The 144,179-nt window shown below is 42.0% G+C and overlaps 5 protein-coding genes across 8 annotated transcripts in view; 1 reads left to right on the forward strand and 4 right to left on the reverse strand.

Moving 5' to 3' along the window:
• Positions 1-24,695: 24,695 nt before the first annotated feature.
• On the reverse strand, positions 24,696-63,484 carry phf2 (PHD finger protein 2). Of its 3 annotated transcripts, none has more exons than XM_061041468.1 (22): positions 63,100-63,484; positions 49,162-49,247; positions 48,746-48,863; positions 48,183-48,343; positions 45,346-45,487; positions 45,055-45,241; positions 44,746-44,908; positions 42,780-42,867; positions 41,787-41,893; positions 40,675-40,766; positions 40,243-40,332; positions 38,022-38,375; positions 37,678-37,794; positions 35,354-35,469; positions 34,949-35,127; positions 32,534-32,601; positions 31,023-31,189; positions 29,855-30,159; positions 28,958-29,053; positions 28,750-28,859; positions 28,350-28,665; positions 24,696-27,272 (listed from the first exon to the last, which is right to left on the reverse strand). In XM_061041468.1, the coding sequence occupies exons 1-22, from the start codon at positions 63,195-63,197 to the stop codon at positions 27,184-27,186; spliced, it is 3,249 nt and encodes a 1,082-aa protein (XP_060897451.1). In that variant the 5' UTR covers positions 63,198-63,484; the 3' UTR covers positions 24,696-27,183. The 3 variants fall into 3 exon arrangements, with proteins under 3 accessions (XP_060897451.1, XP_060897450.1, XP_060897452.1); XM_061041467.1 differs by having other exon boundaries at positions 29,855-30,180; XM_061041469.1 differs by lacking the exon at positions 37,678-37,794 and having other exon boundaries at positions 29,855-30,180.
• A 2,019-nt stretch (positions 63,485-65,503) lies between these two features.
• Positions 65,504-86,903, reverse strand: LOC132977070 (constitutive coactivator of PPAR-gamma-like protein 1 homolog). Its single transcript, XM_061041449.1, has 17 exons — positions 86,153-86,903; positions 83,385-83,631; positions 83,213-83,295; positions 80,825-80,953; positions 80,050-80,140; positions 78,888-78,976; positions 78,545-78,795; positions 77,666-77,750; positions 77,362-77,583; positions 77,045-77,216; positions 74,943-75,192; positions 74,661-74,775; positions 72,610-72,819; positions 70,095-70,308; positions 69,844-69,982; positions 69,657-69,753; positions 65,504-67,167 (listed from the first exon to the last, which is right to left on the reverse strand). The coding sequence occupies exons 1-17, from the start codon at positions 86,624-86,626 to the stop codon at positions 66,847-66,849; spliced, it is 3,189 nt and encodes a 1,062-aa protein (XP_060897432.1). The 5' UTR covers positions 86,627-86,903; the 3' UTR covers positions 65,504-66,846.
• Positions 86,904-89,987: 3,084 nt separating this feature from the next.
• cass4 (Cas scaffold protein family member 4) lies at positions 89,988-108,880 on the reverse strand. Of its 2 annotated transcripts, none has more exons than XM_061041450.1 (7): positions 108,498-108,880; positions 95,285-95,692; positions 94,531-94,614; positions 94,290-94,406; positions 91,917-93,221; positions 91,063-91,146; positions 89,988-90,962 (listed from the first exon to the last, which is right to left on the reverse strand). In XM_061041450.1, exons 1-7 carry the CDS (start codon positions 108,498-108,500, stop codon positions 90,576-90,578), a joined length of 2,388 nt encoding a protein of 795 aa, XP_060897433.1. In that variant the 5' UTR covers positions 108,501-108,880; the 3' UTR covers positions 89,988-90,575. The 2 variants fall into 2 exon arrangements, with proteins under 2 accessions (XP_060897433.1, XP_060897434.1); XM_061041451.1 differs by lacking the exon at positions 108,498-108,880 and adding an exon at positions 99,043-99,222.
• Positions 108,881-109,160: 280 nt separating this feature from the next.
• Positions 109,161-115,620, reverse strand: cstf1 (cleavage stimulation factor, 3' pre-RNA, subunit 1). The gene is made up of 5 exons (XM_061041452.1): positions 115,389-115,620; positions 115,028-115,305; positions 114,728-114,925; positions 113,162-113,552; positions 109,161-110,273 (listed from the first exon to the last, which is right to left on the reverse strand). The coding sequence occupies exons 1-5, from the start codon at positions 115,555-115,557 to the stop codon at positions 110,014-110,016; spliced, it is 1,296 nt and encodes a 431-aa protein (XP_060897435.1). The 5' UTR covers positions 115,558-115,620; the 3' UTR covers positions 109,161-110,013.
• A 26,912-nt stretch (positions 115,621-142,532) lies between these two features.
• The window catches only part of znf831 (zinc finger protein 831), a 12,183-nt gene continuing 10,536 nt past the window's right edge, over positions 142,533-144,179 (forward strand). The window contains exon 1 of the mRNA XM_061041466.1: positions 142,533-142,833. The gene's annotated coding sequence lies outside the window, so the exon portion shown is untranslated. The remainder of the gene's footprint in view (positions 142,834-144,179) is intronic.

Consider the following 144,179-nt stretch of genomic DNA (forward strand, 5'->3'; position numbering starts at 1 on the left):
ACAAGTCATCAGCTTCACCACCACCAGGGTCTGGACTCCACGGGGGGGGTGCGGAGTGATTCTGTTGACGCTCTGAGTTGACATTCTACAAACACATCAACCCCAAAGAGTCGAAACGCCGAAAGTCTTTCTGTCAAGTCACATTTCCATGTTATCCACTGTAATAAATCATTTTCTTTATTTACGTGTCTCTCCTGATTGAACTATTTTCTGGCTTTTTGGATGCTTTTCATGTCTCCACTGTGTTACTAGCTAGTCGCCAATATCGGAACCCATCGACGATCATCGTCAATCACCGTCTGTCAGAGGACATATGACTCTGGGAAATAATGCAAATCTCTCTGAAATCCAGTGAAGGCTTCACGATGGGTTTCCGATATTGGCGACTAGCTAACCCAGGCAACACTTCTATGCAGCGTTTACGTCTTTCATTGCGTGGAGCACCGGTTCATCTGCTGAGTCTCAGATGAGTTCAACAATAGAAGTGATACAGAGTGCTCCACTCTGGCTGGCTCACTTCAGCGGTATGAGCCCAAAAGAGAAACTCATGGGGCGCCGGTGGACTCGTGGTTTGTTCGAGCGCCCCATGTACAGAGGTTCTAGTCAAACCTGTGGCTCCTTTGCGACGGGATTTCTTGATTTCCAACTCTATCCACTGTCCTTTCTCTCAAATAAGACATAAAAAGCCCAAATATTAGTCTGGAAAACAAAAAAGAGAAACAGGTTTTCTTGTTATTTACTGTTTTTGGCTGTGTTGGTGTTAAAAGAGTCGTGTAAAGATGGCAACTGCTGAAGGTTATTAACCATGAATAGAGGGTTACACCCTCCAAGAGGCTCTTGAATGGAGATATCAATTGGTTGTATTGCCCTAGATCATTGAACCCCAATAACTTGTCGCTTGTTGTCTGAAATCTGAAGCCGTAGAGATATTTAGGGGTTTTTTTGTATAATGCTGCCAACATGTGCAGGAGGTCATCTGACAGACTCCTGTTTCCAGAGGAGTAATCAGCCTTACACGGACAAATAAAGACCTTTTTTTGGGCATGTTTGTCCTGACTGAAAAACTGTGAATGTTTAGATCACATTTGGAACTGTTTCTGCTCTCTGTGTACTCTGTCTATCCTTGCTCTTTGCTGCTGTAACACAGTACACATTTTCTCCGTTGTGGGATAAAAGGATATCGCATCGCATCGCATCTGAAACAGCTTGTCTGAGCAGAGATGGTCTTCTTTCAAAGTGGTGGTGTGGATGTAGTCTGAACCTAACACTGAGGTTGTGGTCGATACTACAACAACAATTAAAGATGCCAAAAAACTGCACACATCAGGGGAACTAGTTTCCAGTTTCTCTGTAAAGCGCATTACACTGAATCAGTTATTAGTGATCATTGGGGGATCCCTCTGCTTTAAATCCTATTGAGCAATGTCATGCTGAACACGTTTCAGGGGACATGTTTTGTCTGCCTGAAACAGAAGTAATTGACTGCAGAAGAGCAAAGAATGCTTTTAAAGCTGCTTGGGTTTTTGTCCCTCTTTCATCTAGTCTCCATGCTAAGTCTTCACAATCCTTTTAGCAATCAGGACGATTTTCCTTGGATGTACCACACAGCTTCTCCCAAATGTTTAGAGCAGTTTAACACTGTAATTTTTTATTTTCATAAGTGAGGCAGCATGGCTGCATAAAAGAACCAGCATACCATATTAATTGTATTCTTGTGGGTACTGCTGATTGCCAGTCTGCATTGCCGCTGATTAACACGGGGCTCTGGAACGGCGGCTGTTGTCCCAGGTGCTCTGTGTTTGGAAAGAGAAGGCTTCCAACATTAAATACTTCACAGAGGAAGTCTCTCCCAGGGCCAAGGCTACGCGGCCAGACCACATTGAAACACTTTCTGTGCGCTTTTACTTCCTCCGCTTTGTGTTGTTAAATGTTAGGATTTATGTAACGGTGATCACAGAGAGCAGCGAGCCGAGCTGAAATCACACAAATGAATTTGCAGCGGGCTTACTCAAGAGCTGAAATCACAGGGAAAAGTCCGAACAATTAGCATTGTTTTTCTTTTTTCAAAAAGCATCCAGGGGCGGGCGAGGCAGAGCCTGCTCTGGACAGCTTTTTGGATCACCGCTGTGTAGCCTTTCAACATTCAAGATTAACCTGATTTGTTGTCATCTGAGCGAATGAAAATTGGCGGATTAGTGCCATGATGTTTATACAGCAATTGTCATATACAATAGACACAACAGCTGCTGCAGAGTAACAGATCCAGGAGAGTAAAGTGGCTTTTCCCCTCGGCCGCTGCATTATCGCATTTTACTTAAGTTTCCTTGTAAAGCCAGAAATGTGTGCATGATTTGCATGAATTTTTTTTGTATTTTTTTTTACTGTCCTCCAGCTCAACATTTTCCACGCCTGCATTCATTTCAACATGTGTAAGATTGTTAAATTTGTGCTGGCCCAGCTCCAACAAGCCTAATAAAATAAGTGTTATTATTTCTGACTGGACTCTAAACTGGTGGCCTGAGCCTACGGCACCCAGCCTGTGTAAGCATGCGTGTGTGTGTGTGTGTGTGTGTGTGTGTGTGCGTGTGTGTGTGTGTGTGTGTGTGTGTGTGTGTGTAGTAGGCCGCCCCTCGCAGGTTGAGGAGCTGTTAAACGGAGTTGATTAGCGCAATTGGAGAATTTAAGAACAGAGCAGCTGCTTTGATTTGGCCTGATTGCTGTTTGACGGAAATGACCGAGAGAGGCACTGTTCTGTCAGGATCTGTTTGGAAGACTCCAGATGCCCCTCCCCAGCTCTCTCTCTCTCTCTCTCTCTCTCTCTTACACACACACACACACACACAAACAGACACACACGCAAACACAAGGGAGTATAACGCACCACTAGCAGACCTCCCACTCGCATATTTAGCTCCATACTCCACGGCCCCTCTCATCTCAGCTCCTGCCATCTGAATATTAGCCGTGTGTCAAACTAACCATGTAATAATGAGAGTAATGCTCCTGACATTAGGGATGTGACTCATGCTGGCTCAGAGAACTCAGCAACCAAAATGGCACCCAGAAGCTCTATACTGTAGGGATGAAACCAAGTAGTTTCTGTTTTGAGACGCGGAGATGAGGATACAAACATTTTGGAAGTGTCTGGCAGTATCCACTCGCTTCGAGGCGTGTTAATGATCGTCTTTGTGTTCTCACCCCGGACAGCAATGAGCCGTCCACTGCCGAGCTGCAGAAACAACCAGGCTGCCTGCAGCCGGAGCAGCTGGAACGAATACAGCGCTGACCCTCACAGGGCCCAGCTTTTTTTCCGACTCTGGACTCTTAACAGACCGTGTGCCAGCGTGGGTGAGTGATATCAGTCAGGGTAACTGATTATGATCACCTTCCAGGTCTGCGGGGTTTCTGCTCACTGGAAAGGCTTGTTTTCCAGCTTTTTTCACTGGCGCTAATTCGTAGGTGATGAATGCTATATCCCCCGATAAGCCCTTTCAGGAGAAGTGATCCATGGAGAGAGAGAGAGAGAGAGAGAGAGAGAGAGCAGAGGGTGAAATGAATTCAGGTGCAGCTGCATCAGTTTCCGCCACTAACTGTTTTCTTAATCATTTTAAAAGCAAGTCATCAAAGACACATGAATCAATATTCCGTGATGATTTTGTCACACAAAACGCCGGCTCCGATGTTTCAGCAAATAGCCACGGCCCTGGAGGTTTCGGCGGCAAGGCTGCGGGAGCTCCGGTACTGTATGTACTTTGTTCTGGCAGTCACTCACCGAGCTGAAACACATTATTCCTCCCATGCCAAGTCCGCAGTAATGAATGAACATACATGCTGCTGTTCCCCTCCTCCTCCCCCCCCCCCCCCCCTCCTCCCTCCTCCTCCCCCCATACTGCTGTTGAAACATGAATGACTCAAAAGCAGTTCAGGACATTTTTCACAAAACTGTCTTCTCCCCTCAGAACCGCTCAATCACTCGCCATTTATGTAGAAGGGTAACATATGGTGAGGTGAATGTGAGTGTTATTGTGGAGTTTCACTCACTTTTATTTGGAAATTACCTTCCAGTCCTTCGGTTAAGAAAAATATCAGGGGAGGAAACAGATTTTATACTGCAGAGCTGACACTAATTTGCACTTAATAACAAAATATCCATTATTTCTTTTTTTCTGTTTTCAGAAGGTCGAGTTAGAAAAGCCTTCTTTCTTTTTGAAAGGAAAAAATACACAAGGAGAAGTTTAAAGGGGGTTGAATTCCTGGACTTTGACCATTCATCTGCCGTTCTACTTATTCACTTCTGCCGTGACTCCATTAAAATATGAGACCGTTTTCATCCCATGGCAATGACAGGCGGTGTTGTTGGGTTAAATATGTCTTCCTCTGCACTTGCTACATGCATGTCGAGCACTCTAATTTACATCATTAGGCCTGAAATCATTGCTTCCTTTCAGTCGGGGTGGGAATACGATCCAGCAGCGAAAGAGCATTTATCATGCTCTGGATGATTCCTGTTGGAGGCAGCGGACATCGGGTTACTCTGCACGTCTTTTCACGGGACGCTGAAACGATTATTTTTTTTTTTTACCTTGAAAATGTGTAAGTTCTAATGATTTTTTTTTTGTATTCAAAATTCAAACTTAAAAGGTAAAAAGATTGATGAGTTTTTGCAGGGAGAGGAAGGAGGACTTGGCCATTAGTGGCAGACCAGACGTAAATAGGGGCAGGACTGAAAAGGGGGTGGAGAAGTGGGGGCAGTATGGTGGGTGGTTGTTTGCAGAGGACGGCGTTGGGGTGGGGTGGGGTGGGGTGGGGGGGGCACATCTGAGAGCAATCGCGCGCGCTGTGACAGAATGCAGACATAACAGTCTCCTCAGACACTTGTTACCAGCACGTAAACACTTGCCTCAGTGAGATAGCCGCGTTGTTGGAGGGCTTGTGTCGATCTGTCATTTATCAACCGCTAATTAACTGTTAATTTGCCAACCTTTGGGTTCAAGCATGCAGCCAATTCATCACGCCGAACAAACAGCATGTCCTATAGCCGCTCCCCGTGGGGGTGGTCCCCGCTTGCCTGCTCGCACCATCCATCTGACGCGCTCACCCGCCGACTGCATGAATCATCCGCGGCCTTTGTTCAGCCGCACTGAAGACCTCGACGAAGACGGAGGTGACCCATGTCACAGGAAGTTGTAAAGAGTGATATTCTCGTGTTTGTTGACTTCCAGTACTCAACACTTTTTAGAGGAGGCCAACTGAAGACATTTTTCTTCCAAGCACAGAGGATACCGTAACATTAAGAATATACATGAAGTAAGGCTGATGTATCACTTTGCTGATACTTAAGCGGTAACACAGAACAGATCATTGATGCTTTCTGAGGCTGCTTCACTAAGCGGCGTCTTTACATGGAGTTAGATCAGTCTCAGTATTCACGAATGCACACAGAAGGATTCACAAATGTATTTCAATGCACACACAAATATATTTAATTCTACATAAATGTAAAACAAATCCACAAATAAAATAAAAAGATTCACAAATGTATTTCTGATTCACACACAAATATTTATAGTTTTGTATATATGTAATAGAAATCCACAAATATGTAATATACATATATATATTCACAGTTTCATTCAGTATATTATTTTCCTGAACAGCTTGACATACAAATGTGTTTTTTACATTCACATACATTTGTGAATCCTTCTGTGTGCATTTGTGAATATTGAGACTGATCTAACTCCATATCTTTAAAACTCAAGTGTGAGAATCATGACACTTAAAGACAAATACTCAACCTTACATGTTTCAGATTTTGAAAACTTTGTGATTTTAGTAACAATTTAAGATTTAGTTGTGTTTTATTATTGACAACTAAGTATGAAGGCTGCTAACAGTAACAGCTAACGTTATGTTGTATTATGCTGAAGCTGTTTATTAAGGTTACATGTGCACATGCTGACATTAAGGGCATTTAGGTTATACCATTTTGCATGTAATCACATCCCCAGACCTATGATGCTAACATGTTAGTGCGATGTTAAGCTTGGTCTCTTTTCTAAATACTAATAACTAAGCAGGTATCATTCAGCATATTTATCTATTATCATATGTATTCTAATATGTGGTATGTCACTGTAACTTACCAAGTTTAAATAGATGCTTGAGGACTAATATTTATAGCAATTATTTGGTAAATGGACTTCAGCTTGTATAGTGCTTTTACACCTACACATTCACACACTGATGGTTGAGGTTTCTATCAAGTGAGACCATCAGAAGTAACTTTTCCATCCACACACATTCATACGTTGCCGACAAAGCAGCAGGAGCAACTTGGGGTTAAGCGTCTTACTCATGCACACATCGGACATGTTGCTGCAGGAGCTGGGGATCGAAACCCCCAACCTTCTGATTTGAAAGAAGACCCACTCTTCCACTGAGCCGCAGCCTCCCATTCATTGACATTCTTTAATGTTTTGTGTCGTATTTTATCAGCTTATACTCTCGCCCTAGACAAACAGCAATTATTTTGTTTTAAATGTCTAATTTGCCTTCGCCCTGAGTGGATGTACATTTATTTCCTCTGTTTTCTCACGATAACGAGTTATTTCTGGTTGTTTTCTCAAGATCTGGACTTATTCATCAGATATCCCCAGAGTTGCAAAAGCACAAAACAAACACAGACAACGGCTGTGGGCTACGGCAGAATGGTAGCCTGTTGTTTTCTTTTCTCGGTCACCAGAAAATGATCCCGTTATCACTAAGAAAACACGATATGTTATCTCAAGATAGTGACATTAATGATTTCAGTATAATGGGGAAAAGCTGATTTTTAATCACGAGATAAAGGGAAAAAAAACAAGTGGAGAGCTCCAGAAAACAACAGGAAATGTCTAATTGTCACGGGACAGAGTACAGGAGTAAATAACATGAATGTATAGATGTCTGCTAAGGGCTCCCGTACTTATTAAGTAGATGTTAGCATGCTCATATTTAGCATGGTAGGTGTCTACCCTTGTGTCAGATCTGAGCAGATATTCAGTCACAATTTCCGGTTAAATCGGTGGTGCAAAAAGAAAAAGTCAGAAGATGGTCAGAGATGTTTTTGGTTTTTGATGTTTTATGTTTGATGTTTTTGGTAAAGAGTCTTATAGATTTCAAACCAATAAGAAGAGCTGACATGGCGAGAACTCGTCATTTAACTGTGTTTCATTTAAGAATTCATAGATGACTTGTCTGTATTGAATGCCTAACAGCATTTTAAAGAGAAACACCCTGATTTTTTTTCACCACTAAAATGTTCTGATAGAAAGACTTTGGACATATTAGCACATGATTTCAGCACTGTAGTCGTGCTGGCCCGTATCTGTGAAGCCAAATGTGCTGTTGATAGCAGCAGAGACAACACACACTTACTTAAAAGTGAGATATGATGAAAAATGTCTCAAACTTTTGGAGCCAAGTCGTTAAGTTATTCCGGTGAAAAGCTGTCAGCGACTGAAATATTTCTAATCCGGTCCAACGTGATTGTTTTTTTGGCAGCCAGACAACGATGGGGCGTGTTAGCGATATCTGATAGAGGGTGTTTTGAGTGTGTGTGTGTGCACTTGCGAGAGTGTAAAACAAACATGTGTGTGTGTGTGTAGTGACAGCAGTGGCTGTTAGCGGGCAGATGGAAGTGCCTACCACACTGAAGTGACAGCACATGTCAGAGCGGCGGAGGAAATGCCCCCATAAAGCATCGCTGTTGACAGCTATGGCTCGGTCTGCCTGACACCCGACATGAAGCGCCGCGCCTGGCCGGGTCATGTCTGCTAACACACACACACACACACACAGATCAAACCACTCCACTGACATGAGAGATACGAGCCGGGGACAACTCAACAGGTCGCCTCTTCACAAGCTCTTCACAAAAAGCTAATGCTGCGCGGTTGGTATTAGCTGCAGCACACATGCATCATATTTGACAGCAGGCCAACGCTAACATCCTCGTTTCTCCTCTGACAACAAGAAGAGGGAGATTACGCTCTTGCTTGTTGGGCAAATAGGAAATAATTCCAGTAATGAAACTAATTTTCCAGACCAATCTGTAGCTGTGCATGCTCCACTGACGCACAATTACCCTGAAACAGAATGCATGGGGGCTAATCCGTTTTAAATAAATCGCCAAATTCAACGATAAATCCCGAAGCTCTCGTAAATAGAGCGGCTCAATTGGGGAGCGTTTGAAATCCCAACTTCACCGGCTAATCACCTCCCAGAGCAAACACAGAGCAGGGTTAATTTAAGTTGCAGAGTTGTTATTTAGGGAACGGTTTGCCCAGAGATTTCAAACCCATGTGCTGACCAACCAGCCAGCGACCCCCGCACTGCAAACAATTACGCTCACTCGAGCATACATGTTGAAGCCCAGGTGCCAAATGAGGTCGTTTTTTTTTTTTTTGCAGCGATTTGACTTCCTTTGGCAAATCTCTGAGGCACTTTTGAGAAAGGACAGACTGTTTACTAACAGTCTCTGATTGCATGTAGTGAGAGAGGAGCACACCTGTCAGACCAGCACCTCACACACACACACACACACACACACACACACACACACACACACACACACACACACACACACACACATGCACACACTTAATAACTGATGTTAAATGATGCAGACTTTAATAAAAATCACCTGAATGACAGAAAATGCAGGTTTGAACTTCTAATGAGGCAGCTTTATCCGCTCCGTCAGCTCCTGAATGAAGGCGCTAAGTCTTTTTTTTCCACACCGTATTTGCCCCCCCCCCCCCCCCCCCCCCCCCTCCCTTGCCTCACATTGCTGTTTGATGATTAGCGTCTGCATAAGTAATTAATCCTGGTTACACAGAATATTTGTGAAATAGCCTAAATGAGGCCTCTTTTTCCAATTTGGCTAACATATTTGTATTAGGATTAAAGCAGCGGCGTTTAAGCGGCCGGCTGAAATACTGGCTCAGTGTGCTCTCTCTCTCTCCCCCTGCAGCTGTGAGTTCCAGAGCCGGGGGTCTGCTCAGTCTAAACGTGCTCTGATAGTCCCACCAGAGGATTTCCTTACACCAACTCCCGGGCCGCCGCTCACTTGATCAGGCCCAGGCCCTCAGTGCGCTCATTCATCCCATGCCCCCCCCCCCCCCCCAGTACATGTGTGTGTGGGTCAGTGTGTGTGTGGGTCGGCGTGTGAGAGCTCACCTCGGCGGTAATGACAGCCCCACTGAAAGGGGACCTGTGGCGAGCCAGAGCCGGCCAGATCTGTTCAAGATGCCTGCAATCAGGCGCTCAGGACCGTGTCATTGCTGTGCCCTTCGCGCTCGCACACACACGCCTGTTGGAGCTCACTGATGAGCGAGGTTTCTTCAAACTGTGCCACGGCGAAAAATACACAAGTGTGTGGCCTCGCTGATTCAAACTGAACATGTCCTTATACCGCTCCGAAATGCTTTTTGGCCTCTTAGCAGAACTCCCACTTTGCATTCAGCTCACATTTTGCGTAATCACAACTGAAAGCTGCTGGATATTGCTTTTTTTGGGGGAGTTCAAAGCTTCAAATACTTACCATGGTAAACATCCAACCCATTAAGTCTGTTTTACATAATCTGAGGCGAGGTGTATCTCTCTGAAGTTTATTTCCTGTAACACATCATTTCGGGGTCAAGTGTTCCCAACAGGTCATTAAAAGTCTCTATAAAAGGACTCAAACTGCAAATGTTTGTGCCACAAGCTGGAAAAACAGTGTTCAATCAAAGCACTTTAATTTTAATCATACATGTTTCCTTTGCAGTTCGGTGCCCACGCTTTGAAACCGAAGAAACAAAAAATAAACACGGCGCTCCTGGTAAAGAAAACACGGACAAATTCACCCCGCTTGGTCTTTCTTGTCTGGGTTCGTCCCGCGTGTTCCCCCACAGCATGAGGCAAACTTCACACACCTACACAAGTAGATTAAAAAGGTTTAACAACGTAAGAAATAAATCACAGATCGAATCAAACGTTTGTATTTGCAAATCAAAAATGCATATTTATAATTCTGTACAGGTCCTGTTTTCGCTCTGCAGTCAGGTCTGCCATGTGAGGTGTTGCAGCAGACTCTGGCCATGTGTGGACACTGTGCAGGCCAGTCTACGGCCCGGTCCCTCTGCAGCCCTCTCTGTATTATTACAGCTGTAAGTGTGCCAGCCGGGGGGAAATTTGTCTGCAATTCACCTGAATTAGAAGCGCTAACCCAGCTCTCCTGTGGCACAGCCCTAATGGTTTGTTTATTTTTGAGGTTTTTTGCTTTTAGCAAATCATTCCTTATCTGTCATTTGCTTTTTGTCCCATTGAGTAGCTGAAAAAAAAGGGAGGGGGGGTTGTTGGGAGGAGGAGGGCGCCCCGCCACATGGCCCTGGAAACTCCCACCTTTACACTCTTTTTTAGTTCAACAGTCCAACTTTGTGCAGGTTACACATCCATCCCCGAGTGCCTGTGCGGTGCGTCCTCTGCCTCACTCATTTCAGCCTTTTTGTTTATCTGACTTTGTTAAAGGGAGACTTTGAACAAATGCCGCAGTTATTCTAAATGAAAGATTGAATATGTCTAAAAATAGAGTTTCTCCTTTGCCCATTGCTGACTGCATCAACACATTGTTTAAGCAACACAACTCACTCTGTAATCAGTGAGGCGGACTCTGCAAATCCACCTCAGTGAGCCACATGAGTGAGGCCATGGAGATGTAAATTATCTCGAGATTGTCTATAAATCACGTCATGCTGTGCACAAATATGGTAATGTGGTAAATATCTTGAGTCACCCAAATGCTATAATTGTCCTCAGACATTTCAAATGATTATGGGATAATGTTCGGCTTATCAATTTTCCATGACACATTTTATTTGTCCGTGTCGGGTCATACAGTGGTTCTTGCCGTAAACAAATGTAGAGCATGCAGAGAAGAGGGGCCAAGGATAGAAAAGAAAAAAAATGGCCCAAAGGTGAAGAGATCATTAAGAGACAAACAAAGAAACATTTTAGGGAAGTGAAGCAGGAGTGTTCCTTGATGTGCGGCTGAGTGTGCGTAATGGTCCAGCAGATGTCTTTAGCGTTCCTCCCCGTTGAGATGTGGTCGGTGTGGGATGTGGAGTGAGTTTTTTTTTTTTTGTTGCTGCAGGGTTGAAGGTTTACACTCGCCGTTCTAAATCAGCCCGTCACACACCACTGGCTCCCTGTCAGAGACCTATCTGCTACCACTTACTCAGAAATGCAACAAATTTACTTATAATTAACTTTAAAATTTTGCCGTGCTTGTAAACACTTGCGCATTGACAGTTCATTTATTTTGTTTGATTGCTGCCGACTATTTATAGCGGAGGGCCTTGCCTGCGTACGGACTCTGCGTGTCATCTAGACTCTGCAACGAGACAAAAGTGGTCCTGATGATTATCCACTAGTTTCAGGGTGTTTATTTACTCACCGAGGTCGAGGAGAATGTGGCTGTAATTGACGCACATTAAAGTGTAGGATGGCAACCTTTAGGGAGTGTCTGACAGCAGCAGCGACGAAGTCTCATTACCTTATAGAAACCTGCAGAATGATTGCTTCCCATCAGTCTCCGCTTGTAGTTTGACGTCTTATGAGAGCAGGTCTCTGCAGGCTGCTGCATTGACCCCAAACAACCAGTGGAACTTTCGAGATCCAGAGTAGGTGTTAACTGCGCAGCAGTGACCAACAGGTTTCAAGGTTTAGCTTCATGGAAAGAGTCTTTTAACACTTTTGGAACCTCGCAGCGATTCAACACTGCAGAAATGTCCAAGTGTGAACAGCTCATTAAGTACATTTGTTTCCATCATTTTCGTTCTTCTCAGGCTGTAATACAAAGCCATTACTTGGAAGCATTTGTCACAGATATGAGTCATAGGCAGTTCAACTAAAGCTGAACCAACCATTAGTTTTATTAAACACAATAATCATATTATTAATCATTTTCTTATTTGTAATATTCAAGGGGATAATTGTAGGGATTAACCCAAAGCAAATTGTCATTGGCTTCATGCAGCCTTTTAATCAGCTTTTACTACATTGTTTTGTTTTTATTAAGGTAAATTTAACTGGTCTGGTGTAACTTTATACAAAGGTAAATGATCAACCTCATTTCAAGCTGCAGTTGGATGCTGTTTGAATAGCTGGTGTAGTAGCCACTGAAATCCAGATGTTATCCTCGTCGTTTTGGAGAAATCAAAATGTTTGTTCAACATGTTCAACCTACATCGGTAAAGAAATCCAAATGTGTATGTTGTCTCTGCTGGATGTTTGTCGAACAACTTCTCTCTTTAGCTGTTTTCACACATGCACTCCTTAACATTCCTCGGATTTCAGGACGGCCTGCCCGTTGGAAATTTACCAATGTATTTATTCACACATTTCTTATAGCATGAAGTCTTCCCTGGACAACGGGGGCGGGGTCAGGGGTCTCAGGTGCCGGGGCACAACGTAAAAGTCCACAGCAGCCGTAATTATTACAAGATATCCAAGATGGCGGTCGAAGCCGAGTCTGACGCAACACTAACAGTGCTACATGTTATTGGATGTATTTACAGTATCAACTCAAGATCGTTGAAGAACAAAGTGGTGAGGCCGAAGTGAACTCTTCCGACTTTTACCTGCTGCACATCGGCTCATCCCGACTTCACACAGACATTTTACTGAAAAAATGTGGTGAAAATTTCGGCCATTCACATTCACGTCTTTTTGTCACTTATATCATGTTTTTATGCTCTCTGTGCTAGGTAAAGTCCCCTTAAGGTATATAAATATAATAAAGGTTTTCATTCATCCACACATGCAGCTCAACCTGAAACAATTCGGGACACTTTCAGGAGTTTTGTGCATGTGTGAAAACACCATTAGTCCTCTGTTAGTCTCTTGTCATCAAGCCTTTTGCCCATCAGCAAAGATAACAGCAGCCTCATCCCTCACATCTCCTCTCCTCCAGTACACGGACAATTAAGCACAAAGGGGGTGACAATGTGGCTGCTGTCCATCTCCTCAGAGCCTCCAGCTGCCGTCACGCTCCATTTCAAGTCCACAAACACACAGAGATGTTTTACTGATTAAAGCGTCACTGATACATGAGAGAGCCGTGAAGCCAAGATGAGGCCAAGATTACTTTGACTAGATAACGTCCACTTTAATTGTCCCAATCAAAACTCCTCTGATTGTACCATAGTTTGATTTCACGGCCGCTGTTTTCCTTTTAAAGGATAAGCGTGTTGGAGAGATTTGACACCAGTTAGTTGTAATTTGTCATGAGTCATTTTGGCATAATCTCCTGGATCGTTCCTGCTCGGGGGCTCATATGGTAAATATACACATCTGCTGAAAAGGATCTGAGACAGTACAGAGTTGCAGATTTGAAGAGAGAAAAAGTCTCACGACCACAATCTAATAATTTCCAGTCCGAAGTCAGCTGGTTCAAGTAAATTTCTTAAAAATCATTTGAATTTTTTTTTTCTCGTTGGGTTAAAATCATGTGCAGAGATTGCTTTGTAAAAAAAAAAAAAAAAACTCTGTCACCACGGTGGCCCTTAAAACTCAACTCTGTTTTGTATCAGAACCCAAAAGTCTGCATGATAACTGCTCTGCATTCATCTCTTAAAAGAGCCCCGACTGGATTTGTCCCCTCTAAGGAGCCCAACTTAGCTGGGTTAAAGGAAAGCATTACAGCCAGCAGGCATGTGACCACATAATTTCAGCCAGAGAGGCCTACGCTTCCTCTGTTTGCTGTCATTATGCCCTCAGTAAAGCCACATAAAGGCCCAGCCATCCTGTGGAGATCATTGCACTCCTCGCCGCTCCGCCTGATTGGCTATTATCTAAATGAACCAATGTTCTATATCAGGGCTTTTGACTACATAACTACCCTGTTAATATTCAGAGGAAGTGCTGGAGGTCAGGGAGCTCTCTGCCGCTTGACCTCAGGGTCGCAGGAACCTGAGCCGCGGAGTGGCACATGGCAATGAATGAGCCCTAATGATTTAGATGGTATCTGTTACACAGCCCCGGAGAAAGCCAATCTCTCCGGGCAATCTGGCCGTGGAGAAAAAGCAGAGGTTCAAAAATAAACCCCACTTGTTTCAGAGAAGGGGTAATGCTGCCTCCCTTGCAGCGCACGTCATTGGAATCCTATGCAGAATGATGAATAATTACACACAGATGAGCACACAGCAGCTTTCGGATGTTCTGCCCGTTCGGTGCATTTTGCATGCAGTTGTTTAGGAAACTGAAAGCAGGAAATGCAGCAAATAATTGGTTTTGTTTGTTTGCATTGTTGTGCTTAAGTGGCTTCAGCACCTTGTTTAAGAGGCCTTTGAATGCGGGGGCCCGTCACAGGATCCTCTCCAGAGGATTAGGTGAGCGTTTGCTCCAGTCGGGTTAAAGAAACGAGGCCCTTTGTGCAGCCGTTTAAGACACTTGTTGATGCGTGGCGTGGCTTTGAGTTTCCCTAAAATACTCCGGTAAACATTGGGCTTATGCACAGCAACAAAACCATGACCTTAAAGAGCACTTTCAAAAGCAATTTCCCTCCCCTACTACTGCATGTAAACAGAGTAATTGTACTTGGGAGACTCCCAGTGCCAGCTGAGAGTGATTTATTTCCACGTCATCCACAATGAAATCAGGATCACGACGATAACGGCTGCGACAGCTCTAACTTTGTCCAACACTACACTTCTTTCTACTGCTGTTATCTTCACGGCCTGACTGATAATGGATTCTTCTTTACAACAATATGCAAAGAAATGTTTAATTAGCCGGAAAAATACAAACATGCTGTTTGATTGAGTCCTTCATTTTTGGTTATTGAAGTTCTGAGCCACAAGATATTCATGTTGCAGGGAATTTAACAACTTGAACTTTAAGAAATCTTAAGCATGAAAATGAAAATCAACTTTAAATAGTAGAATAAAAACTTATTGTATATTTACAAAAAATTACATTGTTTTATATTAAATTTCATAAATTATTCCCATGTTTAAGATTCAGTCTGGAAAATATTATTTAAGAGAATTTAATCAACTTTTTTAAATAAATGAATAAATCACTTTTATTGTACAGACTTTTTTTTTCATATTGGACTTTGGTCCACCATCTTTTATTTCCACAAGTTGATCATCATATTATATTTAAAACATAAATCAATACAGCCTTGATGGGTTGAATAACTTCAAGGCTTTTTTACGATGGGTCATCCGGAGGTCCCAGGTGAGACAGGTGGCTCAGGAAACTCTCCGATGTCGGGAGAATCTCCGGTTGGTTTAAGTCAGTGGTTCTCAACTGGTGGTGTTGGGACCCAAAAGCGGGTCACGGAGCCATTTTCCAGAGGGTAGCAGATGTGTCTGTCAATTGTTTTTGTTCATCTCCATGTTCTGTGACATGTGTTGTACCGTCCGGGGGCCAAATTGTAAAAAATATTTTTACCAGAACTTTGGAGTTGGGGATTGGTCTTGGGGCGAGACCAGTAGAGAACCACTGGTTCAAATCATACACTCAGACCGAAATAATCCAATTCACCCCATTCCTGTAATTCTTTGATTTCCTTTGCTATGTAAATGAGTGTGTGTGTGTGTGTGTGTGTGTGTGTGTGTGTGTAACAATATCAAACTAGTTTATGAATTTATCAGTATGGCTTCAATTATCATTACTACTACAACTCACTTCTTCTTATCCAATAACTTGCGATACATTTCACCACCATCACCCTCGTCCCAAGGTCACGACCCCTTATTCACCATCATAATCTAACTATCTAACTAAAGATAATTAATCACAGCTTAACTGTTACTAATCTGAATTTGTCTTGAGATGATTTGTTTAGTGGAAAAACTGTCTAAAAATAATAGTTCAACAATGCTAACAGATGTTTGCGTTTGTGTGTTTCACTTTAAATATGTTGCATCTGTTGTTGGCTTCTCTGTTTACTGAGATCTATCACACGGTGTGGACCCGAGATGTTTATGTGAGGAGGCCTTGGTGCAATGACAGCGTAAAACCCTTCACTCACTAATTCCCCTGCTGAGCAACACACACACACACACACACACACACACAACATTTGTTTGCCGTGTGGAGCTACACGTGTCCTGAGGTCGAGCCAGCACTCGGAGTAACTGAAAAACAAATAGAGTGAAATGAAAGAGATACAGGAGGTCTTTAAATAAAAAAAATACCTGGAAGCGAAAGAGTCATTTACTCTCAAGGATCTGTGAAAAGATGTGAATGTGTTGCAGCTACAAAAATATGAGTTGAAGAAGCACATTTTGAAAACACTCCTGGTTATTTTTTCTTTTGAACTGGTTTGAATGGATAGCTCACGCTGATTAAATCTTCTCCTCACCTCGTCCTGTATTCATTGGTTCTATATCTTCAACATGAGAACTGTTGTATGTGGCGTCGCTGTATAGTTAAAACCACGAGTGTGTTAAATTTACCTGTTCAAGCGGCATTTACTTTCAACCTACGAGGTCATTGATTTATCCTGCAACACAAGTTGTATTCAAATGTTGGCTGTAGGGTCTTTATGCCAACAACAAAATGACAATAATCTTTATTTATTAAAAACCTGTTCTACACCTGCCTCATCGAGAGAAACACTGATAAAAAGTTCAGATCGAGAACAAATCAACCGGAGATAATGAACAGCTGACGAACCACAGACACAGAGAGCTGGATCTGTGTCTGATGACGATCATAAATCTCTTTATTTGACCCCGTGTCCCCATGTTGAATGTTAGTCCATGACTTTATGATTAGGGCAGTGCAGTAGGAGGCAGAAGTCGAGCCACAGCAACATCTTAAGTTATTTACTGACACAAACGCACATCTTGCAGTTCTAATGGACATTTTAGAAATCTGAATTTGAACACCTGGGAATCCTCTCAGAGAGCTCCTAACTTGGCTTAAAAAATCCTATCAAAGGATACTTAGAGCAACTCTGAGCGAGGAAGAGACGGGAACTCGTATTTTAGTGAGGAGGCGTGGTCGACCCCGTTGTTAGGTATGGCAACTTTATCCCAAGTCAATCACAGAATCTGGTCAGACACTGTGTAATTATGAACACTATGAAATGAACATCTCTGTGTGATTAATTCTAAGACAAAATGTTTGAAATCACGTCTGCACTCTCGCAGCAGCTTCTTCACCGTGCTGGTCGTTATATCAGCACAATACGAGCGTTAATCAGTGATTGGATGCACCTGTGGAGGTAACCACTCAACATGCATGTCTCACTTTGCACGTAAAAAAGTCATAGATGGATTGAAATGTTTGCATGACTATTTTTTGTCTGTTCAGCCCGAGTCAATAATATTCTTCATGCAGTGTTTAAAGAACATTTCTCAGTTTTCTCGTCAGCTTCAGAAAACTCTTCAGTCTGTTAAAAGTCATCCTCACTACTCCAGTTTGACACCATAGGAGCTCTCTAAAGGGCTAAGACACTTTGTGAATAACTTCTTTATCAGGATCTAGTCTTACCTTTAAGGGGAACTTCTTAAGAATTTTGTCACTAGGAGCAACTCTTAGTACTTAAGAGGCTTCGTGAATACGACACCTGACACAAAACAGTTTGATAGCTGATAACAGCCGATACATTTTCCACAACTTTTTTTTTTATTATTTTGGGGCTTTTTGTGCCTTTTATTGGAGACACAGGACAGTGGATAGAGAGTGGGGATTGACATGTGGGAAAGGAACCATGGGTCAGATTCAAACATGGGCGCCTGCTCCGAGAACGACAGACTCTGTACCGCTCGCCCCTGAAGTCTACAACTTTTAAAAGGACTATATTGCTGTTACTGGGAAGCTAACAAGACGAGCTAAGACGTGCTAACTGCTACTAGTCTCGTTCTCATTTATGTCTCTCTCCATTGCATCTAAATTTAGCTTCTGACTCATTTAGGTGGGCTACCAGACTAAATAATCAGACCGTCAGTTCATGCAGTATGCAAAGTACCTTAAGCTAACACTACTTCTGCATAATGTTGCTATGGCTACCTTTTCACAAGCAGCCAACCGGGAAAACAAGCGCATCAGTCGTCTAGGCTTTTTCGTGGGCAAAGTCAGTGATATCAGGAATTCAACAAAACTTTCTTCAGACTGGATGAAAAGAACATCACAAGGCCTCCATCATTCATTTGTATCTAATGTTACATGTCAACAACCTGCTGCTACAAGTATCTCACACAATGGAAAAGCTAAGACGGCTGTACATTTCTTTCATCAGTTGAAGGTAATGACAGGTGTAACCCACTCATTAATGAAGTGGGGACATCTTAAGGCTTTTTCATTCCACTGACATGATGTAGCTTCAGAAAGCCTGCAGTGAGGCTTGGTTGTAAAGGAGCAATATGTAGGATATCTTCTGAATTAAATCATAAAGTGACCTCACTATATCATCAGGCATTAAGGAAACATGCTGTGTTGAAGTGCTGGCTTCTCTGTGAACAGTGCAGAGAATTCTGGTCCTGAATGGTCTGTTTTTTTTTTTTTTGACCAGAGAAGGTAAGCGGTTTTAGAAACATGGCCGTTTTGGACGCCCCTCAGTTTTCCAGGCAAACAGCAAGCCAACAGGTGTTGCGGCGATGGAAGGGGGCAAGCGAACTGGTTCAGATAGAAGTGATTGTACCCGACCTGAAAAAGCCTCTGCATGTTTCTAATAAGCTCTAATAATGACCAGAAACCTGTAAAACTAGGATCAATATTGGAGATGCTTTTTGAAAAATGGAGAGAGGTTAGAACGCAGGAAGGTTTACAGACCCATGCAGAGCTGGATAAACACTGAAGCTTCTGTATCCGCAACAAGGCAACCTGTGTGTGCATCGACTCTGCAGGAACATCAATACCTTTCAAAACCTTTACAGTTTATGTTTTAATATCACAATTTGGTCTTGTTTAGTTTTGTATTTTGTCTGTTTCAGAGTTTAGGTTTCCTTGTTTTAATTTCTCCTGTCTATCTTAGTGTTGCTTGTTTCCCTGGTGTGTTCTCTGTGTGTCTCCAGTGTTTCCTGGTTTATATTGTAGTAGTCCCCCATGTGCTTCTTGTCTTTATTTCTGCCTCTGTGTGTTTCCCTCCGGAGTTGATTGCCCTGATTTCCTTCACCTGTGTGATTAGAGAAATTCAAACAAGGAAACCTAAACTCTGAAAAAAGACAAAATACAAAACAAGACCAAGTCATGACGAGGAATTGAGATTCTAGTCAATCTTGAGTATTAGCGTTTGAGCATAATCCTGTTTTCTAACGTGTGCTAGGCCCTTGTCAGTTTTGAATTGGAAGGCTGTGTAGTGTTTATCCTTGAGCGTGATGAAGGCCATAAAAAAAAAAAACACAATAAACCTTTTTCTGTGCAGTTGATATATTTGTTAATCCAAAAAGATGTCTACTCGGGTCTAACTGGCATCAGTGTGGCAGCTCTCTCTGTGAGCAGTTAGTGAATAAAAGAGCCTTTCCACCGAGACCTTGATCACGCTCACATTAATAATACTCTCATTTGGGTGGGCTCTCACCTCACTCCTGACAGTCGTTTCCTTGATGGGCGTCAAAACTTAACGATGAAGTGTTGTTTTCCAGGTTCCAAAATTTCAGGCCTGCCAAAGGTTAAGGAAACACGGCACTATAAAACAGAGCCGCTGTGTTTTTTTTGAAAGCGGGCAGTGTTTACTTGCAATTCTCAAGCTGTCGGACGTATACGCTTTTTTTTATTTTTTATTCTGAGGCAAGAACTGTGCTCTGTTTGACAACGTTTCTTAACTTTTTTTGTTTCCAGATGATCTTTAGGCCTTTAAATGGAGCGGCAGTATGTTTTGGAGGCAAAACAAGTTTTCCTGTCTCGACTTTGATCCCAGTAAAAGTCACCTGTCCAGGCAAAGGTGACATGGAAAACCTCCCTGCCTCAAATGCAAATATGCAGCATGATAATAACCAGTCAGAAGAAATATTATACATCTATTTAAGAGTGATTTCATTGATACTTCTTGGGAAGCAAACCAAAATACACAGAAAAAAAGACACAGTGTGTATGTGTGTGTGTCAGCAGAAGCTAAACGTCTCTCCGCACATTTGAGTTCTCTGAAACACCAGCAAAAGGAGTTCCTGCTGGCTGACAGAGCAGTTAATCCGCGCAGAGGGAAGCAGCTCCAAACAACTGCAGAGAAACACAAGCTTCGGGTCTGCCACTTTTCATCACCGGCAGCCTACGACTCTTTGTGCGCAGATCGCTCCAGGGCTGGTACAACAGTTGCAGATAGCTCAATAGCTTTACCAATCTGTTGGCAGAGGACTCAGGGAGATTGCTAACGACAGGCCTGCACTCGGAAGAAAGGGATGAATAAAAGGCAGAGCGATGAGGGGGAGGACAAAAAAAAAAAAAAACTTTCAGCAACTTGTGTCAGTGCACGGCCACACAAAGGCAAAAGCTTAACCTGACATTCCTGTGTAATTAAGACATCTCTCACATGGCACGTTTCTCTTGACCACTTGGGACTCTCGCACAGGACCGGAGGGTGTTCAAAGCAACCGAGGGCAGCCCATTCACATCTGTGAGCACTAGAGAGTGCAACATGGCCATGAATGCAGTTAGACTGTAACACTCTGCAGGCATTGTTTTTAATACTCTGACGTTTAAATTGTGATCCCACTTGCCCTTTCCTGGGGACCGACTGCGGCGGAGGAACTGACAGAAGAAACAAGGAGGACGGAGGAGAAAGTGTTCAGGGAATTCAAATTAAAAAAAGAAAAAATATCAAAAATGTATTATGAAAAAAGAAGGATTTATTTATGTTTTTTTTTTAAAGGGTCGCCCCTTTTTTTTGCCTTTGGTGAATAGGACAGCTGGAGAGAGTCAGGTAATGTTGGGGACGACCTAACAGCTCGGCTATCTGGCGCCCCAATAATTTCTCTAATTATTTTTTGCCTCTTTCTGATGAAATGACGTGTGTGCACGCACTGCTACATGGAACTATTGATATGAGTGTACAGCTGCTGAATCAGTAAGATCACTTGTATTAGTTCACAGTGTGCCTGGATGTTTCATGGCCGGTCATGTATCTGGAAACATGTTGCATTAATCTTCAATGGAAAACAAAATCTGCCACTGCAGTGATTTTTTTTCTAAGATTTGGGCTGGCAAACGAATCAGTTCTTTTAAATCTAAATTAATTGCTAAGTTTCAGTAGTTCATCACAAATAATGTAATTTTTTTAATCACATGTTTTAAAGTCTATTATTAACAAATATTGTTGACCTTTTATTTGACATTTTTGTATTACCTTAAGTTTAGACTACTTTACTTTCTGGTTGAATACATCCCTGCTTTTATTTTGAAGTAACGATTGAGCCACCTTCTGGTAGATTGAAGGTCATGACGTTAACCTAATTGAGAAAAAGAAACTCGTTACAGATCAAAAACTAAATGAAAACAGCTGAAAGGAACAGACAAATTAAATGTTTGATATTGTGAGGTGGATATTACTTTGGACTCGTCAGCTGAGCCATCCAGGAGTTTTTTTTAAAGTGATAATAATAAATGTGAAATAAAATGAAATGAGATGCAGCAGCGTCCTTCTTTTCCATCACTGTGTCTACATGGAGACACTGAAGAGGCTCATCTACGGTGCGTCTTAAGGGTCAAAACAGCATGGGATAAATCAGGATTAAAATAATGACTGCATTAATTTCAGACCATAAATAATCATGATTAACTAGTTAATGCTGACAGTACTTATTCAAATGGAAATCTACGTATTTCAGTTCTTCAATCATTGAGTCAGTCAGCTGCCTTATTTCTAGGAAATTCTTTGGGCAAATGTGTTTGGACTAAAATGAGTTTCACATGTTATTAAATGGTAAAAGTAAGAAGAAGAGAAGGAGATTTTTTTGCACCAAAATTACTTTGAGTTTTGTCAAGACTCGTCAGTATCCACAAAATCTTATTCAATACTTGTATAAGCAATTTAAATACACAGAAAGAAACTTTTTTTTTTTAAAGAATGTGAAGTAACTTCTACGTTTTGCTACAGCCTACATCATACATGAACACTTTATGTTGAATCCAAATTATTTCTCTGACCCGATATCTCCTGAAGTTTTTTCTTCATGCCTTAAACAAAACGTTTGATTCTTCAGAAATCCTTCTCGTATTAAAAAAAAAAATCGTGTCCCGTGGTTTTGTCCCACTCTCATCCCGCCCGGTGTGAGCTCCCTTTCATGTCTGTGTGTGAAAACGTTGCTGAGAGGACAAATTATGTGATTGTTTCATTTGCTGATGCCGGAGCACTTCACGTTCTTGTGTTAACAATTAGCTAACAATAACAACTCACTTTGATGCTAACCAGGGTGGAAGCAAGGTCACGACCTTTAACAGCTGCACGGCTTCACTTCCCCCCCCCCCAGACCTGATTCACTTACCCCCACACACACGTACACACAAACACACACACACTGATTTAGAATTTACATTTAAAAAATCCACTTAGAGAAATGCAGAATCCCATGAAGAACACTGCACACTTTTTTTTTTTTTTTTTTTTGTGATATCGATGGTGTCCAGATGTTTTAAGGCCGGGATTAAAACAACAAGAAACAATCTGCAGAGAGCATGAAGGCCTCACGACTTCCCTTTATCTGTAATTAGTCTTTAAACTAAGAGTTAATTGAGTTATTTTTGTTGGAGATTGTCATTTACAAATGTGCTGTGACTAATTCTCTTAGAATCTCCTCGTGGATGTTCACATTTTACTTTAGTTTTTCATTCTCATGTGTAACTATGTGGATACAATCTGGATGTCATTGACTTTCTTTTAAAAAAATAACTGGAAAGAATCAGAATGTGAATGAAAAGCTTTTTTTCAAATGTCAAACCTTTTAGGAAAACAGTCTAAATATTTTCTGCTCTTGAAGCTGACTCCTGCAGGTGTGGCCTGCTTGGAAGTCATTGCTGTAAGTTAACTTATAAACATGCGTCTGTTACAATATTCAGATATTTTTGGACTCCATCTAGTGGCATGAACTCGCTGTTGCTGAAGAACTTTAAACGGATCCAGTTGTTGCTTCAGGCCGAGGACAATCTTCAGTACTGTTCAGGGTGTTGATCGGATATTGTCTGGTTTGTTTTTTCGTCAGGCAAGTCTTAGATATTAAAGAGCAGTATCAGGTCTGGTATCACAGCATGCTTTGGCAACCTTTCTGTGCAGTTAAAAACCAAACTGACTCAGACAGCATGGGGAATAATGAGAGCTAAACATCACACGTCCCTGCAGACTGATTTTGAACAGACTACTCTAAAGCTAGCCAACAAGATTATCAGTGACCCATCATCACATTTTCTACATGAAGAGAATGTATCCCAGTGTCTATAAAACCTTTAAGTAGTGTAAAATAAGTCAGGATAGGCTCTGGAGTATCATTTGTCTTTGCGTGGTATTTTAAGAACCGGATGTTATTTAGATTCTTATTTATTTTCTGGACATTATTTCACAATCTTCATTTTTTAATGTTTAATGTGTATGACATTGTTAGGGGCCACAATGAAGAAAAAAATGTTGTTAAACTTGTGAATGGATTTAGATAAGCTATGGTTAAAATGATTATTCTGAAAGGTTGTATCAGAAGAGCAGCCGTCCACCTGTGAGAAGATGACGAATGAACCCTTAAAGCCACAAAAGAGATGATTTCCTCATCGTCTGTGTGGTTCTTTCTCTGGAAAAGCCCCGTAGTCTTGCGGCATCTTTTCATGGTCCTGATACTTTATGAAAATGTGACGCTGATGCTGATGTAACAAAACACTGCGTAGTATCATAATGTCATAAGTAAAGCCCCGACACAACTAATGGGATATTTAGAGGCCTTGTGTAACTGTTGTTTTAAAGCAGCTCAGTCCACAGAGAGTTAATCAATCTGTGTTGCAGACGACACAAGGATGTATTTACTTATTTTTGTGAAACTTTTACAAAAGTATGACTTCACAAGCTGCTCCACGTTCCTCATGTTCAAACAGACGGCTGCTGATCTTCTGATTTAACCATAAACTAAAATAATGACTTTATCCTTGTAAATTTGCGGCTTTATTCTGGTAAATGTATGACTTTAATCATGAAATCTAAAAACTAAGTGTGTCCCTAATACTCCTTTGTAAATGTGAATGATGTTTGTTGTCTCTTTATCGGCTGCAGCACGGGTGAAGAGCCCGAGACCCAAATTTCTCACTTTTTGAGACGACAAAGTTCATCTTGATCTACGAGTGAAAAGTGTTATGAGCAGCTCGTCTAGGCCAGTTGGAGGAGTCGTGTCAGTAGCTCCTATATACATTCAGTGTATGACTTATTTCAGCTTTGTAACACCTGCTCTGAATGGTGAGAGGGCGTTCTTGAGTCAAAACACTGACCTCTTTAGAGCCATTCAACGTTTATACATTTTTAATGGAGTTGACTTTGGCTTGGTTTTAATTAATGACTTGGCTAAAGCAGCTGCTACAGCTCCAGGAGGCGGAGAGCCCAAAGTGAGTCCAGCGGCTAAAAGCTCGGCTTGATTGATGTGTTAAAACGAAAAAAAAAAAAGAGAGAGAGACAAGAAGAAGCCGAGGTCAGTCTGTGATCAGTGTGGTGCTGGATTCGATGCGACTACAAAGCATGACAATGCGGAGCAGGAAAAAACAAACATGTTTAGTCGTCGTCACCACAGAAGCCTTCACTTTGCAAAGTGGAGGAGGAACACATTACAACGAAGGTTTTCCACAGTAACTGTATTGCAAAAGTAAACAAGGCGGACAATCATATCATTCAATAACAATATGTTTGCTCCTCGGAGTCTGCCATTTTTCCTCTTTATGTCTTAAAAAAGTGAGCCATGATCTCAAACAGAATCGTCTAAATACAGAAAAATATAGTTTCAGGTCAAAAAGGATTGTAAATACTTACTAGTACTGTAAATAACAGTGAGGGAAGACAGCTACAACAGGTATCATTCACTGTCCTGGCACAGTGGATGCATTTAATAAGTCAGACATAGAAAAATAAACCACGACAACGAAAACACACATGTTGTACAAATGGAAAAAAAAAAAAGAAAAACCTGAACAATACAGTATGTCCTAACGGCAGAGTTTGATCGGAGCGCATGTCATACTGTATCTGAGAGGCGGACGCATGGTTTACACTCAAACACTGCTGCTATATGGAGCACATGTAGCGCCGTTTGAAAATGTCCTGACCAAAAATGAAAAACTCAGTGTGATGGAGGCGTGGACGCAGTCGCTTATAATTATAATATGAACAATAAGAATCATAATGAACTGTTTTTATCATGATATCATAGACATTGAATGAAGACAGAGTGGAGGTTAAAAAAAAAAAAAAAAAAAGTTTGCTTATGTAGATTCGAGCGTGTAACATGTTCATGATGCCCCCCCCTCCCCCCCCCCTCCTCCTCCCCTCCCCCCTCCTCCTCCTCCTCCTCCTCCCCCGTCACATACATCCAAAAACCAAGAGGAAGAAACGTCCCGAAAAACAAAACAAAAAAAAAAAAAAACGTAAAAACAAAAATATTTTGCTAAGGGTCATTTCACAAGTTGATGAAATATTCCAAACAAAAAGAACTCTTAAGAATTGTACAAGTATAAAAAAGCTACAAACATTAATAAATTACATCACTGACACATAAACACTTCACAAGGTGCTAGTAAAATAATTCCGAAACCCTTCAGGATACTAGAACTCGAACAAGAGGCTGGTCATAGAAACTTTTAAGTGTCTTTTTTTTTTTTTTTCTTCGTTTTTTTCCTTCTTCTTCTTCTTCTTTCTTCTTCTCCTTTTATATAATTTACACCCCCAAAGCTTCATCTCTTGTTCAAACAGAATCACAATACAATTAGCTTTGTGTATGTAAGGCCATATGACAATAAAATGTTTTTTTTTTTTATTTACGTCTTCAGTTGTTCTCCAGGCAACACCTTCCAATCTAACGGGCTGGACCGGAAATAATACAAAAATGAATCTCTGCAATTTAAAAAAAAAAAAAAAAATCAAAAAAGATCCAAAATGAGGACTATAATGCATAACCATATATATATATATTTAGATTCATTTATTCATAATTAGCAAAACTGGTAAAAATGTAGAATTAAAAGCCTTAAGGGGATGAAAGGATAGAAAAAGTGGTAATTGAAAAGGCTATGTACAAGCTACATTCTACATACTGTACTGAGTGAAGCCACAGAAAATGCAGAGAGAGGGGAGTGGGAAGGTGTCGGGTGCTGCCTGTGAAAGCAAAAGAAGAGAGAAAGTATCCCCATGTAACTGCAGACCTGACATGGATGAGGCTTATCATTAGCTACAGGTTCCTATGATGTTCATGTTTCCAAATACCCACAATCCTGTTCAGCAGGCGTCATCCACTCAGTCCCGCGGGAGCCAAATCTTTCAAAACCGCGGGACTCGTCATGACCCTGCTGCCGCTTTTGATACGACTTGTGCTTTACAATTTGTGGTGTGAAGTCTCACTTCCTATAGATATAGATATATATAACAACAGGAATAAATAAATACCAGCGCTGATAGTGCTCTGCAACATAAGTGTTGACGTAATGGAGATAAATGCTTGACTCGACACAAATTCAAAACCGAAGAAACGGAGGCGGTTTCCTTTTCCTCCGTTTCAACCCGTGCATCCTCAGTGTGGCAATGATAAGCTGCATCCATTATGTAGGACTTAATGTGTAAAATCCCCCCCCCCCCCCCCCCCCCACAACCCCCCCGACCCCCTGATCCAAGCGCACATGCAACTGAATACATGCAAGGGATACTTTCGAAAAATCTTGGAATGACTGCAAATGTACTTCTACTTCATGTTTTAGCAACCCCTGATAAACTGACAGCTGTAGTAAAATGAGACATGTTCTCTTAAAAAATATTTATAGTAGGTTCTGTACACTTCAATATCTGAAAGTTATAAAGTATAAGTAGAGGCAAAAACCTATTTGAGTGATGTTCTTCTTAGAAATTGAAAAAATGCATGATTTTCTGTTTCGTTTTCTCCTCTCCTCATTGTTGGCTTTATTCAGTGAACACGGGCTGAGTTTGGGATTGGACCCAGCTCGTGAATTCCCAGTCCCTACAGCAGTCTCTGCTGCGTGCTACAGGAGGAGCTTTCCATTTCGATGGATCTTTAAAATCTTTCCAAGTCTCTGTTTGGCTGTTGCCATGCCTTTCTTTAGCCGTTTAGCTGTGAGGAGAAGAAGGAGAAGACAAGGAGACGAGATGTGAGTGTGACAGCTCCTAGTGTTACTTCACAGATTTCACTCTTTTCTTTACTTCAAAACAATCAATATAACAGGTACGAAAGCGTGCAAGTCTGCAAGCATCACATTCTTGACCCATTACTGCCACCTATTGGCAACAAGAGGAAACAGATGAAACTCTTGGCGGTGATATGATTACAGCTCCTTCCTGCTCCTGCAGAGAAACAACAGACACAGTCTTCCACACATGCAGCATTAGAGCTCATAAAAAAAAGTGACTTATAGTTCCTCCTTGTTGCCAGGGGAGACGGTCCACAATTCTGACTGATAAGTTAGTTCCATAAAAAAAAGAACTGATGGGAGTTATTTCAGGTCAGTTCATTTTGAAACTGATCACTACCTGTAATGTGGAAAATCGGGTGATTAAGTGAAATCAAGCTGGATGAACATTCAAAAGATAAAATCCAGGAGAGCCCACCTGGTCAGCGCAACAAAATTAGATTCAGTGTGAAAAATCCGCTTCTGAGATTTATTTCCAAGACCTCTTTCGTTCCCTGTGGCCATATGATTGGCTGGAGGTTTAGCACACAGTGACTCTTGGATTAAGGCATTTTTTATTTTTTTCTCTAAAGGAGAAAAGCCTCTAGTATGAAAATTTAATTTCCATCTTTACAAATAAAAAATGTGCAACATTGCACCTTAAAGTTTGCACAGACTGCACTACCTGTTTTCAGAATCTGCTGCACCTTGCAACATAAATGCTGCTGTGCATCTGTCGCTCTGATCATTACCTGTAATTTGATAAAAGAAATCCATCTGGATGTACATTCAGTGGATGAATATTAATACTCTTCATTATATTATTATTATAGTGGACCAACATGGCATGCAGCTTAGCACGGCTTAGAACAAAGGGTTTCCAAACTTTGTCATGGACCCCCATAGAGTATTAGCCCTCGAGCAAAATGTTTTTGGCAAGCATCAGAAATGAAACCTTACAGAATCGAAATACATGTCCTTCTCTTTTGATCATCTCATTAATCGTGGTTATGACGACTCACCTTTGGCCTCCGCTGACCCCCCTCGGTCTGCCTTGGGCATGCTGCTGCTGTTGGTGCTCGAGGAGTTGTTGCTGTTGTTGGGAGAAGACATGGACGGTCGCCTGTGGCTGAGGAACACGCCCGGCGCCATGGGCTGCGGGCCTCCCGGCGACTTCACCGCGCCAGTGTTGAACTCGTGGTCGATCGGGCTGCTGTCGTGGGAGTCCAGATTGTGATCCGGCGAGCTGCTGTCCTGAGAGATTCTCTGGGGCTCCTCCATTACTATTGCCTTCTTTTTGGTACTTTTCTTCTTCTTCTTGGTTTTCTGCTGCTCCTCCTAGTGACACATATTGTTTTGTTGAGTGATTCTTACAGTACCAGGTACTCTTTAATGTACAAAACACACACGATGACGACATACCTGATGGGACAGCTTTGCTGCAGCCGCTGCCAGCCCCGTCTCTATGGACGCCACTCTGGCTCCGTCTCTCGCAGGTCGCTCCTGTCGAGGAACCGAGGGTCCTACCCGGGCTGTGACGACACGACATGGATGGAACGGTTCACAGATCATTCAGGGGTTTATAAACTAAACATTACAGACCTTTTAATCCACAATCCAAAGTATTCACCTGTCGGGCTGTACGGAGTGTCGTCACTGCTTTTCCGCTTTTTCGATCTGGATTTGAACACAGGATTATCCTCTTCGGACTCCAACGAGGGGTAAACTAAAATCCAGAGATGTCACAGATTACTAACATGCATGTAAGGTCTCCACTGAGAGGATGTGGAAAAAAAACATCCACCATTACAAGGTCATTATTTTCACATATGTTGAGCATGGAATGTGACTCAGGAGCACTTAATTCTGCTCCCTGGAAGTTTCCAGTGACAGCATGCAGGACAGCTGTGAGACAGCTGTGGACTTCCCCTGTCTCTCTGTGTCTGCCCTAACAAACCATTCCAAATCCAGACCTTTTGATAACTGATAATTAGCTGATCACGGTAAAAAAAAAAAAAAAAAAAATCCTGTTTACAGAAGAACAAAAGAGTCCCATTGTGGAATAAAAGCTTCATGCAGGCTGTCAAGATTTCAGTGCATGAACGTTCGTGCGACGAACAACTAAGTAGACACCAATTGGAAGTTCAAAAAGCACGTAAAATAACTCGTGTTAATGGCTTATTAACAAGCTGGGAGGGTCCGCACAGATGTGTTTGGACGGGCTTCACAGAGAAAAGAAAAAAAACAAATCGGAGCAGCACGAAAAGGAATGGAAAATAAACCTAAACCATATCATCTCCTCCTGATGAAAAGTTCCAGGCCAAACTTTCAGAATTAAAGACCCGCGTGTCGATCCATCAGCGGGTCGATGTGTTTTTAACAGCAAACCTGCTTGCAGATAATTATTTTCTCATTCAATTTGCTCAGAATATCCCCCCCTGTGATCGTGTCCCCTGACCTCAGCCAATCATCTACCGCCTTTTTCAAAATGTCATTTAAGAGGGAGGAGTCGGCCTTTAGTGCTTACCATAATCAGAGTCCTTGAAGCATGCGTCCATGTGATCGTGCTCGTCATCGTAGTCCAGACTCTCGATGCTGCTGCTCTTCCTGGGTTTCTTCGGGAGCCGTTTGGTGGGCCGCTTGCCGTTGCTGCCGCCGCCGCCGCCGCCGCCGCCGCCTCCTCCGCCCGACTTCTTGCCGCCTTGCGCGCCGTGCGAGTTGCTCTTCGACTGGCTATTGCTTTTGGACTGGCTGTTGCTCCACGGCTGCTGCAAGCTGTCTGAAGACGACAGGTTGGCCATGGACAGCATGCCCTGAATGGCCTCCTGTGTGCTGGGAGATGCAGGTGGCTGACTGTAAGTACGTCAATAAAGAATACACAACAATACAGCCATTACACAGCAGTCGACACGCCGGCAGAGGAGAAGAGTGAGAGAAATCAAAGAGCTGCTGGGGGCTGCGAGTCATCGTTATCTGAAATGATAACAGCTGCAGAATGTTTAACCGAGTCTGGACGAGCGAAGAAGTGTCAAACCTAACAAACGTCCACCTCGTTCCAGCTGGGCTTCAAAATGAGCAAACGTGACCATCAAACACGAGGTCCCTTCGCTCTCCCCCACACCCACACAGCTTCCTCCTCGAAGCACCGAAACAATTTGAGAAAATTAACATATTTCTGCCAAAGTCTTCCTCGGTTCTTTCATTGCTCATTTGTAGCTTTCAGTGCGGTGGAAGCAGACCATCAAGAGCCGAACAAAACAGCAAACAGCGACTAGGCGAAAGTGAAGAGCCTGGAGCCGAAACGCGCTTTGATCGATGAAGGCAGGATGGAACAAACATTGACTTTGCACAAGCCGCTGACAGATTCTGACTAAACTGTTGCTTCAGTTGTTGCCTAATTTTTCAGCTCCGAGCAAAGTTATCGAATTAATCTTTTTTTCATCCAATTACGTTCTCGTTGAGCGGGCCGTTTGTTTGTCAGTGAGCTGCACCATTAAGGAGCAAACGTCTTCAAAGCCATGTACCGTGAAGACAAGAGGTCCAGCGGGAGCCATTTAGAGAGTAACGCTGGGCATGTACCGTACTGTGTTTATATGCAAGAGTTCAATTGGCGTCGAGGGGAAATGGAGTGAAGAAGTAAAGGGGGAGAGGAGGGGGGGGGGGGGGGGGGAGGAAGTCGGGGAGGTCAAGTCTACCTGTTGGCGCTGTAGTCGATCCCACCCACTTGCTTGCTCGCCTGCAGCAGGTCGAGAATCCCAGCGGCGCTGCCGCCCTTTTTCTTCACCTTGGAGTTGCGACCTTTGACCTCCGGCTTGGCCTCCGTGTCTATGTGCAGAGTCTCTTCGTCCGAGGACTCGACAGTCTTTGGTGGGAGAAAAGAGACACGAGAGACACAGTGAAGACGATTAGGAGTGTGGGACAAAGCTAAGAGCCATCCATCATCTTTACAGCTTTTACAGATCGGGGTCACAGGGGGGCTGGAGCCGATCCCAGCTGTGATTGGGCGAGAGGCGGGGGTTCACCCTGGACCAGTCGCCAGTAAATCACAGGGCTGACATATAGAGACAGACAACCAGACACACTCATGTTCACACCTACAATTTAGAGTCACCAGTTAACCTAACGTGCATGTTTTTTGGACTGTGGGAGGAAGTCGGAGTAACCAGGAAGCTCCTCGCTGTGAGGTGACAGCACTAACCACTGCACCACCCATGCAGCCTCATAGTTAAGATACCTGCAGTCTATTTGTTCTGAGAGTGATTTCTCTGCATTTGAGTGATTCCCTTCTCTGCGTTGTTAAATATTTATTTCTAATGACCGTGTTCCTGCTTTTTAATTTGATGTCATCAGAGAACCCGAGGCTTCTTTAATCTGTAAGATCTTTAAAAACATGTTTATTTACTGCTGCTTTCCCATCAGTTCAAACTTTTTTTTTAATCTACTTTTCATTTAATTTCAAAGTGAACTTTTATATATATGCTGTCTAATGATTTTACAGTCTAACTTAATCATTTTAATATAATCATTATTTATGTAAATTTTTCTTTCCTTCTTTTGGAGATTTTAATGTCTTGATTTACTTTAATGTCAGATCTCTTTTAATGCTCTTAATGTTCCTAATGCTCCGTTTTGAACTCTGTAAATTATGAACGCTGCTTCATAAATAAACCTGCCCTGCGTGGTCTTACATTAACTGAGCCTAAGAAAGAGGGGGGGGGGGGGGCAACTGTAGACCCCTTTAGACCACCATTAAACATGTAGGAATGTAGTTTCAGACATGTAGACAAAACATGTTGAAATACAGACGAGCCTTCAGACGTTCTCAAACTAACGTGCTAAAACACAAAGTCACCAAAACACGAGAGACACAAAATGAATGTGGGACACGGTGAGTGTGGAGAATCTGGGTCAGTGGGACAAAAAGCCCATTTCAGTGACCCAGCCTTGGATCTGAGAAACTATAAAACATGAACGACATTGTTCCAACCTGTGACCTCTAACGTCTGGAATATAACAGCTTCTTCCTCTGCCTTTCTTCATGCTCAGTTATTTCACGACGTTCTAATCTGTGAGCTGGTGAGGAGACTAGCAGAGGGAACTGAGGGACCTTAATCGTCTCTTAAATGAAGTCGTCCCACAGTTAACAATCAGGAAACTGTTTCTCACATGAACAGATATTAAACATTAAGTAACATGTCACACATACCTTGGTCGTCATGGGTTGGAACTTTGGTTTCTTGGCTGGTTGAATTGGTTCTCTGATGTCGGACAAAACTAAAAGAAAAAAAGAATCAGTCAGTATTAACTATTTCTCTCCCCCCCAAAAAACACATAGAGGCTTATATGCAAATTTTAAATGAATACAAAAAATACAAATAAATACACTTGGGTTAGGAACTGAGCTGAAGATGTAGTCTAAAGCTTTGTCTTATTCATAAGAGAAGATTAGATACGATTAGAAAAGATAGGATGAGATGAGATATGATAAACTTTATTGGTTGTTAAACAGCTCAAAAAAGAGAAAAAAGTTCAAAATAAACATATTTATTAAGAATGAAATATAAGAAGAAAGATACGGTCGTGATAAAATAATACTAGGAATAGAAACTATGTGCACTTGTGGAAAGACAGAGAGCAGTTATTATAAAACACACTGTGAAGCATGATGATGAACATGAACACGATGATACAGTCAGGTTAACGTCACACGGTGATGATGAACACGATGATACAGTCAGGTTAACGTCACACGGTGGTGATGATACAGTCAGGTTAACGTCACACGGTGGTGATGAACACGATGATACAGTCAGGTTAACGTCACACGGTGGTGATGATACAGTCAGGTTAACGTCACACGGTGGTGATGAACACGATGATACAGTCAGGTTAACGTCACACGGTGGTGATGATACAGTCAGGTTAACGTCACACGGTGGTGATGAACACGATGATACAGTCAGGTTAACGTCACACGGTGGTGATGATACAGTCAGGTTAACGTCACACGGTGGTGATGAACACGATGATACAGTCAGGTTAACGTCACACGGTGGTGATGAACACGATGATACAGTCAGGTTAACGTCACACGGTGGTGATGAACACGATGATACAGTCAGGTTAACGTCACACGGTGGTGATGAACACGATGATACAGTCAGGTTAACGTCACACGGTGATGATGAACACGATGATACAGTCAGGTTAACGTCACACGGTGGTGATGATACAGTCAGGTTAACGTCACACGGTGGTGATGAACACGATGATACAGTCAGGTTAACGTCACGCGGTGGTGATGATACAGTCAGGTTAACGTCACGCGGTGGTGATGATGTTAAACAGTCTGACTGCAGTTGGAAGCAACAGATAAAACAGCTCAATCACAATTTTTCTAATCTGAACAGACTTTTATTTTGAAAAGGTGTCATTGTGCAGAATCTTTTGAATGAATGCTAAACATCATTCAGGGGATTATAGTGCCTGTAACAAAATGCTAGAATCAGTTTGGATGAAGATACTTCAAGAACGATCGTGATTCAAAAGTCAGGATTGAAAGTCGTCGACAACTCGTTCGCCTGGAGCGAGCTCGTGTTGTGAGAATTGTTCTTTTAAATACTTATCTGACTCACTTTGTATTTTTTTTTTTTTTTTTATGATTAACTTTTTTTGGCTTTGTGACAACAACAAATGAGCTCAAGGAGAAACGTTTAGATATAATGAATCCCCGTGGCTCATTAAACAGAGTCAAACCAAAGGAAGGAAGGAAGCTTATGTAGCTAACTACGTATGTGGAGCGACGATGTCACAGTTCTTTATTCAGGAACACAAAGCTGCGATGGCTCCATTTGGGTTTCAAAAAAAAGAGAAAACTAAAGTGTGCACATCGAGGCAAAATGCAAACAGGTGCAGGACAAGAAATGTACAAACTGCAGAAGAAGAGAAAGGTCAGCACGCTGCTCGGCTCCAAATGGGACAATTTCATTTATGTAAACAGGGCAGCGTTTCGATCTACAAGATCTTCCTCTGGTCTTGATGGGATTTTTTAAAACTACAAAAAACAGCCGCCAGTAAACCCAAGAGGAGGGAAAAGTTGCTCAAAGGACCTGAAATTGATTTTTTTCAAGAAATACAAAAAAACATAATTATCTGGCCAAACATGAAATGCCAATTTTCAACTATTTTTTTTTCACTCAATGCTGCATTCATCCGTCCATTCAATCCATTATCTACACCGCTTTTGCCTGTTTGGGGCTGGAGCCGATCCCAGCTCTTCATTGGGCGAGAGGCGGGGTCGTTCTGTTCACCAGCCAATCACAGGGCTGACATATAGAGACGGACAAGCAGCCACACTCACATTCACACCTACAATTTAGAGTCACCAGTTAACCTAACGAGCAATGTCTCTGGACTGTGGGAGGAAGCCGGAGTACCCAGCATGCACGGGGAGAACATGCAAACTCCACAAAAGAGAGGCTCCTGTCCGTCGGGGACTCGAACCAGGAACCTCCTCGCTGTGAGGCAACAGCGTTAACCACTGCTGCATTCCATACATGACATTTTTGAGTTAGCATACAGTGAGACTCTGCAAACACTGGAACGCTTTTCTAATACTCACAGGACTGATCTCTCTTGACCGTGTTCTTTTTCCGCCTGATGGGGAACTCGTCGATCTTCAGCTCCCCCTCGTCCGAGACGTACTCATACTCGTCCCTCACTGGCTTGCTTTTGTCCTCTTTCAGGTTTTGTAATGATCCAAAAACACTCGAGTTGGTCTGTGGTTTCAGCGCCTTGGAGCTGAAAAGGAAACCCACAGGAGAGTATAAGGGAGTGATGTGTGAGGCTCAGCCAGGGCACTCACAGCGAGGAGTCCTTGAATTATCGCTAATGGAAACGCCGCTGATAGCCACATAGCTGTATAATAATCAGACAAAAAAACACCACATGAAAAGGGCTAACGCGCTCTCCTCTCCAAAGACTCTTCATGAAACGTTTAGGCTGCAATCAGACATTCCATACATACCCCAGCATTTTCTTGTGAGACATCGTGAAGCTGAATCTGTCCTTATTGCCCGACAGCGGCGTTCTATCAAACTTGCATTCTTCCTCCATTTTCAGCAGAGAGTCGGGTTTACTGTTCTGTGAGGTGGGGGAAAAAAAAAGGAGATGAGACACAAAAGAAGCTGACACAACATTACCTGAGAGACACAGCGGGACATGCACTTTCTTTAAAAAGATTTATTTTTGGGGGCTTTTTATGTCTCTGTTGTAGAGACAGGACAGTGGATGAGACCGGATTCGGGGAGTGGGGGGAAAAACATGCGGGAATGTAGCCACATGCTGGACCTGAACCCGGGCCGCTCCTGTTGAGGACCCCCCCAACCCCCTGCACATAGGGCGTACAGACCTATCACCAGGCCACCAGCGCCCAGAATAAACATTTGAAAAAAAAGGACTAAAAGCTGAATTTATTAATAAGGGCACAAGAAGAAGAAGAACATCCGTTTCTGCTGACCCGCTCCGCTCTATGAAGTATTTCTATCTCTTCAGACAAGCCCTAAATAAAATATATAATTATTAGGGCTGTGAAACGATTATTTTTTTTATAAATTGTTTAATTTCTATAGTTAATCATTATGTTAAACCGCATGTTTGAATTTACATTTTTTACTGTTAAAAATAGAAATTGTTAGGCTTTTATTTTGAAATAAAGTAAGGACCTTCTGGTAGATCAAAAGGTTACGACAGGTAAATTTAACCACAGAAAAAAGGAACTCTTAACAAATCAAAAAGTAAATGAAAACAGCTCAAAGGCACAACGGTACAAAATGTAAAATGTGTGATGTCATGAGGTGGATATTACTTTGGACTCTTCGGCTGAGCTGTCTGAGAGATTTTTAAAGTTAAACGAGACAATCAAAGACGCAGCAGTGTCCTTCTTTTCCATCACTGTGACTACAGGGAGACACTAACGGAGGCTTATCTACGGTGAGCCTAAAGGGACAAAATAGCATGAGATTAATTGCGCAAAAAAAAAAAAAAAAAAAAACAACTTTAATTTCAGACCTTAATTAATCGCTGACAGCCCGAATAACACTACAGTAAAATATATATGTAAAGAAATAAAGGAAGACATGGTGCAGCTTTAATGTTCAGGTTACTGACCTGTCCATCATACACACTCTGGTTTATTTATACTCATCAGAGCCCGGTGAATTTAACACTTCAGTGTGTAGTTAGTGATGAATCTTTTTTCAGATTTATATATTCTGACACTATGTCGCCCTAATACTTTTTCAGGATGTGATCATAAGTAATTTAATTTCCTCCTACTAAGGGCTGTTTCAAGCGTCTAAGTGTAGTTAAAAGTTATTTAATCAAGATAAAAAAAATGAAAATGTATAAAACGATCCTACTGTTGCTCTCCACAGATCTTTTCATTTCTAACTTTTTTTTTTTCTGACCCAATTTTCAGACAAAACCAAATCTGCTCGGAGGAATGCAAACCAGCTGCCATGTAAATCACCACGGAGCAGACAGTGTAAATTAAGTGAAATCCAAGAATATACGTTTTCCAAATATTCACTCCTCGACTCCTAAATGAAAGGCATGTGATGCTGGAGTGTAACCCGACACTGACGATTCACATCGTCTTGAGCTTTTCTTTTTTATTTTCAGTGCATTGACGGTAACACATGGAGCCACACTGTCCTGCACGCTGCACACAGATTGAGCAGAGTGAACTTTTCTATGATTCAGCAGAATATCTAAAGAGACGATGGCGTGGTCTCCCAGTGACCTTTGTAAACATCTCAGAGGGTCTCTGCTGTTCCTGATGCAAAGGAGCAGCGGGGCGGAGTTCCTCAGGGTCACTGCAAACATGCCTCAACAGAAACCGAAGCCCGTTAATGTCTCACCACCACCTCCCTCATAAAAAAGCCCCCCCCCCCCCTGCTGGTTAGCATTAATTATACAGCAGAGTTTGAGGGCCATGTGTAAGTACTTAGATGGAACACAGTGGACATGGCGTTATTCCATTAAGTAAACAGCGGGCTGGGCGGATGTTTCTGAAGCGGCTCTAAACAACTACAGACAGAAATGTGTGACTGTGGCCACATCCTCTTTTTTTTTTTTTTTTTTGCTGATTACTTTGAAGTGTCCAAACCACTTAACCACTTTTAACCTTCACCCCTGCTGCGTCACAACTCCATCTTTCCAAGCTTTCCACTTTATTTATCCCTTAAATGTTTTGTTTTTTTGTCGTTCTTTTTTTTTTTTTTTTTTTAAGTCTCAGCCTTAATTTCCATCCCTGACATATTTTTTTTTCGTCCGATGAAATGAGCTTACCTTATATTTCCACTTTGCTTCTGTCTTGTTTTTATTCTGCTCTCTGATTTCAAACTTGTCCACATTGTTCTGCTTGGATATTTCCTTCTCTGACATACTCAGGACATTTTTAACAGCCTGGAAATGGACAGAATTCAATGAAGGGCACAATTTATATCTCAAAAGATTCTTCAGAAAGTACTGGCTGCATTGTCTGTTCTGCATGCTGTCACATCTGAATAAAGCGTTCTGCTCAAGGCTAATCAAGATAGCGTGCATAAAGTTAACACTAAGACTTTAAATAGTTATGTAAAAAGATAAGAACACTTTTTAGTTTCATGCTACGTCCACGCGTCGTTTCTCACCTTTGTCTTTTTTGGCTGGTCCATCTTACTCAGGATGTCTTTTGCGTGGGACTCGAGAGCTGCAAAGCTGGAGGGTTTAGGAGGCGGCGACGACTCCTTGGCCTTCTTCGCCTTCTTCTTTCCTCCTTCCTTCACCTTAGGTACCTTTGGAGGTTTGGGGGCTTTGGGCATCTTCGGGGGTTTGGGAGGTTTCGGGGGTTTCGGGGGTTTGGAGGCTTTCTTCCGGGCTTTCTCTCTGCTTGGCGAGGGGACGTGGGCCGGGGAGACGGGCTCTTCGGGCTCCGAGTGGGTCGACGGGGGCTCCTCCACTGGCACCTTGATGCTGGGCTCACTCTTAATGGCTTTTGTTGCATTCTAGAAAACAAAAGCAGAGAACTTTAAAGTGAGCAATAATGACATCATCGTCGACTAAATCAAAAACAGATAAAGTCACAATGAACTCTGGCAGTGTGAGGGTTAAACACTTCTTTATAAATCAAAGGTATTCATATTATCTCCAGTAGAACTTGAGCTTTGCACAAGGAATGGATTACAGCTGCTAAGTGAACATCCATTGCACCTTCTATCAGCTCTGTCTCAAGGTCAGTTCACAAAGCATATTGCACTAATGATATTCAATCACAAACATGCTCATAAAGTTGTTCTGCTTTGTGCAGTTTTCTCTGCTGCACAGAGCTGAGTCTCAGCCTAACGGAGCAAAATGAATATCTGAGAGTAAGCAGAACACAAGCAAAGATCTAGAGAGGAGGGAACAACATCAGTAAGTTTAAAAGATCAGCGTTCAGTCTGATTGGACACAGAGGTGCTGACAGGAAGTGCACAGAGGCAAAGCAGGTTAATAGATCTATATCATATATTTCAGTTAATTGTGAAGTCCAGACTCAAAAGATATGATGTCAGTTTGAATGTTTATGACAGCCTTCATACACATAAAACAAACACTCATCAGCGTGTAAGAGCGTCCCAGAGACGCTGCATGTTGAGCTGTTGGTGGAGCCACAGGCGGCCCCTGAAGGATTTACCCCTTCATTATAGTATTTATTCTAATTTTAACGCCATATTATTAAATTTAATTTATAGACCATTTATTTCTTAGTTGTCAAAAGGTGGAACTGTTGTCATGATCATTGGAAAGTTTGTGTGTGACATCCCGCAGTTACCACCAACTCTCAGCAGGCGGCAATTTTTTCACTCTAAATGTGTGTTACAATGAGTTCCTTTTTTTTTTTTTTTTTTTTTAATTAGAAATATTTGCAAAGGAAGGAGACAGTTTTGCCCCAACGTCAAACATGATGGCACATTTAGAAATGCACAAACAGCAGCGTTGCACAGTGACACACACAGGACGCTCTCTGCGCTCAGCCCTCGTCCTCTTTTTTTTCTCTGCCTTTGTGAACTTTACACAAAAGACATTGAATTATTTTCTAAGTCAGGTTCTCAGAGTGGATTATCTTGCTGCATTTTTTGTCCCCTTATTTTTTCCAACAGCAATTCATATTGTTGGGTTTTTAATGCTGAAGGTTGGCCAGTTTTTTTTTTCTTTCTTTAAACTGTTGCAGCAAAGCAAACGAGGCTCCTCAGGCCTCCAGGTCGTATTCTCCTTTAATGGAATTAAAAAAAAAGAGAACATAACCATGTGAAGGCTTAAGCTGCAAACACAGAAGCTTAACGTAATGTTTGTCCCGTTGGTTTCATGTAGCGACAAGGCAACGGAGTCATTACAATGAACTTACGTAACCTCTTCAGATTATGTAATATTTCTAAAGCTGACATTTCAATGAGAAGAAAGCATTAAACGTGTCCATCCTCTGACAACCATGAATATCTCTGCAGCTTTTATTATGTTAACTTGGACAAAAACTAAAAGCAGAACAGTTAGGTCAGGTCTCACTGAAGCATTAGTGTTCGTCATGTGGGGCTCACAGGTCACGTTCATTTGGAGGCCGCATTATTTGGGACTTTTTTTTTATGACTTTATTAGAGAGAAGAAAGTGGATAGTGTCAGAAATCTGGAGAGAGAGAGAGAGAGAGAGAGAGAGAGAGAGAGAAATGACATGCGGCAAAGGAGCCACAGGTCAGACTCGATCCCAGGCCACCCACCACCAGGACTGTAGGGTGGGCGCGCCAACTAACCACTCGGCCACCAGCGCCCCCCTGCGTATCATTTTTAAATAGTAAAAATTGAAGCCATCAATTCTACCAAAGTAAAAAAAACAAATACCTCTGACAGTCTGATCTCTTTGGCAAGATCCTTAATCAGCTGTGATGGTTTCATGTTCTCTGGAAGCTCATCTTCATGTTCCAATAGGGCCTGTTACAAAAACACAAACACACACACACACACAAAAATAATAATTACAAAGTGTTTCACAAGATGTTAGAGGGCTTTCACACTTGCAGAAAACTCCTGAAAACAATCCTGATATTTCCAGGAGGAGCTGTATGTGTGAACGCTAACAGCCTAACTTTTCACTCTGACTTCCCCTGGAGTCTCTCCCCCCCCCCCCCCCCCCCTTCTGTCTGACAGGGATATTGTCCCGCTGTGAGGAGCATAATGTGAACAGCCAGGTCGGGAGAATTTTAGGATCAGTCCTCCTGAAATGATCTCGATAACGTCTTTGGATGGCCACACATTCCACCGACTCGTCCGTACCTGTTTCTTAGTCCAAGCTCTGAAGGCTCCATTGATGATTTTGGCACCGTGTACCAGATATGGGGCTGGTTGCTTATTTGCTTTATGTAAACCTGCAGAAAAAAAGAAATGCAAATGTTATCATTGAATGAAACATGACTTTTAAAATCTCAGAGGTCAAAAAAAAAAGATGTTCAGTGTGGAGAGCAGAGATTCAACGGGAGCAGACTCAGTGTTGTCTGACTGGGTTGTTTCGGGGCATTAACGTGTGGGGCGGGGGGGGGGGGGGGGGGGGGGGGGGTGTAGCCCCCAACAGAGTACAGGTCTGCGGGCACACACGTGCAGATCAGACACACTGAAGCGTGGCACCTTCCACCGGGTTTATCACAGAATCCAAAATACTGTTTCACTTTCCGACTCACTGCTCCGATCATGCTAATGCCCCTCACTCTCTTTGTTTACTCTCTAAAAAATCTCCTCAATCACTGCCGGGGGGTTTTTTTGGGAGGAGGGGCCGACTGTAACGGCAGAAAAAAAAGCAGCGTCCGAAAGGAGATTTAAAACCAAAACAGGAAATTATTAATAACATCAAGAGAAATACCACAGCAGAGGACGGAGACTGAAAGAGCTGACCTTGAAGTTAAAAAGAATTATGGTACATTAATGGCAAAGCCTTGTGGGTAAAAAAAAAAAAAAAAGCTGTGTGCACCACACACACACACACAATACACACACATACACGGGAAAAATGGTGGAAAGATAAACAACAGGCCCGCGCCAGCTGAGCCGTTTAAACACAGGCTCGTAATGGAGCAAGTGATTCTAGCTGGGCCAAACCTTCTGAAGCTAATCATCTGTGAACTGGGCGATTCACCGATTTAATGACTGAAATAATATTAAAGCATCCAGCTCCTCATCTGTGCAGCAGACATGCAGCCACATGCTAAACGTGAAGCGAGGGGTGGAGAGAGAGCGAGAGAGAGAGAGAGAGAGGGAGAGAGAGAGAGGGAGTGTTTGTGTGTTCTCTGCTCTCGTGCATTCTTCTGCAGAAAATGAAAAGTTAAATAAAGCAAAGAGGTTTACATTCACACAATGAAAATGTACAAGTGTATCTAACTGATGAACGAGTTTACCTTTGAAACGCTCCAGCAGATGTCGCCCCACATACCAGCATGCCGTCTCGAAGTTCGGGAAGGGGGTGAGAGTTTTGACCTTTAGCCGCTTCTCGATTTCGTACGCTCTGAGGAGAGGAAAAAAAAACCAAACCCCTCGGTGAACCACCAGGTGTGCTGCAGCACGCTATGGAAGTCACATGGTGTCCTCGGGTGTGCAGAACTCATAAACAGGTTGGTGGGATTTGAAGCTACAAACAAGTTCTGATTCAGTCCCGTGCTAACGTCTCGACCAGATAAGATCAGAGGAGACATGATGTCATGAACTGTTTAACGATGAGTCGGCTCATTTTCTAAGATTTCGAGATTTGTGTATTTTTGTAATAAATGTAATTTCCATTCTGTCAGTGAAAACTGGAGTATTTATGAAGAACAAAAGTTAATTATTTCTTCATGAATCATTTGATTTTCATTCATTTTATTTATAGATGTAAATACTCAAAGGTCAAACAGATGGAAGAATGAACTCCAGATATTTCCAAAATCCTTCAGCATGTGACAGAAAGAAAACGCTTACATATGTGATTTGTTTATGTCACCTGGTTTAGACTCTCCCGCTCTGTTCTGTTATTATTTAAATGTTTTAAAGGTTTATTTTTTGGGGGGCTTTTGATGCTTTTATGAGAGACAGAACAGTTGAAAGATTCAGGATTAAGGAGAGAGAGAGAGAGTTGAGGATGACCAAGGAGACACAGGTCGGATTTGAACCCAGGCCGCACACTTACAAGTGCAACAGACTCCGTACCAGGGGCGTGCACACTAACCACTAGGCCACTGGTGCCCCACACTCTGTTCTGTTATCGTTGAAAAATGTGCCTTCATATTTGAAGTTGAATATTGTTCACTAAAGGGAGAAAATGTCCCAGTAAATACCCCCAAATAAAAACATGACTCTGTGTGTGTGTGTGTGTGTGTGTGTGTGTGTGTGTGTGTCATGAAAACAGGTCGACTCACCTCATCTGCATCTCCACACTCAGGTTGTGGACGAAGTGACCGGAGAACGCCAGGCAGTCCACGGGAGTCAGGATGGCGTTGATCCAACCTGAGGCACAAACAGATTGAAAAAGAAAAACTGTGAGTGGATACAGATATTTATCTAACGCTTCAGATCAAAAAGAAGAATGAAAACAATTTCTATAATAGTTTTTATCCTCCAATCTTCATCCATCATGACTTTATTATGAACTGCTATTTAGCTTTCACGTTTTTCCTCCTCATATTTACACTAAGATTATTACTATTATTATTTTATTATTAGACTATTAAAGTAGAATTATTTTATTATAAGATTATTAAAGTAGAATTATTTTATTATAAGATTATTAAAGTAGAATTATTTTATTATAAGATTATTAAAGTAGAATTATTTTATTATAAGACTATTCAACTCTTATTATTATTAAACAAGTATTATTATTATCAGTTATGATTTCTGAAACCTTTTCAGTTTTTCTTTGTTTGTTTATTTCATTTGGTCTCCTGCACCACAGATTTAAAGTCAGAACTTTTTATCTTCATGACATTTCTCCGTCACGTCCCTCAAATGTTCAGAGCTCAAACTCTTTAAATGTTTAGCATTCAAACATCAACCAAAAGATGTTCATTCATCTATAATTATTCAATAAATATATTCAAAAACACAAAATATATTGCCTAAAAAATAATAATAAAAAGTGGACCCCTTTTTCCCCTATATATTTTGTATTTGTGTATATATTTGTTGTACACTTATAGATGTGTGAAACCTGTTTAATATCTATTGTCTGGTTCATTTCAGCTTCTTGGAGCCACACAGGGCTTTTTCATTTCAAAAGCTGTTGTCCAAACCGTTCACTAAACTAATAGGACGTACTAGTAGAGTAAATACAGTATGCAGTAACCCATGCAAGATCTGCAATATGCCAAAAATACCTAACCCTAACCCAATGTTTCCCACAATGCAAATGTTGAATGAGATCTGCAGTTTGATAGTAATATGTAGTAGGCGGTTTGGAAAAGAGTCAAACTATAATTTTCTCGACTCTGACGTCCACTTTGATTGTGTCTGATAACTGACACCTGAATTACCGTAGATTTTTTTACACAGCACCTGAAGAAGAGCCCGGTCTGTCTTGAAACGTGTTTTTTAATGCAGTGAGAAAATAGATAATTATCTCTTTGTGAGCCACAGTGTGGTGAATGTTTGTTCAACATATCCAGCAGTTATATTAAATACATTTGTTGTATCGTTTTACTGTGTTTGTTTTTAAGAAATGAAGAGGTCAAAAAGCTCCGGCAATACTTTATTAACTAATTAGAGCCACACGTTTGGGCTTGTGTCCTTCATCAGGGATCTAATTAGTTAATAAAGTTTATCTTTGTACTACAAGTGCTGCTGGATCTTTTTGACCTCTTCAATCCTTCTTTCACTCTTCATGCACCTTGGTGAGTTTGTTGAAGTTTTACCAGAATCACTCTTCTTCTGTTTTTGAGATATTAAAACTCAACACTTGACTAGATGTAGCTAGTCAAGTGTTGAGTTTTAATATCTTCTTAGAAGTATCTTCTTTTAAATCACTTTTAAAAACACATTTTTATGGTAAGGCCTTCTTATAATCCTTGTTTCATCCAGGATGTTTTATTTGTTTTTCTGTTAACTTCAGCCAAGCTTTGTCTCGGCTGTTTCTCTTTTCTCTGTTAATTGGATGATTGCTGCACTGTTGTTTTACTTTTCATGCTTTTTTAATAGGATTTTATTGTTGGGATTTTTCTTTTTTCTGTAAAGGACTTTGTGACGTTGGTTTTGATAAGTGCTTTACAAATAAACTTTATTATTATTATTGTTATAATTATTATAAAGATTCTGTATTTTAAGATGAGTTCTCCCAATAAATCAAATGGTTGTGGTCTTCGTCATGAGTGACCTGAGAGCAGCTCTGACCTGACGGGATGAACAGCGTCTGGCCCTGCTTCAGGATGCATTTGTAACACTTGTCCACCTGGTCGGCGAAGAACATCTCGCTGTTATTGGACGATGATCTCCAGCGCTCGTACAGAGACAGGTTGGCGGAGGTTGGCTTGATCAGGAAGAAGATCTTTTCTCCCTGCAGAAAACAAAAACAAACACGATCAAGACTCCCGGCCGTCAGCGTTACCTAGCGTCACTTTAACATCAGAAAGTATCTTAACCTGTGACTCAGTATAAACTGTTTCACATCACATGATTCAGTGTGTCAGGAGCGTCACCGACCTTTAAGACGTGGTACCAGACGGAGGCGCCGCCGCACTCGATGTGGAAGTCTGTGTAGCTGTCTTTGACGCAGATGAGACAGTATTTGGTGACCTTCGGCTTCCCGAGCAGAGCGTCGTCAGGCCAGTAGTTTTCTACCCACGACAACCGCCGCACGATCTGCGGACTCTCCACGATACTGTTCATCCTGTCCCAGACAAACAAACAAACAAAACACCAAATCAGCACCAGGAGCGTTTTTTCCCCACACGTTCTTACGCGACCTCATGTCCCCAACGTCGCCGCAGTTACCTCGTGTCAGAGAACTCCAGGTTGATGACGTTTAAGACTTTCTTTCTGTTGGTGCTGTAGTAAAAATCCACAAACTCTTTGAGTTTCATCTTGCTGTCGCTCTGTTTGGTGACATCGACGACGTCCACTCCCACATCGGGACCTGAGACGAGAACAGAGGACACAATGAACATGAAGCTGCCTGTAGTCGTACACTGGAGATACTGTTTGTAGTGAATGATCTCATGACTGAGCACCAGGGCACAGGGAAATGAAAGAACACGTGCGCCCTCTACTGAAACAATAATATAGTTTATATGGAGATGATTTTACAACTGGGGAAGTCAATGCACCAAAACACAAATATTATGTATATAAATATATGATGTAGCTGTTAATTTTCTCTGTTTTCTTTTTATGCTCAGGAGAGATTTACAATCACATAAAGGAGCAAAAAAAAAAAACAGAATGAGGAGAAAGAAAGAAAGGAGTAAAGATGGTCATGTTTGTTAATCATAACCTGGAAAGAGAGAGAGAGAGAGAGAGAGAGAGAGAGAGAGAGAGAGAGAGAGAGAGAGAGAGAAAAAGTCTGATGTACAGTCAGGCATCAGACAATATCTGCACAATGCATACATAGTGATGATCAAGTTTATACGTTTTATTTTCTATTATAACAAAGAGACACACAACTGTAGAGGACATGGAAACCGCATGAAGATAATAAGGGTGCACACACACACACACACACACACTATGCAAAGTTGTCCCGTGGTGTGCTCTTAGGCACGAGTCATTTCAGTCCGATACAGCCATATCACTCCGGGATTTCTGATAATGAAGGCTGTAAACGTTGTGTCCCCGTGCTTGCGGTAGGGCATGAACTGTTCCGTACTGAAGCACACCTCTTCAAGGTGTGCCAGGGCCGAGGAAGTGTGCGGTGCTCGAGCACGGATCGGAGCGCTCACGCCGGTCAAACGTGCTGGACTTTAGGGGTGAAGCGTGCTTATACGCGGTATGGATTGCCTAGTGTGAGTGCGTCCTGAGACACCTTTATGAAGACACCTGTGAAGCAGTTTCTTCTTTGCAATATTCCCTGACTAAAAGAGAACAATAGAAATTCTAAAGCATATGCATATTTATGAATGTATCTGTTTTGAATCTGAAATGAGAAACTGCAGCGTGTTTGGAAACTGTTTGTGCAAAAATAGTGAGCGAGGAGTGTGCAGATGTCTAACGGTGTAAAGAATCAAAAAAAAAATGTGACAGAAGAAATAAAAGGTGCTCAGTGTCAGGGCCCTCATGGAGGTTTAGACTTCTGATGGACTGCGGCTGTTTGCCCGAGGGTAACGGGAGTGTAATCATAGCAGTCATAATTATAGTAGAAGTAGCAGTCAGGGTGACATCACTCGTGGTAGTCATAGTAGTAGAAGGAGGAGTGATTTAGGAAGTAATTACAGCTATAAAAGCTGCAGCAGCATTACTAATAATTATAGTAGATGTAGAATAGAAAGCCTGCTTCTAGTGATAACAGTCAAAGTTGAGTTTTTAGTGGTTTTATAAGTTATATGAGTAAGAATGGTGGATAAGCACCATTACACATACCAGTTAATAAACAGGGGAAGTTTTTGTTTAAGGTGTACTAAGCCAGTCTGTTCAGTGAATTACAGAAACAATAGCATATTGTGTGTTTCTTTACATGTATGTTCACAGTCTTGATTTTACGTGATGTCATCCTCTGATCCCTCTTTATATTCTATAAAATATTCTGCTTTTTTTATTAGACAGGACAGTTAAAGAAAAACAGGAACTGTTTGGGAGGAGAGTGTAGGGGGATGACATGCAGCAAAGGGCAGAGGTCAGATTTGAACCCACAGCCGCTGCGGTGATGATGACTATAACCTCTGCACACAGGGCGAGGGACATATCCGCTAGGCCATCGACACTCCCCAGTAGCTTCTACTTTTCACTTTTCACTTGTCACTGTATCTTTAAATGACTGTTTTTCACTAATACCCTCAATTTATTATTTCTGTTGCTTTAATCGGCTTTTACTTGTTTTTGTATCGTTAACTCTCTATTTATGCTTTTATCTCTTTTTACCTTTTTTTTTTTTTTTTTTTACATTTTCACTGCTCTTAATCTCTTGTATAGCTCTCGTCACTATTTCAATCAATCAATCTTCAGTCAAATCCCTTAAAGTGTTTGTGTAGAGCCAATTCTTAACTAATGTTATCTCCAGATGACGAGCAGGTAAAAGACTTACTCATATAACTCATTGTTTATATTTCAAAGACTCAACGTTAATCCAACATGAGCGTAGCACTCAGCAACATTTAGCAAAGTTAGAGTGGCAAGAAAAAAAAAACGTCCTTTAAAGACGCAGAAATCATGAGGGAAAAAACTAGACTCATGATGAACAGCCATCTGCCAATTTGTATTGCTCCTACTGTTTAAGCATCTCTGCATTTTATTGCCTTTGTCTCTTTTTATTCTTCTCATTTTTACCTTTTGATTGCTGTGAATTCTATTTTTTTTTTGCTCTCATCCCTATGAATGTTTCTGTCTCTTTCACTTGCTCACATCATCACATGGTGTTGCTCGGGTTCTTATGATGTTCTTATCATTATGTTGGTTTAGTTGGTTCTGGTATTTGTTGTTTGGGTTCCTCTGCGGTCAGGGTCTTGTGTTGTCTTTGTCTTTTTGCTGTTGTCTCTGTTCTTATTCATCGTTCTAAAGTTGCCTTCAGTAACAGAGGCCAACAGTAGCAGCAGCAGTTGTAGAAAGAGTTGCGGTGACAGAATTAGAAATATTAAGTAACAGAATCAACACCATTATCAGCGTCGAAGCGTGCGCCTTACCGACGTAGTTCTCCACATCACTGATGTAGAAGGTGGGGGCGGGCATGGACATGCCCAGGCCGTCTTTCTTCTGAGCCAGGATCGGCTCATTGAAGCCGTTTTCCTCCAGGTAATCCATGGTCAGCTGACTGCCGCTGAGCTTCACCACTACATCGTCGGCACTACAACACACACACACACACACACACACACACACAGAGAAACACACACACGTGGAGTGAGTCAATTCAAGAACATTTAACTGGCTGAAGAAATTAAACGTGAAACTGTCTGAGAAGCAGATCTTCATAGATTATATGACAGTGCCCTCTAGTGGAGTAATTACTTCAGTGAGGAATTATTAGAGACAAAGGCTGTAATCAAATGTCTGGAGGTCTAATCAATATGAAGAGTCATTTCATTTTCTGCTAATTGAGCTTATTCAATATGCTCCTAATGAACCAGTGTTAAGTCGTGTTAAGTCGTTAAATAGAAGTTTGAATGGTCACTTCTTCTCATCTGGTTGTATGTGTTGGTGACATGTTTACAGGTTCATTATCAAACATAAGAAAATGAGTGTTTACCTCGGGAACGTCCGACTGCGAAGCTCCTTTATGAAAACCTGACTGCCGTTCTGAACCGCTTTGATGTCCGTGCTCTGCCCCGTGTCATGTTTGCTCCAGTTCTTTTTTTTATTTTTCACTGAAGAAAAGAAAACAAAAGCGTTATCATGCAGACGACACTCTAGGAATCATTGAATTTCATATTCAGACAGAAAACAACACATTTTCTTTAAAGGGCAGATTTTCTCTCACTCTCTGATTTGTTTTTAGAGTTCCATATCACGCCACAGAAAAAGCTGGGAAGAAGTGAAACTGTCACATTACAGAGGCAGCTGTTTCACTTTTTCTCAAAGACAAAACAAAAACAAAAAAACTTCTCCGTCAGCAAAAGTCAATAAATCTGCCCTGAGGTGGGGGGGGGGGGGGGGGGTTCTTACTGGTGGATTTGCCGTGAGTCTTCTCACAGTTGGGACAGTGATAGATGTCGATATCTGGAGCGTCATCTTCGTCCACCTCCACACAGCTGAAAGCACAAGAGAGAGAGAAAAGAGATTCAGTGATGAGGAATGTCACACGAAAGGATCGGTTATTGAGGTTATGTCAAAGTCTGTGATGACTCTCTGATTGAGATAAATGTCACCTCCGCAGTGTCTCACTGAGACTGAGTGTTCTTCATCAAGATGACACAGTTTATACATTCATTGACAGCAGGGCTGCATTTATTGTTTTTTTTATCAGTTAACCCAGTGATTCCCAAAAGAGAAGTTTAGGAACCACTGACTAAACCCAACAAATATATTCTCCAATATTTGAAAATAATCAAAAATAAAAATGATTGAAAACAGTGTAAATTGTCCACCAGGCTGAGTTTCTAACGTCACATTTGAGAGTCAGGGAGCAGATCACGTCAAGAGGTCATGACTGAAATATAAATTCAGCTGTTAATTAATAAAAACAGTTTTTGCTTTCTGTTGATCAACTCTTCAATGAATCTGTATTTCTGAATGAACTCGTATTGCTTCAGCTGTAACTGAAAGTACCAAAATGTTCCAATAAAACACTTTAAAAACAAACAAACTATAAAACACTTCAGTGACAAGAACAACAAGCAGGGGTTTTATATTTAAACTATGGACAGTACAGCAGAGAGCAGCGCAGCATGCACAGCAGACAGCAGGCTATAAATATCGCTCCAAACATGTTGAGATGTTGTTTATTTAGCTCTCTGATTTACAGCGGGGCCGCGTCTCTCCCTCTTCTTTCTACGTCTTTTAAAAGCATCAGAAACATTCAAGAACGTTTCAGAAACATCGTTGTCTTCTACACATGTTCTGAATCACAGCTGACAATCAATGCAGCGAGTGTCTCCTTTTTTATTGATTCATGGGCGCAGTGCAGCACAGACAGCAGTGTTTCAGGAGAGAGAGAAGTTAGCGTCCGAATGCTCGTGGAGCAGAAAAAAACAACAGGCAGCATTGTGAAGAAGAGATAAAGAAACAAACGGAGAGTGGTCGTCTCTCCTCCCGCTGTTTTCAAACGGCAGCTGTCACGCTCTCTGCACAAGCAAATTCCTCCCATTTGGAGCCGCTGCACTCAAACTCAAACGAACTGGGAGTTTCCCAGAATGCTTCCTTTTTTTTTTTTTTTTTTTTTTCCAACTGTGTGAACTCCACGGCTTTACTACACCGCCTACTCGCTTTCACTGGAGGCAAACAAATAGACGAGTGGGTGGGCCTGGAGGAATAGTGGATATGCCTTGTTCGTGACACGCAGAACTCAGCGACTTGGAGGGAAACTGAAGTTTGTTGTGAACTTGAAACAGGCAGACAAACAGACACTTCATTGAGCGTGATGTCACGGCCACTTTTTAATACTCAGGAGCAGAACTCGAGATAAGAAGATCATAAGGAAGACGTGTTATTCCACCAGCGCCATGCCAATACATCTCAAAGTGCGTGTTCTGGGTTGAGGCCTGTTGCAGCTGTAGATAAATAACGGAGAAATTCTGTTTGTGTTCAAAACTGTTTGGTGCCCAGTTTGAAATATATCAACAGGAACCAAGAGGGGAGGGTTCAAAAGAAGCACAAGGGGGATGGACTAGGGGTGGCTAGTCAGTCGTCTCTCAACCGGAGGGTCGAGGGTTCGATCCCCAGTTCCTGCATCTACAAGTCCGATGTGTCCTTGGGCAAGACACTTAACCCCAAATTGTTCCCGCTGCTTCATCGGCACATATAAATGTTTATAAATGGGATTAGTTACTACTGATGGTCACTTTACAAAGCAGCCTCTACCATCAGTGTGTGAATGTGTGTGTGTGTGTGACCTGCGGTGTCAGAGAGCTCTGAGTAGTCAGAAGACTTTACAAGCTCAAGTCCATTCACCACGTCTGTGTGGAACGCAGCACACATCTCTAGTCTTGTTTTAAAAAAGGAGGTGTCGCTCTGAAGTCATTCACAGAGTGCAAAACTTACCAGGACTTCAACAACAAGATTTACTGAGAAATCTGCTGCTCGCTTTCAACCAAAGGTCATGTTACATCCTGCAGGCCTGATTATATCTGAGGGGGTGTGTGTGTGTGTGTGTGTGGGGGGGGGGGGGGGGGGTAATACATCAATCTGAGACAATAGAAGCCTCAACAGATGAACATGAAGGAACTTCCAAATGTCATGGACAGTAGAAGGATTTATATTTTTACGATGCATGAAGCTAAGATCTCATATAAGGTAATCCTTTATTGATACCCGACGGAGAAATGGAAATGTTGCAGCAGTAAAAATGTGTGGATAGAAAAATATCATGTATGTACAACTATTAGTAAGTATAAAGTAAACTGAAGAACTATACAGGACAGTCAGACATGTTAATGAGTGGCAGTCAAGTTAAAGTGACAATTATCTGATACGAGTATCCCAGGAGAAAAACTAAATAATACAGTTTATGAGTCAATAAATGTCAGAGATTATGAACAGCAAAGTTGTCATTGTGAGAGCTAGATGGTGACTTATTGGTACAAAGACGACCTTGTTTATCTAATGGCACACGGATACACTCTGAAAATCATCATCACAACAACGCTGTAACTTAAATATAGCTGGGTAGCTATAGAGTAAGTTTAATTCTACACATCACATCTCAAAGTCTTTTTTCCTATGAACAAACTTTGGACATGTGACGATGGACAAAAAACAATATTTAAAAGACGCTTCAAAGATGACACAAGTTTTTGTCCAGGTACAAATTCACCTCCCACTCAGTACGTCCAAAGTCATTAAATACTAACCAATGAAACGGGCCACATTCAATTGCAAGGGAAGCTACCAGCAGGCTGATTTAGTCCCACTTCTGAAAAGTCAAACAGCCAATAATATTTCTGGATTTTTTTTTGGGGGGGGGAGGGGGGGGGGCGTGGTCACAGGGTTGGCTAACACTTGGCTCCGCCCCTGTGTCCACAGCTTTTTGACAATGTAACTATGGCATTATTTTGGTTAGATCTCTCTGTGTAAAACACTTTTTAAACCCACACAGATCAGGGGAGAGCCTACACGGTGTCGACGACAGACATGACGACTTGTTGAAGGAATTCATAAAGTGTCAGGTTGTTTAGCGAATGTGATAAATGACGTAATGACACCTCTGTTAAGAAGGAGGTGTATTTTGTGATCATTCTACTGAAGTGTGCAGGCTAATAATCCTGGCTTTAGCTCAGTAGCTTTAGCTCTGTAGCTCAGTCTGCAGGGACTTGGGTTGGCAACCAGAGGGGGTCGCCGGGTTCAAGTCCCAGCGCAGACAGAAGCATGGAAGTTGGTCTGATAGCTGGAGAGGGGGCCAAGTCAGCCCACCAGAACTGCTGAGGTACCCTTGAGCAAGGAACCGAAACCCCAAACACCTCTGGCGCGCTCCCTCTCAGTAACAGAGTGTAAACTAGAGTTCTCCCTCATGACTCCCCTCAAAAGTAAGGAGCCGTGTCTATCTCTCTGTCATCATGACAGTCCTTAGAGGTGAGTCACAGCCTGCAGTGAAGCAGAAAAGTGGCAGGAAATTGTTTACATCATGATGGGAGAAGAGGTCTTAAGATGCATTGAATACGTATTAAATCTGGAATTAAATACTGACGAACAGCATGAAGCTCTTTGCAGAAGAAATGACAACTATAGGACATGGTTACCTCGTGGTAAGTGTTGGGCTCCTGCTCACCTTGAGGTTCTAATCAGCTATAGCAACAAAGCAGAGGCTGAAATTAGAGTTTTTACAGAAGCCAGTATAAGACTGTAAATCATGCAAAGCTCCTCTGTAGGTTTCACAGACTGACAACATGAAAGGATCTTAACGTCAAGGACAGAAACGATCTGGATCTGTTGACGATACTGATACAACGTCTGCATAATCAGTGCAGCTCGCTCACATTAGCTAACATTTCCCCCCCCCCCTGACATATAGCTGGCTAAACCCTTCACACACTCTTCCTCAAACTTGGGGCTCCCGGCCCGGCACGCACTCGAAGAGAACATCTGTTGTTGTTGTGGAGATTAGAGGTGATCACACTGACACGGAGAACGAGAACAAAAGGTTTAGCAGGATGATACTCAAGTCGCAGTTAAGAAGTTCAGATTCGGTGGTGCTTTAAGAAAATCAGCTCAGTGTTTACGTAACAGAGGCTGCGGCTTCACCACCGTCCACCACCACCTCCTCTAGTTTAACATCGTCGATGTCGTTTGCTTCATTTAAAGAAACAGACGCGCGTCTTAGTGTGATGTCATCAGCATAAGCTTTCTCCCCTTCCTGTCAGCTTTTACTTACACTCATTGTTCCTATCATGCTGTTTCCTAAAGGCTTACCATTGGCTATAATTAAGCACACTTTAAAAAGTGAAAAGCCCAGTGCAGAGAGGTGGTCACACTGAGTAGTTTCGAAATGAGAATAACTCTGATTGTCATAACGGTATGACTCGTGCTATAAAAAAATATTTCAAATTATTCGGTTGTTTGTTTGGTGCCTGTTTTGACATGATGATGACAAAGTGATGGAAAATACGATCGTGAGTCAGTATACTGTGTTTTGGTTTGAAATAGACCGGACGCTCCGTGCGTTTCCTTGTCTGACTTCCTGTCCTCATGTTGTACAATCAATGAGTCATCGTGTTGAAAGGTGTATGCAAAATGCTAAATGCGGTCCATCGAACTGTTTGAAGATAAAAGGCTACGTGAGACGTTACGGTGGAGGGCCCTGCAACAGTGAAACCGAAACTCTCGTGGTAGCTTTGAAGCTCCACACAGCGTTCAGGCACCCATTTTTTTTATTCAAGAGAAGTTCTTGTATTCAGTTCGGAAAATATAGCATCGAATTGTTTCACTTCTCCAACTTTCAAATTTCACAACCAAAACCCCACAGTGCACCTTTAATAATCCTGATCTCAATACCCATCAAAAATAATGGTGATTATGATTTTTGCCATAATCGACAAACTGTGGATGATCTGTCTTCATCATTTATGATGAGGTTGGCCTTTCCAGGGGCCGACCCTTTATCCCTTGTTTTAGTTTGTTAAGTGGATTGATACAGAGGCTCGAGCAACTTAGGCAGGATAAGAAGTAACTTCTGTAAAATGTAAATTTCAGTGAAACTGCGAAAACAATTAATTAAGGACGTGTTAACTGAACAAGTAAATGGAAATGAAGAAAAATGTCTGTAAACAAAGCAACGAGAAATATAATAGTGTGAAAGTACAGTTCTAAAACCTTAGAGGATATTACAGAGACTTAGTGAGTCTCTGTTTTACAGTGTAACGCTTCACCAGCACATGTCCTCTTATCATACATGCCAAATAATGTCAGCTGTTACGCCTGCTGCACAAAACGGGGGTGTCGACATGGGACGAGAAATATATTCTGAAGAAAAATCAATCAGGCATGTCAGCCACATGATTAGTCGCTGTTATCGACACGGCGCAGACATCAGTCATGTTAGTACTGGTACAAGTGGAGGATCAATACGACAAAGACAGCTGATCTGCACTCAGCTGAGTCAGCTTTTACAGCGAGGACACAGCATGTTCAATTTAACTACATCACCCAAAAACATTTAGTACGAAAGCTGTCCAAAGACTTGTACCTTTAGAGGTTCCTAAATTCATTCAAGAGGCCATAAAGACTCTGTAATGATATTCAGAGTTATCGTAAAGTAATCTCGACGTTCTGACTACGAGTATGAACTACGACTATTTTTCATCATCTTGGCAAATGTCAAAGCTTAACAGTCTACACCTGTGACTAATTTATTGAATGTCTATTGAATGACCCTGGTAAGCCCCACAGTGGGAGATTTTTGTTCATGGTAGCCACTGAACAAAGATATTCATGAATCAGACTAGAGAAGACAAGAAGACAAGCGGACTCTTCGATCGCTTCCTGGACAGTGGTGAGAGAGATGCGGGTGAACAACATGAAAACAACCATGCACTCTTGGACAGAGGAGGAGACAGTTTGTTGCGTCAGCTGAAGGACCTTAACATGTTAAAGTTTATGAATGGAAGGTAAGTACAGAACGGCGACTCACTGATTGTACGGCATTTGATGAAATATCAGGTAAACCAGAAGAAGGTGAAATAGTAACTAGCTGAAAGGGGGCATGTCGCTGGACATTCTGATGTCAATAAATCAATTCTACCCCGGTGCTTATATACTGGGACAAGGACAGTAGTCCAAGTAAATGGCCTAATCAAGCTTCTATGGTATGGCTCGACCAAATTCTGCATAGCGGACCGTCTGAACGAGCCTAAAAAGCAAGTAAGATCAATATTACAATACAACAATGAGTTTCTGTCACCAAAACGCCCGCTCTCTGATTTCTTGGACTGCCAGTTAGTGCCATAACCGTCACAGAGATTTAAAGTAATCCCAAAGACACCAACAACATTCAAAGCGATGATAAATTCAGCGACTAAGTTGGGCTGTGTTGATGTCCGGCGTACAGCCAGCAGGATCCACCAGTCACTCACAGTGACCAAGCCTTTAATTGTATCTTTAGGCTATTTGTTATTATTTAGATTATGGAATTGAACAAGGCAGTAAACATGTATGGCTGCTGCTTAAATTAACATTTTAATACGGGGCCAAATTGGGATTTTTTTTCAGGCTTTTGGAGCCAGCCTCAAGTGGACACAACAAGAAGTGTGGTTTTTCACACTTCCTTGGTTTCATTTCGTCGACACTGAAGACTTCTCCTGGTTAACTTCAACCACATGGCTACATACAACATGGCTGTGATTAGTGAAGCTTTCATCATAGAGTAGCAGCAACAGCCAGAACTGAAACAATATGAGTCTGGTAGTCTGGTAGCGGCCTAGAGCTAATCCGCTGACAGTCAGGCTTTGTGGAGTTCAGGTCAAGTCAAGACAGATTCATTTCTAAAGACTGCAACACCAGTCAGAAATGGTACATGGAGTATGTGATTTATTTCTGAAAGCATGTCATTATGTGTAGAATAAATGACTGTTCCATCTCATTATATGTTTCTATCTTCATGTTCCCACATATGTCTGCATGTCATACACCTCTGAATCTCAAGAGTCTGTGTTTGTATCATCATGAGAGTCCTTAGAGGTGAGTCACAGCCTGCAGTGAAGTAGAAAAATGACAAGAAATTGTTTACATCATCATGGGAGAAGAGGTCTTAAAGTGCATTGTATACCTATTAAATCTGGAATGAGATACTGCCAAACAGTATGAAGCTAAGGGGGACTCATGGTACAATACATAATCTCTTTATATATTGAGCCTGGAAACTGTCGCACTAGTCAGTGATATTATTTTTCATAAGAATCTGACCATTTAGGAATGTTTTTTCTTACATTGATGTTTTTTTAATCCATGCCTGGACCTGCTTGAGCCAACAGGAGGATAAAAAGGAAAGGATTTTCAAACTGACAGCCCTTTCTCAGTGCTGTGCGGTTGGCTTTTTGCATGGTAGTTCATAGTTGGTGGAGTGGTTTGTCTGGTTAATTCTTGAGGTTCCAACATGTTAAGCTACTTTCTTGCCCACCCTTCTCCCCTTGAGCTTTTCATTCCCTCTTTCACTTCTTTCCTTTCCGACCCACCAGGACCTGGGAGGGTCTCCGTGTCACGCCTGCATGAGTCGGGCAATGGGCATGCCTGCGTGAGTCATCTCTGTGTTGTTGACCACATTTTGCTTTTTTGTAAGTCCAGCTAGAATGCTGCAGCTGGAGTATGAGGGGTGCTAGGAACTGGAACCTACGGGCCCAATAATGTCTCCAACAATCTCCAACACGACATACTCAGCAAGACACACAGCAGGTTTCAACTATGAGCTTTCTTCATCATGAAGTCAGAGTTGATTTACCCATAGTGGGTCAAAAGAAAGAAATAGACCTGCCCTCGTAGGTCTCTGGGCCATATTCAGTAACTGAGCAGTTTGTGTGCCTTTCAAAACCTTTTGCTTGTTTAACAGGTTACAGGAGCTTCTCAGTGAGCTGTGCAGATAGTTGCAGCTTGCCTACTTGTTTATCACTCTGAAGTAGGGATTTGCACGTATAGTCCACTAAACGTCGTCAACCACAATTAGCCTACTAGTAGTTGTTACTGGGTAGTTTTCCAATAGTGTAGTAAGTGGAAATTCATTTGTAATCACACGTGCATTCAACAAATTCAAAACTAGAAGCTAAAGTTTTAAATAAAGAGAGAAAGTGAGAGCAGCAAGGTACAGAAAGAGTCTCATCAAGGTGAGTACATAGTGAGATAATAATATTTAAACCATAGGTAACAGCCAGGTAACGTACATTCAATGATAAACACTAGTCAGGATAGGTAACTATCTAAAGTGCAAAAAGCAGAGTGGTAAGTTCAGAGGATACATTAGTTAGTTCAGTGTCTGTGCCTCATTTGTTTACAGTCTGATGGAGGCTGGTAAAAAAAGATCTCCTGTATCTTTGTTTTGAACAGCGGGGTGAATTATAGATACTTCATACTTGCAGGAAACTGATAGAAGCAAATAATCATGTAGCTTCTTTATCAAGTTGATGGCTTGTTAAATAGCATTTATCAACAGATCATATTTATTTAACACTATGTTATAGCATCAAGTTCCACTGAATGAGCACTGTGTGCCATAAATCAGAGGTTAAAACTTCTGTTTTTTCATTGCAAAATACTTGAAAATAAATAAAGATACAACAAAATGTTTTTTTGTGTGATTATTTGTAATTTGAATACATCAGATTAATCCGTTTTGACATTATACACTCCTGAAAATAACTAGATCATTTCAGGAGGACTGCTCCTGATATTCTCCCGACCTGGCTGTTCACACATGCTCCTCACAGCCGGAGACTAGCCCTGTCAGACGTGAGGGGGGGGCGGGGGGGGGGGTCTCCTGAGGTAAGACTCGACGTGAAAAGAACGACGAGGAAGTGTCGGACGAAGCAACAGAGTCCGCTATACGACGCTATGATGAGAATATTTCCCTTTAGATCAATGCTTCCTGTAGTTTGACGGAACAGAAAATGTAATACAGCTGTTAAGATTACGTGCACTGAGATCATAGCGGTCACGTGCAGACAGTTGTTGCACCGAGCAAAAGTCACAGGATAGAAACGTCACCCCCCCCCCTCCCCCCCCACTCACTCGGAGGAGAATTCTCCGCATAACATCCTGCTAAGTTCATCAGCTCACTTGGACTTTATGCAGAAGAAAATACTCGGGGTCTGGCAGGAGAGACTACAGGTTAAGTCAGATTGAAAAACGCAGCTAATCCTCCTGAAATGATCAGGAGATATTCAGCAAGTGTGAAAGCCCTATAAGAGAAAGCCATTACAGAAACGTACACACTCAGCACACAACTAAGCACCTCTCATTCCTGGCTGCTGAAAGTGTTGTCAGCTGTGGAGACATTTACAGTGGACAGATGATGGAGTTACAACCGTCTGGTTCAACACGACAGTCATCCCCCTAAACTGAGAGGATTGGAGCAGCCTTCAAACTGGATATGAGCTGCCCTAAGGTTCTATCCCCTAAAGGCAGAGAAGTCCCCTCCGATGGATATTTGCCCTGACTCCTGTAATACAATTATCAAAAGGCTGGTGCCAATTATCTTTATTTTAGTAAAAACATGTAGCCCTATAAACAGAATGACCTGTTCATTTAACTCACCATATCACTACTTCATGACTTCTCACAGTGGAACTTAAAGACATGAGAGTAGGCAATGTGAACAGAAGTGAATGATGTGAAGACAAAGAAGAAGACGACAGTGGGATATTGTCTGACTGTGGTGAAAAGAAGATAACCCTAGCATACACTAGGTTAAGACTGGAAGCTAGCGACTAACTACTGGCTATGTGAATCATTTTTCATCAGTGGAGGGGAGGGAGGGGGTGCAACCCATTAGAACAGACGTATACAGTCTTGCCCAACCTGTATAATGGATCTATAGCATCCATTACACAGGTACCATTTGTCGACTGCCTGTTTATAGGCAAACGTTTGACATCTTTGATGCTGCTATGTTTGTTTTCTGGAGCCGTGAGTTGGACGAGAAAGTGAAGCTAGAGAAGAGAAAGGCTGGCCAACGGCAAGTTATCCAAAGCTGCACAGTTTGTACCGGTGGCTTATGTATTAGTGGGAGCGCTAGGAAACCAAAAACCCACAGAATGAGCTTCTACTTGTGGTGGTATGTGACTGGAGCGGTTTATCCATTCAACTAATGATGCTAATGGAGAGTGTGGATTGTAAGAGAAAGCAACCTGTTAAAGACGGATTTGCACCTCTGTGTTGAATCTATGCCGTAACAGGCTACACCATAGGTGTGCGTTTAGAAGCCGTACGCACGTAGCCTGACGTGCTAGTCTACAGAAGCAAGCCCTGTTATTTAGTCTGCAGTTTCCTCTCCTGGCTTACACCATTTGGAAAAACATTGGGATACCGAGTCTTACTGCGACGAGAAGAGAAATATATATCTTCTTTTGTATCATGAACTTCTGTGTGTATAACGTAGGCTAACTAGTAGCCTGAGCTAACAATGCTATCGGGTTGAACATACCCTTTACATGCCAACGCCGTACTTCCATCTCCTCCAATGTGCACTCTTTTATTCTTTGCAATAATCGCAGTGTAATCAACTGTTGCTTAATATTTATAATGTCCAACTCCAACAGAACACGGTCAGTTTTTAGTCGCCATGGTTTTCTTAACACAAAGCTGAGAATGAGGCTTAACCAGAAACTGACGATATAACTAGCATAGAAATCATACGGAATATCGAAGAGCTACCCAGACACAAAAATGCACGAGTATGAAGTGCTCACAACATGGTAGCTACTGTGTAGATTAGATGCAGAAGTATACCAGGCTTAATGGTCAAAATAAATACTCCACTCCATACTTAACAACCAGTCTACTCGTTAGCCAGGAGTCTTCTGTGAGGACAACAAAACTCCTGAATCCAATGCACTGTCTGCAACAAACAAATCCATGTAGAAAAAAAAACAACTTTTAACAACAAGCCAGTTGCACTGAACACAGACCTCACTACCTGCTAAAACACTCTGAAAAAACCTTGAGCACAGACTTGTTGAATGGTCTGTTAGAACAATAAACCACTCACAGCTTCATAACGTTTGTCTGCCTGGTATTTGCATGAATAAAAATCCCCCGGGGGCCCCAACAACACAGACAGAGAAGAGACTTTAGGTTCAAGGTGACTTCTAAAAGACAACAAAGCAACCAAGCACTTTACAACGCACAAGTATTTATTACTTATTTACTTATAAAGCCATAATTGGGGAAACGCCGCCATATAACACTTCCTTGTTGAACCAGTCTCATAGTCAACACTCAACACGTTCCAGTAACGGTCCGAAGCTCGTTGTTCCAGGGGCAAACACGCCATATGGTGAAACCGCTTCTAGCTTCTCAGCAGAATCCACAGGAACACTTTGAATGAGACACACTTGTTCCTTTGGGTCGAATTAAAACTATGATTTAAAACTCCTCTGCCTTTGAGTGTAACTGTGTTGTTGACATTATTTGTATATATTGGTTGTGCACATCTTTGTTGTTGTACTCTTGATATTAAAAATGAGGGCATGTCCGGTAGATGAATACGCTTCAGTGACCAAAAAAATGTGATTCGTTGTGGTTTTTTTTTGGTTTTTTTTATACTGAATTGCTCAAGTGGCAGCTATAGGAGCTAGACTTTATGAGACTTTCTCGTCAGCTCAACCCGAGGCTGCTGTTTTTGTCTTCACATATTAATGGAATTAAGTTGTTGTGGTTAGCAAAGGATTAACTTCCCTAATGATAGCGTTAGCACCCAATGCTAATGTACAAAACACAATGCGTGGAAGCTAGCTGTACACAAAACGAACAAAACGCAACTCACAACTGAACAGTTCAATAATATTATTGAGAATTGTTGCGTAACACCTACAGAGTCAAATAGTATAAACTACTACTAACCCGACTTTTAATATGCTACTTGCACCATGCTAACGCTTGTCCGGTCTGAGCTATGTTAAATAAGATAGCACCAAGCTAGCTCAACTATCAGGCCATATAGAATTTAACAACAATATATATGTTTATTACTTATATAGCAATGTAGTTATTTGAATATTATTTGCTGCACTTGTTGGCCAGCTCCACCATTGGATAGACTGAAGAGCCGCAATGCATTGTGGGGCAGATTAGAACGACATGTGAGCTCCCATGTCATATACTTAAAATAGTGGCAAATCGAGTGGGACTTCTCACGTATACTATGAATCTGAAACATACTGCATACTAAATGTGATTTCATAGTTTGAATATTACGACTAATATAAAGTATACAGTTTCAGACAGCCTTGGACATTTAACACGTCAGCTTTATTTATCATTGTAAAAAATTATGTCACACAACTTAGAACTGTAGTTTTGAGATTTGTAGTTTCAGCCATTAACCCTTCATGATCAGTGACATCCAGTGCGTGTGTGGTTTTATACGATTTAAGAGAGGAAGGATGATAATTACACTGTTACATGCTTTTTTTTTGCGCAAACAGAATTGAGTTTGTCTCATATAAACTTCTAGGACTTCAGCATGAATCACTTCCTAACTGTGTCTGTGACATGGCAAGCAGGATTACCGCAGTCAGACTGTAATAATCTAAAACAAAACAATGGTTTAAAATGCATTAATATGTCAAGATTGTTCCCCTTTTTTGGTTGTTGTTGCAATTTTCAGGGTTTTTTGCTTATGATAAGGTCATGCCTGATCCTCAGTATTTAATTCACCACTTCATAATGTAATAATAACATATGGTGAAGGCAGCTAGAGAGAGGGGGGGGTGGAGGGGGGGGGGGGGGAGCATTAAAGGGTTAACGTTCAGGCGCGTAAATACTCTTCATTGCTCCTCTGACGGGCTTGTTCACCAAAAAGGAAACACGATTAACAAATCATCTATAACCAATAAGACACACCGAGTGCAGCCGAACAGCGTGAAAGATTGCCAAAACAAAGCGGAGTTGTCGGGGCAGACACGAGTGGCAGCAACTACAACAACAGGAGGGAAATAAAACATGATGATAACAGGGATTTGGCTGTGAGCTTTAACAAGCATATGCACGGCGGGGGAAAGTGGCGAGGGGCGGTGGACGATACGTCTGCGAGTTAATCCCCAAATGAAACATTGTAGAGAATATCTTGAACGCATAAAAAGCGACAGAACGAGCTCAGTGCACCCAACAATGTTGCTCTGTTAACCCGCTAAAGCTCACAGGCATCGGGGGCTATTGTCAGCCATAGCTGCCTGCCTGGCAGGAAGGCTGTTACGGGGCTGAGCTCAGACTCGGGTCGCGATTTTAATCGTGCTTTACTGACACAGCCGTGGCAAAAATAGATAAAATCGGATGGGTTGTCGCAACATAAACTGATAATAAAGAGGAAATGTCGGCTAGAAAGCGGTTATGAAGAGGGGAAATGGGCGAGAAATGAGCAGAGAGTCTGCCTCGGCTTCCCCCCGCTGCCGCTCGTTTCCAGCGGGGACGGTTCAGACCGGGGCTATGCGGGGATGTTACCGAGCCATCAGGCGCAATTAAAAAGACGAGGCACACGCCGAAATCACTTTAAAATGCACTGTAACTTTTAAAAAAATATGAATCTACTAAGTGTTATACACGGAAAAAATGTCACAACCCCGCTCGGCTATATTTAACTCCGCCTTCTTCTTCTTCTCCGAGCGGCCTCTCTTCAGATGTAGACGGGGCGACTGAGAGCCACAAAGCTGTCAAACGCACCGAGACCTCGCCATTTTTGTTTGTTTTCCACAAATGCAAAAACGCCACACACAAAAAAAACAACCACAGTGAGCAATCTTTGGTCCTTACCTGCCGTGGAACCAGTCCTTGCAAGCATCGCACTCGATCATAAACTGGGTCACGTCGTAAGGTAATCTGCAGATGCAATATACTGGTACAGTCGCCATGTTCAATTCACAACTACGTCGGGATAGACTGGGGGGGCTGCAGGAGGAACAACGTCCTGCAAACAATATGATCCAATATGATCTTCCCCAGGAAAAAAAAAAGCCAGGGGCAGACCCGCCGGACACATGAAACTAAACGCACATCTCCATCACACCACGGCCGTGTGGTGGAAACGATGGAGGCTCGTCGTAGCAGACTTTCCTGAAATGCATGATTATTATTATTACTATGTGCATGCCCCCTGGTGACTGTACGTTACGGCACCAAGGCGGTCATATTTGAAGCCAGAGGAAAATGTAGCCTCGATGTCGTTGCGAAATAAATAAATAAATGTTGAATGTTACGTCAGGGAGCTGGTTTTAAATCAGCGGAGCTCGAATCGGACGAATAAATACCCGGATCAATTACAAATGCAGATAACAGTGAGGGTTTTTTTTTTTTTTTAATCCTCACAGTATGTGAAAACGACGTAGCCATCATGCAAAATTAAAAATACAATTTTGTTATTAATGTGAGTCTGCGGAAGACAAAAAAAAAAAAATACACATGTATACATTAGCAATTACGTAATACGTAATAAATATAACTATATTAAATAATGACAATTAAAAAGCGTAGACTTGTAAATACAGCAATTCATTGTAATGTGCAGTATTTTAAACAAGATAATATAAGAATATGAGATTTAAAAAAAATAAAATCCTATTACATTAAATGCATTATGTCATCACAGAATCATTTTTTTAATCCTTTATCAGCAGTCGTAGGTAACACTGAAAAAAACATTTAGACTAATATTGATGAAATATCGATCTTTTTTTAAACATTTATGGATTACTACCATAAACTGTAAATATTAAGGTTACTGCACTCGTTATGTTTTAAGGTTTTGACCATTTTAGTATAAGATAAGATAATCATTTATTTATCCCACAACGGGGAAATTTACAGTGTTACAGCAGCAAAGAGCAAAGATTGCAGACAAAAAGTGAACACAGTACAATTTAAATAAAAAAAATAAAAATTAAGAATGTACAAAAAATAGATACTAAAAAATAGATTTACAAAATAAAAAATAGATCAGCTATTTGACAAAAGTGTAGTCTGTAATATTCAGTGTTACACAGACAGTGTAACATGTTATTGCACAAAGTGGTTTGATAAACATAATATAACATTAATATAACATTATTATTGCACAATGTCAGAGTGAATTGTCCAGTTGTGTGTTTTGTGATCTACTGGGAGCAGTATAAATATTAGACAGAAATTTTTCCTTAAAAAATCTAATTGTAGAAGTTATTGTATTATTCATTCAAATGACATAACTGGCAGCAGTGTGAAAATGGCTTTGAAGCCACATTAATATAATAATGAAAAGATGTAAAATCTAAAGAAAATGTCGTTTTATATCATTTTATTTAAATTGTGAAATTTTTATTTGAAAAGCAAATATTTTAAAATGTGTTTTGGTGGTTATAATTAAAACTTGCACAGATTGATGGCTCAGGCGAGGGATTCAGATTCAGTATTTATGTCTGCAGCAAACATGTGAGATTGAACAATATTGTACACTTTACAAGTCTTTCCTTTAATATAGTTAGAAAAAATGATGTTAATTCGTAAATGAAGTCCAAAATATATTTTTGCATTTTTATTTTCATTTGTAGAAGTGTCATATTGACAACTCATTGTTTAAAGATGTTTTAATGACATAACGGATGTACTTTGGAGTAAAAATTTGACAATTTCATCTGAACTCAAGGTGCACTTTTAAAATTTTCTCTGAACTTTCAACTCTATAATACCATCGTTATCAGCCGTTTCTAAATGTCATAGTTATCGACATAGACATGCAATATTTTTGCACTTTTCATACAATAAATCTACGACAATCTATCATCCCATCTGCATGATGAAGAGTGATATTGCCTGTCTGGAAAGAGACAGTAGGCCTATATGTAAATTTTAAACATTGACTATCAGTCTTAAAGATATTTTAGTTTAAAGGGTTAACAAATAGTGTGTTTTATATCACTCAACTCTTTACAGGTCTTCATAATTAGATTATCATCTTAAAATATACATAACCTTTCCAGGAGGCAAATTATTTTGGGCTTTTATTTTGAAAAGAATTGTTGGGTTTTTTGCCTTTAAAGCAGATTTTCTCACTCTGCTGCTTTAAAAATGGATGCAGGGATTTAAATATTCAGGAAGTCAGTCAGTGAGCAGGAAAAGGGTGAAATATTGATGCATACATGCTGTTACAGCACGATAAATGATGAATAAACAAACCACCCACAACTTGTACTGAAAGAATATAGTTTTATTAAGCTTTGTAGCTAAGCTTCTTCAAATATACCACACCACAAATCCATCAACATCCAATCAATCCCAACAGCAGTTCATTCTTTAACAATCCAAAGAGTTAGGAAGAAACTTACATAGAAGGTTACCTATTCAGTCTTGCGGGGGACGGGAGGGGGGGGGGGGGGGGGGGGGGGGGGGGGGTGGTACACCGTTTGTGTGATCACTAGTGAAGGATGAGAAGGAGAACTCAGAAGAATTAGGTTGAAATGTTAAACGACAATTCTGGTGTAGAAGAAGAAGAACTTAAACGGACACTACAACAGAGCACTAAATTGATTACCGCAGACGGCTGAAGTCTTAATCTGAAGGTGGAGAGTGTTGCTTTCAGTTTCATATGGAGTGATTCTGATCAAAGCGTGTTAAGGTACATGTTCAGATATTTGACTAACGCAGGAGAAAAAACAACAGAGAACAATATTGTGTCACTTCACTATTTCAAAGTGGCTAGATAACTTTTTTGCTTTTTTTTTTGTAATAATTCAATGCAACAGAGATCAGTATCACTAACAAATCAAGGTCAGAACAAATCGGTTACAACAGTTAACAACTTGTATGGGCCATCAGTGACATTAGCCATTTCTTTCATTTTGCAAATGGGCACAGTACCTGTAATGACAGAAGAAAAAGGACCACATGCATTATAAGTACACACCTCTTAAACTGCCAACCATGCAGAGAAGGGCTTTTATTGTTGTGGAAGCGGTTTTTACTACAGCTCTCTATATTTGATTCAAGAAGTCGAGTATCAGAGATTCCGTGTGTCGGACTTTTTAAACGCAGTTTCTTGAAATGCTACGGTTAACTAAACTTACATGGAGCTAATCTGAAATAATGGACACACAGTTGCTTATACGTGAACAAAACTTAAAGTTGCAACCAAAGGCAGTTGTGTTGCAGTTTCCTTTTTCTCGGTTACCTTGACGACAATAAACTGATAACCCTGATGCTAACATGTAAGGCAGATTTGAAAGGAGAGTATTAACCCATAAGCACTGAAGTAATTAAAAATCAAAGCTCCAGAAGCTTTAATAGCTCGATAAAAAGGAATTGTAGTGTTCTCGTTAACAAGTAGAAATCAGTTTCATTAACAAGTGATGGGAGTGAACAACTCCTTAAACTAGCAGTGTAATAAATCTCATGTGTTTCTTGAGAGGGGTTGGAATTTCATCTCTTTTCTTTGAGGAAACAAGTACATTGACTGTAGGTTTTCCAAATTTCCAGATATATTCTAAACCCTGTTCCATCTTTCATCCTTCACCCTCGCTAGAAAAATAGGCTTTACTCTTCTTTTCTCAAGACAGCGGCCTCTAGACCTTCATCTCTATGGCAGCCGCTGTCGTCGTTTAGTGCATTTAAGTGAGGATTAGAATTGCACGTCTTGGAGTCGCATTTGAAGGCACTTTCAGGTTGGATGGGAGCCCTGCGTTCCGCTTCGTCTCCGTTCAGCTGGTCCGCCTCTTTGTCCTCCACGCCGTTCTCCGTCGTCGAGCCGTCGCACGGTGACGCGGGGGATTTTCTCTCCTCCGCTTTGGACCTCTTTCTCTCTTTCACTGCATCCTGTCCAGATGTATGGGCCGGTTTGTGAGGGGGCTTACTCGGCTAAAAAAGAAAAAAGACAAAAAAAAAAAAAAAAAAAGAGATTTTTTTTAACTGATGCCAAAGAGGCTGAGACAGCGACTCTGAGCGCTCTTCTTTAAGTGATGTGAGATACGGAGAAAACACAGAAGCATGCTGAAGGTCGTTGTTACAAACCAAAATGACTGCAGCACAATTTAGAAGTCAATTAGCAGTCAAAGGGTTTTAAACAACACAAAGACCGGCTGAGGGGCCGTTTAGCTCCCACTCACCCCGCGCTGAAAGCTCAAACAATGGCGTGGGAATGTCAATGTTGCACTATAATTAAACAGTGAAAAGAGCAACAGCTGTATTATGATCTCTGTCTGCGGTGGAGCATTACGACTAAGATTATAATCCTGCATTCCTGAAAAAAAGAGGCTGCATGGTGGTGTAGTGGTTAGCGCTGTCGCCTAACAGCGAGGAGGTTCAAATCCCAGTTGAACGTGAGCCTCTCTTTGTGGAGTTTGCATGTTCTCACCACGCATGTGAGGGTTCTCTCCGGGTGCTCCGGCTTCCTCCCACAGTCCAAAGACATGCTCGTAAGGTTAATTGTAGGTGTGAATGTGAGTGTGGCTGCCTGTCTGTCTCTATATAATCAGCCCTGTGATTAACTGGCGAAAAGTCCAGGGTGTGACCCCGCCTCTCGCCCGATGACAGCCGGGATCTACTCCAGCACCTTGTGACCCTGAACAGGAAAAGCAGTATAGATAATGGATGGATGGAAGGATTCCTGAAGAAAAGATCCCAGATGTTGCTTTACCAGTTTTTGATGATTCCACCCTGGCCCTTTTGTCCCTTTTTTTTATTTTTAAATCAAATGTTCTCTGCAACATTAAAGCTCTAGTTTCAGATCACTAGAAGTGTGTCGTCAGTGTCTCTCTTACTTAAATATTCTCATAATCACACAGGTGATCACTCCCTGCTGTTCTCATGATGGATGTTTGACAAGCAGCAACCCTAACTTGACCCTCGAACGCCCGGGGATTTAGTGAAGTGTTCCTGATCCACACAGAGCGTTCTGTGTTCTGACAGGATAAGAATGGCCTTCAGAGCACGGTCATGTATTGAACTTGACCTGCTGAGGGGTCTTTATGTTAAACACTGAATTTAAAGTCGACTCATGTTGGTACTTCAGATGCAACCTTACAAAATGTAATTGGTGACATTCTTGTTAAAGCGACACTTTCACCCGTGTTTTTGTTCAGACACCTCGACAACATGATGAAGTGCTTTTTAACTTATGTAAAGAAGTGGACTTCACTAAGGCTCTACTGGAAGTACCCTAAAGAGGCATGCCAAAAAGAAAGTATCAGTAGCCTTTGACCCAGAAGTGAAAAAAATCTATAACTAATCAATCAAACGTTATACTTTATATATCACACCTGTCAGTCTAATTTAAATGATCAACGTGCTTCACAAAGGAGCAGAAAAGGGATCGACATCTGTAAAAAATAATTTAGAGACTATTGCACGCCAAGAAGAATTTAATTATAATCAAATAAAGAGGGATGATAAAATAATAAAATCAATAAGATCATGAGAATTTAACACACCAGACACCTTTAAAATGTGCGTAAAATACATTTAAATAATGTGACGACTGAGTGATGAATTAATTTTAATGCTGAATAATGAACACAGTTCAATTCTAAAATGATGTGTTGATAACGTAAGATAGAAATAGAATAATCACGATGATGAGGAATAAATATAGAAACTAAAAACCAAAAATCAAACTGTAAAATGTTCACTGAAAAGCAGAATAAGGATAATGATCAAAACATAAGTACATAAATAGCCATGACATCATAAAGTACTTCAAAACAGCCGGACTGAATAAATACATTTTTAAGATTTTGTTTAAAAATCTCCATCACACCACGAGACAAGATGCCGATGCCGAAGTATTTTCTAGATCATCCAACATCCGACTTTTTTCTAATTGTACTCACTCAAAGTTTGCTAAAAACATTTACTGCTTAAATCAAGATGCACAAAAAGCCCCACAAGTTTGTGGCGCCGGTAGTCTAGTGGTTAGTGTGCACGGCCCAGGTACGGAGGTTAGTCCTCCACGCAGGCGGCCCAGATTGGAATCCAACCTGTGGCTCCTTTCCTTCATGTCATCCCCCACTCTCTCTCTCTCTCTCTCTCTCTCTCTCTCTCTGATTTCTGACTCTTTCCACTGTCGTAAACAGAACCACAGTTTGACGTTTATATGAGAGAGAATGTGTCAGTGATTATTATTTCAAACTAAGATCAACTGATGCGACCCTGGGGTGTAGTTGTCCCTGATTTCTGCGTCTGCAGCTTCTCACAGCGCAGACAGATGGGTGATTAGATTAGCATGAAAGCACAAGATGAGTGAACGCTCCCCTCTCCCACGATGTGTAATGAAATGTTACGATCATTATGAATGCATTGTAAAAGGCAATATGTCTCCCATGTGTACGATGACTCATGTCTCGACTCACCAGGTATGCTGTCTGGCTCTTGAAGACTCGAGTGTGGTACCTGCCCCCGCGACCGAACGCCCTGATGACGGGCGTTGAGATCACTCCTCTGGGACGACTACCGGTGACAGAAAAAAAAACAAGTCTTTACTTTTAGCTACTAAAAAAGCAGCAGAAAAACTAAACATGAATCTCAGGAGATAAATACCCTCTGTTCGGTCCACCAACAGACACCACCTGGAGCGGGAAGCCCCCTCTCCCTCTGCCGCGTCGCGCTCCAGCCCACTGACCCACCACCGTGCCGGCTATCTCCAGCTTCCCACCCTGAGACGACATGCTTTGAAGTCCTTGAGGGGGAGAAGAAAAACAAACAGGGTTTATACTAGAAACTGAACGTGTAATGTTCCTTGTGCAAAATCTTTCACTTTCAGAGAGACACAAAACTAAATGGCCGCTGACCTTGGCTGTACCCTCCAGGCATCCCTCTGCCTCTCCCCTGAGGAGGCATCATAGGGGGCGGGGGAAAGAAGGAGCCAGCGGGGGGGTAGAAAGGCATCCCGTGAGGAGGTGGAATCGGCGGCGGCGGGAATGGCGGAGGATGAGGCGGTCGAGTGAAGTTGAGACCTTCGAGGATGCTGTGACGCATCTTCTCCGCCTTGGCAACCAGCTCCCCCTGAAGAGAGAGAGGGAAAGTGGTGAAACAACGGCTCGTTCTACTCATCGACATTTGCTAAAATCAACCCTGAAGTTAAGAACAAACGTGAACTTTGAGACTGGATAGAAGGTCATGCAGGGTTTTCTAATATAGAATCTAAACGTCTAAAAGTAGAATCCACTTTCACAAGGATGTCACAGCATGTTTGTATTTTTCACATTTACTAAAATAACAGTTCAGTTGCAGCTTCAGCGTTTTCTACTAATCTGAAAATGTTGTTATAAACACATTTTTTTATTCTTTTAAGGTATTTTTTTGAGGACATTTTGCCTTTATGGGATAGGACAGCTGAAGAGAGACAGGAAATGTTTGGGAGGGGGAGAGAGTGGGGGACGACAAGCAGCAAAGAGCCGAGGTCGGATTCGGACCCACGTCCTCTGTTAAGAGGACTAAAGCCTCTGTACATGGGGCGCGCGACACACACAGTCAGTAACCACAAGGCGGCCCGTGGTATTTTATTTCTGGACTACCAGTTGGACATTGAAAAGTGCAAACATGAATTTGATTTATTTCTATGGTGATCAAAGTAAAAAAAAAAAAAAAACAGAAAGAAAGACTTTCCAGGTGAATAAGTGTAGTTATCAAATCAGCAGCAATAATGAAAAATGATCAATATGAGTCTTTTGTCAATATTCAGGTGTTGAACTTGTTTATTTAAAGGCACAGAAACGACAAAATCCTGAATGTGGGTCTTAAAAAGTTTTATTAATGGTGTTAATAATGTATTTTGTCTTATTGTCTACTCTTTGAAATTTAACTATTCCTGTAAGTTGCCTCTTTGTTGTTTCTTTATCATCACATGTTCTTTATTTTCTGGTGCGTGATGTTGACTTTTACCCCGTTTGACCCTGCTGGTTATTCGTCCTTATTGAACAGTGCGGGACTGAAACACAAAACAACTTACAGGTTTTCATTTTCGATGACAAAGAGAAGGTGTTGCTGTGTTCAACACTTGCTCAGAGTTAAGTAAAAGATGTTGATTATATCGTGAAGTTTTGAGGAATCAAGCAAGTCTTCAAATTAATATTTATAATATCATGTTAGCGGCTCACTTTTGTTTACCACATAAGTTTTAGTGTTGATGACATGTTTAACATTAAACAGTGTGTGGTATGGGTAACATACATTGATATTTAGATTATTGAAGATTCATCCATGTTTCACATTAACATACTCCTCATTCCGCCTTTTATTTGGTTTAATGTGGCTTACATTTCATTGTCTAATATACAGTTTATGGGTGTCTTTTTCCACACAGATTCCATCTGTTCTCCGCATACGGACACAGAAGAATAACAGCCTCTTATGTTCTCTTAACTAACTGTGTTATTACTGTGGTGGAGACCCTGATGGATAAGGAAACGATTCAGAGCAACAATAAGCTGCTGAACAAATAATTATGAGTTCATTATTTATCCCAGGACACTTTACATTCTAGTAGACGAGTAAAGATGATTCATGTGCTCTGAGACGAGATTAACAAAGATTCAACCACGAGGGAGGAGGAGGTTAAAAAGGGGAACTCTACCCGGTGTGCTTCTTTGAATGTGGAAAAAAAAAAAAAGAACAAGACAACTTTAAAACCACAGTTGTTGTTTTTTTTTTTTTTTTACCAAAATACTCTTCATGAGTCTGACTTTAGACTTAATTACGTCATAATTAGACCTCTTCTCTCTCTCATGCTTTGAAAACTATTAACCAGACAAAGAATCTGCAGGAATGGATGTTGCGTCACAGACACGCTCGTACGTCTGCTGCGTCAACGTGCGTAGAATAAAACACAAAAAGCGAAGTGTCCACACGACACATGAACGTCTGAACAGAAGAAAAAAAACATGGGACGCCTTTAAAGGAGAGACTTTCTAAAAAAAAGTGTGAACTTTGATAGCAGTGCTCTCACACGTTCCTGCAACAAGAACGAGCTGAGACTGTGTAGTTTAATCATTCACTCACCCTCTAGTTACTACAGTTACTTTTTCTAAGTGTAAGTGCAATGGGGTTGTTCACGAACTTTATAAAGATGTGGACATGGACAAATGTTTAGCAGGCTGTGAGCTGAGCAGGACTCAAACTTTGTCATGTTTTAACTGAAGCAAGCAGTCGCTACGGGGAACTAAGAAACTAAACAGGAAACAGAAGAAGTTCAGATGTGTCCTAAAACGGAGGAGTGGAATATCAGGCTTCTGATCCGTCCATTCAGATCAGCTTTAAAGCAGGTCATGTGATCAGGTGACTCGTGCGTGCTGTGCGTGAAGCTACCTGACCGTCACAGAGATCAATGAGCTGGGCCTTCTCCCGGTTGGCTCTGTTGAGTTTGCTCTGAAGCAGCTTGCCGTCAAAGTACATCCAGGGACAGCAGTGCTCCCAAGGTATCGGCTGTCCGCACGCGTCGTTGGCGAACAGAGCCATGTCCACGCCGCTCATGAACAGAGCGGCCAGCTGGACTCCTCGAGGGTCCAGGTTGTCTATCTGTCGAAGAGAGACACCCCCCCTGCTTATTAAATGCCCCCACGCAAGAACATTAACAAACAAGACGATGCAATCATCTACCAGAGGCGCAGAGCAAGCTTGAAGGGCTCATTCACTCGCGGCTGCAGAAACACGACCTGATCCAGCCAACACAACAAAAGCTCAGCAGACACAACCGAGATGTTCTGGCACAGCAGGAGAGCAGACAGGCTGACAAAGCTACACAGACTTGGGTTGCCAACTTTTCCAGTACCCAATAAAAAGGCACAAAAATGTTTAGTTTGGAGCTCAGTGCCACAGCGGTGCGGGTATGAAGTGTGAATAAAGCGTAGCACATTTGATCTGTCATTTTAATAAAACTGTTTTATTGTGTAAGTTCAAAAGAATGACCTTACTTTTGTTTAAGATTGCATTCATCTTTGTTCCAAAAATGTTCCTAAATCTAACAAATCAAACCCCAGACCTCCATCAGAAAGAAATTTTAGTTTTGTTTTTGGGGCTTTTTTTATGCCGTTATTCTAGAGATAGGACGACAGTGGATAGTCAGAATACGGGGAGAGAGAGCGAGAGGGGAACGACATGAACAACAGGAACCACAGGTCGGATTCTAACCCAGGCCGTCCGCTCTCAAGCTAAACCTCTGTACATGAGGCGCGCGCACTTACCGCTAGGCTACTGTCGCCCTAATTTGAGATATTTCTTTAAACAGGAAATGAACAAAAGTTTCACATTCTGCCAAGATGATTAAATTATGATGGTGGAAATAAAATATTCCACTCTTAAACTTGGGACCCACTGTGACCCCATCCTGAAAGTACTTTGACCTTTTGCTAGCGTGGAATTCAGCGTGCCGCGTTTGGTCACGCTCACCTCTGTGGCCTGTAGAGGATTCTGGACGGCTTTTAGTGGAGGAGGCTTTCATCGAGTGGCCCGCTTACAGGCTTGAGAGACGCCTTGCTCCCCATCGCTTGTTGTAGCTGGAAGAAGTCGTTTCTTTTTTTTTTTTGCCCGTTTATCTAAACGTTTATCCACACGGGTGCGCCTCAATCCGACCGAACAACACGTTTCATGAATGAATGAAATTCAGCAGAATTCACTTTTTGATGCTGTAGGTACATCTGATGGGGGGGGGGGGGGGGGATGTGATTGGATGACAGGTGTCACTTGATGGACGTGATGAGTGCTTGATGGACTTTTGGCTGTGTCAGATCAGATCTAGGATCAGTAAAGTGTCGTCTCGTGATTAAAGAGAAATAACATCACTTTACAGGACGGCGGGGGGGGGGGGGGGGGGGGGGGGGGGGGGGGCGCCCCGCTGTGGACAAAGTCATTCAGTTCCAAATACGGGATGTCTCGACTAATACGGGACGGTTGGCAACCCTAACATAGACACACCACGAGGACCAAAGCGCACAGCTGTGTGGATGGTTTAAATCAACTGAAGGGGCCAAATGAGAGCAGAATGAGGAGACGGGGCGCTGCAACGCCTCGGTCTCGACACTTGATAAACCATCCACACGTGACACGGGGAAACCCCCCTGCGACTCACTTAAAAAGCTCTACATCAATTCATCTTTCAGTGCAAAGCTACAGCTTCGGGAACAACAGGCTCGGACAAAACATGGGTTTTGTAGAGCCTTGTTGCAAATATGAGGAGTGTCCAGAGAAAACAAGCAGCATGAAATCAGACAGGAACATCAATTTGAGTCAAATTAGGAGAATTTAAACACAAATAGGTTGAGTACGTAAAGACAGGCGAATGATGTTACATATATTTCATGTGCTTCTTGTCTCTTTATGGTTCTCTGACACTCCTCATATAATTATCACTACAAAATCACCTTCAGTTCCTGCAGCTGGTCAGGCTCATAAAGTTTAGTGGAAAGTGCTTGGGCTAGGAAAGCGTCAAGTTCGTTACGACGCAAAATTCTTACTCCTGGCCATTGTAACATAAACCTGAAGCAAAACAAAGAAGGTTAACATAGTTATAACCGTGTCTGGGTGAATCCTTCCTCCCTCATTCACACTACACTCACCTAGACAAGTGACATCTACAGTACAACATGTTTCTGTGTGTCAGGTGTTACAGAGTCTGTCCTGGCTCTCCGGCAGTAAAAACTCACCGCAGCACACAACAGAGCACCATGAGCGGCATGGGGACATTGGCAGGGTTCAGCATAGCCGGAGTGTCGGAGCGCATGCAGGCCAGGAACGCCCTCATCCTGCGGTTCTTGTCTTCGACGGCCTTGCCCAGCCACAGCTTCCTCAGGTTAGGGCAGGTCCACTCCCTGAAGGGCAGAGCCTCCACCAGCTCCGGAGTGTGGGGAGACTTGCCTTTGTAGGCGGCCCACTCTTTGACGAGGACGTGTGTGTCTGTGGAGATGGAGATAGAGATCAGCGTTTTTTATAAATCCCAGGATCTCTAGAAGATGCAGCACAAATTTGACTAAGGACTGAAAGCACTTCTACCTCAGAGGAGAGAGAGAGAGTTATTAATGCTACTACACACTGTCACTTCAAGGTGAACTCATGCAGGGTTGTGCTAGACACTTCAATCCAATAAAATACTTTTTAAGACCAAAACGAATACAATTTAAGACCATATTATTGCACTGTCAGCGTAAGGGCTTGTCGGATTTAATGCAGGATTCAACAGCTTTGATTCCCACTGTCCCGGGTTTCAAAGCTTTTTTTGCACATCTAGTAAGCAGCCTCATTATCGCTGTTTGCTCCGCCAACCAGTCCCTGGATTTGTCATCTTGAAGCCAAATTTCCTCCAACTTTATGTCTCTGTCATCTTCTTCTGTTTGCAGTTTGGGAATGTGTTTGTAAAACACAGCCGTAATCAATGCTCTAAATCCTTTGAATTGTCATGTGAGCAAGCAAAACAACAAAATTTAAAAAACACATAACGCTGCAGAGACTGTGGATTTAATAAAGTTTTCAGATATTTCTCAGGCAATGAGGCATTAAAAAATAATTTAAGACTTTTAAAAAAAAGGATTAGGGGGAACCCATGCTTTATTACAGCTCCCAAAATACATTTTTCTCAGTCCATCCTCTTTAAGTTTTATCACACATGCATGAAAATAACACTGGACATGTACCATGACAAAGTTCAGCTCCTCTTGTTGCTTTTGGACCGAGGTCGATAACTTTAAAATATATTCTGACGCACACATTGTTTATTTAAGCATCTGTTATGAGACTGTACAGAGTAAATAAAGATGTTACTGATCAGGAAAATTCTTCATCAGATACTGAAAATAGACTCTTAATCCCTGAAGTCCCAAACCCCCTCTGCCCACAGCTGGACCGCCTAGTACCATGTGTCCCCTCGTCAGCATCAATAACTTTATCTTAAAGCATTATCAGGTCTGCCAGATAACTTTTGATATCTGTAACTTTGAGTTAAAGGGATACTTCACCCATTGAAACATGAAACTGTATTGACATCGGGTCATACATGTAGTAGAAATGTGAAATACATTTTGAAGTTCAAAAATACTACCAGCTTTCCAATGATACAAAGCTTAATGCAAATGGGTGAAGTATCCCTTCAAGTTTTACTTTACTTTTACCGGTATCTTGAACAAGCTTTGTGCCGACTCCCATCAGATATTTAAATGTCAAAGATATCTTGGATGCTTCTCCCTATGCGTGATTTTCTACACATATTGAACAGGAACATTTTAACTGTATCAAGCCTCCCTAATATTTAGTCTTTGTCCAGTTATGTGCTGTGTATGATTCACAACATCACATCCTTTTTAGTTGAATTCGATGTATTTGTATATTCTTCTGTGCTTCAAGAATGGAGACGAGAACATACTTGAGGTTTAGTGTTTCTATACAGATACTGTAGTTGGCCAGTTATCAAATATCCCCCCACACTCAACCAGGTAGGCCGTGGCTAGCTTAAGGTCACTGCAGTAGTGACAGAAGACGCTTGATTTCATGTGTGCACAAGTGGATTGAATTTCCCTCGTAGCACAAAGAGAAGCAAGACGCTGACCGTTTCAGTCACATTCAGTCTGACATGTATAAATAAATATCAGCTGAGTCGATAACCGTGTGTTTAATTAAAAAACTTTTTTTTTACTAAACCAGAAGTGCATGCTGGGAATATTTTGCAAGTAAGAGCTGTTCGCCTTTTCTGAGACTCTAGATATGATGAGATGTATAACAGGGGGCATAAAGGTAATTTTGTGACCACAGGACTCACATGCAGGGAGGCAGTTCTTCCTCATGGCGAGTCTCTCAGCCTTCTTCCTGGCCTCCGCCAGGCTGAAGAGCACTCCGTAAACATATTGACGGATGGGACGAAACAGCTGCACGGCTGAAGGCAGGTCTTTGTTAGCTTCATCCTCAACGGTGACAGACAGCTTAATCTCACCCTGCAAAGACACACTGTTACCTCAAGTGGTGCATGATGCCACACACAGCTCACAGTAAACACTCCACAGATAAACATCATGTCTGTGTATGCTTTTGACAAGAACGTGGCGATGTGTTGGATTTGTTGGGGTGGATTAGTCCGACCTTAGTGACAACATGGTAGATGTAGGGGTACATAAGGCCCTTCTTGTGTCTGTGCTCAGCCACCCGCAGGACTTCGGGGGCCACAGCAGGGAGAGGCGGGATGGTGATGTCCATGTGGTTCCTGGTTGGCATAGAGAGCAGGGAGGGGATCTGGGCATTCAGGCTGTGGAGACCTCCGGGCTGTGACCCTGGGCAAGCCTCGAATTTTACACAGAGGTCCACCTGAGAGCACGGGATGCAAAATTAAGTAAGCTGGTGGGATGTCTGATCAGATGCAATGGGTTTCCTCTGAGGTGTTACTCACTTTTGTTTGGTCCTCCAGGTCTCCCTCTGGTGGGTTCACAGAGTGTCCGTTTTTCTCCCAGCCTCCCTTATGGTCACTAAGATGACTGAAAAAAACAAAATGCAAATGACTGAGTTTTAGCAGAGCAGTGATAAACCTCTGATCATATTAGGCTGGCAGTGGACTGCAGAACATATCGTTGTTCATACTGTAAAAATGTTTACAGTACGCACAACGTTTATTGCTTTTATCAACCGAGCACATCAAATGCTGTTTCATTAGAATTACTGTCAGACACAGGGAAGGTTTTTCTGTATGAATCTTAAAGCAGGGAACCACGGCTTTAGACTCAGAGATGCTAATCTCCTAACCACTTAGAAATGAGCTGCATGTCAAGATAGTGGTCATTGATGGATGAAGCCAACAGAATGAAATGATAAAGTTTTTATTTTATTTAACCAGGTAATAACCCATTGAGATCACGATCTCTTTCACAAGGGCGACCTGGCCAAGAGGGCAGCAGCACACGTCATCATAAACAAATTAAATGTAAGAGAAAACAACAATTTACAATGTGCAAATTAGTTCACAGATGAAGTGCAGAGTCGTGATGAGAGATAAACTGACCAATGCTCTCGCGTTTTTTAAAGTGGAGATACAATTCTGAGGTCTGGACCTGAGGACAACCCCCCCCCCCGCCCTAAGATCCTGTCATGAGCCCATTTTGAGATTGCACTTCTGCAACAACGCTGTAACTCTTGTTGAGTGGTGACCCACTTTACCACTGAGCCATGACCCCACCCAAACAGTAAGGGGACAGTGAACAAGAAAGGAGTTTCTCATTTGAAGGAGCCGGCAGCAGCAGCAGCAGCAGCAGACACGTGTTGTGTTTGGACTCACTTGGCAGTTGTGCCTGAGCTCTCGTCGTTCTCAGAGGAAGATGATGCAGAGCAGGCGTGGAGGAGAGCGGCCCGCGTGTGGTTGGGACTGCCGGCCTGGCCCGGGTTGCTCGGAGAGGACCTCTCGTACAGCGGTGTGTGCTTCCCTTCGTGAGGAATGTCGCCGAAGCTGTTCTGCTCCGTAAGGCCTCTCTCCACAGAGTCGAGAGCGAGGCCGCGCTCCACCAGAGGCTCTAAGAACGGGAGACGGACCTACAGACGGGGGGTGGGGGGAACAGACTCATGTTAATAAGCTGAACAACTTGTACTGTTAAGTACTTTACACAGTCATATCCCAGTCTTACCCCCGGTTTAATGGGCAGCGGCACCTGTGGAATGTTGAGCATCTTTGGAGACGGCGCTGCAGCAGGCACTCCCATGTGTTTTGGTCCAACTGTGCAAAAATTAATAAAGTCAGCATTTAGACCAGAGAGATCCTGGAGCTGCTGCACAGAGACTTAGATTTTATTTTTTGGACTTTTTGTGCCTTTATTGAGAAACAGGACAGTGGAGAGAGAGAGGGAGAGAGAGAGAGAGAGAGAGAGAGAGAGAGAGAGAGAGAGAGAGACAGACAGAGAGAGAGAGAGAGCGAGAGTGGAGAATGACATGCGGGAAAGGAACAACAGGCCGGATTTGAAACCCGGGATGCCCGCTGTGAGGACTTCTGTACATTGGGCGCGTGCTTACCTCTAGGCCACTGGTGCCCCCGCAATGTAAGAAACAAATAGGTCTATTCAGTATTTCTTAGTTTGCTTAATGTCGAACAAAGGTGAATTATTTGTAGGCATATTTGAATTATATTCCAAATAAAATATAGCTGAAGTATTGCGACGCCCATCCCGTTTGTTTAAGGAATTTAGCATTTTTTTAATAATGAAATCAGTCAACGATAGATTAACCATTAGACCCACAAGAGTGTATTTCTCTGTAACACTTTAAGCACAGCATTAATATTTGTACTTACACTTTTCTTTCTAGGCCCCAAGCTGCACATTAACACAGTATATAAATATAGATAACTGGATGTGTGATTTAAACACATGCCCAATGTTAGCTACATTATAAGCGTGCAGCAAATGTGCGACTAATGGCTTGAACTGGACTCGACTAGTCTACTTTGACAGTATGTATCTTACTGCAGCTCATCAAACACACACTGCGGTAAACCGGAACACCACAACAGGAAAGAGAGTGTTGTCTGATGCATGGCGCTTCTCTTTGCTGATGTAGCACTTCTATGGGCATGAGCAGCTGTCTGAATGCCCTCTGGTAAAAACATACACAAGTTACATTTCTAAGTGAGTCATATGAACCCATTTTACAAAGAGAGGGATCGCTCAACCTATCCGAATCAGCGTCCCTCCAGCTCCTCGAAATGCAAACTAAAGCTGCTGAGGAATACCGACTGTTGTATTCCAGTTCAGAATAAATCATCATACTGTACAGTGTCATAATACAGAAACCCACCGAATAGTGGAGGCAAGTGAGGGGGTGTGCTGGCCACTGAGTAGTACTCCACTGCCTTCTTGAAGCGGATCACTTTGTCATCAGTGCACGACTAAAAGAACATACAATGAGAGTGGAAAAAGAGCGGAGTCAGAGGATTGGCTGATTATTTGTCAACAGAGGAACGAAACTATCCAAGTTAATAACGATGTGACCTTTAGACAGAGTGGCTCTCTGCGTTCTCTGCTCATTATGCAGCATCAAGTCCTTTTTATTTTACATTCGAGGAAGTGCATAACGTGTTCCACACTGCAGTGTATCCACATAACAAATACAAGGTGTGACATTTAAACTACTTTAAAGGATGCTGTGGCTAAAAGAGAGAAACAAATCTATCATTATGTCTGGTTGGTATAATGTATGATTACACACTGCAAAGTTCGACCATGTGAAATGATCTGTTTTCTTTTTATAGGGATAAACATTTATGAATCATTACGCTCTGTTTGAGTCTGAGGCTGTACATATTTCACTAGACTCTTCATCAATTCACCAAAGTGAACACATTTATATAAAGCTTCCCTGCAACCCTCTCCTGATGCTATAAAGGTTTTTCTGTAGGCTCATCACCGTTTACTGATGCACCACTTTATATACACTATACACAATACAATAGGTTTTTCTAAATTCAAATATGGAACATTATAAATCTGTAGTAACAAAAAGTCCTGACAAAGTATTTTTATTATGGAAGTTTCACCCAGAGTCATTGATGCACTTGCTCTGCTTGGCATACCTGTGAATGCTTGAAGATGTCCTTGGCGATGGCCTCCAGGTCGGCGATGTCCGGGATGTTGCGGACGTAGTCGGCCACAGCCTTGATCACGACGTCACAGGGTGGGAGCACGAGCTGGTGGGCGCGCACCTGAGGGGTCATAGAGGTCACGGACAGGTCAACCACTCACATAACACACGCTGATCAATCAATCAATCAATCAATCAATCAAATAATTATTTGTATAGCGCCAATTCATAACAAGTGTTATCTCGAGACGAGCGATAATGCGCAGGAAGGATTTCTCCTTTTGTATTCCTGCTGTCCACACTTCCTCGCCGCTGAGCTGGAGGTCGGAGCAGGCCGTGCACGAATGGTTGTGGGGACGACGCGGTCTGATGGGTGGTGGCTGGGCGTCAGGGACGTCGGGTCGCAGTAGTGCCAGATGACCTCACTCAAGGTTGGGGTAGCTCAGTCTACACAAGACTGGCAGATGATACCGACACGCATGTGTCACTCTGAATAAGTTCAAGAGTAAGTGAGGCAGCTCTAATGTAGGTGTGGTTGTCTAAATGGCAGAAATAAAAGAGAAGCACGCTCATTGCCTCAGTCTTTACACATTAAGACATTCAAAGTTGTCCATGTGGCAGCAGCTGCAGATTAAGACTTTTAATGTCTTCAAACTAAACTCATACATTAGTTTGAAAACGACTACGATCTCCAGGTCTTCACATTATGTACCATACAGTTATGGTGAAAGATTTTATTGATATGGTATATATATATTCAGGCCAGGGGTTATAAGCCAAACAAACAGGTGGCCGTTATTATATTTGCTCCATCTAATAGCACATTTGAACCTGATGACTTTGTGTTTAATCACAGCCAGCTAGTTATTTAAAAACCAACAGCTGAAGCGTTAACACACCCTGCCCTTAAACGGTCTGGCACTGCTGTCACACAACTCTGTGACCAGAGCTGACCAATCTCTGAATCTTCTGGTTCTGTAGACTCGCCATGCACGAGAATTCAGCCAAGTGACTACAGGCAAGCGTGGTGGCAGCTGGTAGTTCACAGCTAAGAGAGCCATGAACAGTTTCACATCCATTTGTTGTCATCTGGCAGTTTTCTGTCACACATCTGTTAGAGACTACATGAGGGGATGTTCACAGCACTGTTTGAACTCATGGACAGTATGTGAGAATACTGTGTGTAGCCATTAACACCACCCTGAGCTTAGCTTATAAACCGATGTTTTCAATCAAGAGTTGTAGTTGTTTTGGCCACCGCCGTTTAGTTTTTTCTGTGACTTAAGAGGCTGGATGGAGGACAGACGATATCTCTGGTGTCAAACTGATACTCACAGGATGCCATGCTGAAGCATATCCAGCTTTAATGTTACTTTACTCAAACTGGGACCATACTTTAAGCAATGGACAAAATTATGTGATGCAGAAGACCACAAACATGCAATTGAGACAACTCACTAGAAACATTTTTTCCTTGGGTAATCAATAAAAAGAGAAGTTGTGTAATGTTGTCATTTTCTAAACAGTATGACCCTGCTCCTGGTAGCCATTTGGAAGAATTGCAAGTCAAAGGCACCTTCTTTTTTTCTTCACTTTTAGAACCAAGAAGCAGTGTCCATGTCCTATACATGATCTTATTTGAACTGAAGACAATGGACTGTCCTTTCACTCAAAGGGAAGTAGAATTAGGTTGACCTCTAGTCTTCAAAGCCCAGAATGAATCATCAAGAAAACTGAATGGGTGTATTTTTTTAATGAAAGAATTAATCTGTCCTTGCCCCTAAAAGCCTTTTAAAGGTCATATATTGAACTCATTTTCAACATAAATAAGTCTCAGAGCTTCCCACAACATGTCTGTGAAGTTTCTTGTTCTAAATCCACTCTGATCCTGTATTTGATCATGTCTATAAACTCCTCTATTTCAGCCCTGCTCAGAACAGGCTGTTTCTGTGTCTGTAGCTTTAAATGCAAATGAGCTGTGTTTGACCACGCCCCCCTCTCTGGAAGGGCTTGGGTTGCTTGGGCTTTCTTGAACCATGCCCAATCAAATTTTACGGTAAGAAGGCAGAACCTCACCTCTGTTACTACCTCTGACGGCACAGAAGTACATTCAGATTGGAGGCGAAATGTCTAAAGGGCGTAAATATTGGGGCTTGAAATGGGAGTCTAAGAAAATTAGTGACAATGTTGTTGTTGTTCTTTTGTGTGTGTGTGGGGGGGGGGGGGGGGGGGGGGGGTATTTGTTCAGATGGCCTTCTGAAGGAGAAACGCCTGAAACTATGACAAATTATATTCAGCCCAGCGATGTGATTATACCATCATTATTATTGATGTTGTTGATTATTATTGATTATTGACCCATGTTATATTAAGTATTTACCTTCAAGGATGCTAAAGGATGCTCTGGACCAAGTAAGCTCCAGTGAAAGGCAGCCAAGTCTTCATCAGGCAGAATGTGATTACCTGTTAAAACACACAATTTGTGTCAGTACGCATCATCTGAACTGTCAGTATCATCTTTTTTTCTCTGTCGAGCGGAATCCAAACTTTACCTAAAAGTGATGCAAAAATGACGAAACGATTTGGGTTGAGATCGAGCTGCCGCGCAACTTCGTGCATCAGGTACTGGCTGGTGGTGAGGCTTTTGCTGTTGCGGCTCAGCTTGAGGGCGTGGGCGCTGAAGTAGCATGGGATGTTGCACAGAGCGTAGTCCGAGTCGTAGGCCACCAGGCCGTGGAAGCCGTTCTCCCTGCATAAGGCAATCACTTCCAGGTGGTGGTCCTCGATGCTCTGGACAACCTGGGGAGGGGGCCCCGAGACAAGAATTAGGCTTTAGACGGTAAAGATGCAAAATAAACCTCTTACATAGACATTAGGAACGAGAAAAGGTTAAAGAAACGGGATTATCAACCAGGGGTCGTTTTGTTTGAGCTGCTCTTAGTGAATTAGTCCTACACACCTGATTGGATACTCGAAGAAAGGGAGACAAATAATGAGCTATATTTAAATCTTTGTCAGAGGGCGGGTCAACAGAAGCCGTCCTAAACAGCACTATTTAATGAATACTGACACTATACATTGATCTGACAACGTAACTCCTCAGTGCATTGGAAAAAAACATTTTCTTTGGCAGCATTGGGCCCATTTGCAAAACAGCCTTACAGGATATATAGTAATTCAGGAGGCTGTATACATGTAGGTGAATGAAATTAGACTAATGCGACTCCCCTTGGCTGTTTTTAAGGCCTTGATAGATGACTTTGTCCAATCGCAGGTCATTTGGCTTTGCACTGCTGTATCGGCTTTGTACTACAAAACCCAACATGTGTACGTCCCTTCAGGTGGTAAAAGCAGACGCCTGATCGGCTTGGATAAAAAAAAAAAAAATCATGCAAAACAACCTGCTTCTCCCAAAAACTGCCTCCACTGAACAGCAGCCACTCTAACTAACCACAACAGAGACTTAAAAACACAAGGACACATTTTGTGTTTCACAGTTTGAGAGGTGATTGCAGTAGCCTGAAGTTACGGATGAAAGGGTTGTTGTTCCTGTTGCTGTTGCAGGTTATACGTTAACTTCATATCCTGTCATATTTAAATGTGCTGAAGTGACAGGTTTGGTTGTGTAGGTAGACGGTAGTATTCACAGAACGCAGGTCAAAGTCTGTGGATATGCCAGTCTGTCTGTCTATCTGGTGGGACAGACATGCAAAAAGAAGAGAGCCGCAGAATGACTTCAGGTATGTTTTTTGGGCACATGAAACACTCCCCTACTCCCCCCAAAAAAAACACCTGAGTTATATGTGATGTCTGGTTCAAATGTGTACTTTTTTTTTTTTTTACTTTTCAAACAAATCTCTCTCGTTACCTGAAACAAAGAGGATCATTTCCCAGCTTTTAAATCTGTTCTCTTTGGAACCTTTCCTTAAGGTGTCGTCATGACCACGGCTGACCCTAACCTAATGAATATTTCTGATATTAGAAAAATAAAGTTTAAATATTGACATAAAGCTGCATTTAAGGTGAATCAGGTATCTGCCTGATGACTTAATGAACTTAACTCTGTACAACAGCTCACCTCATGCGATCAGAGAACTGTCATCATGATAACATCTGTCTCTCCTTACTGTAATCTGTTCTGCACATGTTAAATCTACAAATTATCCCTGCACTCATGTTCACTTCATTTGTCTGTCTACTCGCCGTTATATTGAATAGTTTCTGCTTATAATATGTCTACACTCATGCACTTTAACTCATGTCAATACTGTCCATTTACAACTCTGTTCTTGCACATTTACATTTAATCTTTCCTATTTAAGACTAGTAATGCTAAGTTAAATCCTGGTTGTATATATTCACATTCTTAGTTTTGATATTTTTAGTGTTTATTTACTTTGTATTTAATATTATATTATGTTTAGATTTGCTAACATTGTGTTTTTTGCTCATATTGTGTGTTCGGACAACCTGCTGCTGTAACGCCACAATTTCCCAGTTTGGGATCAATAAAGTAATTCTATTCTATTCTATTAATACGCTCTGTACTGCACCTGTATACTAACAAAGCAGATCTAAAAAAAAAAATCCATAATAAGATCTGAAACTTCAAATAAATGACCAATATATGTGTAATAATTTCTGCATACTTGAGACGAAAACTGCATACAGTAGGAGATAATCTGCTAAAATATGTGTGAATTTATGCACTTTGAAATGCTGCTGTGCTGCAATCTTTAGAGGTTGTTACTAATCTTTTGCTGTATTGATTAATTCCCTCATTGTGTCATTGACTATTCGTGAATTGGGTGCATTTATTTAACTGAACAGTGGAAAAAAAGTGGTCAGTGCATCATCAAAGCTGAAGAGGAAAGCCTGTCAAACTGACCCAAAGAGATCCAATCAACAAAGACATTTATGAAATTCAGAAAATATTTACACCTCGCATATTATTCAATTGCTTTTCTTCTTCTAGTTAACCCTTCTTACACAAAGTGCAGCCAGTCAGTTTTGCTCTTCTCTGCACAGCAAACCACCTGACATTTTTTTTATTTAGATCAAGATGTTGATCAAAATGCATCTGCTGTCATGTCAGACTGAGCTCCTTATTGGGTTTGTAACAAAGTCACTGAGTTCACTGCTAACACTCCTCGTCACAGATTAACTTCACAGAGTTTGATCTTTTATGAAGGCTTAAGTTGGCGGTGGGTGGCTAACAGGCTAATCAAAAAAAGAAAAAAGAAAAGCCTGCTAATGTCTGCGGGTGGTAGCCCAAAGTGGCTCGGCTCAACAGGCGCTGCCAGGCCGAGTTTTCACTCACCCCTACGCGGAACCTGAGGAGCGCCAGTCGGATGCAGTGGGCCATGCACACGGGGGGCAGAAACCAGACTTTGGGCGGCGGGGTGCCCTTGTTCTGGACGTGGCTGATGATCTGCTGAGCGGTCTGCCTCTCGTTCACCTGTCGCTTGACCCACTCGTGAAGACGGCCTTTCTCCAGGGCGCCATTAAAGCACACCAGGAGCTCAATGTTGCCGCTGAAGCAGGCCTTGGAGAGGGCGGCCAAGTAGCCCAGCATGTGGTTCCACTGGCCCCCGCTGACCCAGTCGGTGTAGAAGCCCCCGTAGAGCCGGTGAAGGCAGTTCTCGGCGTCCACCAGCAATCTCAGCGGACTCTGAGGGGGTCTCTGCCGGCCACCTCCGACTATACTCCCCCTGGCTAGCTTCTGGAGCTCCACCGGCACCACGGCGCTGGGGCAATGCTTTTCAATGTACTCCAAGAAGCCCTGCACACCCATGTTGAAAAATAAGTTTTAGCAGGAAAATTATGGAAAATTAAAACCCGAGGTGGTTGCAGTCCGCCTGTCACCTCGACAGTGACTGACAGCCGCTTGGTAGCCGAGGATATTGCAGGAGTTGAAATAATTTTAAAAGCGCAGACATGTGCCGCTATTTAGACATCTTCGGTGAGTTTTTGGTGAGTTGTTGGTTGTTTGTTTTTTTGGGGGGGGGTTCATGGCTTCAAGCCGCCATGTGTCGATTCACGGTGCCATGTCTGGTGGGGATGTGTGAGTGTGACTGGTGAGAGAGGGAGACCAAGGGGAACGCATGACGTCACCACGTACGGGCACGTACAGAAGAACACGTGGAAACAAGGGTGTTATTATAGTTCATTGTTTCCCCCTAGTGGCTAACTCTGATTCAGAAGAAACCCTTTGCTGAGTTCCTGTATTTAGATTATAATCTGGAAATAATGTTCTTAAAATATGTGTATCAGGACTGGACTCTTAAACCATTTAAACCAGCCTGTGGCTCCTTTCCCGCATGTCAATCCCATCTCTCTCTCTCTCTCTCCCTGATTTCCACCTCTATCCACTGTCCTATCTCTCCATTAAAGGCACAAAAGCCCCAAAAATAAATCTTTAAAAAACATTTAAACCAGTTATTTTTTGTATTTTTATTTATTTTTAAATTTATTTTTAGTATCTATCTATTTTTTTGTACATTCTTAATTTTTTTTTTGTTTTTTTAAATTGTACTGTGTTCACTTTCTGTTTGCAATCTTATCTTTGCTCTTTGCTGCTGTAACACTGTAAATTTTAACGTTGTGGGATAAATAAAGGATTATTTTATTTTATCTTATCTTATTTTCCACTTACAGGGTTAATCAAAGTTTGAGATTAAGATAAAAGTGTCAGTTTTATCCTGAAATGAAAGTAAATATGGATTAATTTACCCTGTCACTGAATGTATTATTTTACATACTTCCGTTATTTAAAGCACTGTATCAGACTCTCGTTCATTTCTTTGACCTCAGATAATTTTTGATATTTTGGCGCTATGATTTCTGGATTTATTTGATAAATTGGCTTATGTATGTGTGTAAATATGTTTGCTTCTAAGTGTCTAAATGTTTTAAATAATTGTTACTGATTTGACAATGGTTTTATAATAATTTAATATATATATATTATGTATTTCATCGTATGTTTATTTTTTTCTTGTTCTTTCTTCTTTAAGGTTAAGGCATTGTCTACACTGAGGTTGTCAAAATTTGATTTTCATATAGCAGCTAAAATGACACTTACTGGATACAAAGGTTTTAAACAAATTATTCTGTTGGGAGACTTATAGCTCTTTTCTAGTCTTCTGACTACTCAAAGTGCTTTTACACTGCAGGTCACACCTACACATTCACACACTGATGGCAGAGGTTGCAATGTAGTGAGACACATTCATACGCCGTCGACGAAGCATAAAACTCAACAATAAATTTATAACAAACAATATCAAACAAGCACAACAATAAACAGGATACAAACCAGGATACAATAAAACAAAGTAAAACAGAAAGAGCAAGATGACTACAAGACCTCTTTAAGAACTGTTTCAGATTCAGTGTAAAATGACCTTGGTCTGGAGTGATGATGATCATGATGATAAAATTAAAAGTTTGGAAACCATTCCCAAATACTATGTAGATCATCCAATTTTCCTGAGGCCTGATTAAACAGTGACCACATAGGCCTACATGAAGTCATAACCTTACATTGCTGCTAGGGGGCAGCATCATATAAGTGAGTCCATTGTCTGTGTGCAGCCTTGAGGTATTTTAGCTGTCCTTTATTTTTCAAACTTTGTTTCCTCTATTTTTTTTTGTTGCCAGCATGTGAATCAAGTGTGTACAGAACAATTTGCACCATGCGTTCAACGATGCAGAATGTATCCAACCTGCATGTTATTCAGCACGGTATGCTTTTAAAAAACTGAAAACACAAGGTAAATACAGGTATATTATAAAACTCTTAAACTCTCTAACATTCTCAAGGTGTCAGGTATTAAGTTCCTATCAAAGCCAGATTACCAGGTAGGGTTACCTTGTTCATGAGCTAAGCTGCTTTAACTTGAAAAAAAAAATGCAATTTTAAAACAAAATTAAGTAGAAAAGTTATCTAGAAATAACAGATTTTTTAACAGAGTTGTTAAAACTGGAACAACTGGGAGATGAGAGACCCCAAGATTTTTAGAATACAGGAAAAAAAAAAAAACATTTAACCCTCACCCTTTTTTTTGTGTGGTCTGCTTAAAAAAAAAAAAAAAGGAAATTATTTTTTCTGCCTTTTTGCCTTTATTGGATAGGACGGCTGAAGAGAGACAGGAAATGTTTGGAGAGAGCGTGGAGGATGACACAGAGCAAAAGGTCGTGGTCAGATTCTAACCCATAACCGCTAAGCAATCGACTCCCAAATGGCAAGATATTCTGAACTTTACGCCTGAGCCGGTTAAGACAAAACACACACACACACACACGCACACACACACACACACACACACACAATACTGGATATGTTTCACACAAACCAACCAACATTGAGACACCTTAAAAACATATCTCACCCGATCTCAAAAGTTTTATTTTTCTGTCATCCAGGAAATTGCTGCGTCCCCTGTGAAACCAAAACACAGTGCTAACACCTTATCTTTATTTGAATGACCTTAAAGGCAGAATGTGCAAGATTTTACACATAAACACAGCAGAACTCAAGTTTATCATGACTGTCTACAATGAAGCTCGAGTCCTGCCATCTGTATTGTTGTCAGCGCTGTGTTTACATCACGTTTACATGGACGGCCTTGTGTATGAAGCTGTTTTAGACCAGGACTAGAGAAAAGAAGAGTAATATACTCACTGATTATTTGGATGTCACGTTAGTGTTTTTAGATCACGCTCATTCTGTGTCAATTTATGTTCAATATGAAGCTATGAGTTAACCAAAGTGTGCTAACATTAGCCTGCTAATACAACAACGCAGGACACAGGCAATTGCAGCTCAAGCAAAGGACAGTTTTGTCAGCCGCTTGCTCTTAATGGGGCTTAATTACGGTGCGTTTTAATTCATAACTCCTTCGTGTGACCTCGAGTGGAGGGGGGGTTGGAGGTGTGCAGCTGGAGGCTTCAGAATAGCGGAGGTGTCGCCAGCAGTTTGTTTTGGTTTAGTGCTGGTGCTCAAGGTTGACATCTACTGGATCAAAAAGTCATACACTCTTCCTTTAATAATCTTTATAGTGTAACTTTGCAAAAATTACAATCAGTAGTCACAAACAGAAGCGCCACTTAAATAAAAACTGCAGACCTGCTTCACAAACCAACATGAAATAAAGGGTTTGAAGGTTTTTTATTTTGATATCAATGAAAATCCAACATGTTTTCATACCTGTGTCAAGAAAATGAAGGAATGCATAATACAGTTTTAGAATATTTACTTGGATATCAACACAAAGTAGAACAAACTACTACCCTAGTGAGTGTTCCCCTTATGCTATAGTTTTAGTAAAATACATACAACATTAATATAACAGTTAAGAGTAAATAAACTTGCTGTATATAATGTCGAAACATTTTATAATTAAGTTGCATTTTAAAATGGGCTTGACTAAAGTATCCTCAATGTGCAATTTATTTCAGAACTCCATGTTGAAGTTTTCTTTTGAGTACAAATATAAGTTTATATTTTAATTCCTCCGCTTGTCCCAGCAAGTTTTCTAATTTCATCAACATTTAAACCAGCACCTGCTTTTATTATATCGACATCATTCAACATACAGCTACAACTGGCTGGTGAAGCCAGGACTTGGTTAAATATGAACAGAAAGAAATAATGAAACCTACAGCTACAGGAAGTTACTGATAAAAAAACAAAAGTCTTTTTCTGTACAAATAAATCAATATGCCTGATATGTGCCTTCTCACAGGTCCAGCGATATCCGAAAGTACTGTGCTCTTTGGGCAAGTTCCTTCGCAAACTCTTCGGCCTCATGCAGAGCCTGCTTATCGGGGAAGTGCAGCGCCGCCTTCTTGGTGGCCACAGCCAGCTGCTTCAGGAGAGCACACAGGTGGTTGCTCTTACACAGCAGGCTCTCGCTGGAGGTTCCACGTTGGGCCACCCTGCACAGGGTGTCCACCAATCTCTGGCCCACCATGATGACCAGCTTACTCTGCGAGATGAATTTCTCCGGCGGCTGGCCGTCCTTAAGGCTGCCCACGAATCCCCTGATGGCCTTTTGGAGAGCACCGAAGTAAAGCCGGCAGTGCTCCGACATGGAAGGTGGCAGATTTTGGAGTTTGTTATCAGCCTGAGCAGTGGAGAAAATAAAACAAAGAAGGTGAAGTTGTGTTTCCCCGCCACAAGGTCGGCCTTAAATCCTTGAAAGATGTTTTTTTTAATATACTCACATGCGCCTTGTTAGAGACTGGTGTGTCATTTTCTTTGGCTGCTGCCTCCACTTCCTTCTTCTGCTTTTCAAAATCATTCTTTGTCTGAGGTAAATAAAAAAGGATAAATATTTTTAACACTAGATACCATATGCATTGTAGTTTCCAAGGTAAAAAGCGAACAAATATGTAGCTGTTTATACAAATACACAAAGCTCTAAAATGTTCAGCTGCATGGGCGGTTCTAGGCAGGGGCCAACAGGGGCCAGTGCCCCTGTAACACTGAGCTTGGTTACCCCCTGTAACATAACACATACACAGTATTTGACTCTACAACCGGACTCACAATCTAGTATTAAATACTGTTACTGAAACAAATATAAATCATGGTATTTTATGTTGTGGTATTTAATGATGTGTGCTATTATTTGGCATAACATATATTTTTTAAAGCGATCATCTTTGTCTATTTTTCACCTGGGTTTAATATTCCCCTCTGACAAAACAACTGGCCCCAGTTTGGCCCCCTCAGTAAAAATGGTCTAGAACCACCACTGTTCAGCTGAGCTGCAAACGGCCAAAGTTTTCACCCTGACTTAACCCCGACTATTTTTCCTTCCAGTCCCCCAGTAAAGTTTCTGTGTGAAGCCGGAGTGTAACGATGTGTGAACACAGCAGGAAATATCTGGGAAAATTCACCACAAGCGAGTGGCAGGGTTGATTGCGTTCATGCGACCGGTGCACAAATGGCGCGATAGTCGAGAATATAATGAAGCTGCCTTCTACTCTTTTGTGCTCAACAGTATGCTCTTTTCCACTTTTTTTTCTCATTTTGTAAAAACAGCTACAGCATCTTGAGGATGAGGAGTTTTTACCTGTAGCTCCACGTAGTCGTCATCGTCCTCCGCTAAGTCTTCTCCTTGTTCGCTCACGTCAGGACTTTTCTTTGTGTCTGGCTGACTTTGGGCACGGGGACGCTCTGGATCTCTCTGAGGAACTCTGAAAAGAAGTTTGCCGTTCGCGTTGACGATGGACACCAAGCGCTTGACGTCTTCTGGAACAGTGCGCGCGACCATAACAAAGCGCTCCAGTTGGTCAGGTGTCTGGACCTGCCCTGGGTCCTGACAGAGCGTGTTGAGGGGCCAGCCAGCCAAGTTCAGAGCGCATACTGTTTGTTGTAGGATGACGCCTGAGTCCTCTATGATGGACAGCTGTTTAAAAAGCCTCGTCTGAAGGTTGGAATCCGTCAAGCGTCGGGCGTTGCCCTTAATGTCGAGGGCAAAGTGAAGGAAGCATGCCAGAGAAGTCGCGATACTGTCTGCTGCTTCTTTGATCTCGTTCAGATGCTTCTCCAGATGTTCTCTGCTTCTCCAGTGACTGCTGACAAAGTCCATGAGACGGGGCACGGCCCTGCAAACACACTCCTGCAGGTCCAGGAGTCTGCGGCAGGCCTCTTCCTGGCTGAGCGTCACTTCTCGCAGAGGCTCGGGGGAGGAGGAGCTCAGAGGCAGAGATTCACAGGAGCTGGTGGACGAGCTGGAGGCCGTGCTGCTTCGTTGACTGTCTGCCGCAGAGAGACGCAGGGTTCTTCCCCGCTCAACATCGTCATGCACCGATGACTCCCCGCTTCCTGGAAGGTCGTGGAAAGACGTATAAGTCCGGAATTTCCTCATTCTTTGAAGCTGTACCCTTTTCAGTTCATTGGCATTGCTTGAGTCACCCCTGCACTCTAGGGGTATATGAGCTCTTTTGGAATCGCCGAGAACTAGGGGGTTCGGTTCCACCTGAGGGGGAACTGCGTAGACCATTTCCTCTGTATGAGTTGGTGGCTTGTCGTAGATGGGAGTCCTAGGTAGGACCTTAGGGGGACTGTCAAGAGTGCTGGGCTTTGGTATATCATAAAGCGAGGGAGCTGGACCGCTTCTTTGAATGGGCCATGCATGTGCTGGGAGAGTGCCACACAGCTGCCTGCAAACAGCTTTGGCTGGCATGGTGTCATAGGAGCCCGGTGGTGGACTTTGTGTCTCGGGACCCACAGGCACATCGTAAATCCACTCAGGCTTGCGAGGGCTTGGCAGGGTGTTAAATCCAGCCATGTTTATCTGTGGTGCTTCTGTCACTGAGGGGACAGGGATGTCATAGTTGGGATCCTGACTCAAAGGTGGTGGAACTGCGTACACCTGTGGATGAGGATAAACTTGTCAGAATCATTGTGCCAAAAGAACTTCAGGAGAGAAACACAAGTTAGAAGGACGGTTAACAATCCTCTTAAGATGGTTTCTTCGTTTAATCTTTACACAATGTCTTTTCATTGCATCACATGAGTAACACATCGGGTGCGTTCGAATTGTCCCTCCTATCTCCTTTCACTATCCACTTCACCTTAACCCCGGGGGAAAACGTCATGAGGTCAAGGAAAGGTGTTAGGAGAATTCATAAAGGACTTAGGGAAAGGCGATCGCGTTGCTCTGACAATCCCCTCCACATTTCCACTAGGAGAAGTCATTCAATGCGACGGGCCGGCGAAGGTTAATGACGCGAAATTACAATGTTCCGAAAATGGACTACTAAAAGCGCATCTAAAAAACTTTCCCCTGTGCCTTCTTGCCGGTGAAGTAATCCTAATCACCACAAGGTTGGGATTTAAATAAAAGCAATATAGACCACCAGGCTCCGAGTAAGAAAAGTGAAACCATCAGCTTCCTGTCCACTCAGAAATCAACATAAATATGATTGTATGAAATTAATTGTTACATTTATGCAGGATATAACCTACACATAATGTTTGAAGCATACAAATGTACAACTGCACAAAGCATTCTTAAGTGAATTAAATATGTTGAATAAAACATCATCTGGATAAAAATGTCTCTTATCTTTTTATCCCTTACATGATCTGTGTCACTTTTACGATCATCGTTCATTTCCGTGAACGGTCGGATCGGCGACTCGCTTTAAATGTTGCGGCCAAAAGGAATTGTGGGGCGGCATATCTCATCTCCTTTGGTAAAGGATGGTCCAGTGTATCCTATGCTAAAGGAGGTTATAAAGGAAACACTGACCCACCTTTCCTTAGCTTTTAGAGAATTCAAACGGCTCTTATCATGGCCGCCACTTAAATGCTTCCGGGTCATTTCACTCAGTGAGGAACCTTACTAAGCAAAAATGACAATTTGAACGCACCCATCATGTATGCCTTAGAGAGAAGACTTTCTTTTATTTTTTTCCCATATATCCTTCCAACTTACATATGTGTCTCCAGGACTGCTACACCTTGAACTCTCCAGAGAGTCCAATCTTCTCTCCAGCTCTGAAATTGGTAGCAGTGAGTTAGTTCGTGGCATGTGTCTTGGAGTGATCGATTCCTGTAAAAAAAAAAGAAAAAAGAACAAAATAACAGTCAGGACCCGTTCAGTCAAATGGTAGGATGTCTACCAATAATCTCGACTTTTGATGCATTTTTTGCTGTGTTCATTTGAAGAATCTCACAGTGAAAAGAGAAGGGCGTCTCGCTTGGTTTGGGACATCGTAAACCTCCCCTTTCGCACCGAACACCATGCTGAAGAATGAAGTCTGCAAACAAGACAAGACAGGATGTTATAGCGGAGTCGACTGGCAACATTTGCACCGCTTTGATCAAAGCCGCATCTACCTCACTGACCTCTACCTCAACACGTTTTATGGGGACAGTGTTTGCTCTGAAGACTGCTGAGAGAGCCGGAGAACCCCATTATGTATGCACTTTGCCAATTAACGCAGCTCTATAATAGAAGCCATGCTGCTAGTTGAATATAAGGTGGCTACTGCAGAAGGGAAGAGGACTCCCCCGGAGCAGGAGAGGAAATGGTGAACATGTGGGGATATTTCCCCCCCACCTTCTGCTGCATAGGCACCCATACACACACTTCTGTCTTTCTGGGGTCTCTGGCGGCATGGGTTGCTGTTTGCAGTTAAAAGTGTCTGAAGTCTGTGTCTGTTTGTCTTTTACGGGCTAATAAAGACCCCAGTGCTGCATGCCTGTCCCCATGGAGAGGCCCCTGGTCCCCATCTGTAAGCTCTTTTGTCAGCAGGGGGTTCGCTGCGTTGCATTTCTGCCTCTCTAATCATGAGTGAACATTTCCCAAGAAAAGGGGGACCAAGGTTGACCTCAGAGCAGTAGACATACTCACAACCACATTAAGGTTTTACTCTTTATTCACAAATTCAGTCGTTCTTACATTAAAGTAAAAATGTCTGTGCTTACCTCAGGTCCTTCTTGGCTGAGTTTAAGTGCTGATGGGATTGAATTTCTTGAAGCAGATAAAGGAGTGGAGGGCACTTTGTAGATCATGTCCATGCGTTCATAAGCCGGGCTGCTGGACGGTCGGGGAACGCTTGGGATTTGGTAGATATTTTGCGCACCGTGATCAGCTTCGGCGTCGGTTAACCTGGGTTTCTCATGACTCCATGAACCTGCAGGGGTTTCGTTTTGTGGTAAAAGCTGCAGTCTATTTGCAGGGGCCAGGCCATGCCGTCCATGGAGAGAACACATCCACCATCCACTGGTGCCGGCCACGTTTTGATCCATCACTGTGACGATGTCGCCCTTTCTGAAGGCCAGCTCGTCTGCACATTCTGCAGTGTTGTCATACAGAGCCTTCGCAAGTTTCTTCTGTAGAAAGGAGAGGAAATGGAAGTTAAAATCGGGAGTTTCAAAAATAGTAGTCCTTATGTAGTGCGTGGCACATTTTAAAAGACAAAAGTAGTCACAAAAACAACTTCAGAATGTAATTTTAGAAAGGTACTCATACATTTCTAAATTGTACTTTACACGTTGATCCCCTTTTAAATACTTGGAAGCTGGAATGTGACTGGAAGAGGACGAAGAGGAAGTTAAATGCCCCACACACACTCAGCACGGACATACAAAAAATGCTTAAATGCCAAAAATACTCTGCCTAAAACATAGTTTATTGAAATACTAACATTTTTTTTGCAGGAGCTCATTGGTTAATGGTTCATTTGTGTCTTTTCTAATGTAATCTTGTGTCCTCTTTTGTGTCTTATTTATAACTGTGTGGTCATAAGGTGTATTTTCACAAAAAATGCATTCAATTAAATAAATTTAAAATGTGTGGACTTTAATAGTTCTTGTGTTTCTGCACTATTTTAGCCCTGCAGAATTATATATAGCTGTAGCTTCATACAGGTATACTACATAGAGTTCACATGTAGTTTTGCATGACTTAGCTGGATTTCATTTAGTTTTATTTATAATATTTTAAGAATAGCAACAAAAAAATACCACTTAAACTAAATCCAGAACTTGACACATGGTCATGCAGTAGAAGAAGAAGTGACCTTATTTTAGTTTCACTGACATCTTGACTTTGATTTGAAGAAGTATCAGAACAAAGTTTTAATGACAGGCACAGACCTCCATGTAACCATAGTAACTCACTCCCCCCTGGACCAAAGGAGAGAGAGAGAGAGAGAGAGAGCTGTTCATTGATATATCTTGAGAAGCATGTGCATGCTGTTAAACAATTTTTTCTTCTTTTGTTATCGATTGCAATCTTTTTTGCAGCTCCTCAATGTAAAGGGTTCTTTTTTTTTTTTTTTTTTTGCTGCTGGGGGCAGATGACCACATTTCCTGTTGCAAAATGTTGCTAAGCGTTGAGTCATCTGGGTCATCATTAGATTCACAAGAAAATCACATACGTAATTTTACCAGTCACAACTAACACAGCTTGTTGATGTAATCTCTATCTTATTCGCCCTTATTGTTCGAGTTATTGTGAAAGAAATACAAAATAGATTTTTGTTTGTTTTGAATAACGTCTATCTTTACTTTGTCGTTTCACTTCCTATTTTTTGATTTATAGAGAGATAAATGGAAAACAAGTGTCCACAAAGCTTCCTCTCACGGGCTTACAAAAATAGAATTGTACAAATGAAACCATATTGATTTTACATATCTCAAATTCAAGCATGATCTGTTAAAATATGCATTATTACTATTTGCATGTGTCTCTGTGAAGTCTCAGTGCTGTAACACTGTCCTACATGTCCTGTTGTGCAGCTGATAAAACTGTCCTGATTCAGATTCAGCCACATTCAATGAACATGAACCATCATGTGTGGAGATATTGTATATTTCAGTGTCAGCCTTTTTGCTTTTGTGGCCCCATGTTTTAGGGCTGTCATTAGGAGAAACAGGCCTCTGAACCACAAACCACATACAGAGGGCTGATTTCACAGCCTGCAGCTTGTTGTTTGATCTACTGCGGAGCTGTTCACACACGTCTCTAAGCCATTTGTATAAGAAGAATCTTTATGAGATCAGTCAGAGGAGAGACAAATCAAACTGTGAGGTTAGTGTCACCACACTGACACAAGAAAAAGTGAATGTCTAACACTACAGTCAGTTGATACACCAGTAGATGAGATGGTGTCCTTACTGATACATCCTGAAATGAAAATGTTTTCTCTAATGGCTTACTGACCAGCCAGTGGGTCATTAAAGTCTCTATGCAGTGTAGCCAACATTGCACACTTAAAAAAAAAAAAACAGCTGATATTTAAATATCTATTGATGTCTATAACTTAACAACCGAAAATGGTTTTCAAGCACATCCCACACTATAACAAACGAAAACATCTGATGTAGAAAAATGAAGCCAATGTGGAAGTGCAAAATCCTGCAGTTCCTCAAGTTTCTGCTTGTGGCTAGCTGCAAAAGTACGGGAAGTCCCACACACACACAAAATGTTAAAAAAGCCAGTTTTTACAGCAGAAATGAACGTGTTCACAGCCTGGTTTACAGAGCGAAACTATTCTGATTAGCTCATGTCTTGGTAAGCACACACTGTGCAGGGGGTTTCATTTTCATGATACCTCACATGTTCTGATCTTATGAAGGATAATTGTATTTACATTAAGGCGCAGAGGTGATCTGATTGACAGTTTGGTGCAATATAACAGTTTGTAAAGAGGCTTAAAACCTGCCTTAGCTCCAGCTCTCAGCCTTTCGTTAAGGTAACTGAAAGTTAGGGTGAGACAGCTAACTTGAACCACATCACAGAATGAGGACATTACAGACTATGAGAAAGGACTCTGATAAAAATAGCTGGACATTGAAATAATTCAAAATGTATTCTTGGTCATCCTCCTCATCTCCTCTGCAGAGTCTTCTGTTGATTCTCTTCTCATATACTCTGAAACATGATCCTGGCTCTATTCTGCTGCAGAGGAAGAAGAACATCATTCACATGCCTCTATCTTTGTCATTACTCTGATTGGCTAAGTGAATATAATACCTTCCTCATAAAGATTCTACTTGCAGCAACATAACTGCTGCAGTGATTTTTCAGTATTGTTAAACATTTACATGTTCTGCAGAATGACAACCGACTCCAATGCGACTATAAAACTGAACTAAAGTACTCAATCTCCACAGAAGCTATGGCTCAGCAGAGGAGTCAGAAACTGAACTCCAAGTTGCTCCAGAGTGGTATAAGTAGTGTGTGTGGAGATTAGTTAATGCTGAAATGTGCATTGCAGCATCCTCTGCAATCAGTGTGTGAATTGGTGAAACTGGCATGTAGTGTAAAAACTCTCTGAAAATTTGCACTATATGAGTACAGTCCATTTAAAATGTAAAGGGTAATAATGAACAATACTGGAGACAGTTCTTTTTAATTTGAGTGAAATTATGATCACTAACAAAGTAGACACAAAGTCCTGCATGTTTACGCGTTATCAGCATGTTGTTCATTGGTATCAATAATAGCTTTGTTACATAATGAATGATTGATTGTAATTACTGTTGCATGGACATGTGGACATCATTCTGAAGTTGTGTGTGTATTGAAGCTAATAAGAACTACGTTATTTAAAGTTTGATGGTTAAACCATGACCCTATGGTAATGTCTTTTTAATAATAAGGTCATCTGATAATACAATCTTTGAATCTAAAATGTATCTGCTAACCACAAATGTCAAAAAGATGGAATATTTACCTCTTCAGTACACAGAAGCAGTTCATGATGCTACATTGCAGCCCTGACGTGTATGAAAATCCAAGAGGAAAAACAGTTCAGACAGACATCGACAAAACAAACACACCCTCACGCCACCCTCAGCTGATAAGTGTGCCAGTGTGTGTGTGTGTGTGTGTGTGTGTGTGTGTGTGTGTGTGTGTGTTGGAGGGTGCTTCTGCAGGCTCTGCCCTCTGTCTGAGGGTGAATCCTCTGCAACAAAGAGCCCTTTCACTAACACAGCCTGACACGCTCAGCACCTGTTGGGATGCAGGCCTGTGGAGCACACTGACCGCAGCACAGACTATGCACCCCCCCCCCCCCCCCCCGGCTCATATACACGCACACACACACACACACACAGACACACACGCGCACACCAAGACTCAGCAAACTCCCTCCTTAATCCTCTGGGTCATGCTACAGACATGCAAGTGACATACGTAGGCTCGTATGACAGCCGGCCACCGCACCAAGATTTATGTGGTCCTTTCTCTCTGGTCTCTCTCTCTGTAACCCCAGGATGACATTATGTCCTCTGACATTTTCAAACTCAAGCTGTCAGACGTATACTGTTTTTATCCATCCAGGTCATGACAACACATGTTGGTAAAAAGCCTGCAGAATTTAAGTGCTTTAAATAGATAAATGGAACGCATGTGCCATTTAAACCATGGTGTGGTCAATGGGTTCTGTGACACTTCTTTATTCCACAATTCAATTTCTATTTTCATCTACCCTTTGTCCTTTAAACCCAGCATGGGAAACTTTCATAATTCAGACAGCTACTTCTAAGCAGAATCCCCCTCCCCGTGCTGTGTTTACTGTTAATTCTGTGCCCTCATGTTGATCACTAAGTACAGTAACAAAGTCCGATTCAGCTGTGACTCTTTTGGATTCCTGCACACGCCTGCCTGTGCAGATCAGCCCTGCTGACAGCTGGTCCTCAGCACTTTAACCACACAGCTGTCTCTGCCTCTCCCTCGCCTCTCCCGTCCCCTCCGCTCCATCCTGTTCGCAAATTAACATCGGCCCGTCAGACGCGACGCAAAAGAAATGCTTTTTAAAAAAGTTTTTAAAAGTCCCCCTCCTGTTCAGGCTGTAGGTCAAGCCAAGCCAAATGAAGACGCTCCAAGCCGTTTCAGCGATCTCAAATCAGCAAATATCCAGACACGAATAACTGTTTTCATGACATACAACACGATGTCAAACTGTAAGTCTTTAACAAAACACTCAAGTGGAGCTCCAGTTAACTTTAACTTCCAGGATTGATTCATTGGTTATAGTCGATAAACCATAAAGACAACTTCCATCACAGCTCTATAAAGCCCAAGTCAACTGCTCTTCAATAACTTTCTTTCTGTCTGAGATTTTTGTTGTTGTTGTTGTTCTTACAAAAGTCTCACAAAGCTAACAAAAAACAAGCAAACTAACTAGTAACAGTTCCGCAGCAGCGCCGTAAAGAAGCTCCACTGTCATTACGCCTTCGAACATATTGATTCCACAACTGCTTGAATATCGGTGTCCCATATGGTAAATGGACTTGAGCTTGTTTAGTGCTTTTCTAGTCTTCTGGCTAAAGTGGTTTTTACACCGCAGGTCACACCTTCACATTCACACACTGATGGTAGAGGCTGCTGTGTGAAGTGACCATCAGACACTCCGACGAAGCAGTGGGAGCAACAGCATACGACTTCTGATGGAGGCACAGAGGTGTAAATCACTTCACCTCCATTACGCCTCCATGACGTTGTTGTTGTGGGCGAAACATCACAGGCACCGAAAATATTGCGCTTTGAATGGGAAATCTGAAAAGGACTAATTACTGAGACAGATCTCGTGCATGAGTGCAGCAGCTTGAAACTCCCTCTGCCATTTAGGAAAAAATAATTCCTACCTGCACTAACTTGTCCTTTCTCTAGGTTTTTTTAAGACTTTTTTAGAATGGTAAACGTTTATAAAATCTGTCATTAACTCGTCAAACATCCACAGACGTACAAATATATTGACCTAAAGATAGCAAACAATAGCTAAGCAACAACAGTTTCTGGATTTATCAGGCTAGGTGAGACTGCAGTATTAAAATCAGAGGGCCTGAACTAAACCTGAACCAAGAAATAAATAAATAAACTGACTCATAACAAGAGCAAAATTGTACTCAGCTGCAGGATGTGTTAAAATATCACTGTGGGTCACTTTCTAATTCTGAGTGTGACTTCTAGTTGGGGGCAGATATCCTCTATTTGTAGGGGATTTCTGCAGGCGTTATCTATTTGTGACTAAGCACCAAGGTGTATTAAAACAATGAGGTGTGTTTTTTTAATAGAGAACATGAATTCCCCATTTTGAGAGCGCAAAAACTTTTCCTCTTCTTCTTCGTTCTTTCATAATCAGAGCGCGTCTAAATGGACAAACTTCTGAAGTCAAGCCGGAGCTGGAACAGGACGCGGCCTCAGAGGAGTTTCTCAGTGTGGGAAAGACACCCCCTAAGTTCACTATGACCTTTTGACCATTGACATCCAGGACATGACCCCAAGGTCAGGTCAGACCCTCATCTATTATACATTCAGACACATGCCAGACCCAGCACAACACCCCTCTGTGGTGATGAACTAATCTCTATAACACAACCATAGACATTTATAGAGGAAGTCGTAGCCACCATGTTGTCACCTACGGACTCTTGTTAAAGGCTTCAAATTTGTCAGACGCCATCTTGGTGGGTTTTTTTTGCAGCCAGGAATGACCATTTTTGGACCGGAGGGTGGAGCAGGAGAGTGAGGGGTTAACAAACAGAACTGACCAGGAGACGCTAGAGCCAGCTTGGCAAGCTAAGTGAATTTGCAATTCATGAAATGTGGTGGACATGTTATGTGGGTATAAAATGTTTACCGAGATAATAAATCAAGTGAGAAATAGAATGATTTTTACGAGATAATTTTTCTCTTGAAACCTGTGGAGATGTCGCCTGTTGGCCGATAGTAATGGGACGCGTTTATTGTATTTCCTAATTCTGCTTAACTTCAGGACTTCTTCGATGTGCAGGACTAAAAGGTCGGTCAAATTTAGACAAATGTTTGTTTTCCCAGACGGAGTGGCGGGAGCTTTGTTCATGATGAGACCGAGCCCATAGTTAAGATAATCTCTTCATGAATTGAGACAGGAAGTCAGCCTGTAAATATGACATATTAGACTTTCCCACAGTTTCTTAAAAACAGAGATAGGGGAGGGGAGGGGGGGGGGGGGGGGGGGGCAGTGAGACAGCCAAAGAGGACAAACAGACAAACAGAGAACAACACTGATGGAGAGATTTACTATCACTGAAATTTACTTCCTGACATTTTTTTGGAAATGTGTTGCCCGGTAGATCACTTTTACCGATGATCTTAAATGATCCTCACATGTGTGCCCCGACGGAAAATCGCCTCTTCAACCAAAACAAATCGAAGAAGCATGATGACTGATTCAGGCTCCGTGGCACTGAACACTGACTCGCAGCTGCCCTGGTATTTCCTGTATGGGAACTGGTGAGAACTGTGTCAAATTCTCAGACGCAAAACTGATGAACGCTTTGGAGGAATTTGAAGTGGACAACCTGCAATCCATCAAAGATTCTTCTCAAAACAATTGAAAAAACATAAAATATATATAAAAAAGTCAAACATGTCTTTTTCATTCTTTATGATGCACAATATTAAATCAATTTGACTGTGGAGCAACTCAACATATGGGACAAAAAAAAAGATGTGATACTTTGAAAAACGAGCACGATTTTGAAAGTAGCATTCCCTCAGTGCTCCGTCTTGAGTGTGGGCGAGTGCACGCAAAGGGGTAGAGAACGAGCAGGGAGACAGGGAGGCGTCTGATTGGTTCATCAGATTGGTACCTCGTGGCAGACATCGGTCAAAGTTTTTACAGGCTTACAGCTGCTACAGATGACGAATTTTCTTTGTTCCTTTTTCAGAGAACATGAGTTATTAATGTCTGTCAGGACCTAAAAGACAATTTCAACCAGAATCTTCAGAAGTGTATCTGGAGAAAATTACCAACCCTGCCTTTAATGTTTAATAGCACAAGTTGTGGATAAAGTTTTAGGGGGAAATTTTGTAGTGAATCATCATCTTTCTGTTTTTTGAATCAGTTTGCTTTTAGAGTTTTAACTAAGAGGAAACTGCAGTTCCTTTAGTGTCCACTTGGGGCTGGATGCAAAAGCCAAGAAATCCCCATCAAGTCCCATTTTAAAATGCCCACGTTCTTCCATTCATTATTTGTACACACTTTGTGGGGTTGAATTTGTTTATAACTCGTCCATTTCGATTTTATTAAGCCTAACATGTATTCTCAAAATTTGCATAACTAAGGGCGTGGATGATTAGACTGACAAGTGGAGACATTGCTCTGTTTTCCAGGAGGCTAAAGGCCCGCCTCAGCTCCAGCTCTTTGCCTGTCATCAGATTGATCAATAAGTTAGGTTGAAATAGCATTACCAATATGTCGATCATCATCATGGGGTTCATGAGGTAACTTTGGAAACCAGCGGCTGACATCACGGAGACTATGATTGTATACAGTTTATGGCTTTTAATGCAAGATTATGACATTCTACTACTAGCAATTTGGTAATTGAATGACTCACCATTACAAAGACCGTGAGACCAAAGCTCCAAAACCAAACTCAGAGTAACAGTAAAGGAGGCTGAGGTTTTCCTCACAGCTTTTGAAAGATTTTTTTTAGAGAAGTACGATAGCCACAAGTTGTTGATTCACATTCGTTTAAATGTTGGATTTAGGCTGCATTTGAATTATAAGAAAGCTTTTGACTTGTTTAACTGAATCCAAGACATATATATCTGCACTGCATGCACTGCACAGTTTGTTTCCCAGAGGTGTATCTGTGACGTTTGGATGACAGACTGAACAATGTGAACAGCTGCAGATAAAGGGCACGCTGCAGGCATCTTTCTCTGTGGCAGGAACTTATCTCACCCCTCACACTCTGCTTTTATTTATACTCACTTCCTCTGAACTCATCCTCTGCCTTTTTCACACTAAGTATGTTCACTCTGTTGCTGTACTAATAAGTGTTAAAATTGCGTGTTAAATGAGCATGATAGGTGTTGTTACATGTTTTGACTCCCATGCAAAAATAAACTGTGCACCCCCCACCTGGGAAAAAGAAAAAACCTACCCATATTTAATTTAAATGTATTTAATGATACACTTAAATGTCAATCCTCCTATAACCTATTATCAATACTATATTATATCATGATTTTATAGCAATATATATGGAAAATTTGGCATAACCAACCTCCCATAAAATGAATTTATAATTTCAGTATAACGTGTTCACGTAGTAACTCTGATAACTTTAATTCACCCTGTATACTTTCTGAAGACCATTGATGCTTGACTCCTGCTCTTAGATGTCAACATGACAACCTATAACTTCATTTCCTGATGATGGATTTTGGGAAGACGACCAGTTACAGGCAGAAAATCGACCCAGAATTAAGATTTTGTGCTGAAAACTGAATAGGTCAAGATTTAACTCCGACCATTTCCAACCGCCCGCTGGTTGTAAAACAGGTTTCAAATTGTTAAAAGTTGAATACTATGTAATTAGGGCTGTCAGCGTTAATCACGATGCGATTAAGGTCCAAAATGAATGCATGACTTTTTCTTCATCCCATTAATTCTGTGCTGATATGTCCCTTAAGGTGTCTCGTCTTTTCCATGATTAATAAAATACTGTAAACCTTCGGTCTACAACAAGTTCCTTTTTCTTTCAAATTAAAAGCAGTTTCATTCTCAAACAGGAAGTAAAGTCCACTTCGCTTAAGACTACAAAAATACAAAATAAAAGCATAAAAAGCACTTTTTTGATGAATGTGAAATGTTGGTGATTAAAAATGCAATCAAACCCGATAACTGTTGAATTTCAGTATAAAATCAATTTTTAAATGTAAAAAATGCAATCGTTTGAAAGCCCTAAGGCCAGTTGTACAATCATATGTAACTATTATAAATGTATATAGACACATATCAGGCCCAACACCACACCTACAGGTGGTAGTGATCAAATCTATTAGACACAATCATAACTAAGTGATCATAGTGTCACCCATCAGTTTGTTGACTACTGAGTTTGACTTTTTTAAATGTCATTATCTCGTGCTTTCAGAGCTAGACGTGACCATATTTAGATAAAAGGATGACGCTGGAGTTGAGTGGGGAAGCAGCAGAGGGGTAGGCAGATGCTAATTCATAAGCATGACAGTCACACTTACTTGATCTGTAATGTGAGTGCCTAAATTTAAAGTAAGGGTAAGTTCAATGGCGATGCATTGTCTTTCGCCTCGACGAGCTTCAGCAATCTAACACATCATGTCATATAATAAATATACACAAAGCAGGCTGCAGGAAGGACACAATGAGGATCGTTGGTGAATATGTAAGAATATAAAACTTGCATACATTTTGACTTGATCAACCTTTAAGAGCAGTGTGGTAAGAGAGTCGGTCCTTCTTTCCAGCTGAACCAAACCAGACATCCTCTTCTTCTTCCTCTTCTTCTTCTTAATTCATTCAGAGAAATGGTTGTGGAAAGTCCCTGTGTGGGTGCAATGTTTCATGTGTAATGTTTATTTCTTGTTTATTTACTGCTACCTTGGAATTTGGCTCATCCAGGTCTCACTTCTATTGGCCACTGACTACTACAGTTATTTTCATTAAATTTCTCTGGAGGGTCCACACAGGGGATTTTAAACCACGTTAGAAAAATATCTTTGACTTCTTTTTGGCAGACAGGATGAAGCATGGGGTAAATTAATAATCCAGAACAGTTTGATAAAAGGCTGGATAATATCACGGACAGATGGTGAATTAGACCCCCTCAAAAGGTCTTTACACTGAGAAGAGGATGCTGCCACTTCTCCATGCCAGCCTCACAGCGTTCGTGAGAGCTCTCATGACTGTCTACTGACTCCTGCTCTCAGATGATAAAGACTGACAACACACAAGGCGTCCCAAAATAGCTCCCTGTGAACTATAAAAGGGATAAACTCCAATATGAAACAACCTTATAGAACGGAAGTGAGATTGCTCAAACCGGTCGTCATCGACCAAACCCGTCAGTGTTTTTAAAGAAGCCAGTGAATTTGATGAGCTCAGCCACATTTTTACGTGTCATGGGAAAATGTCAGGATGATGCATATCCTTTACCTCTGCTGTGAGCAACAGATTGGTACCAAGAAGTTCATGCTTTGCTACCAACATTAATCATGTTGAGGCTTTTAAAGCATTTTCCACTGAAGTGCTCCCAAACCAACTGATGAGAGAAACATTCACAGAAAACTGATGTTGTTCTGGGTTATACAGCACCTTTAAAAAACATGCACTTCTGATCATTTCAGGAACATTTTAGGGGACAGGCTGCCCCTGAAATCTTCCTGAGTCGCCTGCTCACATAGTGTATGTGCCTCACACCTACCGTCCATGTTAGACAGGAGGAACAGGATATGATGTAAAAGAGGATTATGCAGAAATGGTGTGCAAAGAAAGCACAAGCGCTTGACGCTATGGTTAGTGTGTCAAGACCACACTAACCAAGACATTACCGGAATCTAGAATACTCAGAAACCGAGGCAAGACCAAGACCATAAACATATAATAATAAAAAAATCATCATGTTACTTATTTAAACCAGAACACCTAGAAGGTTGCGTTCGTAACCGGGGGCGGGCAAACCAAACTACAAATTAATTTAAGTTATTTGGCCGGTTTTCTAATGACGATAATGACATTAGAAAAAAAGCCAATCAATGGTGGCCTTGACGGTTCTGACCAATCCGAGACAAGACGCTTGCGATTCCGAGACGAGACCAGGACCTTTACAAACGGTGCCTCGAGCTCGGTCTTGGTCTACGACAACGCCAGCCGTGGTGACAGTTTTTGCTAATCCAACTTGTAACTTGACGTATGAACGGATGAAGACTACATCTGCAAGCAGAAAAGAGTAAGAAGCCGCTTCACTACATGCACAACAATCGCGCTGGTCTCTCAGGTGATATCAGCGTGATATTTAAAACCACCCACCTTGTTGTTCGTGGTGAATTTTCCTGAACATTCAGAAATCAACTCACTCTTTTTACTCAGGACTGGCAGGAAAAGGTCCGGCTAAAAGTCAGGGTGAAGGGATGGAAATGCAGGAGTTTTGTACTTGTGTGAAAACACCAGAAGTCAAAGTCGGTCTCCTAAAAGCTTGGTTTAATAAAAGTATGTAAAAACTTAGAAGAAACAGACGTTTGACTTGTCACTACCAAAGGTGCCGTTTAGTTCCAGGAACTACTTTTCAAGGACTACAAAGTTTGTCTGACTGTTTTTGTCTCTGTGTCGCCCACAGTCTTACGACCTGCAGCAATTCTTTGTTCCTGCTGTTATTGTTTGTAAAGGACCTCAGAACAACGATGCCGATGCTGAAATAAAATGCAGCAAATACTGGACCAATCAGAAATGCTTTGAGCCGCAAGCCCCCCCCCCCCCCCCCCCGAGCGGTGCAAATATATGCATCTCTATAACTTCTTGGTTAAGCTGCAAAGACATTGACATAGGTTCACTATCTAGGATATACTTATTTAATTCCTGGAGGGGGGGAATTAATAAATGTGAAGTGAAGTGAACATGCTGTATGTGGATCTCTCTACAGCTTGACCAAGAAATTATCTATAGATGCATTTATTATACTTAAAAGTTATATAACTTTTAATTTGACACTATAACCTCTAGGACAATCAGTCCCAAGATGGACAGAGAATTAAAGGTCACATAAGGCAAATGTAGAAACCAAAACCAACCAAAAGTTTTACTCTGCAGATCCCCGAAACAGTTTACAATACACAAGTTTTAAGAGTTCAATCATGAAGGAAGTTTGATCTGCGGTTTAGCTGCACACAGCTTGTTAAGTGACAAATGTAGAGTTGAGACACATTGAGGATGCACAGGTTCACATAACCAAACTGCCAGATTGAAGAAAATCAAACATCTGCATGGAAAATGAAGAGTGAGCAGCCTGTGATTTTTCTCACTGCTGAAGGCTTGTGTTAATGAGGCTCATAAAGTTTCACTCTCAGCTCTGTGTGAGGATCAGCGCTCTCAGGTTACAGCCTACAGTGGAGCAGGTCAGAGGGGCCGTGTGTGGAAATAGGCGGTAGCTGACAGCGCAATTTAATGTGAAATCCAAGCAGGTTGTCCAGAGGGACATTTCTTCTGGATGGGCAGAAGAAGTACACAACGCAGGAGATACTAAATACATCACTGTGCACATTAAAAAATGGGATTATAAATCCATTCAAAGTTGACTGAGTAAAAGCAAAAAGGTTTATTAAATTAAAGTTGTTTTTTTAAAAGAAAGTTAATGCAACTGTTGTAGTACTCACCATGTTTGTTACGCAGTTGTGTTCAGTGCCACTTAGAGAAAAGTAAGTCCGTCCACAGAGGGTCAGTTTCAGTGAACCATCTCAACAATGAGTGTGAGTGTGTGTGTGTGTGTGTGTGTGTGTGTGTGTGTGTGAGAGAACTTAAGGGTATTTACTCCTGTGTGTCTCACAAGCATAATGTCTGAGCTGTCACTGAGAGCCAGACTGTTTTACTCCCTGGGCGGGGAAAAGGAGCTCCGAGTCACTAACAGAGCTGCTCAACTGCAGCCCCATTGGCTGGAGAGCCACCCCCCCTTCTCTGCAGCTGCCAACCCCATCACTGTTTTTGTTTCAGCTTCTCTCTTTCCCGTTCATCTTCCTAGAAAAGCAGAAGTTCGTCTGTTGACACTCCAACTAACTATGAGGATTTTTTTCCCCCTGCATTTTATTGTTGGTATTTCATTCTCTAATGAATTTCACATATTCACTAATAGGGGGGGGGGGGGGGGGGGGAGTTTTTTGAGGCTGAAATTCTTACTGCTTTTCTTGTTGTTGTCTGGACAACACAGACAGCAGTGTCTGGGAGAGTTGTGTTGGGGGTTGGGGAATGCAGGACTGATGTGGTAGGGTGACCTATCAGTGTCGGGGTGAATGCCAGAGCAAGGTTTTACTGGCCTTTTAAAAAAAAAAAATGTTTACACATTTTCAGTAGGTCACTAAGCATGTCAAACTGTTTTTCAGATCAGAAAATCAGAATGTTTGTCCAACAGAATGTAATTCAACATCTCTTGATCATATTTTTAATTACAGTTTCTGATTGTTGTTAAGTGCATAAATCAGAGAGCAGAATAAGAAATGCATATGCACGATGACTTTGGCATTGAGTGTGCGTGTGTTTGTGGTCTATGAATGCCCGCTCGTGCTCCCTGCAGGTTGCTCAGTTCTTGCAGCAACAACTGTGGTCTTAAAATAACTACAGCATACCATCATCATAGCTGTGGTTATTAGCTCTGAGGGGGGACTTTCATCTGGAGATTCATAGAGGAGGTCTTTTTTTTCTTTTCTATTAATTGTTTAATAAAAATCTGAATTTCAACAAAAGGACATAGACAAAATATAAAAGTGAAAAAAGACAACAAACCATCTCTGGTGTCTCTTAGAACATACTACTGAGAAATATGAGATGTGAGAAGAGTTACAACTGAAGTGTCCAGGCAGTAAAAGAAGTTTGAAATGATAAGAGTCTCAATTGAAGACGATAAACTTTCAATGTGTCACAAAGTCACAAAGATCTGTTATCGAAAAAGCCCTCTTAACTCTTGAGATGAAGTAGTGGGTGACCGAGGTACTGTCCCACAAATTCCAAAGCAGGAATCTAAATAAAAAATAAAAAAATAACATTGAATGACATGACATTTTAGAAGAAAATGGTAAGTTATCTGAGGTCATTGGAGACCTAAGTCCAGCATCCTGTTTGGTTTTGGTGAGAGGAGTTGAGGCAGCAGAATCAAAGAAAACACGGGGATGTGGATGTGTCTCAGTCTGTGGTGGTGCGGCGGTACCAGAAGCGGGCCCTGAAGTCGTCGCTGCAGGTCATGAAGCCGGGATTGGTGGGCGAGTGGACGATGCAGCGGACGATGTTGTTGTGTCCCAGAGACAGCAAGTTTTTCCTCTCCGCTGTGCGCGAGTCCCAGCAGCACAGGCTGATGGTGCGCTCGTCTGGCAGCAGTACGTAGTCCTCCGTGTGGTTAAACACACCCTGTGTGCGATGCATCTGTCGGCCGCTCAGCCCGGCACCTGTAACACACGGGAGGGAGTTTCAGTGCAATGGTCTGACCACAAAATGTAATCTAACCTGAAGAGGCTACGCCAACATGTTCATTTAAATCCACTTCCTATGAACATTTCTCAAAGTATTTATGCTACTAAAATGATAATGTAAATTGAAAGAAAATAAAAGCTTTAATTTGCAGATTATATATAAACTTAATCTAGTTTTGTAGTTCGGCTAATGAAAGCTTCATGAGAGGGTTAAAAATTGAATCCGATTTTTTAATTCAATTTTTACTGAATTAAATGATAAAATGACCTTAAGCTAACATGCTGCATTTTTCTAATAAGCTCCAGGACTAGAAACGTGCTTACACATGGATTCAAGGGAGAAGAGGGCGGAGGGATACGGCTCTCTTCAATGTTTTGAATTTGGACTGCAGTACCCATTTCAAACGCTAGGTGTCAGAGTTACATATTGCTCCTTTAAGCTTGCTGAAGGGATCTTTAACTGTATACATTTGAGAGCATTGTGAAAGACACGCGACGTGGTAAAGACCTTGGGTCCAGAGCTACATATGCAAAGGGGAAAAGTCAAAACACATAGAAGTAAAGAAACAGCATTTTCTTGCAGAGTGGAGTTAAAGTTTAATAAGGAGAAAGAGGACGGTCAGGTACTGGTGCTCCCAATCCCAAAAAGTATCTTTCATTCCTTCGCAGGAGGAAATACTTGGACTACACTATAATGAAAATGTAAAGCTTTATCAGGTTGATTGAGTGAGAATAATGAATAAACACATTTTATTTTTTGCCAATGTCTTACAATTTGATTGCATTGTACAAAAATGTTCACAGTTTTCTGATTCTTATCCAGATGTTAAAGTAGGACACTAATCGTAAAGTAAATTTAGGTTTTTAAGTGTGGGGAAATTATATCTTATACGAGTGAAAACTTACTACACATAACAAGGTAATGTCTCTGAACACATAACCACGATGTATGACGTAAAGACTGTTGCTGTCGTCTCATTTGCATCATTGTCTTCTTACACTGAATCTGTGTGTTAAATCACACAGGAAGGAAATTTCACGCACTCACTGAAAGATATTACGCTATCCTTCACTGGAATGAACAGCACTCTCACGTTATTACAATGTTTGCACATTTGTTCTGACCAAACTCATAATAAAGAGGAAGAACCCCTTCACTTCAGGGTGAGACGTGACCCCTCTGCTTCCAGCCGGGGTCCTGCTCACCGTGTCGGGGTTCCACTCCACGATTAGGACTAGGGCTGGTTATTGGTTAACTTATTCATCAATACACTGCAATTATTATTTTCCCAATTCAATATCGATTCAGAGAAATTCTGAGATCTATTTTTGTTGTTGTAATGACACCCCTCTCCACTGGGGGGCACTGTGGGTGCTGTGAATTCAGCAGGCACAATTGTGGACTTTAAATATATCTCTCGTTATTGTTTTGATTGAGGATTTTACATACTGTGCGTTTAAAGAATAACGCAACAATAAATTACATTTTTGAGTCAGTTTGTTCTAAACCTATACAAACAAGGCACACATAATTATTTAACAAATATCAGAAGGTACTGTGATGAGTTATCTGGGTATTCCTGTCATCCATGTTTTATTAAATCGATATTGAATCAAATCGTGACCCAAAGAATTTAAATCGAATTGAATTGAGGTTGTTGACAATACCCAGCTCTAATAACGACCAGCTCACAACATTATCTCGTACTTAACTCTATTACAATCTTTACCTGGCTGTTTGGCTGTTCACTCATCGCTCTACTTTATTTTCAGTGACCTTATGAATCTGTTATTTTTTTATTTACCTGTGGATTTGTTACCACGGGTAAATTGGTGTTCTCTCCTCCTGAATGGTTTACAAAGACATCTTACTTTGCTGACTCTGAATTACGTATATCTGTGGATGAATAATTAAAGGTGTTCGTACTTTTCCGAAATCAGGAAAAGGAACTCTTTTCCCACACGATGTACTGTGATACTCGCTGAACCAGATTAAAGAAAGAGGTCACAAGAAGTAGCGTTGTCAGGCAGAGTACATGGTCATTTCAGGGTCATTTCTTGTTTTTAAAAACCAAGAACTATGAGCAAACTCTTGCAAACTGTCTAAACCGTAAGTTCCACAGAAGTCTGTGTGCGCCCAAGCTGTCAGTGCGCCGCCTGCCACTGTGGTCAATGCTGTCTACATCACAAGAAGCTTACCAGCAGCGCCACTTCACTCTGCTCCGTTTAAACACGCACCCGGACTTTCTGAGTAAAATGCATTTTAACAGACTCACGATCGCATATATCCCATCACTTTTATCAAGGTCCTCAGAAAGACAAAGCAACATGTTGTTTGCACGTTTTTCTCTCTATTCCCACGTGATCTTCTAGTTTGGATGCAAGGGCGTGCACCATCGCACGGAGCAAAACCGTGGCGCTGACTGACTGAACGCAGCGAGCACAGAGACTTTGTGGAAATTGTGGCTTTTAGGGTAAGTGGCACAGATATGTTGAAACTTTTAAACAAAACACTGCCAATGTATTTGTGCAATATAGACCGTGATCCCTCGCATTTGCTCACTGCAGCTGCTGGTTGAAAATATAACTTGAGATCCGTAGTTTTTAAGCTTTGATACTTTTCAATACTATGGATAATTAATTAAAATAACAGATGTTATTGTTTTGACACATGTGAAAACAAAAAGTATAAATATAATGAAAATGTTGGCCACCTTAACAGCAAGTTGTGTCTGTTATTTAAAGCACTGCATCTCAAATTTCCTCATCATGTTAATAATAAATCCTTATCTGTTCAACACTTAACTACTTACACCCCCTGTATGAACCTGCACTTTGGCTTATCCACAACAAATCCTGCTTACCTGTGTACTTGACCAGTGTCCGGCCTGTAGAGATCTCCCATAGTTTGACCACTGAATCTTTGCCACTGGACAGAATGTACTTGGAGTTCTTGGAGAAGACGGCAGAGCAGACCTCCGCCCCATCGTGGGCCTTGTCGAAGGTGGTGACGCAGCGGTTGGAGACGCCGTCCCACAGCTTGATGCTGCCGTCCTTGCTGCAGCTGACGTAGCTGTTGGCGGAGTGGTTATAGCTGACCCCGCTGATGGTGTCCGTGTGCTGGTCGAGAGGGTTGCAGGACACAAAGCACTGGAAGGTGTTGATGTCGTAGAGACGGAGGGTGGGGTGCTGTGTTCCTACCAGCAGGAAGTCGCCTGATGGGTGAAAGGAGATCGCACGCAGCATTTCAGCTTCCTGGAAGAATAAAAAGAGAAGATTAGACTGCAGAAGTGCTATTAAATTAAAATGTTACTACTTTCTCATCCTTGTTTACATGAACTTTCTTCATTTCTATTCAACTTGCCAAATCATGTTAACATGGTAAGATTGAGGGCGCAGTCACACTAGGGCGACCCGTGCCATGCCCAAGCACGCTTCACCCCTAAAGTCCCGTTTGTTTGACTAGTGTGAGCGCTCCAATCCGTGCTCAAGCACCGTACACTTCCTCGGCCCTGGCGCGCTCTGAAGAGGTGTGCTTTGGCACGGTACAGTTCATGCACGAGCACGAGCACGGATACACAACGTTGACAGCCTTCATCATAAAGAAATCCTGGAGTGTTCTGGCTCTATCTGACTAAAATGACTCAAAATAAGACACAAAGTCAGTAAAGTAGTTGTCATGTTGTCTGTGTTTTTCTCCGATGTGCAGACGCAGATCCGACAGCGCGTCCCTTTTTTTTTTCCCCCCCTATCGAGTTAGTCTTTTAAACTAAGCACGCTTCATGATCGCGTAAAGCCATTTTCAGATTAAAAGCTGCACTTCTACCGACACATAATATGAGACAAGTGCGCCTCACTCGGTCAGTCTCACAGGCACTCATCCCCGTCCCTGCATACAAAAACAACTATGGTCGGAAGTCCTTCTTTTATACATACACCAGAATGACATTCCCCATCACATCAGAACTTTACCATCTACCTCTTGTTTCAAAAATACATACAAACGACACCTTCTCCACACTTCCACCTGCACTCATTAATTGTTCATGTATTGTCCGCAGTATCTGTACTGTTTGTTTCTATCTGCCTAGTCCATGCTAATGTCCTGTAAATGTGTCTGTCTTGATGTGTCATGACTGTGGTTTATGTTTCATGTTCTGCAGAACAGGAACCTTCTGGAAACCAGTTTTTTAAACGGAGTCAGGCCCGTTAAACTTTAACTTAGTGTTACTTTTGAACTTTCCTGTATAATAAATGAAATGAATATTGTATTACGACGTTATGTACAAGAGGTAACCGTGCTCAGGCCCGGTAAGTCCTTGAGCAGTGTGCGTGCAGGCCAGCGGACAGGGGGGGGGATGAGGAGGGGGGGGACAGTACGGGACAACTTTGCTAGTGAGAGTGCGCCCTGAGACATCTGCGTGCTTTACCTGTATATATTTAAATGCTCGTTTTGCAGAGGGCTTTGAGTAGTCGAAAAGTTTGAGGGTGTAATCTCTGGAGCCAGAAGCCAGAATCTGTTCAGTCGGATGGAAGGCGAGGCAGGTGACTTCGTCTACGTGGTCGTACAGTGTTCGAATCACAGGGTGATTCTCCATGTTTTGCTGAGCGGTCTCGTTCATCATCACCTGACGTGGGGAAAAAAAAACAACAACAACATAAAAACAGTCAATGCAAGGCCTGCTGGATTTAAAAACAGCAAGGGTACTCTGGTCTCTAATCTGCCTCACCTCAATAGGCATGGCACTCTTGGCCAACATGCGTTCAGTATCCAGGATCTTGATGGACGCGTCAGCAGAGCCAGTGGCGATCAGCTGGCCGTCACGACTGTATGAAGCGACCCGGCACGGGCCCTTGTGGGACGTTACGTAGCAGGTTTCGTACTCCGACGCCTCCGGAGACATGGTCTGGACATCTGCGTCGAATTCCATATCAATACCCACACCGGGGGCCACTGTATCCGAGCGCCCAATGGCATACTGCACTGCGCTATCGTCATTCTCCATCCCTGGGGGGGGGGGGGGGGGGGTTAATTAATTATCCCCTCAGATATAACTCAAACAAGCAGAAAAAGGAGAAACCACCTCTTACCTATCTTTGCCAGCTGCATCAGCTGCTCAGAGGGAGACACTACATTGGGTGGCTTGACCTCATTGATGAGGCTGTTGGCGATGTTTGTGTATCCATCATAGAGCAACTGGCTGATGATGAGCTTGTAGAGGTGCTGTCGGTCCTTCAGTGTTGGTTTAGGTCGAAACATGATGGATCAGGTTAACCACAAGCGGGCTGTGACACCTAACCTGGCTGCAACAAAAGACACGATGTCACGAGTTAGTCTTGTTTTTTTTTTTTTTACATTTTTACATTTTTATCTTTAAGTATTATAGCAGACAGATATTCTGCTCCCGTATCCAACTTACACACACACACACACTCTATCAACACACACCGTTACCTGTGTCCAGACACAACGAATGAATGGAACCTGTGTGTAGCATGGTTGCTATCGTTAGCTTTGTTGCCATAGTTTAAGACAGAGCAAAAATAGCATTAGTTTAAGCGCAGATTAAAACCCCCCGAGCGGGCGGGACGTACCTCAGCAGCAGCACTCGATGAAACAGAATGGTATTATTATTCGCAATTACTTTTAAAAAAAGGGTAAATATGTGTAAAGTTAACCCTGTGCAAACTTCCAATGGCGCTTGAACCAAACCAAACGTGCGTTACGTTGCACGTCGTCTATTGCGTCTTACGTCACAGCTGGGGTGAGTAGAGTTGAGCAGCGTGGAGATCACTCGCAGAGTTGTTGGCTTCGTGATGGAAAGGATTTTTTACGACTAAATTTTAGTGTGTTTTTTGTATTTTTTACGGAATTTAATGACATCTTCATACAGCATCAACGTGTCACTGTCATGTTATTAAACCTAACATGTGATTTTACAATTTTATCATCATCATTTTATAGGCCTATAGGCTAGTAGGCTATACAGTCATGATTTGGTTTTGTATTTGAGTGTCCCTGTTTTATCCCAGTGTTGCTTGTTTCCCTTGAGTGTTAATGTTTCCTAGTGTTGATGGTTTCCTAGTTTTGTCTTCAGTGTTTTCTGTTCTATTTTGTCATTTATTATCCTCAAGCATGGGTCCAGTTTGTCACAATCTACATTTTGTGCTCATGCTGGTTTCATTTCATTTGATATTACATTTGCACCATTTTTTTTTTTTTTTTTTTACAAAAGGTAACACACCTTAACCTGAAAGTGTCAATTGGTGTAACCGCCCAAAAAAATTAGGAATATTGAACATTTTATACATTTAAAGTATATAAGCGTAGTAATTAATTCATTTTGAAATATCACATCACGATAGATTTTATTAGGATTATCCCTACATTTAATGTTTAAGCACTTTTGATATTCTGGGAGGGACACAAAGCTAAACACACCTCTGTTTTCTAAATAATTTTTGACAAATTGTATAAAAATTGTTAACAATACATTTAATTTCACTGCAACAGAGGACTACATTTATTCCACATTACTTTACCTGAATATATATTTTTTTTGAGAAATACTGGTTACACCACTTGACACAGACCAGTTACACCAACTGACCATCCTCCTTATACAGTCAAAGGCTATTTTCTCTAGCAGAAATTGGTACTTTTAATAAAAAAAAAGATGGCTAACAAGGTCATCTGACTTGTGTTTATTTTATTTAAATGCTGAAAAGACTGTCTTATATTGTGATTTCAGTAAAGAGAGAAAAACATCTGACAAATAATCAGGGCGAACTCATGTCTTGAGTGAAAAAAAAACAAAATTGTCACGATTAATTCATGTATTCAGTAACATACAACAACATCTGACTTTAATGGTCAGAGTGAATTCCTGTCTTGGATGATTTCATTTAAGAAAAAATGTCACAATAACAAATCAGCTAAAGAAATGTGAGTGAGCCAGAGGGGTGGGGTAGTAGTGGGAGAGTAAGGAAAAGAGAGAATAGTGTTTAGGGCTGTGTGTGCTTTGAAACTGTGTCCATGTCACAGCAAATCTGTATTTTTAGGTTGCATGTTTTTGGAAATGATTCCAGTCCTCCTTCTTGAGTTTTGAATGTCGAAAGTTTAAAGGTTCTGGCTCAGAGATGATGTGGAGCACATCAGATTCATAGTAGAAAAAGAGATCAGGTAGATGAGGCCAGGTGAAGACATTCTTCCCGCCCAGCTGTTGCATGCAGCTCACTTCCCATTCTTCTCCAATAACCTGGATGACATGGCCAACGAAGGGCTTGTTTTCATATCTGACCAATATGAATTTGCCTTTCAGCTCCTGCTGCCAGTCAGTGGATGTTGAGAGGATTATTTCTGTCAGGTTGCAGAGATCGACTGCATTTGGATCAAAGCGCTTGCAGATGCCAGGTCTTGCACAGAAACAAGATATTTCCCTCCTCTGAATTACAGCTGGCTCTTCAGAGGTGACTTGATGCACTTTCAGTGTACCTTTCACAGCTGGGACAGACGCTGGTACTGATTCATCGTACTTCTTGATGTTTTCCTCAGATATCCAATAGAATGTTATGCTGGAGGACTGATCCTTCAGGAAGTGGTGAAGATCCTCTGCTGTTTGCAAGTCTTGACCTCTCTGGACTGCTTTATCTGCAATACTCTTTACAGCCCCACCCACTCCATCGGGAGCTCCTTTTCCATGTGATTTTTCACTGAAGTTCCAAGTGACCTTTTTGAAGCCACTAAGAAAGGGCACTGTGCTGAGCAGGAAAAAGTTATTTTTGTTCCTGTATTGGGTCACTGGTCCATCACTGATAATATGTAGAGCAGAGGGTGCTGTGCTACATTTGTCCATGGCATCCCTCAATACAGGCTCCATGTGAGCCCATACAGCACGCATCATCATGGCGGGGAGAGGCAGAGAGAGTGGCAAAGGAGAAGGATGATGAGCCTGTATACACTACACAAGTGTGAATCGTAACCTGCTTGCGGCTGCCACCAAAGTGGAAAGCTTGAATTTCACTGCCAAGCTTACAGCCATCATTTTCAGAGGAATCTACATGAACGCAAACCTCATCCTCACGTAGTGTTTCTTTCAGCTCTCTGAGTATTTTGACTTGGTGGAGCCAGTGCTTAGCTAGAGTGTCTAGCTTCTTGTTAAGCAAAGCCAACAGATCTTCACACTTTCCAGTTTGGGTCACTTTTGCAAAGTTAGCAAAGGTTTTACCTTCCTCAGATGTCACTACCCTGGACCACTGCTGCCACGACCTTCAAACTCGACTTCCTTGTAACAGCACTTCGCACAGGTGCGATACATGCAGCTCTTGCTGTTTGCGTCACATGCGATTACTGCCAGCAACTCAGAAATACTGTTTGTGAGGAGAATGCCCTTTTGATGCAAATTGTCCACAAGCAGCTTGGCAGTTTCATGGTCAATACATGCACATGTATTTCTGTCTGAGTCTTTTGTTGGTGTAACATAAAAAGGGCAGTATCTAACAAAATTGTCTATATGACATTTTGAGGTGTCTCATGACTGTTGTCTGGTATTCTACATGGAGGTCTTTCAGAGAGTGAAGCAGTACCCTTCTTTGCTGCTTGATTTTATTTTTTGTCACAGTGTCCTTTTTGCCAGATGGCATGCAACTGTTTTCATCCCTACAAAGAAAGCTGGCCACTTCCTCTCTTCTCAGTTTTGAGGTTTTCTTATTGTTTTTCACCTTGTTCTTTTCACTGACCATTTTCTGTTTTTTATTTTGCTTCCTCAGTTGTCTCTGTAACTTTTGTGTATTATGTTTTGCTGCCCAGAGTTCCCTTTTCACTTTTCTTAGTTCAGACTTCAGCTTTTCCCTATCTTTCAGTGCTGAAACATAGTATTTGTTTGTTCCGTCCTTTCCTTTCCTTACAGGGGTTGAGGATGCTTGTGGCTTCTCTACAACTGGCTGCTCATAGTTATGATCATCAAGGTGATTAAGCATTGGCTCAGGATTGTCTGGGTGCTGAATGGTCTCATCCGCTGAAGTGTTCAGAGATGGTGCAGTTAAGTTGAGAACATCAGCAAGCACCTTTTTTCTTTCTTCTGCAGATACTCTTTCCACTTTTCTCTCATCTTCTCCTGCTTTTGTTTGGAAAGCTAGCTCAGACTTTCCCTCTCTGCTTCTCCTTTCATAACTACAAATAAAATCGAAAAAAAATAAAAGCAACACTTATTTTCAATGGCTAACCTTTCAGAACACTACACTACGTCATTCTGACTTTAACCTGACATTCTTTGAGTGATTTACTGGAAAAATGTGTGTGGGTTAAAACTACCTTTCCCGTCTTTTCGCAAGGTAATCAGCCCTTGCATCAGCATCAGCGTTCACTCTTGCTCTGTGGCGAGCCACTTTTTCTTTGCTTGAAAGTGGCATCTAATAGTAAAAAAAAGGCATTTTTATGAGATTATGTATTCATTATGAAATCCAGAGGAAAGCCATCTTCGGGTCTCACTTGTCTGAATTAGCCTCTCACTTGTTTCACGTTGCCTCTCAGTGTTCTTTCTCTGATTGGCTGAGAGATAGGCCCTTCTCATTTACACGACCCCTCTGATTGGCTCTCTCACTTTTTCCTTCGCGGTCCAACTCTCCGTAAACGGAGACTGTCAGTCTGTTATCGCCACAGAGAGAGAGAGCGGACACTATTTTAAAACACTAGACATTAAAAGGTAAAAGGTTTACATTCAATACTTTTAATGTAACCTGAGTGTACGGGTTGAGACGACGTCATAAACGTTAGTAAACGAGCTTAATGTGCCGAGAGGCTAAAAGATGATAGCTTCTTAACGGTTCGTTTTGTGTTACGGTTCAAAGTTAGGAGTTCAAAGTTAGGAGTTCAAAGTTAGGAGGCTGTTATCAGTATTTTAACGTTGTGAAAATAGTTAATGAAAGAGACGAAGCTAGCCTAAGCTTGGTGCTGCTGTAGTGTCTACGGGACGCTGTTTTAGCTTCAGTTGAATGTCGCTGCTTATTTCTATTCATTTTTAAAGGAATTACCGGCTGGTTAGACTTGAACATGTTTCTGTTTAAACTTTCCATTCATTCCAAGTCAGTCTGTGACCTGCTATGTGATAAATAACTTCAGGGAAATGCGGAATGTATTTGAACCGAACTCCGTTAAAAAATCTGCCTTTTTAACGCAGTGTTCTAAACCTCTCGTCTGTTGTTCTATGACAAAATATCGCGACATGAGAGTTTAAAAAGTCTAAACTCTACTAGATTATCACTATTCTACATTTTTTATATGCCGAATTCACAACTGTATTATAACACTTATAAAACTGTTAATCTGTGGACGTTATAGTGTTGTAACAGTCTGTCAGAGACTATATAAAATGGCGTTTATTCAGACCGTGTGCAGTTACACTGCCCATAGAATAGAAATCACTGAAAAGAATAGTTTAAATCATATGAAGCGTCTGTAAAGCTATAAGTGAGAATAAAGTCATACTAAGTGACGGTGAAGGATAGGATAGGATAATACTTTATTGATCCCCAGAGGGGAAATTCGAGTGTTGCAGCAGCACAGACAAGAAAGCTCAAAATACACATTCAGAGTATGGGGAGGATTCAGTAGCTTTAAATCACAGTCTGCCTGATCCTTTTCTCTGTCAGCATGTATGCAAACTGTGATATTCTCAGCCATGGGAAATGATGATGTTCCTCCAGCTTCTCACATGTTCTGTTCTCTTGTGTAGAATGGATTTCACACCAGCCTTTATTTATCTGCCGTGGTCCACCGAGCTGCGGCTCCAGGCCAGCCCTGAGGCCGTGCAGGTGGCCCAGAAGGCGAAGGCCAGCCAGGCCAGCCAGCCGGCCCCCCCCACTGCCCTCTGGCCAGAGGGCAGTGGCCGACGCTCGGGCCAGGGTTACAGCGCTGGGAGGGGACCCGTCTGACCAGCGGCTCGTCCTCAGCAGGATGAGGGTGCTGTTTGGTCAGTACTGGGGCCAGACCTTCCAGTGGCTGCTGGCCAACGACGTCGGCTACACGGCCAACCTGCTGGCTGGCCACGAGAAGGAGCGTGAGGGGGGGGGGGGGGACGGCAGCAGCCCCCTCACCTGCCACAAGGACTCCCTGCTGGAGTACGCCCGTCTCTTTCCTGCTGTGGTGGCGGCCATAGCGGTGAAGAGGAGGACGGGCACGGAGGCAGAAGGTCAGCAGGCGGTGGGCTTCGGGAAGCACGCCACCCTGACCTACAGGGAGTTCTATGAAGCGAAGGATGCAGAGACCAGCAGGTATGAAGCAGGCAATGTGGGAACTTTGTGTGCACACAGTTTACATGATCTATCTATCTGTCTATCTATAAAACTTTGTTATAATTTCATCAGCTACAGGAATTGGCTGCGGAGCACAGCAGTGCAGCATCCTGCCTCCAGGTTGGCCATGTTGAGGCAGTATGTGGTGAAGAGGGACAGGGAGGCCTCCACCACTGCTGCCTCTTCCTCTGCATCCTTTGCCATGGCCCCTTCCACCAGACCCCCCCCCCCCCCCCCCCCCAGAGGAAGAGAAGGGCAGTAGTCCTGTCAAGTAGGTTTCCACTCTCATTCAGTGTTTTACCTGACGCCTGCTTTCAAAGGTGCTTTAGCCTGTTCTCTATTGTTAACTGACAGCTAAAGAATTTTTTTTTTTCTTGTGTCTCCAGGTTCCTCTGAGGATGAGGACGACCGGCTCATGGTGGAAGCTGCTGCTGTCGCTGAGCAGGAGGCTGTTGCTTCAGGTGAGTGTTTATTCCAGCTGTGTGTAAGGCCACAATGAGACTGTGTCTCCTAATTGATAATACATTTCTTTTTCTGTGGTTAACAGCATCTCAGCCACCACCACCGCCTGCTGCTGCTGTGGTGGTACGTCGGGCCCCTCCACGACACCCGCCTGCTGCTGTGGTGGTACGTCGGGCCCCTCCACGACACCCGCCTGCTGCTGTGGTGGTACGTCGGGCCCCTCCACGACACCCGCCTGCTGCTGTGGTGGTACGTCGGGCCCCTCCACGACACCTGCCTGCTGCTGTGGTGCTGGTTGCTCCTCCTCCTCCTGCGCAGGTGTGTTGTTGTGAAAGTTGAGTGTCTGTTTCTAAGTGTGTAGCTGTGCAGTTGAAAGCTGCAGCTCAGTGAACGTTGGGTTGTCGTTTCAGCTCCTCCTGCCTGCAGGCTGGAAAAGAAGCCTTCCCCCACAGCAGCAGGACTGGGTCAGCAAGGCCCTCTTTGTGACGGACAGGACGGGGAAGGCGGTCCTGGCCAACGAGCTGCAGCTGTGGTACCACCCGCCTGCTCCTCGCCTGGTCTACCTACAGCGTCCCTCGTCGCCCGACAGTTTCTTCCTGCGGCCCTTTTTCTTCTGGGCCCCGTACCGCATGTGGCAGTACCACCTGAAGTGTCCGAGATGCGAACGCAGGCTCACAGGCTGCGGAGTCTATAAGACGGTCCGCAAAGTTCTGGACACTGACGGTTGGTACTTCATGGCGACGGAGTACCTGGAGTGCAGGTAATGACGAGTAGGATCAGAATGTTTGTTGGTGCTGTATGAAGCAGAACACCAACACTAAGGTAAATCATGTGTAACTGTTGTCCCTCAGATACTGCAAGAAGAAGGTGTCTGGATGGGACAGGTGCGTGAGGGACCAGCTGCATCTGGAGCACCAGAACCTCTTCCCCGCCGTCATGACATACAGGTAAACATTGGTTTAATTTAGTTTATTAGGATCCCCATTAGCTCCAGCAGGGCCCCACACATATTCAGAATTTACACAATACATCAAAGAGAACATCAAAAGCAAACCAAAGGAAGCAGCATACAAATAAAACAAGTAAATAAACAAGACTATCAAATAAACAAAACAAAAATATACTATAAATAAAAGAAAAAAATAGATAAATAAAAATAAAATAAAAACAACACACTTAAGTGAAAGATTATAGTCCTGCAGACAGAGTGTTTTGAGTTATAGTCCCAAACATGAGCCTATTTCAACTTAAATGCAAAACTATACATCACCAATCACAGTCCTGTGTTCTCAAGTAGGGCCTCCCACACATCAGTCAGTCTCAGCAACAAACATGCAGTGCTGCTCACAGTTCTATGCTTTACATCAGCCAAGTGAAGGGTGTGCTGTTGACCTGTGAACCTGTCTCTGTGCTGCAGACTGGCCGTGGACAGGAAGGTGCTGGCCCAGATGAGCCAACGCACGCTGGGCAACAGCTCCAGCCGCCTGCGCACCTTCCTGGTGAAACAGCACACAGAGGAGCGGTTGAGGCGCTGCCACCGCTACCTCCGTGTGTGCTATGGTGTTTAAGGTCCCCGGGGTGCAGCTGCCTCCTCCTTCACCCCTGCCCCTGCTGGAGCCTGTCCCTGGCAGCAGCTGGCTGCTCTCCACCTACGCCAGGGACACCTTCAGCCGTATTGAAGAGCTGAGGGCGAAGGTCACCTCCACCTTCGGCCACTTCTGGCACAAGCAGAAGGTCTTCTGCCGATCCACTTCCGGGGGTCAGACCCTGGAGAACTGGATGAGGACCAACGTGCCGAGGACCACCAGGTGGAGGTGGAAGGTCCAGCAGCAGGCCATCGACATCGGCCTCACACAGACCCCCAAGGAGAGGACCTGCAGGCAGTGAGGATGCTGCGGTCAACCGGCCACAGCATCCACAAGAAGACTAAGAGCACCTTCTGTGAGGCCAGCGACCCCCAGCAGAGGACAGTGGAGCAGTGGCTGGCAGAGGTCAGAGCGCTGCCCGGCACCGGCCGGAAAGTGAAGGAGTGATTTTTAGATCATTGTTTGTGTCTTGCACATGGTATTGTATATATTTGATTCTATTTTTATTGCATGTTATTTAATGTTGATTTTTAAATAAATAAATAAAACAGTTTTTTATTGTACTTTGACTTTTCTTTTTAATTGATCTTATTTCATCTTTAACTAGATATGGATATAACACAAACACAAGAGGAGGTGTAACGCTCCTCGGATTGACTGCGATTACAGCGCGCGGCCGGCAGAGGGTGCCAGTGGTTATTTTGATTTGATTGTTTTGATTCCCTCTCCGCGCTGCTTTGAGCCGCTTTGGCCACACGGGGGGCCCCCCGAACATCGGGCCCCTTCCTCATCAGCATCAGCGTTCACTCTTGCTCTGTGGCGAGCCACTTTTTCTTTGCTTGAAAGTGGCATCTAATAGTAAAAAAAGGCATTTTTATGAGATTATGTATTCATTATGAAATAGCAGAAACTTAATGATTTGTATTTTACAGTTGTACATTTCAGTCTTTGTAACATTTCTCCTGTGCATTATTGGAGGTCTAGGTCACTGCCATCACTGTTCACCCACTTTATTCGGATACATTATGAAACCACATATTAGCACATTGTATATTGCTTAATATGGAAAGTGAATGAAATACAAATATACAATTTAATGCCAAATGTTTAAAAATGCAGAGGTTGTGCAACATGATTTTATCCTAGCCTTACAGACCTTTGATAATAAAGTTGTGTATAAATCACCACTTCCAAATCTCAACACTGGACACAAATGTTTCCACATAGTAAGTTAATTCATATTGCATCTCTAATCAGCATAATAAACTACTGATAATTGACAAAATTGGCCTCTAACAGAAAGGCTTGTTATAAATGTCAAATGGTGTAACCGGTTACACCATTTTAACATATGGAGTAGACGTGTTTTCCTCGAGTTCCCACTCAACGCTATATATTACTACCTTTTTAAGCCTCATTTGCACATCTAGTAAGGTGGGACCCGACAATTTACTGATTGCTTACTATTCCCTACCCAAAAGATCCTGAAAATGTCAACGAAAGCGACTAAAAAGAAATGCGACATACCGGCTCCAGTCACCACTGAGGATAACATGGCGGCCCTCACGAAGCTACTCGAGGAGCATAAAACTGCCCTCTCTGCAGAGTTCAAATCGGCCATAACACCACTGGAGGCGAAACTGGACTTTGTCCAAACAACGGTCACAGACCACGGACACCGCATTACCTCACTCGAGGCGAACGCTAACGAACTTAGCGATAAAATGGAGGTACTGGAAGCTAAATGCGCGGCTATTGAAGATAGCTATACCAAGCTAAAGGCTAAAACCATCGACCTCGAGTCGCATAGCCGCCGCAATAATATAAGGATAGTTGGCCTCCCTGAGTCGATTGAAGGTACGCAGCCCACGGCTTTCTTCTCGGCGAAGAGATTCTCCCCAAGGCTCCGGAGCTTGACCGTGCCCACAGAGCTCTTGTAGCCAAGCCAGCCCCAGGATCCAGGCCTAGAGCGGTAATTGCGCGCATTCATCATTACCAAACGAAGACAGCAATCGTCCAGGAAGCCCGAAAGAGGAGAGGTAAGCTGTCTTACCAGGGGAAACCTGTGGCAATCTTCGAGGACTACTGCCCCGAGCTAATCAAACTACCGTACACAGAACTGAGCCTGGCCTCCTTACTTTGTTACACACTGTGTGTTGCACATTGGTTGTATAATAATTCCCTCACTCATATGGTAAGTATTACTTATTACTTATTTTGAGGCACTTATACAAGTATGGGACCGAGGCTGAGTAGATAGGAAGTACATGTATGGTATAGGAAAAGTTAGGAAGAGCTTGCAACTTGCTGTTGCAGTTGCTATCTGTGATGTTGTTCTTTGGGAAGTTCTCTTTGTGTTCTTTTGTTTTTTGAAATGTTTTTGGGGACGGGGAGTAAGAGGCAGACAGCCATGCTTTAACTTAGGCACTTTTGGGGACTTTTCTTTCTCTGGGATGTTGCAGCAGTGCTACCACACAGAGTTCACGCTACATAAAGACCGTTTGTACACATTCCTTGGATTATACAATGAATGGGTAGTGATCTTAATATTGTAAATTGGAATGTCAAGGGCCTAAATCACCCGGTGAAAAGGAGGAAGGTATTTAATCATCTCAAACAGTTTAAAACAGACATTGTCTTCTTACAGGAGACGCATGTGCGTGCCTCTGAGCACTCTAGGCTTATGGCGGGCTGGGCGGGGCAGCATTTCCACTCTGCCTTTCAGGCCAAGGCAAGGGGGGTTTCTATATTGGTTGCCAAGCGTTTACATTTTGAACCAGACAATATCACATCTGATAAGAATGGGAGATTTATAATTGTCTCAGGGAAACTACTTAATACAAAAGTTACCCTTGCCAATGTTTACGCTCTGAATGCGGATGATGTTAGCTTTTTTGATTGTTTTTTCTCTCTTCTCAATGGCCTAGACACACATTATCTAATACTTGGTGGGGACTTCAACTGCTGGTTGAACCCGACCCTGGATCGCTCTTCCAGAAGACCAGGGGTAGTGAGTAGATCTGCCTCATGTATCCAGTCTTTTATCTCTGAGTTTGGGATTTCAGATATATGGCGGTTCCTCAACCCTAGAGCGAAACAGTATTCCTTTTTTTCAAATGTCCATCACACTTACTCCAGAATAGACTATATTTTTTGTTGACAACAGACTAATTCCTCAGGTCCATTCCTGCACATGTCACGGTATCGTCATATCTGATCATGCCCCTGTTGTGATGTCAATGCTATTTCCCAACGCTCCACGGCCTACGAGGCACTGGCGTCTCAACCCAACCCTGCTTTCAGACCCCCAGTTTGTTAAACATACAGAAGAACAGATTAGCTTTTTCTTTGAAACTAACTGTACCCCGGATGTCTCTGCTCTTGTGGTCTGGGACGCATTTAAGGCCTACTTGAGAGGACAAATTATAGCGTTCACTGCAAATAAGAAAAGACAGTCTCAGAAGGACCAACTGGAACTCCCATATTATTACTATAATAATTATTATTGCTATTGAGGAGACGGAACTTGTGGGCGGACAGTGTTGGCTTTCGGGGGTTGGGTAGGGGGTTTCATCTTTGCCTTTGGCACTCTGGTGGCCTGGCGGCAATCTCAGGTAGTTGCGGTTGTCTCATTCACCCCCCCTCCTCCAGCAGGGTGTGAATGAAAAGATTGAGAAAAGTTAACAACAGATAAATATTAATATATCTATTTTTCTGTAATATAAATGAAAAATAAAAATCCCACTCCCAAGTGGTACAGACTACCTCCGACATGGTCTGGCAGTTGTACAAACCAAGGAGATAAAATGCATTGGGCCGGCACCCTCCTCTGGGTCTGGGAGCGGCTCATAAGCAGGGTCCTGTTAATTCACATTTTCTTACAAGAAAGTGACTTGAGCTAAAGCAATTCCCCATGTTTGTTTTTCACAGGTTACACCTGTAGAAGATGGAGGGGAAGCAGAGAAAGCCAGAGAAGAGTTCAGGCCAGACAGTGCTGCCTCCAAAGCTGACAAGAAGGAGCCAAAAGTTAGAAACCAGTTTGACTTCACTGAAAGGGCTTCCCAGACCCTCAATAACCCACTTAGGGTAAGAATGAGAAGAATACTCCTGCCAAAGACGCATCTCGTCTCATACCACATCAAACAACAGAGCAGCTGAAATGTCTGAGGGTTTAAATATTGGACGGTTAGATGATAAGGCACATACTAATAATGATGTGTGTTGAGTCAATTAAATTTTCCTGCAGGAAAGAAGCTGCCAGACTGAACCTCCTCCACGCTGCACCTTCTCTGCCACCGCTAATCAGGTATACGCTTTCTCTGACTTTTTCCAAACACAGTTGAGTATCACTGAATACATGCACTCACAAGGACCAATTGTAATATTTCTACTCCCTTTGCAGTGGGAGATCTATGATGCATAGGGGACACATTTCACACCTTTCTAACACACTACCTGAACATAAAAATCATTGCTTGACTCTCATCTCATTTAAATGTATTTTGTCTGTATTGTCGCTCTGTATCTTTGCTTATGTTTTACTTTTTTGTATCTATTTTTATTTTTTTGTCTTTGTTTGTTTGTTCTCGCTTTAGTTGTCATGTCTATGTATTCACCTTATCACCAATAAAAAAAAAGAAAGGAATATCCCGGTGGCCAAAAGTCTCTCGAATTGACTTAAGAGAATGACCCAGATTGCAATACTTCAGAATGCCCAAAATAAGATAATCGCAGAGCTTTTCCATGAGAACTTCGAGCAGGAGGATGAAGAGGTAGCGATGTACCTTCTTAACCAGCAAAGGGTGTTTCCTAGGTTGGCCCGAGCCACCGTGGACTTGCTTCCGACGGGGGAATGCAGGACACTTGCGGGGCTCGTGGAGACCACAAAGACAATGGTCAAGAGAGCAGTGGAGATCGGAAGTATTGCAGAGTGCGACTTATCCGGGTCACGGCACCAATGTGACCTATGTGATAGTAGGCCGTCTTCAGTGAATCAGTCTCTGGAGCCGCTCATGTGGGTTGTAACAGCCATTTATTACATCTGCATTGTATTAAGACAAACAGAGTAGAAAGATGAATCTTCGACGTTACAGCACATACACCTGCCTTCGGTAAATCCTTCGTTGCTGTTAAGGGATTTACTGTATAAAATAGATGAATATATCTATAATCTTTACAGGACATGGCAACATACTGTGATTGTACAGTGGATAATTAAACTGAGGCATACTGGCAGAATGTAAGAATAAAATAAAAGAATAAAAAGTATTTCTGTCATTCTTACTTTAAACAGCATAGACATATACAGAAAAATATAAAACAAATTATCTGGGGTCTCATTTATAAAAGAGTGCGTAGAATCCATACTAAAAATGTACGTGCGCCAAAAACCCGGAAATGGCGTACGCACAAAATTATTCAGATTTATAAAACCGTTCGTACGCACACCTGCACGCAATGTTCCCTTTATAAATCACGATCCACCTGGAAATGTGCGCACGTACATTAGTCCCATATTCCGCCTTCTACACGCCCACAATCAACCATAAACGGTCAATGCACAGCACCTCGTGAATGAAAATTCAAACAAACGAGGGGGCAGATCAAAGGTTTCCAGCGCTGGATCGCAGCCAAACCCGTAAGTTTAGACAAAGAAACGAAACTTTCTGACCCAGAAACAAACCCCCCAAAAAAGGCTTTAGTTTTAGAGATACGCCTACCCGAGGTAGAACAAAGCACAACCATATTTTTTCATAACTTGAACATGTCTAGTTTATGAAACGAATGGTTATGGATGGTATAAAAATATTTTACTGCAAAATAACTTTTTTTGGATGTTTTATACATCTTACCAAAAAACGAAAATAGGTCAAATTAGGGGCCCAAGTTCCTCTACTAGAATGAAGTGAAGGTTAAAATGGACGTATCGGTAGTTTGCTGCAGCAGGAGGATCACGAACTGAAGAAAAATCAGAGAATGACACCACGTCGCTGCTGCATTCACCCTGTCCTATGTGCCAAAACATCCACTGTTCATCATTACGCACAAGTATATCTGCAATGTTTACATGTTTACAGAACCCACACTGATTTCTTCATATAGTGGCAGAGAGGACACATCGGTCAGCAGTCTCCCTCACTGTATGATATTATTAATCAAAGGTTTGATCAACGAACAAAAACTTTTAATTGTTGGCCATATATTTTCGTGGTCATCTCCGTCTGCACTGTGACTAATTATGATAAAATATATGGCTTAATGATCGTGTCAGAGATGCCCCGACCTAAAGAGCCCATATTATGCCCTTTTTGGGGTTCGTATATTTAATATATGTACCTACTAAAGTATGTTCACAATAGTTAAAGTTTGAAAAAAGTGTCTGTTTTCATGAACTGCCGCTCCATGCACCGGCTCGCTTCTGACTCTCTCTAAGGCTCTGAAGTGCCCGCGCTCAGAGTCCCCACGTGTGCCAAGTCTGATCTGATTGGTCGGCCTGTCGGCTCTGATGTAATTGGTCAGTCACTCAGCCACTCTGGCTCCGAGGGCCGGGGAGCAAAAACATTAGCACCTTAGCACTACTGTGCTACCGCAGGCTACGGTATATCGTGGGCGTGCTACAGAAGTTAACGGGCGTGCAACATGAGCTGCTGGGCTTACCACAACGAGCCAATGGGCTTAGATCAGTGATCTCACACTGACAAGACTGAAGGGGGGCTAGAACCGAGCGTTAATGCTGCAGCTAACAGGAGGACGTACGAGAAGCCGCTTTTCCGCGGACTTTGAATTTTTGCACATAGATGTGCCTAAACATGCACAGGACACTTGGAAAACACACTAAAGAGCATATAAAACCAGAAAAAGCATAATATGGGACCTTAAATGTCCACACTTGAATTATTTACAGAATAAATACGTGCAGCTGATGATGTGCTGAGTATGGAGGAGGCGAAATGTGTGAAGCCACCGCCGTGTCTCTGTGCGCAGGCATCTTTTATTAAAACTAAAAATCACACTTGATGATAAATGCTCGATATTTAAATATATTAATAAAAACTGGAGGCTCTATGGTCTTTGTGTTAGTCTAATTTTTAACTCTACATCAGTAATTACATTAGTGTACAAGTCCGGTCTACTGAGGTCCGTCGGGGATAATGAAGGCGAGACGGCGCTGATGCAATATGTATGTGGCGGACTTTTATTTTGATTTTATGTTTATATATTGTCATAATGAAAGTCACTTATCGGGAATGGTTCACTACATGCACGATTATAGCCTAAATAAAACCATCGGTTTGAATGATTATGATGACGTGGATCTGTCAGTAAAGTTTGATATTTAGTGGAAGAGACATCAATATGTATCTGCAGGCTTCAATTCACCACTTCGCTGTCTGTGTCGCCAATTTCCCCTGCCTCCTAAATGTATGTACACCTGGTCTGAGTTTGTGCACATTTTACCGTCAGGTTTGTTTTTATAGCTCACAAACTTTGCGTGGGAAAAGGCGTACGGCAGTTTCAGACCCCGTTTTGTGCGTACGCAACGCTTATAAATGAGACCCGTGGACTGTTACTTTGGCGATTTTTAACAACAGTATAAAAATAGTGCATTGTTTTTTTTAACTTGCATCACATCACAAACTATTAAAATTAGCAAAGGCTAATTACATGAAATAGTAAACCTTTGTGTTTTTGAACAACATTTCTTAACTTAAGGCACAGCACAACATACACTGTAATAAGACAGACAGAGTAGAAAGATGAATCTTCGACGTTACAGCACATACACCTGCCTAGAAGATGGTAAAATGCTAATGTTAGCTGCCGATCTTTTAGCGAACTTTTAAATGGACAAAACATACAAAAACAGAGCTTTAGCTTATCAAAAACATGGCGAAATTACTGTTAAAACTTATTGCAATTAACCAGATATAGCCATCTGTAGTGGTGTTCCTTCTGGACGTCATAAAAGCCACTTCCTGTGCTGTAGGCACAGTAACTTCAGTCTGACGCGAATGACAGGAGATGTAATCCTGTTCAAAACGTTTAATAAAGAAAAATAAAATTCAAATTACAGTCCGTCACACGGTAGAAAAACTATGGTCCCGTGCCTGCCGCAGCTCAAAGCATCAATCAACTGCGCACATGACTCACCAAATTAAAGGTCCAATATGCAAGTTTTATCAGGGAGGTAGCATAAATGATATTAACCAACATGAGTTTGTTTTTAAATCTTTTAACATTGTTTCCCTGGTATGCACATGAAATAACATGAAATTATAAATTATGCATCATATTATAAATTAACTTAAATTCTCATCTTGTGGCTCTTACATATCCGGCCCCTAATGATTAAGCAGGATGATTAAGCCATTACCAACTACAATACTAAGAGCCATCAAACTAAAGCACTCAACAAATTAACTCAAATAATAAGAGTTATAAGTCACCATTTAACTGCAATTACTATTTTAAACTCTTATTCATCAGTCCCATTTATGTTGTCCATCATGTAGTCTTTGTGATCACACTGCTTCTTGTAGCAGACACAGGCTGTTTTCGAAACCGCGTACGACATAATACTATTTAAATCATGTTCACTGCGTTCAACAGTAGTATGTAGTATGACTGCCAGTCGTCGGTTATTTGCAGTATGCTTTGTCCAGTTAAACTGGTTTCCGGAAGTAAACAATGGCCCATCTGGAGGTTAACGCTGCTATGGTGTAGTGAAATAAGCTGACAAGTGCTTAATTAAAATAATTAAAATAAAACTGTCAACAATATCTCATATCTTCTGTCATTTATACATAACACCTGTGGTTGAAATATGATTAGCATGCTATTATTAGTAGTAATTTATTTAATTACATTATGAAATATACTATTAACATTGTTGTATACTTTTCAAGCATTCAGGTTTAATTTTTACACAGCTGTGAATAATATGTAATCATACGAGCAAGCCAGTAATTGCAGCAGCTTGTGGCACATGCATCGTACAGTCGAAAAAGCAGGAACATCTCAGGTGGTAAGACACATCAATATCGGAAAATGTCATTTTTGTCATTGGTCCATGCCCACAATGTGGCAAGAAGAAGGAGACAAGCTGCCAACAGGAGAAACATTCTGGCTATCCTATTACAAAATGAAGACCATGTAAGTACGACACATTTGTCACCCTTATTTGTAAGGGGTAAACTGGGATTATGTAAGGATGTTAATGTAAGCTCCTCACCTCAAATGTTGAAGGTATATACACTCAGATAAGTCAATAAATATTATTGTGTGACAAGTATGTTTATTAGTAACCACTTCATTTCTTAACATTGAACTAAATTCAAACAGTGAATTTCACAGCAAATTGACAATAGTATTATATAAGTAACCAGAAAACACTTCATGAATGGTAAAACACTTTTCACTTTGGAAACACAAAGTTCAGACAACTGAAACATCCTGTCCCTACTCAGCGTGGCCGGTGAGGACAATACCTCCAATTGAATGGCCACAGCACTATTGTCTGTCTCTACCTGGGAGACGGAGAACAAAGGCCGCTTCCTTAATACATATACAGGTAGAAATGAAAGTCAGAAATGTATTAGTACAGCTTACACTGCTCAAGAGATTGTTCATAAGTAATTCAGTCATCAGTTACTTACATTAATACCTATGGAAGGTTGGGTAAACTTTAAGTCCACCTAACACTGCTGGAGTTTCACAAGAAATGGTGTTGCAGTCATCGCACATTCATGCACGATACAACCGGCATCATGCCAAAGCACGGTGTGTGGTGGAAAGGGCAATCGGCATGATGAAGACGCGGTGGCGCAGCATCTTCCTCAAGGCCCTGGAGGTGAGAGACAGCATTAATGTGTAAATTAACACACTAGTTGAATAAGTGCTGAGCAGTGGCTATTAAATATAAGCAGCAAAGTAATACAGGTATGGACATTCTGAGACAATAATGAAAACAAAAGAGCGGCGTAATGCAAGCTATTCAATCATCTTTACTTCCATTATTCAGCTACATTAAACTTGGGTTTTTTCCTGTAGATCAAGCCAACCTTCGTTTTCGGCAGTGGTGTCGACCTGTGTCTTCCTCCACAACCTCTCCATCAACAATGGGGATTTGGTGGAGCCAGAGGTGGAGGAGGGGGCCTTCCATGAACAGGGTGATGACCACCCCAACCACTCTGATCAAATGCCAGGGGAAATATTGAGGAACAGGCTGGCAGCAGAGGTTTCTGCACCTATTGGGGTCCTCCTATAACTATTAATATATATATTTTCATTTCCACTACTTTTATTTATGGAGATTTAGGTTTTGTTTGTTCATGAATATAATTTTTCATGAGCATGTTCACATTTTCTGTTAATAAAAGTGCCTGTTTCACATTTTGCCTATTTGGATTTCACTTAGAAGTGACTGTGTTTTAGTTACTTCTGTACAGAAGAAAATATGAAGGTATAATGGGTTCACCATTCAGTTTAACTATATTATCTTACCCAGGACTGTTTGGCTCATCCACCCTTATATGGGCAGAAAATAAGTACTTCAGACATGAATACAGGCAGATTTCATAATTAATATAGGATAATTAGCTGTTTACTTTTCAGAATGTAGCTTAAGCGTTTGTGACCTAAGTAGTGACACTACAAAAATATGGGACTACTTTATTAAAATTTTAATCATTCCTCCACACATTCCTTTTTGCTTTTTAATTTATTTTTTAAACATGTTTTCAACAATTTCCATCCAGTCCGTTTGTCTCCTTTCCTCCCTTTCTGAATTTTCATGTTCCCTCCTCTCCAGCCACTCTCTATCCCTCTCTCTTCTCTGTCCAAACGCTCTCTCTCCCTCCCTCCTCTCTGTCCAAACGCTCTCTCTCCCTCTTCTCTTCTCTCTCCAGCTATTCCTTCTCCTCCCTTTCCTCTCTGTCCAGTGCCTCTCTCTCTCGCTTTTGCTCCTTCTCCATCCAATGCTTCTCCCTTTCTTCATCCCTCTCATTCAACTGCCTCAGTATCTCTTCTGCTCCGTGCCAGAACGGAACACTCACCTGCCCGAGGGGAGGGAGGAGAGACCACCACTACATCCTGGCCTGATGAGTCAATGGTGACCGGAGGCGTTATTGAAGGCCTCCGGCCCAGTGCCTCGTCCATCTTTGGAAGGCAGCAGCTTACTTATCCTACCTTGTATTTTTGCTTGAGGTTCTCCCACTTTCGTTTGATCTTCCCCACGTCCACTTTCCCCACCAGGGCACGCTCTTTCACAAACTCTCAATCACAACACAACAGTAAAAGCTTATTTGTATGAGAACACTAGTACCTCCAAAGATGTAACTTAAGCTCACTTAAGAACAATAATAACTTAACATCCACTTACTCAAATCCCTTTTGGGCTGCATTCCTGCGGCCACTGAACAGGCTTTCGTTGGCTGTTCGCCAACGAATAAGGGCCTCTGTGTCCTGTTCTGTCCCTTAATTAATTTAATAAATATACGTTACTTTGGCATAATAGTAAAGTTGCCTGTGTATATACGGTGACGGCATGCTAGCGTTGCCGTCGTTGTGATATTTAGCATTACGTTAGCAGGCATAACTTCATTACACGCCAGCTTGACGTTCGTTAAGGGCCCAAATTATAATGTTAACCAAATAAAAATTATACGTTATTATAATGAAACAAAAGCAAATGATGAGAAATGTTGTCTGGTAATTGGTACTTACATTTATATTCATTCTCCGCCGCCGTCGAAATACTTCCCTCCGCCATTACGACTGTAAACATTGACCTGGCACTTTGCATCAGTACGCGAGGTAGACTGGTCCGATGCATAATGTACATTTTTCCCGAATATTTTTGGCATACTGCAGATCTCGCATTTGTTCGCATACTGCATTTTGGCCAAATCAGTACGTACTAGTAGTATCGTACGCGGTTTTCGAAAACGGCCACAGTTTATTTACAGGTCTCTCCAGGACGTTGGTTCTGGTCTGCAGCTTTACTCTGCGTACCATTCCACTGGAGTCAGGCAAGGTTTGGATTATTCTTCCCATTGTCCATGTATTTCGTGGGGAAGAACTGTCGACTACGAGTTTCTTTGCGGCCTTGTCCATTTCTGGCGCTCTTGAAGAAGGGGCAAGTATTCTCGAGTCCATCGAGTCCAGAATATATCTGCGAGATACTGAACTTGCCTCCTTGCATACTAGTCATCTTTATTGAAGGTTCCCGGTGGCATGTTGGGTTGTACTTTCATCAGCAGCAAATGATTGGGTGTTAAAGGTTCAATATCACAGGGATCATCTGATGGGCTTGTAATCGGTCTGTCGTTGATTATGCTTTCAACCTCACACGTAAGTGTGTGAAGACGTCATCTGAGAGGGTCTGTTCTTTCAATAGGGCACCAAGTATCCTCCATACAGTACGGACTTGACGCTCCCAAACTCCTCCCTGATGTGAAGCAGCTGGGCTGTTGAAAATCCAAGTTATGTCCTTCCTCTGCATAGCCTTTTCAACATGCAATTGGTTCAAATTTCCGATGGCTTCTCGCAACTCCTTTTCCGCACCAACGAAGTACTGAAGCAATTGATTCATGGGGTCAGACTTTTCTTCAGCTGTGATTCTGTTTGCTGTGATGGTCTTGATTTCTGAATCATATTGCAGATCTTGAGTTGAACTATCTGGTCTCTGTGGCCATTCACTTGCTGGCTGCAATAGAAACTGTGGCCCGTTTATCCACGTTTCACCTTGCAACAAGCTCTCGACTTTCATGCCTCTAGTGGCCTAATCCGCAGGGTTGTCTGTGGCTCTGACATACCTCCACTGTTCTGACTTGGTGGCCTCTCGTATGAGGGCAATCCTGTTTGCCACAAAAGTTTTGAAGCGGGCAGTCTCACTGTCGATGTATCTGAGAACAGTCATACTGTCAGTCCAGAATATAGACTGCTGCAGTTAACTCGAGTCTCGGTATAGTAACCTGTTTGAGTGGGACCACTCTAGACTTGCCCATCACAAAGGAACAATGGGTTCTTCCTTGCTCATCAACCAACACAAGATATGATGCTGTGCCATGGGCATTCTCGCTTGCATCAGAGAAGTGGTGCAAACGTGCCTCAACTGTGTGTCCAAATCCCACAGGCTTAACACATCTCCTTATGCTGATGTCTGAGAGATGAGCGAGTTCTTCTAGTCATTTGCACCATTGATCAGCTTGCATACCACTGACTTCATCGTCCCATCCTCGCTTTTCCTTGCACAGGTCCCTCAAAAGCAGTTTGGCAGGAAGTATAACTGGTGCCAGGAAACCAAGAGGATCGTAGATGGAGTTTACAACAGATAGGATACCTGATACTGTATGCAAAAGTATCATCCTCTGTGCACCACTGCACACCAAGAGCTCGTTCAGTAGGTAGGTCATCATGCGTGAGATCAAGATCTTTTAGCTCACTGGCTCTGTGCTCTGCAGGAATGGATGATAGAACCTTCCTGTTGTTGCTCACTCATTTTGTGAGGTTAAAACCTCCCTAAGGTTTTTTACCAAGGCAACTGCTCCATCTTCTGTAGGTGCACACCTTAAACAGTCATCTACATAAAAGTTATGCAAAACTGTTTCCACTGCTTCTGAATCTGCAGTGTCCTTTCTGTCTTCTGACGTTCTTCGCAAGGCATAAGAAGCAACACTAGGCGAAGACGTTGCTCCAAAAAGGTGCACTGCCATCCGGTACTCTTTTAGGGGTGCACTTAGGTTGCCATCTGGCCACCACAAAAATCGCAAAAGATCAGCATCTGTGTCATGAACTCTCCCCTGATAGAACATTGATTCAATGTCTGCCATCATTGCTACTGATTCTTCACGGAACCTCAACAGAACACCAATGAGCGTGTTGGTGAGGTCAGGTCCATGAAGTAACTGACCGTTGAGCGACACATCCTGAAATGTAGCTGTGCAGTCAAAGACTACACAGATTTTTTTTTTCTTCGGGTGGTACACCCCATGGTGTGGGACGTACCAGACCCTTTTGTCATTGCGGTCAAGTTGTTCTTGGGGGACTTCAACAGCGTAACCTTTATCAAGTATGTACTTCATGAAGGCTTTGTAGTCTTCAAGGAATGCGTCGTTCTTGCTCATCTTCCTCCGCAAACTAGCAGCTAGCTGTTATTTAAAGACTCTTCGGCTTTCCACTAGAGATGAAATATCCAAAAGCTTTGTTGAAGTTTTCTAGAAGTTCTCTTGAGCGCTTTTCAAAGGTTAGCTTCACAGCTGAGATTTTGCAGGTCAACTCGTTCAAAGTTCAAGTGCAAAAGCGAAGAGTTGAAGGTACGATGGCCTTATATAGCCTCGGTTGGATCTGTTTCCATGACAATTACTGACGCACTTGCGTCCGTGCGTGCGTGCGTGCGTGCATGCGTTTTAGTGCAGGCACAGAAAGAGAAATATTGTTTTTATCGTTCATCACTATTATTTTATTTTCCCTATATTCATTTTTATTTTTCATACTTTTACAAATGTGTAAATGGTATAAAAATACTTTCATAATGATATTTGTGTGTGTTTGTGTGCCTGTCCTCATTATATAGCTTTCACATGTATAAGAGGCCATATGTTTCTATTTTGACTGAGACAGTCTACATTGTACTTCACTGTACCAGAGATACATGAGCTAAGTTACATCTGTAGGCGCTGGGCAAGAGACAGAGACAACATCTCTGTTAAAGATGAAACAACCCCATGATGTAAAAGTGACATTTACATGGTTGATGCATGATGACTAAATCATAAAATGATGATAATGATAGGCTACATGAAGAAAATAAAATCGTCGTTTGATTTTTTTTGTCAATTTGTTTCTCTCCAAATAAAAATTAAAAAAATTGTGACAAAAAAACCCAATGTAGCCTACACCAGGAATGTGTTATCATCAAGCTTTTTTAATCAACTAAATACAATTACCTGATAAATTCATTTTTAATTATTAGTAAATTACCCTATAATGCCTACAATATACAACATGCATTTTGTGAAGGTGAAAACATTCCAATCGCAAATATTTAATCGACAATTGTATAATATTGCAGCTTCTAAATGTTTGCATTCATTTTCTTTCTGTGAGACACATTCGTTTTTAAAAGCAATTAAGCAGAAAAGAAGGATATTGCAAATTGTGTTAATAATTTCTCTCACTTTATAGATATATTTGAATCAATGACATTAATGTGAAAGATAAAAGTCATCATATCATCTTCTTTGAATGTTGAGTTTTGAACTGTATACCAACATGTGAGCTAAAAGTACCAGATTAAGAATACCTAAACAAACTTTGCATAAGCCTACTTCAGATTTGTACACCAACACTGACACTGATGAACCAGCAGAGGGCGCACAAGTACAGCTTCTCCCAGTCTTAGTGAAAGGAAAGCTGTAAGCCTCTGTTCAGGTTTTTAACTTAAGAATTCATTCTTCAGTACAACATCATGAACACAAGATAATTGTGCATTATAGAGCATGTTAACACTTTTATTCTAATAAACTCAATCCTGTTTTTTTTTTAACAAACTTTGGGCTATGATGTTATGACCCTGCTTGCATGACAGAATCCACATCTGTGATCATCATTGTACAGTGTTCTGTGTAGGTTTCTATCAAGCCTCCAATAATTTGCACCAATATAAAATGTTCAAAATGTAAATTAGGTTTTCATTTCAGTATTCTGTTTTCTATCAGACAATTTAAGGATGAATTTCCAAGGTTTTTTTTCAAGCCGGGTATCTGTAAAAAGGATATCATATTGGCACGCACAACACAAAATCAGTTTACTTAATAAACCTGATCATTGCTCATGCTTACACACTCACAAAGTGATACAGAAAAGATTTTTGTGGTTCAGAGTTTAATAATGACAGATTTATACACAGTGTTTGGCAGTTGTTGGGACACATGTTATTGGTTGTGGTAAAGAGAAAAGTGGGGCATGACACTGCTATTCTTTAGCTCTGAAAAGGCAAAGCTGAACATGCAAGTGGATATAGGCCTCCAGCATTTAGTACCCACCCACACACTGTCTCTCAGTTGCCACCTCCTGCAATGTGGCTCATCAGTTCAAATGCTGGCAAGAAAGACACAAAAGCAATACATGCAGATGACTTAGCCTGTAAGGGAAATGGTGTTATTCAAATTATAAACATGTTTCTTTTTTGTGATTTTATGTGCAAAAAATGCAGCATGGGACCCATTCAAGCCCTAACGAAGCTCGATATTTCTCTAGGGTACCTTCAATGTGGGGCCATGAGTGTGCAGAGACATGCTTGACAGGCTTGTCACCAGACAATAAGATATTCATTTGAGAGAGAAGCAAGGAGCTTCTTGTCTCACTTGACTCAAAGTTGACTGAAGTTTTAATTCTGTACGACGTTTGCTTCAAGAGCATTGTATTCGGATATATTTGCAGATATTGCCATAGTGTCGACTTTGTGTCTGACAGTTCCTCCCCAAGTTACCGTGGATACATGAACAGCTGTATCCTCATGGAGACATAACTGGATGACGGCAACAAAAAGGGTCTGTTAACAAAGTGTAGAAACAGCATCTGCACGGCCAGGAGGTGTAGCGCAACATATTTTCATGGTCTCTCGTCACTCTCCACTCTCAGCCATGAAACTTGACACACCCCTGTATCCATGGTAACCAGAGTAACATTGCCAAGACATCATCTATCAGCATCATTAAGTGCATGTTCACGAGACCAAAAATGTGATTTTTAAACATCCCATCTTACTCAGTCCTTAAACATGCCTGAAATGTGCCTCCACCCTGCAGGACTGTAAGCTGTCTGTGGACGGTATAAAAAAAAAACATGCGTGGTAGGAGGTGTCTTGTTACCATGTCAACAGAAAGCATGCTCTCAGTCATCCTGCAGTTGCCTTGGAGACCAGCTTGAGTCTAGCAGTAAAATGAAATAAAAAAAACAATTTGTTTTCTTTCAGCAGATGTCATCTGATGATTGCACGGTCAATCCCACACAATGACACACTGTTCAATAAGTGAATAAGAGTCTGGAAAACATCACTTACTGTACATCAGAGGCATTTAGAGAAGGTATATTCTAAAGGTTTATTATGTAAAAAGAACACAGAGAGCATATCTAAATGAACTACAGTCCATATGAATTTACAATGGACCATTTAATAGGTCTGTATGCAAGTAGTTGTTAATATTACCCTTTCCACAGAGAAGAATAACCCGACCTTGCACTAACTCGTACTTCTGTAGAGTGTTAGCTTCTTGCAGCTCATTGTTTGTTTTGTTTCAGTCTCAATCCTCTCATCATCAGTGTTTCCAGCTGCAGCATGAGCTGTTTTCACACCTTCAAAAAACTCCTGAAAACACCTTAAAGATTTTCAGATTGAGCTGCATGTGTCAACACAATTCACAGAGTTTTTCACTCGTACTTCACCTGGCTGCTTTTCCTATAGCGCCCAAGAGAGTCGGGGCGAGTTGATGGACGCAGCAGGAAACATTCAGGAAAATTCATCACGAGTGAGCAGGCGGGGATGATGATGTTTTATATTATATTCAAATGGTGCGATCCTTTTCCACGTAACGCAGCTGCTTCATACTCTTTTCTGGGAGTGGACAGGGAAAACTTCAAGCCAGGAGAGACAAAAAAGGAGGATTCCAGAGACATCTTTTCGTCAGGCGAAAAAGAAACACCATAAGAAATAAAATGCAAACCTTTCCTCTGCTGGATGTGTAATCACAGCAAGGCAATCCAGCGCAGATTTGACGTAAATATTCCAATAGCAAAATGACAAGAGTTATAGTGTACAAGGTCATATGAGGCAACCAACAATGTGTAATGTAACACATTGCTGCACATGAGGTCCAGAATGAGTCACTGGTTTTAAGATTGCTCATGATGTGGCTTTCAGATACAAAGTCAATGCATATGTAAAAAATGCATGTGTTGCTACCATGAAGTGTTGAAAAATACTCCAATGTGGTCTGTCCATTTACAATTGGGTCAAACAATAACCTCGTTCTGAGACTGCATAATATCAAAACTCTTTCAGTTTTATTGGCGAGGTGACGTGGGTGTGTCAGGACAAAGAGAGGAAGTATTTATGTGAAAAGCATGTGTTGCATTTTTTTCTTTTTCTGCTGCCATGAACATTAGGAAGAAGAAACACACGCTTCATGTGTAATGGTTTCCTCCAAAAGTGCTCACAAAAGTGATCCATGATTCCTTTTTTAGATGTCAGATTGAGTTGGAAAAAGGACAAATTGATAAAGTGAAATCCATAATTTTGCTGTATAATCCAGCAACATTACAATTTTTCAGAGAAGCATGAGTAATCATAAGAAATCATTTTTGAAAAAGGCGTGCATGCTTGTGTGACGGCATGTGTGGAGCAAACTGGTGTACCAGTTCAAAAATGATTAATACTGTGATGGGAGCTGTGGTTGGAGGTGGGAAAAATTCTCTTCAGCCACTCGCAACTCATCCATTTGTTCTCTGCCTGAGAGAGTGAGAGCGGCACACGTGCAGCCAGGCAGCCACATCAACATTAGCTGTGCTGCACCCTTGCCTCTGTGGGTGTATGAAATACAGTGTGTGGGAGGAAGTAGGTGGGTGGGGGAGCGAGAATATAAGAGAGCCAGAAGTCAGGTACTGCATCAAACTGTTGATGGTAAAAAGCCAGTCAGTCAGCCAATGAGATTGCTGAAGGTGTATGCTTGTCTCTGTCACGGCACTTCCTCTGCTAGGCGGTCACTTTCAGTTCTGCACAACACTTGTGTGTCAGCCTCAGATCTTTCCCATCAGTGCTCAGGGCCTGTCTGCTCACTCACTCCTGCTGATCACTAAATCTATGTTTTTAACTTGTTCTTTGTTTGGCAGAAACACAACCACCCACCCACCCACCCACCCACCCAGCCAGCCAGCCAGCCAGCCAGCCAGCCCTTCTCCTCCTTCTCTCACTCTCCTCCTCTCTGCTTCACCACTTTCATAGTGCATCTACTCTCTCATTTGCATGTGTTCCGCTTCCTCGTGACAAGTAACAGTTCATGTCAAAGAGCCGTGTGAGGAAATCAGGCTGGGGAGAACCAAACGAAACCTGGAACATATTGAAATGTGCAGGTTCACTGAAGAACAGGCTGCTCGGTGCAGGATAATTGTTGCTGATTGAGGAGCAAAGCAAGAAGGTAAGTGACTTCTGTTTTTCTTTTTTTGCTAACTGTTGCGCTTAAGTTTTGGCCTAGTTATAGCATGCTCTGGGTTCTCATAATGGTACTCTTATTATGTACACCGTGCGATGGCTTCAACATGAACCATTTGCCCTTTTTTTAAAATGTTTCCTTTATTGAGTCAGACCATTTTATATTAAATCATAAGAATAACAGAAAAACATTATGAACACATGTAGTGACAAAAAATGATTAGCCTCAAGTTTAAAGCTTTGATAAAAATGTAACTATTTTGCTGACACTTGTTCTGTCTATAATCAGCAGAATCTGTGCTCAAAACCACTTAAAACTATTTTTAAACTTTTTCCACCCGCAAAATAATTTAAAACTCAGGCTACTACGAGAATTTGCAGAACTCTCTTAAAATGAACTTCCCTCTTAACGATTTAAAGGTCCACATTGTGATGAACAATAAAGCTATTTCTTAACAGAGCCGCAGCATGTGCAGTGTTAGGACATACTTGCAGAGCGGTAAGGAAGTGAAGGAAGTGAATGCACACAACACAGTATGAGGGGGGGCTCTTGGTTACCAAGCAAAAAAAAAAACAAAACAGAAAAACAGACCCTTGCTTTTTATTTTTGTAAAGAAGTCAGAACAGAAACAAACTTTGCTCTTTTCACACTGACCACAAAAGTAATGTAGGCGTGCTCATGCTGCACAGCTAGCACAGCTTGTGCTCCATGCCAACTGTATCTCTGTGGTTGAATTATGCAAAAATCACAATGCAAGTAGAAGCAGCATCACAGCAACAGGAAATGAAATTTGCTTGATTTAATATGCAGCTATTTGTCTATTCATGTAGGTGGTTTTTACACTTTGATTCGATTACTACACACATGTGGCAGTCTGTCAGGAGACAAAGCTGCCCCGTACTACTGTGAACATCAAGTGCACACCGTTTAATTGATGCTGACAGGTGACAGAGGCAACAGCTAATGTCAGCAGACCTATTTCATTTGGGAAGCTAAAAAGCCTCTTCTGTACTGTATGAGTACCTGATCTCATTCCCTCACCCCACTCCTGAAGTGAGTCACTCTCCTACATCACCCCCTGTTTCTCTCTACTGTATACATACAGTTCTATCACGTTTTTTTTTTTATCTCCACTGCCTGGATACATAACACATCTTAGTGTTGTACTCCTGCATCACCTCATCTGGAAATATAACAGCAGAGATACTTTTTTTCTGTGTTCAGTAACCACAGGTATTTTTGCTCATCCCGGATCCACTGGTTTATTTTGGTGCTAAAGACATCCCTGGATTTGACTACCCTTTAAATTCTAGATTGGATTAATCGCTTTA

The sequence above is a fragment of the Labrus mixtus genome, chromosome 7 (assembly GCF_963584025.1).
Source record: "Labrus mixtus chromosome 7, fLabMix1.1, whole genome shotgun sequence".
Lineage (NCBI taxonomy): Eukaryota > Metazoa > Chordata > Actinopteri > Labriformes > Labridae > Labrus > Labrus mixtus.

Excerpts from the sequence above, each read along its gene's own strand:
- phf2 (XM_061041467.1), bottom strand. The coding sequence starts at position 63,197 with ATGGCGACTGTACCAGTATATTGCATCTGCAGATTACCTTACGACGTG. Across the intron at positions 40,333-40,674 it reads GAGCTTGGACTAAGAAACAG|GCCCTATTGGAACATGAAGA; the intron begins GTACGGACGAGT and ends TTTTTGTAACAG. Across the intron at positions 31,190-32,533 it reads TCCAACCCATGACGACCAAG|ACTGTCGAGTCCTCGGACGA; the intron begins GTATGTGTGACA and ends CTCCCACCAAAG.
- LOC132977070 (XM_061041449.1), bottom strand. The coding sequence starts at position 86,626 with ATGGGTGTGCAGGGCTTCTTGGAGTACATTGAAAAGCATTGCCCCAGC. Across the intron at positions 78,977-80,049 it reads TCACTTGCCTCCACTATTCG|TTGGACCAAAACACATGGGA; the intron begins GTGGGTTTCTGT and ends ATTTTTGCACAG. Across the intron at positions 78,796-78,887 it reads CGCTGCCCATTAAACCGGGG|GTCCGTCTCCCGTTCTTAGA; the intron begins GTAAGACTGGGA and ends CCCCGTCTGTAG.
- cass4 (XM_061041450.1), bottom strand. Across the intron at positions 93,222-94,289 it reads GCAGTCCTGGAGACACATAT|GTGTACGCAGTTCCACCACC; the intron begins GTAAGTTGGAAG and ends CCTCATCCACAG. Across the intron at positions 90,963-91,062 it reads CAGTCTCTAACAAGGCGCAT|GCTGATAACAAACTCCAAAA; the intron begins GTGAGTATATTA and ends TCCACTGCTCAG.
- cstf1 (XM_061041452.1), bottom strand. The coding sequence starts at position 115,557 with ATGTTTCGACCTAAACCAACACTGAAGGACCGACAGCACCTCTACAAG. Across the intron at positions 115,306-115,388 it reads GATGCAGCTGGCAAAGATAG|GGATGGAGAATGACGATAGC; the intron begins GTAAGAGGTGGT and ends CCCCCCCCCCAG. Across the intron at positions 114,926-115,027 it reads AGAGTGCCATGCCTATTGAG|GTGATGATGAACGAGACCGC; the intron begins GTGAGGCAGATT and ends TCCCCACGTCAG.